Source organism: Mus caroli, unplaced genomic scaffold, assembly GCF_978045245.1.
Source record: "Mus caroli unplaced genomic scaffold, Mus_caroli_1 scaffold_14, whole genome shotgun sequence".
NCBI lineage: Eukaryota > Metazoa > Chordata > Mammalia > Rodentia > Muridae > Mus > Mus caroli.
The window spans coordinates 103,309,832-103,448,644 of NW_028227269.1; the positions used below are offsets into that span (position 1 = coordinate 103,309,832).

A 138,813-nucleotide genomic window follows, 5' to 3' on the forward strand; every position below is an offset into this window, starting at 1 on the left:
ATGGCTCCCTGAACAGTTACAGTATAATTTGTACTCAGGGACACTGAGTAAGGTCTACAGTCGTCACAGCTGGTACAACACATTCCAGGTTAGATCTCCACGCCCGAGGCTCCTAGCACCATGAACCAACCGTACCATCTCAGCTTCCTAGCAAGAGCCTTGGGAGAACCTGCAATTCTATGAGAATGAGAGAGGGCCTGATGGATATAGGAAGACTGTGTGCCCTGCCCAGTCTCCCCTCATTGGACATCTACTAAGGCAAGAGACCGCCCAGTCTCCCTTCATTGGAGAGCCACTAAGGCAAGAGACCGCCCTGTCTCCCCTCATTGGAGATCCACTAAGGCAAGAGCTCTGCTGGCCAATCCTCATGGCTCTAAGCATCTGAGCTCAGGAGTTCAGGGCTACCCCATTACTCAGGCGGACTTCCCACCCTCCACCCAGCCAAAGAGGAAAGCCTGACAGAGCATCTCACTGTGCCCTCCTGCTCTGTTCAGCATGTGTCCCCCAGGGAGTGAACTCTGATAAAGCACCTCTGGAAAGTGCCAGCTGAGCTGGGGAGAGGCCAGGCTGCCTCCGGAGAACAGGCTGACAAGTAGCTTCCTGGTGCCTTGATAGTGCCAAGCAGCCATGGCCATGAGAGAGAACTCCAGAGCGTTTGCAGGACAAGGTAGGACAAGCCTGTAGTTTGGACCTTTGACCTCTTTCTTGGTACCCGCAGACCTGTCCCATGACCCTCATCTGCTTCCCATCAATTGGTCGCCTGCAGTCAGGGAGACATGGGAGGGAGGAACGTGGGACATCTGGATATCAGATGCGGGGTCAGGCCTCAGTTCTGTTATTGTGTAGCTTCTGTTTCTCTTGTTTCCTTCACCCTCATTTTCTTTATCTCTATAGAGAAGACAGTAATCCTTCCTATGTCCAATGATATAAACCTGGTATATAGTAAGTGCTCATTAAACGTTAGATTTTAAAATCTATGTGGTGTTGGGGTTAAGTAAAGCCATACCCACACAAAGGATATTGACCAAATGCCTTCTTTGAACTAAGTATTGTACCAGTCGCTGGGAACATTACGACTAAGAAAGATGCTATTTAAATAAGCAGGAAGATACATTTTCTGGAATGAATGTTGTGGTGGTTTGAGTAATAATGGCCCTCATGGGCTTGTATATTTGAATGCTTGGTCATCAGGGAGTGGCACTGCTTGAGAAGGATTAGGAGGTGTGGCCTTGTTGGGGTGGGCGTGGCCTTGTGGGAGGAAGTGCATCATTAGGCTTTGGGGATTTCAGAAGCTCAAGCCAGTCCCAGTGTCTCTCTCTTCCTGCTGCCTGTGGATCTGGATGTAGAAGTCTTGGCTCCTCCAATACCCATGTCTGCCTTCCTGCCATGATGATAATGGACTAAACCTCTGAAACTGTAAGCCAGCCCCAATTAAATGTTTCTCTTTATGAGAGTTGCTGTGGTCATGGTGTCTGTTCACAGCAGTAGAGCACAGGCTAAGACAAATACTTACATGTGCTTCTCATAGGCCAAGACGGTCATGAGGATGTTATATGAAATAAACATAATCTCCCCTATTACAAATGGAAGGAAAAAAAAGAAGCATGAGCAAATTAAACATTTTGCCCAAGGCTACTTTGTCTGTTAGCAACAGCAGTATAGAAAGCAGCCCCAAGCCACTGGCTTCATTTACATGTCTGCTGTTTCTTCTGGAACCTGGCTGCCCTGGAGCCTGGGCTCAGCTGGGCGGTCCTGTCTTCTCTCCCATGCAGTTGTGTGTCTGTTCCACATGCTTTTCTCTCTCTTCTGAGACCAGGAAGGCCACCACACCCTTCCTCCTTAGGGTGATGGCAGAGGCGCAGGAGAACAGAGAGGAGATTCCGAGCTGACGTTCTTGCACTTTCCAGCTAATTCTGTCATTCATGGAAAAGCAAGCGGTTAGAATCTAGGGCAGGAATCAAATACACAGAGAAGGCCTTCACTCACCCATCTCTTCCATGCATGCGGCAAACAGGTCTGGATCAGAGTGAAGGGCTGCGGGGCGCGGGGGGAGGGGCAGGCGATGAGGCAGCCGGGCCCATTACCCATTTGGTGAGTGCAGGGTCTTCTAGAGTTCTGTGCCTGTGCTGTGAGCCAGGATGCCACTCACATATGTGCACACAGGGCAAGCGTTAGCAAACATGGCATGGGTACCTTTGGCACAGAGGTAAATCAGCTCTCCGAGGAAGACAGACTTAAGGCAGAAAGATGCAACTGTTGAAGAAGCAGGAAGCTCACTCATGCCAACGCCCCAAGGTGCCCGACTTGAGCTTCCCAGCTGGAGATCCTTCCCAGGGCTCCTCAGACCACTGCTGCAGCTTCCCCTCTCCCCTGCACTGCTGCAGATCAGCCTCCTCTGGAGCTGTGAGGGGCATGTGACCTTCCGAGAACCAACCCCGAGGGACCTATCTTCCATTGGTCAGTCCCTTCCTCCCAGAATCCCCTTCTTCCCTCAAGACCTAGCCCAGATATTCCCTCCAGTATGAAACCTATCCTCACCCTCCTGACTGAACTCACCTCTCTACATGCATGTTGCCTTCCAGATGAAGGCTTTCCGTAACTATGGGCTGCAGTTCACAGTGTCACAGAGACAACTGCACAGAATTCAAGAGATGGTAAGTGAGCACAAGCTTGCTGGACCTCACAGACCCTCCTGAGAGTCTTGGGATCAACCAAAAGGCTGGATCTCACAGACTTCAAGCCCTCTAAGAGTCCTGGGATCCCCAACCGGAGACACTTCCTGAGATGTCTAGGAAGGACTAGCCAAGGCTCTGCTAGGGGCCACAGAGCTGGGGGAGAGAGAAGGGTCATCTTGCCTTAGCTTTTGAAGAGGCCACTGGTATCGTGACCAAACCCAAGATTTTCTGCCTACGAGGCCACAGCTGGGCACAACACTCTGACTCCTTAGAGAAAACACAATGTTGGTTTGATTTTTCCCCTTAGGACAGAGGCACATATGGGCTTCCCAGGGCTGCATAATGAACCACTCTAAACTGGGCGGCTCTGATTCTCACATTCCAGGGGACACAAGTCACAGTGGCAGCAGCGCCAGTGTTCTCAGGAGCTCTTGGGGACAAGTCTTTCTTTTCCAAACTTTGATGGCTACTGTAATCTAGAGCTCCATTCGTCTCCATCTCCACGAGACTGTGCGTGCATTTGTGTGTGTGTGTGTGTGTGTGTGTGTGTGTGTGTGTGTGTGTGCATGCGTGCAAATGTATGTTTGTATGTAGACCTGTGTGTCCCTGTGTGTGCATAAGTGTGTTTGTGAGCAGGAATGATCTTATGTGCATATGTGTATACACACATGCCTATGTGTTTGCTCACACATGTACATATGTGATTTCTCTCTACTCTCAGAAAGACACTTGAGATGGCATAAGGAAAATCCTGAACACCTCCTTGCCTCACATCTTTGAGTCACCTCTTCAAAGACCCTTTTTATAAACATTAAGCATTAGCAATTAGCAGGCTCCAGGGAATAGGGTGCTAACCCTCAGGAGGTCACCATCAAGTCAGATAAGGTATTAGGAGGGGTAGATGGACCTCAAGTATCAGGTTCAGGGCATGTCTGCCTGCACAGAGCAAGGGCGGCACCTGCTTATAATGTTACTCCTCTTTTGATCCCAAGACTCTCAGGGGGCTTGGGTTCTGTGAGGTCCAGCCTCTTGGTACGGACATTATTACTGTCAACTGGCTGTGAGGCGAGCTGGTGAGACACTCAGCCGAGTCTTGGATCTGAGGCGGTGGCTGTGGCAAACTTTACTTCCACGTGGAGACACCAGGACACGTCCCACAGGTGCAGTGTGTGCTGACTACTAGAACTCCCTCCTTTCTGTCCCTTCTCCACAGGGTTCACGCGATGGAGCAAGAGCAGAATGAAACAAGTCCCGGCTTTATCACCTTTGGAAGACACAGGTCTCCTGGTAAGCGGTGGTTCGTCCCTCAGGCTGAAACGGAAAGATGTGCTCCCATGCTGAGGAGAGCACACAGAAGGGCCTTCCTCCTGCAGCCTTGCTGTTCATGGAGACGATGGACTTGTGGGTAAAGGATGAGTCTCCAGTCCCAGGAATTGAAGACTATAGGTTTGTGCAGTGTGTCTGTGCAGTATGTTTGTGCAGTTTCCCAAGAAGCCAGAAGAGGGCACTAGAATCCCCTTGAGCTGAAGTTGTAGGCTATTGTGAGCTTCCATGTGGGTGCTAAGAATTGAACCTGGGTCCTTAGGAAGGACAGCCAGTGCTATTGACTGCACAGCCATCTCTCCCACCCCAGAGTAGAGGTTCTGATTCCAGGTACACTGTATGCTTTTAGGTAAATGATTTAACCTTTCTGAATGCCAGCCTTCTCATCTCAAGAGGAAATCATGGTATAGACCCCACTGTGGCTGGGTGGCAGAAACGAGAGACATTCTGTGCAGTGCATGGGTGACCCTCCATTGTGACCTCCACTCACAGGACTCTCCCTTACTTCCAGCTCAAATGCAGTCTGAGCCCAGGGCTCTGTGCATAATGGAAAACAAGGGGTTCTTTGGAATCTCACCTCTGACCTCTCCTGCAGCCTGCTTTCTCTCCTCAGGCCACGCCTCCTCTGCTCTGCAAGCTCCTCCCTCAGCCCTTCATCTTATGGGAGCTGCAAGGAGAATCCTAATGTCCCCAGTAGCTCCCCAGACAGGGAACAGTCTGATATAAAGAAAATGTGCATTTCGGCTGAGCTAGGGGTACATCACTCACGTGACATTGCCTACGTTCAGAAAATGAACTTTGAGTCAGCTGGTGACCTTCAGGAGAGTCTGGTGTAGGGGTAACACAGGCGGGGGCTGCTGAGGGGAGGAAGCCCATGCAGCTCAGAGACTTGCTGTGTTCAAGATTAAGTGTTTCAGTGTTCCTACCTGGGAAATGGGACAATTACTTCCACCTCTGTTCTGCTGCATTGAGGTGGGGTTTTGCTCACGTGTGTCAGAAATCCTTCATTCAGTTTCCTCGAAGATTCAGCATTCAGCAAGATCCTTTGTTCTGGCAGTGAGCTAGATGCTGCCCAGGTTTTGTGGGAGCAAAACAGGAATGGGGAATCCAGGACTGGGCTCTGCAGCCTGGGGCTGGGGCTGCACTGAAGGCTCAGCCCCGTTCTGCCAAGTGCCCCAGCTCTGAGATGCCATCACAGAAGCACCACACCCAGAAAAAGTATGAGGAACCTAAGGGACGGCATGGTTATAAAGTGCCAGAAGACCTGAATTCAAGCCCCAACACCCACGTGCTGAAAAGTCAGGTGTGGAGATGTGTGATTGCACTCCAGTACTAGGAGCAGAGAAATGTGGCAACTTTGGCACCTGGGGGGGCAGCCTTGCGTACTTGGTCAGTTCTAGGCCAGTGAGAGCCTGTCTCAAAGTGGAGGGACAGCATCTGGGGAATGACAGCCTAAGGTTGTCCCCTGTCCTCCCCATGTACACACAAACACACACACTCACATGCCAGCACACAGACACACATACAGATACACATGTGTGCACCCACCCACCCACATACACACAGAATCTTTCATAAAATTTTATAAAGTCAAGGTCCATGCATCCAGGCATCTATGCATCTGTCCATCCATCCATCCATGCATCTATCCATGCATCCATCTTACCATCCATCCATCCATTCATCTTACCATCCATCCATCCATCCATCCATCCATCCATCCATCCATCCACCCATCCACCCATCCATCTTACCATCCATCCATTCATCTTACCATCTAGCTATCCATCCATCCATCCATCCATCTTACCATCCATCCATCTACCCATCCATCTTACCATCCATCCATCCATCTTACCATCTTACCATCCATCCATCCATCCATCCATCCATCCATCCATCCATCCTCTTACCATCTGTCCATCTATCCATCCATCCATCATCCATCCATCCATCCATCCACCCACCCATCCACCCACCCATGCATCTATTGTATTCGAGGGGCTACTGTGGAGATCAAAGGAGAACTAGTGGGAATCGCTTCTCTCCTTCCACCAAGTGAGATCCAGGGCTTGAACTCAAAAGAAACTCAGGTTGTCAGGCTTCATGACAAGTGCCCTTACCTACTGAGCCATCTTGAGAGCCCAATCTTCATGATCTTCATCTCGTGATCTGGGGAATGACAACCTAAGGTAGTCTTCCAAGGGAAAGTACGACCTCCATCTGCCTTCCTTCTACTTTTGAGACATTGAGTAGAACAGAGCATCATCTCCAATAGCCGTAAGCAGAGTGCCTTATCCCTGTCTGGCCTCTCTTGGGATGTAGTTGCACTGTGGCATACTTCAGATTTCTTATGTTTATAAGGGGCAGTGGAGTGGAGGGGACCTGAATGGAGCACGGAGAGCTGGGTTCTGGGCCCAGCTTGGACTTCTTGCTCAGTGACTTCCAGGGGAGTCATGTGTCTTTTCCTCTGTGAGAATGAGCTGAGGGACTGACCATGTCACACCCGCTCCTGTTGCAGCCTTGCAATGGCTGGCAGCATAGAATGTGAGTTGCCTCTTAGCCCGGCCCACTCCAGTCCCACATTTGCTTGGGTAGGTATCCACTGCTGTTGTAGCAGAGACTCCAGTTGGTTCCCATACATCCTCTGCTCATTCAGTAAGGTCTGCTGGGGCGGCATCCCCACTTTCTCAGTAAGTAACTTCTTCATCTGCTGAGGCTTAGTTCAAGGATGCTTCGCCTGTGAAGCCTTCCTCACCCTGACAGGCAGCTCTAGGAGATGAGTCCACCTGTTCCCCTTCCCCTCCCTGACCCTCCCCCTCCTCTTCCCCTTCCCCGCCCCCACCCCTCTATGTTTTCTCTCCCTCAACTTCTCTACATTGGTGTCATCTTTGGGTTGTCAAACTCAGGCACAACGCTTGCCATGCAGGTGCTTGCTGGATGGTGACAGAATGAATGTCACCTTTCCCAGGCAAAGCTTACCTCTGGCACCATGAGATGGTACAAATTCCACCATTCTCCTAGCAGGGCTGGGAATGCTAAAGCCACAGAGAATGGTGCCTTCCCATCTATTTCTGTCTCCCTGCGTCATTTGTCATTCGCCTCGCACCTGCCCTCCAGCTCCCGCGTAGCTCACACGCTGTCTCCAAGTCCCATGCTCTGTTGGGCATAGCCGGGATTCCCTCCTGAATTAAGCCACAGTTAGCCTGAGATCAGACACGGAGGGAGGGTCTGACGCCTTGGCCATCCCAAGCTCTAAACAGCCACCCTGTTGGGAAGCTGTGGCGCCCAGATACACCTTCTTGGTACCTTAAAGCGGAGGGATTCTCTGTGCAGCGGTCCCATCATGTGGAAAGAGGTCAAAGCTGTTAAGCATGGATCGGAAGCTCCGTGACTCAGCCGGGCATCCATATGCTCACGTCTTTGCACATCCAGCCACTCTCTGGAGACACCCTGCTAACAGCACCCCTGAATAAACACCACATTGGTCTGTTTACCCACTATTACTAATTCATACAGGAGCAGTGAGCATCCGTGACAGGCTCTGGGATCTGCCTTCAGGATCCTCCTGGATGTTTACACGGAGACTCCTTCAAATACCTTCCCTGAATGGGTGGGGACCATTTTCCATCATCTTCAGTTTGCAGATGACCAACAGCAGAGACAGTCAGAGGTGGGTTACTTGTTCAAGACCAGGCAGCTGATGTGCAGAAGAACTGGGTTAGTCACCACCTTAGTCACCACATATCAACAACCATGATTGGACCTCCAGATTGAAAGGGGCCCTAGGGCTTAGTGACATCCATCCCCGAAGGTCTCTCCCATTTTCTTTCTTTGACAGTGACTCATGTATCCCAGGCTGGCCTCAAACTCGTGAACCTGAAGATGACCTTGAACATCTGATCTTCCTGCCACTACCTCTCAAATGCTCAGGGTAGAGGCACGTGTCGCCCTACCGAGTATAGTGGCTTGAGTGAGGTAGTGTCAGGCATTTGAATGCTTGGTACACAGTACCCAGCTGGTGGTGCTGTTTGAGAAGGCTTAGCAAGCACAGCCTTGTTGACGGAAGTGTGTCACTGGAGGCAGGCGCCGAGAGTTTAAAGATGTCAAATTCTAGTTCATTCTCTCTGCTTGCTGCTTGTACTTCATGCTGTGAGGGCTCAGCTTCTTCCGCTACCACGCGTGCTGCCGTGCTTCCTCGCTGTGCCAAAGCAGGTCAAAGCTCAGCGCACAGATTCTGTGTAAAAACCAGGTCATGTGCCTTACATTGGGCTACAGAAGATGTAGGGAGAGGGGCTGCAAGGAGAGGCTCATCGTGCTTAGTTTTAATTGTACTCTTGACAGGACGTAGGATCCAATGGAAAGAGAGTGTCAGTGGGGATCGTCCGGATCAGGCTGGTGCCCGTGGGCAAGCCTGTGAAGGCTTTCTTAACTGGGTCCATCAAGGTAGGATCTGCCAACCCTGAATTTGGGTGGTGCCATTTCTTGGACTGGGCTCTGGAGTTGGGGCTGAGCATGAGTGAGCAAGCCCAAACTGGTTTCTCTCTGCTCTTGACTGGATGTGTCTAGCTGCTTCGAGTTCTTGCTACAGTGACATAATAGTAAACACGACACACCCCTTTCTTCCCTACATTGCTTTGGGCCAGGGCATGTTATCATAGCAACAGAAATGAAGTTCAGACAAGACTGAGCACAAAGTCAGGAGCAGCCCATCCATTCACATAGTTCCTGCGGTTAGGTGTTGACCGTGGGCTAGGAGCTGTGTGGGCTGACACAGGCCGTGGGCACAACAGACACTGTCCCCAAATGTCCCCTTTTCTTTTTGTTGATATACCATTATGTGGCTGGGAGGGGTCTTTGTGGGGTGATCAGGCCTCTCCTTGCCTCTGCCTTTGAATCTGTATTGCTCCCTCCCGTGGTCATAGCAGAAGAATTAAGTGAGCTTATATGTAGAACCTGGTTGCATCACATACACACGCACACGTGTACGCACATGCACACACTCTGCAGGAACAGGTTTCACAAATATTTACTACCCACTTCCCATGGGTGAGGGACTGTCTGGGGCAGGGATCAGCCAGCCAGGGTTTTTGATCTCAGTTCTTGGTGAAATGGTGTAAGGAGCCGTCCTCACATTCGCCATTATAAGATGGCACTGACACCTGTGTTCTAAGTAGTAAACAAACCATCTGCACATGCGCTGGGGTAGTTTCCCACCCCATGTGCTCTGCCTTTCCCGTGACAACTCTGGCTGATGGGTTGCAGCCAATCAGGGAGTGACACGTCTGAGGCGGAGGACAGTCCTCCATAAAAGGGAGGGGGCTCCGCCATATCTCTCTCTCTCTGTCTCCTTTCTCCACTGGCTCCTGATGGGGTAAGCAATAAAGTTTGTACTGCAGAAGATTCCGGTTGCCCTGAGCGTGTTCTTACCAGGGGGACACACAAAAGCGGCGGGCAATAAAATGGTTTTGTGAGTCTTGTTTCTACATTGCTTGAAAAAAAAAATCTGAGATTACATTGGTGTTAAAAGGGACACAGGGAATCCTGCCCCCCTCCCCCACCAGATGTTCTGTTCATTCTCCCAGATAATCATTCATTTAAAACGCTCCTTCATCCTCCACTGAGGGTGAACTGCCCCCCCCCCCCCGTGGGCTCATGTTTGGAAATCATGGCCCCCACCTGTTGACACCCTTTTAGCATGGGGTGGAGACTTGGGAGGCAGAGGCACGGGAGCCATAGGTCACTGGTAGGCCTTTGAAGGCTGTAAGGGGTCTCCAGGCTGCTCCCTTGGAGTTACGCATCTATGTGCCACATGTACGTGGTCTGCCCTCGTGCCTGAGACCAAGTGACCCTGAGACCAAGTGACCCTGGACCAGACCCTCTAATTACACTTCGAACATGACACACCCCCAGCAAGCTCCTGTGTGGGGTGCTTGGCCCTGAGCTTGTGGTACTATTTTGGGGGTGCTGAGGAATGTCTGGAAGCTGGAGTCTGGCTGGTGGAAGTTGGTAATTAAGGGCAGGTCTCTGACGTCGTGAAAAGCAGCAGTGTACAGTCCTACCACGAGCTCTGCCCGTTTGTTGCTGTGGTGGCCTGAGGGCCTCTGAACCAAGGGCCAGGCTGCCTCCTGCTCCCACATTGCTCTGTCTGGCACTTTGATTCCAGCCACACTACAGGATCTCCCCCACACAAAGGGCCTCAAGAGAGTCTATAATTTTCTAAGTTCCCGAAGCTACTCTGGGCTCCCTGTGTTCCATACTCTTTCTAATCACATGTTTTTGTTTTTTGTACTTTTTTTCTAATCGTTTTTTATAAAGCTGCTTTTAATACTGGGTAAGATTAGGTGCAGAAAAATATTAATTTCAGAGTGTTTTGAACTTTTCTCTAAGCTTAGAAAGTCTGATATTTTTATGCCCACTTTTATGCTATAAAGGACTTTTGCCTCTCTGTGAGGAATTCCTCCGTAAAGGTAAGAGTGGGCAAGAGAATGACTCTCTGATCTCAGGACCTTGGCACAACAGGGGTCCTGCAGTGAGGGCTGGCCAGGGCAGGGGTATGGTCCAGCTTCACCACATCAAACTGCAGTTAGAGTCTGGTTACCATAGCTACCAGAGAGTCTCACCATCCAGTTTTTGATGGCATAGTTGGACTTGGCAAGAGGTCTTTCATGTTTTGTATCTTTTTTATTCAGGGCCTAGTGGCATAGGACCTATCAGCCCAGCCACTTGGAAGGATGAGCCAGAGGGACTGGGAGTCCAAGGCCTTCCAGGACTTCAGGGCTGAGTTCAAAACCTTGCCTCAAAATGAGAGTAAAAAGCAGGGTGCATGTCCCAGGGGCACATCTCAAGTGTGTGAGACTCCAGGCTTAATGCCCAACACGGAGGGAAGATGACCTGACTTATGTGTGGGGTTCAATGTAATAAGTCCTGTGTGCTGTGTGTTTGTGGAGGGCAGACATGTGTTTACATGCATGTGGAAGCCAGAGATCAACATCCTGTGTCTTTTCTTAGGACCTGCCTACTTTGCTCTCATAGACAAAGCCACTCCCTGGGATCTGGGGCACAATAACTAGGTTAGTCTGGCTGGCCACTGTTCCCAGGGATCTGCCTGTTCCCACCTCCGAAGCCCTGGGGTACACAGCACCTCCCCTGGATTTCCCATGGCTCCCTGGGAAACAATGTAAGCCCTCAAGCTTGTGTGACAAGCATTTTGCTAACTGAGCCATCTATCTGCCCAGCCCTGAGGGGGATATTTTGAAGTCTGTATCCACATGGAATAATTAAATCAAAGTTATTAACCTAGTCCTTCACACTTGTATTACCCCTGGTAAGAATATTTGACATTTGCTTAGAAAATTTGAAACATATATGTATTAGCTAGTTTTGTGTCAACTTGACACAGGCTGGAGTTATCACAGAGAACGGAGCTTCAGTTGAGGAAATGCCTCCACGAGATCCAGCTGTAAGGCGTTTTCTCAATTAGTGATCAAGGGGGGAGGGCCCATTGTGGGTGGTGCCATCTCTGAGCTGGTAGTCTTGGGTTCTATAAGAGAGCAGGCTGAGCAAGCCAGGGTAAGCAAGCCAGTAAGTAACATCCCTCCATGGCCTCTGCATCAGCTCCTGTTTCCTTACCTGCTTGAGTTCCAGTCCTGACTTCCTTTGGTGATGAACAGCAGTGTGGGAAGTGTACGCTGAATAAACCCTTTCCTCTCCAACTGCTTCTTGGTCATGATGTTTTGTCCAGGAATAGAAACCCTGACTAAGACACATATACTTCATTGTTATTAGTGACCACCATTTTTGGGCCCTCCCCATCAATCACTAATTAAGAAAACAAAAACCCTATAGCTGGATTTTTATGGAGGTATCTCCTCAATTAAGGCTCCTCTCTGATGACTCTAGCTTGTATCTAACAAGCCAGTACAATCCCTATTTTGAAATAAGACCACATTGACTAAGAATTGGGACTTGAATGTGTCTTTTAGGGGATTCAGTTCAATATACTTCACCATTCTTAGGCTCATGTGTTGGAAGTTCGCTCCCCAAAAGAAGCAGTGTTGGGAGCCAGGACCTTTAAGAGGTGGTCAGGTACTGGGCTCAGTTCTCATGATAGACAGAGGATAGGTTCTCGGGGATGGAGGTTAGTTGTCAAGAGGGTGGGCTTGTTTACGAGGGAGTTTGCTCTCCTCCTTTGCTTCATCTCTCAGCCTTCAACCTTCTTCACCAGGAGTAACCCAGCACAAAATGCCCCACCTGATGGCAGCAGCTTTGAATTACACCCTCCAGCTTCTAGCACACAGCCCAGTCACAGTGTTCAGTCACACCGCACAGACTTAGGCTAAGATGGGGACTGGGAGAGGTGGACTAAGGCCAGCTCTAGCTGGCCGAGCACATGAGCTGTTTTACCCCAATATTATAGTCCTGAATATTGCAAATATAAAATTCTAATGTAGAGTACAGAAGCCATCAGAATCAGAGAAAAGGAGGCCATTGAGAACTGGGAGCGTGCCCGGTGTGTCATGTCACAGGGAGGTGGGGACACTGGAAAGGGCAGTATTGTGGTAATTAGACTCTGACTTGTAGTTTGTTTAGCACAAAATGTCATATTGGCACTTAAGGTGAGAAGTGATATTGTAGCTGGCTAGTTTGAAATTAAAGAAAAGAAAGAGTTCGTTTTGGCTCAAGTGCCCGAGCAGGCCTGATTGTGTGAAAGGCCTCTTAAATTATAGGAGATGAAGGTCAAATACCTCAGAGCTCTGAAACTTATGACAAATGGTGTTGGGGAGCTCTGGGCTCCTGCAGCGTGGCAGAGAAGGTCCTGCTGTGGCTGCTACTTCTGTCATCCCAGTCTTCTGGAACATTCTACCACAGTGAGCACACAGCCTCAGTTGGCCTTGCTGGGCACCTCTTCTCTGTGCTTGTTCTTGGTGACATTCCTTGGCTGGACAACTGTCCCTCTCCAAGATAAACACCCCTCCACTATCCACCCTCCACTACTCAATCTCTCCCTCCTTCAAGGCTGGGCAAGCTGAAACGTGTGGTTAGGGCCCACCACTATGACGCATGTGAAGACATCTGTGTGTGGATGCTCACCTATGTGTGGGGGAGCGGGGTGGGGAGGCAGGAACTGATTCACCGAGACAGGCTGGCCAGTGAGCCCCAGGGATCTGTCCCAGCCTCCCCAGTGCTGGGATTATGCTGGTCCGTGTCACACTAGCCTGCTACTTCTCATGTAGATTCTGGGGGACCAAACTCGATTTCACATGCAAGTGCTTAAACCACTGAGTCTCTCCCCAGCCTTGCACCCCCACCCCTTACTGGCTATGAATCTTGGCATCACTAATCCAGGAGGAGAGGGGCCATTCAACACACAGTCAAGTATTACTTACCGAGTGACCCTTGTGTGGCAGCCACAGTGCTAGGAAGAGAAGGACTCACACACCTTCCCCACCATCTTTGCCTGATGGCGCTCAGAGCCAGCAGAGCAAGCGGACTCTAAAGACACCTGAAAGTCCAAGGGAGAGGCTGTAAGAGGGTTAGCGACGTGAGTCACGCCCCTATCTAATGTAGAGTTTGGAAAGAATTAAGTTGAGCCAATAGCACCTGACAGTTATTGCTCTGTATTTCTTCTGTTATAAGGTTCTGTCTTTTCCAATGTCAACAGTCCTACATTGCAGCAGCCAAACATTGATTTTTAAAAGGAACATGTCTCCTGCGCCAGTGTTGCCTCTGCCTGTCAGGTGCTGTCACCTCCTTTGAGTTATTTGACTTGGCAGTCCCACCTAGGGTTGAATTTTGTCTTAAATTGAATCCCTAATTGTCACTTGCAATGTCTTCAAAGAGATTCCATTCTGGGGCAATGTTAAAAAACAAAAGCTGCTAAAGGCAGTGGGGTGACAGAGCTGTAGGGGGCACGTGGACTGTGGTTTGGAGCATCTGACAGCAGCAGGCTGCAGGGCATGTGGGGGCAGGGGCGGGGGGGGGGGCTGAGCTGTCAGGTAGGTGGCTGAGTGTCCTGGAACACACATCTGAGGATACTCAGGTCAGGCATGCCCTGGGTGCAAACTGTAGCCAAAAGAGATGGATCAGACTGTTAGAACATGCTGGAACACCAGGGATTAAGGCAGTGGTTCTTAACCTCTGGGTTTCAGCCCCTTTGAGGACTTGAGTGGCCCTTTCACAGGGGTTGCCTAAGACCATGGGAAAATACAGATATTTACATTATGATTCATAACAGCAGCAAAATTGCAGTTATGAAGTAGCAATAAAAATAATTGTATGGTTTGGGGGGGTCACCATAACATGAGGAACAGCATTAAAGGGTCACAGCAGTGGGAAGGCTGAGAACCTTGTCTGAAGGAGTTGTGTTGACAATGCTCTGTGTTGTTGACAGACACTCCGGTTTGGGTTTTGGCTATGTATGACAGTGGCTTATGAGTTATGGTCAGAGTTCATAGGACTTTCAGATGAGGCAGCAGAAAGGTGAAGAAAAGACTAAAACATTGAACTCAGCCACGTGGGAGACCCACCCTGAGGTGTGCCACCCTAAGCAGCACTGAAGATCAAGAGCAAGCTTCAGGAGACAGCCCCAGCCCACAGAGATCTGCACCAATGCCAGCCCCAGCGGGAGGGACGCTTATACACACAGCGCCCGAAGAATTAAAATCAGGATTTCATGCATGGAGGCATGTAGGCAGACATGGTGCTGGAGAAGGAGCTGAGAGATGTATACCCAGATCCATAGACAGCAGAAAGTTGGGGGTGGGGGAGACCCGAGACAGAGACATGAGACAGAAAGACAGAGAGAGACTGGACCTGGCTTGAGCATTGGAAACCCCAAAGCGCCCCCCCCCCAGTGACATACTTCCTCCAACAAGGCCATATGTAACCTATTCCAACAAGAACACACCTCCCAATTAGCACCACTCCCTGGTGACCAAGCGTTCAGTCTATGAGGGCCATTGCCACTCAAAGCACCCTGTTATACATCTTAGAAAATAATCTAAGGGGATGGCTCTCAGGTAAGCCACTCTTGTCATAAGGATCAGGGGTCCTTTTGTAAGTGACTGTTTTGGGCCTTGGTTGAGGTGATGGTTTGGGGTGGGCTTTTAAAGATCCAAACTCTGCAGCTATGCTGTTGCATACGAGATTGACATATATATATATGTGTATACATATATATATATATGTATACATATATATACATACACATGTACATGTACACACATATATGTATATATACACACATATATACATATATATCAGTATATATGTATGTGTATGTATATATAACTATATATATAACTATGTATTTGTATATATATTGTATATATAACAAAAAGCAAATGAAGAAGTTGATTTTGGAGATATATATCTTATCATATACCATATACATGCTTATTATATACTAACAAACAAAACTACATGCCTGGGCAGCTGGAGGTAGATGCAGGGTCTGGTTGAGTGCCACTGACAGCTCTGAGTCCCATCAACACCCTCCTTATTTCTTCTGTATTCCGTGATCTTTCTCATTGCTCTGTGCTGGGACACAGTCCATGCAGGTTACAGGGGAACTGATATTTTTGTGAGAAGTGTTTATCACATGATTATTTGTACTTGTGAGATGCAGCAAAAATAAAAACAAAAACCTAATGACAAGATCAGGTCCAGGCTAGTGATGAGGTGGTGCCCTGACCCTTGACATGTTCCCAACGTGGATGTCAAAGCTTCTGCCAGCTCATCTGTATTTCAGCAACACTGAAGAAGAGCAAAGGCTCATAGGAGAATTTGTCCTCTTTGAGGAACTTTCTGGAAACCCAAACTTCTGCTGCCATCTCCCTGGCTGAAACTATTAGAAAAGAAGGCTGGGGAAGGCAGGCTTATTTAAGACTGGATTCCTCTCTCTCCTGGTTAGGGTTTCATTGCTGTGAAGAGACACCATGACCACGGCAACTCTTATGAGGAAAACACCTAACTGGGGCTGGCTTGCAGTTTCAGAGGTTAAATTTATTATCGTCATGCAGGAAGCATGGTGGCGTGCAGGCAGACATGGTGCTAGAGAAGGAACTGAGAGTTCTACATCTCGATCCACAAGCAGCAGCAGAAGACTGTACCACACTAGGCATGGCTTGAGCATATGAAACCACAAAGCCCAGCCTACAGTGACACACTTCCTCTAACAAGGCCACACCTATTCCAATAAGGCCACGCCTTCTAATAGTGCCACTCCCTATGGGCCAAGCATTCAAACACATTTGTCTATGGGGGTCAGTCTTATTCGACTACCACAATCTCCATCTTCTATAAGTCAGGCTATTTTTTTTTTAATATTTTTATTACATATTTTCCTCAATTACATTTCCAATACTATCCCAAAAGTCCCCCATAGCGCCCCCCACTTCCCTACCCACCCATTCCCATTCTTTTGGCCCTGGCATTCCCCTATATTGGGGCATATAAAGTTTGCAAGTCCAATGGGCCTCTCTTTCCATTGATGGCCGACTAGGCCATCTTTCGATACATATGCAGCTAGAGACAAGAGCTCCAGGGTTCTGGTTAGTACATCATGTTGTTCCAACAATAGGGTTGCAGATCCCTTTAGCTCCTTGGGTACTTTCTCTAGCTTCTCCATTGGGAGCCCTGTGATACATCCAATAGCTGACTGTGAACATCCACTCCTGTGTTTGCTAGGCCCCGGCATCGTCTCACAAGAGACAGCTATATTTGGGTCCTTTCAGCAAAATCTTGCTAGTGTATGCAATGGTGTCAGCGTTTAGAAGCTGATTATGGGATGGATCCCTGGATATGGCAGTCTCTAAATGGTCCATCCTTTCCTCACAGCTACGAACTTTGTCTCTGTAACTCCTTCCCTGGGTGTTTTGTTCCCAATTCTAAGAAGGTGCACAGTGTCCACACTTTGGTCTTCATTCTTCTTGAGTTTCATGCGTTTAGCAAATTGTATCTTATATCTTGGGTATCCTAAGTTTTGGGCTAATATCCACTTATCAGTGAATACATATTGTGTGAGTTCTTTTGTGATTGTGTTACTTCACTCAAGATGATGCCCTCCAGGTCCATCCATTTGGCTAGGAATTTCATAAATTCATTCTTTTTAATAGCTGAGTAGTACTCCATTGTGTAAATGTACCATAATTTCTGTATCCATTCCTCTGTTGAGGGACATCTGGGTTCTTTCCAGCTTCTGGCTATTATAAATAGGGCTGCTATGAACATAGTGGAGCATGTGTCCTTTTTACCGGTTGGGACATCTTCTGGATATATGCCCAGGAGAGGTATTGCTGGATCCTCCGGTAGTACTATGTCTAATTTTCTGAGGAACCGCCAGACTGATTTCCAGAGTGGTTGCACAAGCTTGCAATCCCACCAACAATGGAGGAGTGTTCCTCTTTCTCCACATCCTCGCCAGCATCTGCTGTCACCTGAATTTTTGATCTTAGCCATTCTGACTGGTGTGAGGTGGAATCTCAGGGTTGTTTTGATTTGCATTTCCCTGATGATTAAGGATGTTGAACATTTTTTCAGGTGTTTCTCTGCCATTCGGTATTCCTCAGGTGAGAATTCTTTGTTCAGTTCTGAGCCCCATTTTTTAATGGGGTTATTTGACTTTCTGGAGTCCACCTTCTTGAGTTCTTTATATATATTGGATATTAGTCCCTTATCTGATTTAGGATAGGTGAAGATCCTTTCCCAATCTGTTGGTGGTTTTTTTGTCTTATTGATGGTGTCTTTAGCCTTGCAGAAGCTTTGTAGTTTCATGAGGTCCCACTTGTCAATTCTCGATCTTACAGCACAAGCCATTACTGTTCTATTCAGGAATTTTTCCCCTGTGCCCATATCTTCAAGGCTTTTCCCCACTTTCTCCTCTATAAGTTTCAGTGTCTCTGGTTTTATGTGAAGTTCCTTGATCCACTTAGACTTGACCTTAGTACAAGGAGATAGGAATGGATCGATTCGCATTCTTCTACATGTTAACAACCAGTTGTGCCAGCACCATTTGTTGAAAATGCTGTCTTTCTTCCACTGGATGTTTTTAGCTCCCTTGTCGAAGATCAAGTGACCATAGGTGTGTGGGTTCATTTCTGGTCTTCAATTCTATTACATTGGTCTATTTGTCTGTCACTATACCAGTACCATGCAGTTTTTATCACAATTGCTCTGTAGTAGAGCTTTAGGTCCGGCATGGTGATTCCACCAGAGGTTCTTTTATCCTTGAGAAGAGTTTTTGCTATCCTAGGTTTTTTGTTATTCCAGATGAATTTGCAGATTGCACTTTCTAATTCGTTGAAGAATTGATTTGGAATTTTGATGGGGATTGCATTGAATCTGTAGATTGCTTTTGGCAAGATAGCCATTTTTACAATGTTGATCCTGACAATCCATGAGCATGGGAGATCTTTCCATCTTCTGAGATCTTCTAGAATTTCTTTCTTCAGAGACTTGAAGTTTTTATTATACAGATCTTTCACTTCCTTAGTTAGAGTCACGCCAAGATATTTTATATTATTTGTGACTATTGAGAAGGGTGTTGTTTCCCTAATTTCTTTCTCAGCCTGTTTATTCTTTGTGTAGAGAAAGGCCATTGATTTGTTTGAGTTAATTTTATATCCAGCTACTTCACCGAAGCTGTTTATCAGGCTTAGGAGTTCTCTGGTGGAATTTTTAGGGTCACTTATATATACTATCATATCATCTGCAAAGAGTGATATTTTGACTTCATCTTTTCCAATTTGTATCCCTTTGATCTCCTTTTGTTGTCGAATTGCTCTGGCTAGGACTTCAAGTACAATGTTGAATAGGTATGGAGAAAGTGGACAGCCTTGTCTAGTCCCTGATTTTAGAGGGATTGCTTCAAGCTTCTCACCATTTACTTTGATGTTGGCTACTGGTTTGCTGTAGATTGCTTTTATCATGTTTAGGTATGGGCCTTGAATTCCTGATCGTTCCAAGACTTTTATCATGAATGGGTGTTGGATCTTGTCAAATGCTTTTTCCGCATCTAAGGAGATGACCATGTGGTTTTTATCTTTGAGTTTGTTTATATACTGGATTACGTTGATGGATTTCCGTATATTGAACCATCCCTGCATCCCTGGGATGAAACCTACTTGGTCAGGATGGATGATTGTTTTGATGTGTTCTTGGATTCGGTTAGCAAGAACTTTATTGAGGATTTTTGCATCAATATTCATAAGGGATATTGGTCTGAAGTTTTCTATCTTTGTTGGGTCTTTTTGTGGTTTAGGTATCAGAGTAATTGTGGCTTCATAGAATGAGTTGGGTAGAGTACCTTCTGTTTCTATTTTGTGGAATAGTTTGTGAAGAACTGGGATTAGATCTTCTTTGAAGGTCTGATAGAACTCTGCACTAAACCCATCTGGTCCTGGGCTTTTTTTAGTTGGGAGACTATTAATGACTGCTTCTATTTCTTTGGGGGATATAGGGCTGTTTAGATCATTAACCTGATCTTGATTCAACTTTGGTACCTGGTATCTGTCTAGGAACTTCTCCATTTCATCCAGGTTCTCCAGTTTTGTTGAGTATAGCCTTTGGTAGAAGGATCTGATGGTGTTTTGGATGTCTTCAGGATCTGTTGTTATGTCTCCTTTTTCATTTCTGATTTTGTTAATTAGGATGCTTTCCCTGTGCCCTCTAGTGAGTCTGGCTAAGGGTTTATCTATCTTGTTGATTTTCTCAAAGAACCAGCTCCTTGATTGGTTGATTCTTTGAATAGTTTTTCTTGTTTCCACTTGGTTGATTTCACCCCTGAGTTTGATTATTTCCTGCCGTCTACTCCTCTTGGGTGAATTTGCTTCCTTTTGTTCTAGTGCTTTTAGGTGTGTTGTCAAGCTGCTAATGTGTGCTCTCTCTAGTTTCCTTTTGGAGGCACTCAGAGCTATGAGTTTTCCTCTTAGAAATGCTTTCATTGCGTCCCATAAGTTTGGGTATGTTGTGGCTTCATTTTCATTGAACTCTAAAAAGTCCTTAATTTCTTTCTTTATTCCTTCCTTGACCAAGGTATCATTGAGAAGAGTGTTGTTCAGTTTCCACGTGAAGGTTGGCTTTCTATTATTTATTTTGTTATTGAAGATCAGCCTTAGTCCATGGTGATCTGATAGGATGCATGGGACAATTTCAATATTTTTGTATCTGTTGAGGCCTGCTTTGTGACCAATTATGTGGTCAATTTTGGAGAAGGTACCATGAGGTGCTGAGAAGAAGGTATATCCTTTTGTTTTAGGATAGAATGTTCTGTAGATATCTGCCAGATCCATTTGATTCATAATTTCTGTTAGTTTCACTGTGTCCCTGTTTAGTTTCTGTTTCCATGATCTGTCCATTGGTGAAAGTGGTGTGTTGAAGTCTCCCACTATTATTGTATGAGGTGCAATGTGTGCTTTGAGCTTTACTAAAGTTTCTTTAATGAATGTGGCTGCCTTTGTATTTGGAGCATAGATATTCAGGATTGATAGTTCCTCTTGGAGGATTTTACCTTTGATGAGTATGAAGTGTCCCTCCCTGTCTTTTTTAATGACTTTGGGTTGGAAGTCAATCTTATCAGATATTAGAATGGCTACTCCAGCTTGTTTCTTCATGCCATTTGCTTGGAAAATTGTTTTCCAGCCTTTCATTCTGAGGTAGTGTCTATCCTTTTCTCTGAGATGAGTTTCCTGTAAGCAGCAAAATGTTGGGTCTTGTTTGTGTAGCCAGTTTGTTAGTCTATGTCTTTTTATCGGGGAGTTGAGTCCATTGATATTAAGAGATATTAAGGAAAAGTAATTGTTGTTTCCTGTTATTATTGTTGTTAAAGTTGGCATTTTGTTCTTGTGGCTGTCTTCTTTTAGGTTTGTTGAGGGATTACCTTCTTGTTGTTTCTAGGGCGTGGTTCCTGTCCTTGTATTGGTTTTTTTCTGTTATTATCCTTTGAAGGGCTGGATTCGTGGAGAGATAATGTGTGAATTTGGTTTTGTCGTGGAATACTTTGGTTTCTCCATCTATGTTAATTGAGAGTTTGGCTGGGTATAGTAGCCTGGGCTGGAATTTGTGTTCTTTTAGTGTCTGTATAACATCTGTCCAGGATCTTCTGGCTTTCATAGTCTCTGGTGAAAAATCTGGTGTAATTCTGATAGGCTTGCCTTTATATGTTACTTGGCCTTTTTCTCTTACTGCTTTTAGTATTCTATCTTTATTTAGAGCATTTGTTGTTCTGATTATAATGTGTCGGGAGGTATTTCTTTTCTGGTCCAGTCTATTTGGAGTTCTGTAGGCTTCTTGTATGTTCATGGGCATCTCTTTCTTTAGATTTGGGAAGTTTTCTTCTATAATTTTGTTGAAGATGTTTGCTGGTCCTTTGAGTTGAAAATCTTCATTCTCATCCACTCCTATTATCCGTAGGTTTGGTCTTCTCATTGCGTCCTGTATTTCTTGGATGTTTTGAGTTAGGATCTTTTTGCATTTTACATTTTCCTTGATTGTTGTGCCGATGTTCTCTATGGAATCTTCTGCACCTGAGATTCTCTCTTCCATCTCTTGTATTCTATTGCTGATGCTCGTATCTATGGTTCCAGATTTCTTTCCTAGGGTTTCTATCTCCAGTGTTGCCTCATTTTGGGTTTTCTTTATTGTGTCTACTTCCCTTTTTAGGTCTAGTATGGTTTTGTTCATTTCCATCATCTGTTTGGATGTGTTTTCCTGTTTTTCTGTAAGGACTTCTACCTGTTTGATTATGTTATCCTGTTTTTCTTTAAGGATTTGTAACTCTTTAGCAGTGTTCTCCTGCAATTCTTTAAGGGATTTTTGTGCTTCCTCTTTTTTGTCTTCTGCCTGTTTAGCAGTGTTCTCCTGCATTTCTTTAAGTGTGTTATTAAAGTCCTTCTTGAAGTCCTCTATCATCATCAGGAGATATGCTTTTAAATCCGTGTCTAGCTTTTCCGGTGTGTTGGGGTGCCCTGGACTGGGCGAAGTGGGGGTGCTGGGTTCTGATGATGGTGAGTGGTCTTGGTTTCTGTTAGTAAGATTATTACGTTTACCTTTCGCCATCTGGTAATCTCTGGGGTTAGTTGTTATCGTTGTCACTGTTTAAAGATTGGAGGAGAAGCTGTGTTCCACTCACCAGCAGTCCCAAAATCCTGCGGCGGGGGTCGTGGGTAGCTGGCGGGTGTCAGGCAACCCTGCGCTCCCGCTACCCCGGCGCTGATCCAGCGGGATGAGGCCTGTGGCCCAACTCAGGCCGGTTTCTGCTTCCCTAACTAATGCAGTCTCAGGTCCTGCGCAATTGGATTGGAGCAGAAGCTGTGTTCCACTCACCAGCAGTCCCAAACTCCTGCGGCGGGGGTCGTGGGTAGCTGGTGGGTGTCAGGCAACCCTGCGCTCCCGCTACCCCGGCGCTGATCCAGCCGGATGAGGCCTGTGGTCCTACTCAGGCCGGTTTCTAGTCAGGCTATTTTTAAGTAAAGAAGTCAGTGATAAGCACCAGTGGACACACAGTGGGGCTGCAGACCCTTCCTATGGCACCAGCGTGAATCTCTTCCCTCCACCTGCACATGATGGAAGGACACACCCAGAAGGAGCAGAGCACCTATGCTCTGTGGCCATGGTTCTTCTCCTGTCTGATAGCACTCAGGGAAGCCAACCTCCTCAGCTCCTAACTTCCTGCCTGACTCTTTATGGGGGAAGGAACATTCCTATGTTCCTGAGTGCGACACACAATTCAGCATGTTCAAAGTCAGTGACTGAAAAATCCTTTCCAGGACCTGTTACCAAAATCCACCCCACCCCACCACCATGTAACGATGATATTTGAGGCCACAGCCTTTATCCATCAATGTAGCCACATTGAACAAGCCCTTCGCTTTCTGCTTTTCATCATTGACTGTTTTCATTGTCTTAGTCGGGGTGTGTTTCTGAACTTGATTGGAAGCACAGGCTGTGACCCCTAAATTGAATGACAATGATACTTGCAGTCTTTCCCCAACCTGGGCTATGCATGGGATAAGGAACATCTCCCTCTAGGATATTGGCTGAACCCTTTGATCCCTGGTATCCTATGACCCCAGATGACCCTGGGGCTCAGATTGATGTTTCCTTTTCCAGGTTGCTAGGTCATAGACTTCCCTCCACACACTCAGGACCTCTTCATGCCTCCTGTATTTGCACAAGTACACTCCCACTGGGTGGCACTATTTAGGGACAATGTTCTTGCTTGTGGTGGTTTGAATATGTTATGGCCCATGGGAAGTGACACTATGAGGAGGTGTGAGCTTGTTGGAGGAAGAGCATCACTGTGAGGATTGGCTTCAAGGTACTTTGCTTAAGCTCCACCCAGGACAGAAGAGACGGTCTCTCCTGTTTGTCTTCTGATCAAGATGTAGAACTCTTGGCTCCTCCAGCACCATGCCTGCCTGCACACGGCTATGTTTCTGCCATAACGATAATGGACTGAACCTCTAAAACTGTAAGCCAGTCCCAGTTAAATGTTTTCTTTTATAAGAGTTGCCTTGGTCATGGTGTCTCTTTACAGCAATGGAAACCCTAACTAAGACAAAAGTTGGTACCAGGGACTGGGGTATGGCTATGATATTCCTATGATTTTGTTTTGTTTTGTTTCGTTTTGGAATGTAGACTTTGGAACTTTGGATCTGTGCAGCAGTAGAATGCTTTAAGTGGGGCTTAGTGGACCATCCTGGTAGGAATGTGAAAGACAGTGGTGCTGAGTGTGATGTGAGCTGTGCAGCCCTTGCTCTGGAGGTTTCAGAGGAGTGGAATTTTACTATGTTGCCTAGAAGTCATTCTTAGGATGTTTTGGTGAAGAATGTGGCTACTTTTTGCCTTATTCCTGAGGCTAAGGTGAAGAAATTCAGATTAATTGAATTGAGAAAAGAAGTCACAGAGAAGCCCCGCATAGACTTTATCTTCTGGTTTACTCTCATGAAGAGTGTTTTTTGTTTTGTTTGGTTTTGGTTTTGGTTTTGGTTTTGGTTTTGGTTTTGGTTTTGGTTTTGGTTTTGGTTTTGTTTTGTTTTGTTTTGTTTTGTTTTTGTTTTTAGCAAGCTTAGCAAGCTTAGAAAGAAAAAATTAAAAATGTATGGTTCAAGTATTAAAGGGCACCAGGAAGTGAAATGGAACCAAATCCGGTGTTCAAGAATATTAAATGGAATTAAGGGACTGGTGACCTTGAGGCAAGCTCCCAGCCAGCTAAGCTTGTTGGTTATGCCTTTGTGTCAGGAGCCATCTAGGAAAGACTTCAGGCTAGCGGGTTATTTTCCTGCAGGAGGCCTACCATTTTTGCATGGCTTACAATGTGTAAACTCTGAGATTCATGATCCCAAGAGACTTCATCTCAGGATTGCTTCTTGCAACTGATAGGCCTATTCCTAACACTATTACATGGTCTGATGGTTCCCAGACATTAGCCTCCACTATTGGGCAGGTTTCCTACAGATCAACATAAAGATGAACTTTCATAAAATAATGCTGTTTAGATGAATTAATGATTTTATAGAATTCCTGATTTGATTCAAATAATTTTAGGAAGAAAGTTTTAAGAGGCGATGTCAGTTGTTTTGCCAGAAAGATGTAATAAAGTTAGAATCAAGAATAGAATGCGCCCCCTCCTCACAAAATACGTAAAGGCGGCATAAGAAGGAATACAATGAGCTTTGACAATTACAGCAAAAAGACAATAGGCTTGGGACAAATTTGTGACCCAGGAAAAACAGTCATTCTAGGTCAGGTTCAAGGATGGAGCCACAGGTGTGCGAGGCCATGTGAAACTGGCTTTGAACTTACAGTGAGCTTAGAGAATGGAACACTGCTTTGGCTTACTGTAGACATCCTCTGTAGCTCCCCTACTGAGTAGCATTGTATCTATGAGGTAATATTCTAAAGAACTTTGGTCTAAGAAGGTGTAAGAAGGCCAGAGAGAAGAAATAAAATGTGGAATTTGGGACTCGGTCCCATCAACCAAGTGTGTGTGTGTGCGTGTGTGTGTGTGTGCGTGTGCCTGTGTGTGTGTCTGTGTCTGTATCTGTGTCTGTGTGTATGTGTATGTATGTGAATATGCATGAAAACTTGTGGACTTGATGAGACAAGTGGTCACGCCCTGTCAGAGAGTGTGTGTCTGCATATGTCTATGTGCGTGCTTGAATTCTCCTTTTCTTCCTTTTCTTTCCTTCTGGTTCACAAAGAGTTAATGAGTTCCTGGTCAACAAGAGGTCCTTGAACAAGACAGAGTCAGAAACCAGCACTTACCAGCACAGAACAGTAAGAAAGCATTAAGTGCCCATAGGCTATCAGCTTCTGGCCCCCAGAACAGTGAGAGAGAGCTACAAGGCCATAGATCTTTTGCTTTTTTCCAACTTTGTGTCTTGTAATGCCGGGAAGGTCCCTGGAACCTTTGCAGTTGAAGAAGGGATAGTTATCTAGGCATTATTTTGATCTTGTTATTGTTCTCATTTGGACTTTTAACCAGGAATGAACTACAATCCAGAAATAAATGACAGACCCGTAATCCAGATCTTGAGGCTGGAAGACAAAGGCTGCTGATCGGGATCTTGAGGAACAGTGGCCATGAAAAGCTTAGGCCCAGGCAAGGTAGTACACACCTTTAATCCTAGGAGACAGAGACAAGCAGATATCTGAGTTCAAGAATAGCCTGAGATAGAGCAGTTGATAGCCCCAGACTGAAGGGGTCATTTAAAGAAGTTGAGGCTTGGTATCGTGAAGACAGCCTATGAAAGGGTATTGGTGAAGTCTAGTTGCAGTGGAAGACCCCAGCATATTGGAGACACCAGTACCGTGGGATAATCACCAAGAACAGCAGCAGCAGTGGAGTGGAGTCAACCAGAGACTAGAGTGCTATAGAGGGCAGAGCTGGAGAAGTGACCCAGTCCCTTGGGAGGAACTTGTTGGTGGAAGTGCATCACTGGGGGTGGGGGGTGGGGTGGCAGTTGAGGTCCTTTGCTTAAGTTCTGCTCAGGGCAAAAGAGACAGTGTCTTCCTGGTTGTCTTCAGATCAAGATGTAGCACCCTGAGCCCCTCCAGCACCATATCTGCCTGCACACTGCCATGCTTCCCACCATAATGATAATGGACCGAACCTCAGAACCTGGCAGCTCCAGTTAAATGTTTTCCTTTCTAAGCGTTGCCTTTGTCATGGTGTCTCTTCACAGCAACACAACCCTAAGACCTTGGTCCTGTTGTTCCAGCAGCCTTCCCCTAGGCACCTTCTGGATCCTTGCAGATTCCAGTTAAATAAAGCAAATGCCTTTACCCCAGCACAAGCCAGTTTCAATGGAGCATGCACGGAGCATGCTGGAAATACAGATTTCCTGGGTTCAGGGGCACATCCATCATCAGATACTCACGAAGCTGAGGCAGGAGGATCACATGTTCAAAACTTGCTTAGGCTGGTCAAGCACACTGAAAGGCTGGCCTGGAGAATGTAGACTCTGCCCTCAAATCAAATTTGGGGGTAAAATGGAGGAGTGGGGACTAAGGATGTAGCTCAGTGATACAGTGCTTACTTGCATGGGTGAAGAAAAAGAAAAGAAAAACAATCTCGTATGGTTCTGGAAGCCCAGTGCATCTGTGGTATCAGGAGGGTGTGGAGAGCCGTGCCGCGAGCAATCGCCATTATAAGATGGCACCAGCCTCCACTGTGCCTAACTAGTAAAAAAGCCTTGTACGCAGGTGCGAGAGTGAACTCACGCCTAGTCACTGCCCATCTCAGGGCATAGTAATGGGGTGATGGGCGAGCAACAAATCAGGAGCTGACACGCCACAGCAGGTGCTGAAACGCCATGGCTGAGGGCTATATAAGCAACGCCATATTCCAGGGTCTGGGTCTTCCCTCCTGAAGAAGCAATAAAGCTTTTTGCTGCAGAAGATTCCAGTTGTCTGAGTGTGTTCTTGCCGGCGAGAACGGTAGCTCGGGACAGGAGGGTAGCCTTTCCCCTGTAGAGCTCTGGGGGAAAGTGGTTGCTAGAACTGTGGTCCATGGCTCATGGCACCTTGCTCCACCTTAAAGCCTCACCAGGTCATCGGAAGGTCTTGAGTCCTGTCACGCATGTGGTGACATGCCACACAGTGCTACCGTTTCAGGACTTAGGACTGGGATTTTCCCCCAGGTGGCTCTGGAGCTTCCCTGGGCAGCACTGAGGTAGCTTCTGGAGGCTTCCTGGACTCTCATTCACACTGTGCCTCTGTCATGCTGGGCACCAGAATCTCCAGTTTTTGTCAGCTAGCATCATGGCATACAGATGTTCTTATCTCCCAGGAGCCTTCTGGCGAGGCTGGCCTGGAGCAGGCTCTCAGTGAGTGAATGAACACAGCCCTTCATCTAAGCAAATGTGATTCGAGCTGAAGGCTGGAGGCCTGAGGGGCCTGGAACTGAGAACAGCTCCCAGACAGGATGGGGTTAATGCCAAGAGCCTGAATCCTGGGGCCCCCATCTGCCGGTCCCTTCTGCTGTCTCCGTACTGGGAGGGTTGGCTGAGCACATCTATTTCCTGAATCCTATTTTTACAATCCCTCAGTACTAGGAGCGGTACTATGGCTATAAATAGGATCCATGGACTTTATGATCAGAGAAACCGAGTCCATCTATTAAAACACACACACACACACACACACACACACACACGTGCTATTTATAACCCAAGGATTTCCACAGCCCAGCACACTCACTGAGAAGCCCTGGCTCATTTTCCTCCAGCCACACAGGGCATGCGGATATGCAGCCTGTGACGGAGAAAGTATGTCACTCTAAATTGCATTGATTTTTGTGAAGGAGGCGGGTCATACAAAATGTATAAGGTTGAAGAAGAGGCTGTGAGCAGACAAAATGGCGTCTGTGATGGTGGGAAGTTCTGGATTCAGGGGAACCGGAAATCCCAAGGCCTCCCAAAACAGCCCCCCCCCCAGTCAGCCTTTACAAAGCACTTCTGTGCAGACTTTCTTTTCAACATTTCTGAAGATTCACCCTTGGCTGACAAGGCTTGGGGAAGACTTGCATGATAGACCAGCCAATGTTCTAGGCACACAGTAGGATGCTCACTGTCAAGGCTCTCAAGAGCAGAGGCTGCCGGGATAGAACCTGCCTTCACATCTCGTTGGTTTTCTTGCCCTGCAACCTGAAGTTCCACTTCATACATTTCCCATCTCATTTTAACCCCTCCTACTTCCTCTCTTCCCACCCAGCTAAAGCCTCCTAGTAAGAGAGGTCTCCACTTTAACATCTTATACCCATGGCTGGTGTCCCCCTCATAGTCAACATCCATAGCAGGTTGCCACTGAGTGGACACTGAGACACCCAGAAATGGTGTTCTGCCTTCTCCACATAGTTTTCCTCTTCCTAATGTGACACTCTTACATCTTTGCCCAAGCCAGCCCCATCTCCTCCTCTCACAGTTTCCCCGACACTCCAGCCTTTGTGTTCCCTAGAGGATCAAGCTATGAAAATTGTCTGCATTCCAAGGCCCCAAATATCCTCAGAGAAAGCAGATGTGGCAAACACTTGCTGTTGACACAGAAGTCACAAGTGAAGCCGGAGGACTGGCAGCCCAAGTCCCAGCCATCGTTGATAAAGATGCTTTGGCAATGTTTCTCTGGAAAGCTGGGACAGAGGCCAGTTTCTCCACACCAAACATTTACATCCTGTAAGGTCATTCTGGGCAGGTTCGTAGCCATGGGCAAAACTTGGCTCGCTCTCAACTTTCTCTTTTGAAGAATGCAGTATTTCTTAGTTACTATTCTGCGACTGTGAAGGGAAACCATGACAAAGTCATAAAAGAAAGCATCTAATTGAGGGCTTGCTTACAATTTCCATAATCACCATGGTGGGAAATAGACAGGCATGGCGCTGGAGCAATAGTGGAGGCTTTATATCCTGATCCACCGGCAGTAGACAGCGACTGGGCTTGTAACAGACTTTTGAAACCTCAAGGCTAACTCCCAGAGACACACCTCCCTCAACAAGGACACACCTAATATTTCCCAAATAGTTCCACTAACAGGGGACAAAGCACTGAAATTTATGAGTCTATAATGGACATTCTTAATCAAACCATGACAGCGAGTAAAATGAGATTCGTAAACTCCTTGGCCATGGCCCTTGCCCAGTTGCTCTGCCCTTCTGGCAGAGTGACAGCCTCCTCATTGATCCTGTTGTCTCTAATACCTCCCATCCAAGACCCACTCTCCGTTCACACTTCTCCCAGAACTAGTTTCCAAACACTTGCTAAAATAGTGTCTCCCTGCCCTTCCTAAGAACTGCTCTCCCCCACCCCCACCCCCGCTTCCCTCTAAGCTACCAAGTTGCTGTGGCCATTCCTAAGTGCTTCAGTTGGAAATGAGTCCCTGCCCACTTCTCCAGACTTCCTCCTACTGCTTCTTCACATGAGGACCAGGCAGAAGGGAACTCTTGCTGTCCCCAAACTGTCTTTCTCTCTTGTGGTCTCGCTGAAGCTTGTATAGCTCCCTGGGAACAAAAGTCCTGCCTTTTTACTTCTGCAGTCTATGGTCACCATAAATACCTGTTAGCAAGATGGATGGGTAGAAGGATAAATGGATGGGTGGGTAGGTGGGTCGATGAATGGGTGGATGAGTGGGTAGATGAATGGGTTTGTGTATATATGTATAGATTAATTAATTGGTGGATGAGTAGGTGGACAGGTAGATGAATCGATGGATAGATGGATGTAAGGGTGGGTGGATAAATGACTAATGGTTGGTTTGATAGATGGATGAATGGATGATGGGTTAGTGAGTAGATGATGGGTGTGTATATGCATGTATGGACAGATGATGAATGGATGGATACCTGGATAAATTAATGGTGAATAGATGATCGGTAGACTAATAGATGATAGATGGACAGGAAGTGGATAGATGAATGGATGGATGAAGATGATGGTTAGGTGGAAGGATAGATGGATGGATGGATGGACAGACGGGTGGATGGACGGACAGATGAGTGAGTACTTGTGTGAATACCATTTTCTACCTTGAGAATCCATCTATTTCCTTTTCCTTTGCATCTTTACAAGAGTCTCCCTTCGTCACCCCAACCCGGTTTGGTTTTACTCTGTACACCAAATTGCTAACTTCAGTGGCATGTATGTATTCTATGCGATTGTGCTTTCCTAGAAGACGGCCCACCAAAAGACAGAGGTAAGGCCTGTTCATTACATTTACTATGTAGCCGTCAACTTTAATGACTGAACGAGCTGAAGAACCACCCAACCAAATGGATGACTGAACATCCCAGGCAGCATGAGGGCTGTCTGAGGAGTCAGGATGAGCAACAACCAGATCTCCGTGCAACAGCTCCTGGGTCTCTGTTTTCTTTTCCTTTTCTAACATTTTCTAGTGTCAGGAGTAAGCTGATTTTTTACTGATTTTAGGAATTGTACTGGCTATTTTTGTGTCAACTTGACACAGCTGGAGTTATCACAGAGAAAGGAGCTTCAGTTGAGGAAATGCCTCCATGAGATACAACTGTAAGGCATTTTCTCAATTAGTGATCAAGGGGGAAAGGCCCCTTGTGGGTGGGACCATCCCTGGGCTGGTAGTCTTGGTTCTATAAGAGAGCAGGCTGAGCAAGCCAGGGGAGGCAAGCCAGTAAAGAACATCCCTCCATGGCCTCTGTATCAGCTCCTGCTCCCTGACTTGTCTGAGTTCCAGTCCTGACTTCCTTTAGTGATGAACAGCAGCATGGAAGTGTAAGCCGAATAAACCCTTTCCTCCCCAACTTGCTTCTTGGTCATGATGTTTGTGCAGGAATAGAAACCCTGACTAAGACAAATTGGTACCAGCAGAGTGGGGTATTCCTGTGACAACCTGACCATGTTTTGGGGAGGACTGTGGAAGGATTTTGGAACTTTGGGCTTGAAGATCCATTTGTTGTTAAGAGCTCTGTCAGATGTTGTGTAGGAGCTTGGAAGATAATGTTGAGAACAGTGCAGAAGATGGAGGTCTGGTTTGTGAAATTTCAGAGGGAAAATTAAAGACTCTTTTCAGGGCCGTTGCTGTTTTGATTGTGAAGATTTTGTAGTTCTGGTTAGCTGGGGCTGAAGAATCAGCTGTGATTAACAAGATACCAGAACTACTAAAGCAAAAACTTTGCATTACTGGGACTATTGATGCTGGTTAGCTGGAGCTAAGAAATTAGCGGTGATTAAGAAGAGACCAGCATCGTTGAGGTGACATCTTCTGGGAAGTGTTTTCTGAAAGCACAAAGAGGCTGTGTTCCAGAGATAGGCAAGGTTGTACTCCTTCTGCAGCGGGACTTGGTAATGTGTAAGGGTCACCCAGGTGGTACTGGTTTTGAAGGCATGAAGGGGTCATGCAGAGCAGCTGAGGCTCAGCACTGTGAGAGGCCATGGAAGGCCATTGGTTAAGGTGCAGCCTCAGTTGTAATTGAAGGCCCAGGACTGAAGGGGTCATGCAGTGTTTTGGAGATGCCAGTACCACAAGATGACCACCAAGAGCAGCAGCAGCAGTGGAGTACAGGCATCTGGAGCCCAGAGGACGACGTGTGTGCTACAAAGGGCATGGCTGGAGAAGTGACCCAAGCTCTTGGAGGAGCCCAGAAGATCGTGAGTTGGATCCCAGAGGTTGGACGGTTGGAGATTGATTTTTGCTTTGATTGTGACTGTGCCCTGATATTTTCTCTCTTGAAGGAAGAAACTGTTTTAGTGGAGCCCACAGTTAAGAGACTTTTAATTGTAAAAAGACTTTGGATTTTAAAAGAGATGGATATTTTAAAGAGATTGAAATTTTAAGAATATGTAAAGACTGTGGGACTTTTAAAGTTATTTAGATCTTGGGGATGAATAAGAATGTAAGGGTTGAGGCTTACTAGTGATGTGTTTGTGTGTCAAGTTGACAAGGGGTCAATTGTACTGGCTATTTTTGTGTCAACTTGACACAGCTGGAGTTATCACAGAGAAAGGAGCTTCAGTTGAGGAAATGCCTCCATGAGATACAACTGTAAGGTATTTTCTCAATTAGTGATCAAGGGGGAAAGGCCCCTTGTGGGTGGGACCATCCCTGGGCTGGTAGTCTTGGTTCTATAAGAGAGCAGGCTGAGCAAGCCAGGGGAGGCAAGCCAGTAAAGAACATCCCTCCATGGCCTCTGTATCAGCTCCTGCTCCCTGACTTGTCTGAGTTCCAGTCCTGACTTCCTTTGGTGATGAACAGCAGCATGGAAGTGTAAGCCGAATAAACCCTTTCCTCCCCAACTTGCTTTTTGGTCATGATGTTTGTGCAGGAATAGAAACCCTGACTAAGACAGGAATATCTATCTATATATATCTATCTATATATCTATATATCTATATCTATATCTATATCTATATCTATATCTATCTATCTATCTATCTATCTATCTATATATCTTTCTCAATCTGTCCTCAAATGCCTGTGCTCAAGTGATCCTCCTGTCCTGACTTCCCAGGTAGCAGGGACTGCAGGGACATGCCATCTCAATAGCTCAGTTCTAGGATATTTTTCTAAGTTTCTGGAGTGTCACAAAACAAAGTAAGAACAAAGCCACCAAACAACCAAACCAGAGCCACATCTCATCTCATTTATTTTGTGGAAGAGCCGGGGCATTGCAGATTTAACCTTGCATCCCAGGTGACTGGGGAACATGTCCTGGGGGTGAAGATGTACACAGCACGAATGACCATCTGATTTCAGAGCTGAGAGCAGTCTGGATTTAGGCCGAATCCCAGATTATCTGCCCAACCCTGTCACAGACTTAACGACTGGAAGAGTCTTAGACCAGTCATTTGGAAAGGACACTGTCTAACCTGTTTAGCCGTCTGCAGGCTGTGCCCTGTGTTGCAGGTCCCCAGCTCTGGTGAGCTGTCACCCATGCTGGGGTGAGCCTCGGTGATGCAGATGTCTTTGAGTCATTGCTGCTTCTCTAAATAACCTCAATAAATCAGACTGATTCACCAAGTTGGACACGAGTATCTCTACTCTGGGCTGCTCCTCTCCGGAGTGAGCAGACGTGTGTGTTGTATCTCCCCAGGAAAAAGTTCTGTCCCACAATAGCCTCTTTGGGTTTTGGCTGACATTTCTGAAGGATGAGGAAGCCATAACACATTTGCTTTCCCATTCTTAAATCCCATCTGTTTTCTACCTGTTCCTTTGAAAAGACACCAATAGCGCTGGGGTGGATGATGAAGCCATAGCTTCTTAGCAATCTGCAGAGTTGCTGGTTTGTTGTTTCCCTTTGGCCAGTAATTAACAGTAAATGTAACAAAAAAAAATAAGAAGAAAGATAAAAGTTGTAGGCTCCTAGATTCAATATAGAGATAACTCAGTTCCAAAAACTATCCAGTCCACCCCATCACAGACACATCCCCATCTCTTCTCCCAAAGCACCTTTAATTTGTTGTTGCTGTTAGGGGTGAGGCCCATCCTCTGCCTCAAGGGCTCAGCATCTGTCCCAAGCAAAGGCAGATGTGCAATAAACATGCCGTGCAGAAACAGAAGAGGCACCCCCCCCCCATTCCCAACCATCCCTGCTGTGGGATTCAGTTACAGCTGCTCCCAGATACTTGGATGTAAAACACTCCCTTAAACACTGCCCCGGAAATACGACATTGAAGTGAAAGGCTCGTCCTTATGTGTTGGAAAGTTTTTGTTCAGTTGTCAAATGAATTACCAGGGAAGGTGGAACCTCAATTAAAGAATCGTGTGGTAGTTTGAATAAGTTTGGCTCCCATGGACTCATTCATGTGTTTGAATGCGTGGCCCCCGGAGAGTGGCAGTATTAGGAGGTGTGGCCTTGTTGGAGTAGGCGTGGCCTTGGAGGAAGTGTGTCACTGTGGGGGTGGGCTTTGGGGTCTCAATGCCGGAATTCTAGAGTCTTCTTCTGGATGCCTGAGGAAGATGGCCTCCGACTGGCTGCCTTCTGATCAAAATGTAGCACTCTTGGCTCCTCCAGCAGCACATCTGCCTGCACAGCACTATGCTTCCCATCATGATGATAATGGACTAAGCTTCTGACACTGTAAGCCAGCCCCAATTAAATGCTTTCCTTTATAGGAGTTGCCTTGGTCATGGTGTCTCTTCACAGCAATGAAACCCTAATGAAGACAAATTGTTTCTCTCAGACTGATCAGTGGAAGTGTTTGTGGAACATTTTCTTGAATAAGGATTGATGTGGAAGGGTCCAGCCCACTGTGGGCAGTGTCACCTCTATGTCAGGAGCCATAATGGGACAAGCTAATAGCTAGCAGGTGACATCCTGAAGTGGCCTGCCTCGGATTATTATATAATCTGCGACAGGTGAGCCCTCATTAAGCAAGGCTGTGAGGGACTAATTTAGGAAAGATTCCTGCCATTAATATGCTTTTCCTGTTATTATTAAACATATATAACAATCACTAAGTAGTACCATACCCCCTTTGAAGTAGATCTCTGTAGATCCATGAACATGTACTATCTTGTAGTGATGCTATATTGACAAATAGATGACCTTAAGTCTTCATGATGATCCTATAAGAATTCCTAAAATTCTTGTGATTATTAAGCTCTTTTTTAGTGGGACTGCTATTGGGTCCTTTTCTGATAGTCAAAACTGCAATGAGAACTCTGCCAGTCTCCCAAGTGCCACCAGTTAATTGCTCTTAGACGGTAACCAGACTTTCTCCTATTCAGAGCACATTCCAAGAGGTTGTAAAACAATTAACCAAAGGTCATTAAAAGGCAACTAACGATTTATTATAGGTGCTAGGACAGAAGTTAAAATACTGACTGGGTTTTTCTAAAACTTCACTAGTAACTTAGTTACGGTTTTAAACCTTCAGTGAACCTGTGGAGCTGAGACAGGTGAGGGATGTTTAGCCAGATAATTACTCCTAATGGATATGCATGTAAACATTTGCCGTTGTAAACTTCTATTTCAATTTATGATTTGAATTTTTGTGTGAACTTGTGATGAACTTTGTAACATGTGATCATGTATTCTGAAAGATGTATAAGTACTGAGGACAAAGAGATCACGGAGAGCAAAGGTCAATAGAGGAGACTTTTTTGCCTTTCCCCACTTAGACTAGAATCTTTTCCCTTTCCCCACTTAGGATCTTTCTGCTTTTCCCCTTAGACAGCTTTCATAGGAAACTTTTTACAACTTGGTAATAAACTCTATAATCACTTATCTAAGTGTCTTCTCTTCCTGTGACTTCTGACTAGTGGGCTGAAAGTTAAGAGCCCAGCAGTTCCTGCTAAGATAGACAAGGCTATTTACTTAATCCTTTGTGGCTTGAAGAAGAGGTGCTAGGTGCCAGACACTGCAGTTTCTGGCCTCAGAGGATCACAGAAGGCAGGTCAGCTACATCAGCATAGTAACTTAGGCTTAGGTAAGTAAACTTTTTATTATACAGCAACCCTAAATATTTCGACAAAGTCCTACCCTCCACCTAAGCTCTTCCCCCGCTGCTGCCTCAAGAAGAACCGACAAGAAAGAAGAACATCCCACGCTGGGTCTGGCCCCTGGCACCTCTAGGCAAGTAGTCTTGGGTATTATAAGAAAACAAGCTGAGTGAACCGCAAGGAGCAAGCCAGTGAGCAGTGTTCCTCCATGGCCTCTGCTTCAGTTTCTGCCTCCAGGATTCTGTCTTAGTTTCTCACAACTACTCCAGGACCCTGCCTCAGTCTCCCAGTGCTGGGAACTCCAGGGTCCTGCCTCAGTCTCCCAGTCTGGGAACTCCAAGGTCCTGCCTCAGTCTCCCAGTGCTGGGAACTCCAGGGTCCTGCCTCAGTCTCCCAGTGCTGGGACCAGGTGTGCACATCATGTCCACTTGATACTCCCTTTTGATGTCAGGTTCAGTTGTTCCTAGTGTTTTCCAGTTCTTAGTGATTAGTGACGGAGCACTGCTAGTATGTCTGTGGCATTCTGTTGTAGAGTTCTATGTTGTTGTTTTTTATTTATTTATTTTTATTTTATGTTCATTGGTGTTTTCCCTGCATGTATGTCTGTGTGAGGGGGTTGAATCCCCTAGAACTAAAGTTGCAGATAGTTGTAAGGTGCCATGTGGGTGCTGGGAATTGAACTCCAGTCCTCTGGAAGACTAGCCAGTGTCCTTAATGAGCCATATCTCCAGCTCCGAGCCCTATGGTTTTTATAAGACTTTCACACCCACAACCTCACACACAGCAAGGCCTCAGTCATCAGTCCCACTGTGTAGGGGAGCGAGCTGAGACTGTGTGACTTCTAGAGTGTTGCTGTTGGCGGGTCCAGGGCTGTGACTTGAGGGTCTTTCCTCAACACTGCAGGTGAAGCTCCCCCATAGACCTTCTCTCAGAGCTCTTCCTTCTGCGGTGCTGATGCTGACAGAAACAAGACAGGAGGCCCCAAGGGCTCATGGCTCAGTCTAGGTCTTACTTCTCTTTTTATTTATTTCACTACTTAAAACAGGAGCCATTCTACTGAAACACAAAAGTAATTGCAAGAGAGGGAGGGAGGAAAAAAAGAAACTGGAAGGAAGAAGTGAAGGGAGGTGGAGGGAGGCAGAGGGAAGGGAGGAGGAAGGGGAAGGGGGAGGGGAAGAGAAAGAAGGGGGAAGGGAGGGAGGGGGAGGTAAGGGGGGAATGGACAAGGAAAGGAGGAAGGAAGGAAGGAAGGAAGGAAGGAAGGAAGGAAGGAAGGAAGGAAGGAAGGCCTTTATAGAATTACAAAAGGGCCTTGGGTGGATTTGTTGATTTTTGTAGGAGCCCAGGGTTAAGCCCATTGTGTGTATTATGCAGTGGAGCTGAGGCTGGTAAATCTGTGCCCAAGGCAGAGTGAAGATATCTTCTCTTTTCTTAAGATGCTGTCTGCAGAACTGACATGGTTGGGGAGAGATGGAGCAACCACAGTACTGGCTTCATGTAGACACTTCCAAGACAAAGTGAGGTGATGCCCTTCAAGCAGCAGCACACTGTGGGTGGGTGATGTCACCTCGCTGAGATGTGACAAAGAGCGCTAACCATGCCTCTCAGCTTTTGACAGATGCGGTTCCATTGAGAAGCATCCGAGATACATCTCTTCCATCAAAATTCCCGTATTATAATTTTAATTAAATGCTACATGGCATAATTAAATCATCTCCCTTTGCTCACTCCCTCATCGGGTTTCCTCTCCACGGCTGCCATCTTCAAGACTTCCCGTGAGTTACAATGGTTCCCTAACTGCTGATATTTCACAAGCTATAAAAGGAAAGGAGAAGTCCACAGCATAGTCTGGTGGAGAAGGCAGGCCCAGGTCCTGTATGAAGCAGAGATGCTTCGCTGGAGTTACTCCTTTTGAAGCACAGAACCTTTGTCCAGCGTCTGAAGCTTGGCACGGGCACAGGACCGACATTAAGATGAACAGCCAAGTTCCTGACTTCATAGAGTTTGCAGCACATGCTGGCTGTCCTGGCTAGCTAGCATTTACCTAGCTAGGTTACGTCAACCTGATATAACCTAGAGTCATCTGGGAAGAGGAAACCTCAACCGATCAGATTACTAGATCAGATTGGCCTGCGGACATGTTTGTGGGAAATTGTCTTGGTTGTTTGATGGATGGAGGAGGGTCTAGAACATGGTGGGTAGTGACGGCTCTGGAAATGTGATCCTCTGTTGAAAAGAAAGCCTGCTGAACAGGTGGAAAGTAGGGTTCCCCCTCAGCTTCTTTGTCTAGTCCTTGCTCCCACTTCCCTTAGTGATGGGCTGTGACCTGGAAGTGTCAGCCAGGTAAACTCCACCCTCCCCAAGTTGCTTTTGGTCGGAGTGTTTCATCACAGCAAACCAGAACACTGGGGGGGGGGGGGGGGTGGGGTGGGGAAGGTGGATCAAACCATTTTTTAATTCAAGCATGAATCCCAGTGAGGGTGTAACAATATTTCTTAGCTTTTGTTCTTGAAATCCATGTTTAATCCTTTTTACCCTTGCCTTTAATTATGTGTCTTGTACAAAGTGCTTTCTAACACCTCCAAAACTGCTCTAAAGCAATAATATTGTTACTTCTAGAGGGGACAACTAACCTTCAATGTGAACAGAGGACTGTCACATTCTGTGCTTTCAAATCCAGAATCAGGGATGTTTAAATGGGTACTCGTTCTGGGGGTATTTATGACCAATTTTCTGTAAGTCGCAAATTTGAAAGATTTCCTTTTCAGATACAGTAAGAAAGTCCCTTGAGGGCCACTTCCTGCTATGCCAAAATGCATGCTGACAGCCTTCAAGTATTAAAAAGAGCAAGCAAAACATCTCAACTATTTGGACTGTGCAAACCAAACCAGTAGGGGAATAAGCACATGACTCTGCAGGAACAAAGAACATTATTCAGCAAAAAAAAAAAAAAAAAAAGAAGAGAGAGAGGCATTCTGCATCAGACTATAAAATAAATTTCCCACAGCATATTTTTAGATCATTGAGTTGCAAGAATGCTGATTTCTTTCTGAAATAAACCGATTCTCAAGAATTACTGAACGCCTATTAAAAAATAGCAACTAAACTAAATTCCTCTGACAAGTGTTGAGGGAGATGATATCCCTCAAAGCCATCTTCAAGAGGAATACTCTCATACATATACCAAGAGTATAAATCATTTCAAAGGTAGTCTCACCTTTCAAAGTCTTTACTTGGTAGACCAGATGTTTTTATTTCAATCCTTAATTCATGGACTCAGAAACCATGGGCCAGCTGAGACTGGCATCCCATGCCAAATAAGAGTGACGCTGTCCGTGGTTCTAATCCACCTTTTCCCAACCTCACAGGAGGTGGTGCTGGTCACCAACCTCCTGCAGCCTCACAGAGGTGTAAGTAGGGCTGCTGTCCATGGTTCTGGGCTATCCGTTGAACTTGTCAGAAGTGGAGGTAAGGTGCTGCCTCTGTCTGTAATGCTGACCCAACCTCCCAAAGCCCTAAAGGAAGAGATGCTATAAAGCCTCTATCCATGGTTCTGAACTACCTCTAACCTATCAGGGGTAAGGATGGTATGGACAGTATGTGGCCTCTGTTCACTGTGCAGAGTCAACTCCTGTCCTCCCCCTATCCCCCCCCCGACAACCTGAAGTGGGTTTGCCCTTGTGCAATTGTCCGTGGTGCTGACATACCCTTCTAACCTCAGGGTCTGTAAGGTAAGCATCTGGGCTAGCTAAGTATAGATGGAATTTCAAACTGTATGGTAGTGCTGTCTTTATATTGCTAGTTGTGAGAACAAGCACAAAGTACTCAGTGCTTTTCATCCTTGACTTCTTTAGAACATAAAGTGAGCGTGTTTAAAAGCTCTAACATCTAATAACTTGATGCCTTCAAACTGCCAGCTCTATGAATGTATGCCAACTATTTGAACACTCTAGATTTGATCCAACAGAATATCATGAAAGGCCACTTCTCACATAAAAACACAGTGGAATTTTGACTTGGGAACTTTGCTTGCGAAAACAACTAAAAGAAAACACATTGACGTGTGCAGGAAAGGGTAAAGTGATGTGGATCATTAATTGAAAGGGTTATCCAAATTTCTAAGATTCTAACTGTGACTCCATTGTAGTAACTCCCTGGGTCTTCTTACTTAATTCTATCTTCTTGATTTATTCCAAAGTGACTTCTCCCAGACATCTGTGCAGAAGACAGAGTTTTAAATGACCCCAAGTTCCCCAACCTTTACTTACTCTTACTCTTGAGCAATATCATCCATTTCACGAGGGAGGGGGTCATCCCATGACTTGCCTCCGATGGGCACAGTGAGGCAAAAGTGAGGGAACAGCATTCCGCAAGCATGTTACATAGACTGTGATATTTTATATATCACAGAGCTGTGTGCACATCGATACTTATGGTAGCATTGATCACAATAGTTAGGTTGTAGAACCAGCTTAGGTATCCAACAGTAGAGTAGTGAGTAAATAAAGCATGGCATATATACACAGTAGACACTTTGGGAATCCATGAAGATTGATGAAGGCTTGCCACTTACAACTGTGTATGATCAAGAGTAAGTGATTAAGACATCTCAGAAAGACAAATAACCATTGCTTTCTCATATTTGTGGTTTCTCTCTCTCTCTCTCTCTCTCTCTCTCTCTCTCTCTCTCTCTCTCTCTCTCCCTCTCCCTCTCTCTCTCTCTCTCCAATTCTTTTAAAAAAGATTATGACTTTTTTTTCTTTGTTGTCTTTACTGAAACTAGTGGACACATTACAGGTGTCCATGTGGCGGGGAACTGAGGGCAGCCTCTGGCCAACCACCAGCTAAAGAACTGGAGGAATCTTACTGCCAACAGCAGCAAACAACACACAAAGATTATAGAGTGTGTTCATGTGGCCTTGGCAGGACGTCTGTCCCCATTTGAACTTTGAGATGAGGTGGGGACTACAGCTGACTTCTCAATTACAACTTTCTCAAGACACTTGGGGGCACAAAAGGTGCACCAGATTCCTGACTCAAAGAAGCAATGGGGACCACGTGACTCAAATAATTTGTTTTGTGTTACATTGTCAATGGCAAGTGAGTAACATCACAGGCATGACTCCCAAAGTTCTTGGGCCCACATATTAGACTTAGGGATCTAATGAGAGGCTCTGACTGGCTCAGCTTGTGTCAGGCACTCTCCTTCACCAACCAATGGGGATGTTAGGTGAGTAGAGTCGGCAGTATAGCCACTCTTACAGTAGTAGTTAACAGAATCAGATAGGATATTTCCTAGCAAGCTTATACACAGGCAAAACATGAGCTTCCCACAGTAAATGGCCAACAAGGCCAACACATTTCTTGCCTACAAAGGTAGATAAGTTAATTGCCAATTAAAATGCAGTCATGTTTGCTGCAGGAAGTGTCAAAACCTTTAAGACTGGAAACTGAACAAGAGTAATCCAGACAAGCAAGGAAAAGCTTTAAGTGTCTTGACACAAAAGCCGTGTTGTAGAAAAGCCCAGGAGGTACAGGAAGAGGGAGATGTCTGGTGGGACTTCAAGTGTCTGTGGCACGGTGAGCTCACAGTATGGAACGTGTAGCAAAGTCCGGGGGAGGCTGAAGACATTTGTTAGAGCAAGGAATAAGAGGAATAAGAGACCTTGTACTAGTCAGGGTGCCTGATGACAGACAGCAGACTCCACTGAGAGACAGACACATGCAGCCAGCCACGGCCAACACACATCTCACCACACCAGCACAGTGGCCAGTGGTCCTGATTTGGATACCAGAAGCCACCTCAGGGGATGCAGATATTCTGCCTTGTATACCTGATGGAAGTGTACCTTCTGATGTATGCTGGGGGTGTTACCTTCTGACGTATGCTGCTTTTTTGTTTTTGTTTTTTTTTAGGGAGGGGGTTCATCCAACTTCACCATCTGCTTTTTGCTGGAGAGATCTTATAAGAAAGATCACAAGTGCACACCTGCATCCTACCTGTGGGAGGTTGGGAAGTTTTACTAATGCTATTTTTCATTCCTACTGTCTTCATTAGGTTTTGTTCCCCCTGTGAAGAGATATCATGACCATAGCAACTTTTATAAAGGAAAGTGTTTAGCTGAGGTTGGCTTAGAGTTCAGAGGTTTAGTCTATTATAGCCTCCATGGTGGGGAGCATGGTGGCATACAGGCAGAGATGGTGCTGGAGAAGTATCTTAGAGACTACATCTGGATCATCAGGAAGCAGGAAGAAAGAAACATTGGGCCTGGCTTGAATTTGAAGCTTCAAAGCCCACCCCAGTGACACACTTCCTCTAATGAGGCTGCATCTACTTCAACAAAGCCACACCTCCTAATAGTGCCAATTCCTATGAACCTATGGGGGCCAAGTTCATTCAAACCACCACAGACACCATGGGATGTGGACACTGTCAGTATGGAGAGGTTGTTTAAAAAGTATGAGCATCACTGAATGATGCTGTCTGTAAAGTCCTCATGAACCAGCAAAGGTTTTACCATGGAGACACCAATTTGAGGGATTAGGACACCATTTCTCTACCCTAAGGGGGTTACTACCCCTTTGTGGATCAAATGACTCTTCACAGGGGTTGCCTAAGTTCAGCTGCATATCAGATATTTATAGTATGATTACTAACTAGTAAAATTATAGCTATGAAATAGCAATGAAAATAATTTCATGGTTGGGGGGTTATCACAACATGAGAGATTATTGTATTAAGGGGTAGCAGCCTTAGGGAAGTTGAGAACCATTCTGGCTCAGGGGCAAGGAATGATGTAGATAGTTTTATGGCCTGGTAAGTTGTTGTGCAGCAGTTTCCTCCAGATTGAAACACTCCATCTCCTAAGGAAGCTCATTTAGAAAGGAAGTAAACAACTCAAAGTAGCATCAGAAGTCCCTGAAACAGACCAGATTCCCTAGGCTCCGCCCTCCCCAAGAGTATATAAACAGTAAAGCTTGTTAAGACTCATTAGATTTCCAAGACTCACCAAATTGCAAAGAAGAGTCTCAATCAGGCCAAGGTGAGACTGGCTGAGCTGTCTACAGAAGCCCAAACAAAACTGTTGAGCTTATGGGGGACATTTTTATTCAAACCACTACATCTTAGATCCTGTAAGTAATAAAATACCAATAAAACTCATTGTTTTACTAAGTTAGACCGTGGTGATATCTGTACTATAGTCTATGTGAAGTGAGTAGATGCATGTGGCTACGAGTGTGTGTGCATATGCATATGTACATGCATTTGCATGCGTGTATGTTTGTATAAGCCTACACAGTGGATAATGGATTGGAGGCCAAGAGGCCAGATGTTGAGCCAGATGTGAGCCTGTTGGAGCTTTCAGACAAGGAAACCTGAGTAGCTGAAATAATGGAATAGCTGAATAATGAAATACACCTGAGTGAAGGCGAGAAGGCACACAAACAGGAGCTTCCACAGAAGAAGGCAGGATGTTTACTCTACTTCCCAGACCTGTCGATTCCTAGTTTTACCATCTTTGTAGGATTCTTTTTGGGCTATAGGGTCAAATTTAGAATTTTAAATGCATGTCCCCCTAAATAGTACATTATTGGGAAAGATGGGGGAACCTAATGACAATGTGTGACCTTGGTTCTCTGACATAGCTTTTTGTTTTGTTTTGTTTTGTTTTTTGTTTTTCGAGACAGGGTTTCTCTGTGTAGCCCTGGCTGTCCTGGAGCTCACTTTGTAGACCAGGCTGGCCTCGAACTCAGAAATCTGCCTGCCTCTGCCTCCAGAGTGCTGGGATTAAAGGCGTGCGCCACCACGCCCGGCTATGACCTAGCTTTTAATCTTCTGCTGAGTGTGGTTGTTTAAACTCCAACATAAAGCTTATTAGAGTGGTGTTCCAGTTGGTATGGTGACCTTGGGCTCATAACTCTACCCTCCTTCTCCACCTAGTAGAATCCATGTAGAACCCTGGAGCTGCATGGTTTATGGCATGAGGTGTATCCCACAGAGATATGTCTTGGGAGTCCACACAGCATGCTCCACATAAAAAGGTTAGTCACAGTGAGTGAGTTGAGTGATTGCCATGTCTGCTCCTGTTGAAGTTAGAAGGCCAGAAAAAGAAGGATGGAGTGGCTAAATGCAGTCCCAGGAGGAATGTGTGGCTAGAGCCAAGGGCCTTTGAGAACAGAAGGGTCTGCTGAGATGAAAATGGGAGGAGAAAGCTGGAAGGTAAGATGGGGATAGGGTCATAAGAACCAGATGGTGGGGTGCTGGGGAGACCCTGAGATGTCTCCAAGGTCCCAGATCCTCTGTCTTCACAGTTTTGTAAAATCTCCTTTTCTTGGTTGCAGGCACGATCTGTAATTTGCTCTCAATCAATAAAACATAGCAAAGGTGATAGAATGCCACGCTGGTGATTAGATTATGTAAGATGATGGTTTCATCTCCCCAGCAGACTTTTTATTGCCTTCTCAACTTGCACATTTTGCAAGCTGATGGAGAGGCCCACATGGCACGGAACTGAGAGTGGCCTCTGGCCAAAAGTCAGCTGGGAAGTGCTGAGGCAAGGCCAGCTTCCCTCAAGGAACACCACTGTGCCAACGATGCCATGAGCAATGGCTGGGGGTGGATATGAGCTCACAGAGCCCTCTGATGGGATCGCAGCCCTGGCTAGCGTGCTTGAGAGGAGACCCAACAATGATGGGCATCTGTCTCTGACACACAATGACTGTGAGGTAGTAGAGTGTGTTGTTAGGGTCAGAAGATGGCTCAGTGGGTAAAGTGTTTGCTGTGCAGGCCTGGGGACCTAAATTTAATCCTCAGTAGCCATATGCAAACTCATAGTATCCCATTCCTGGGGAACTGGGGGATTCCTCAAATTACTTGGCCAGTCAGCCTAATTGGTGACATCAATGGTCAGTGAGAGACACTCTCTCAAACAATGAGGTGGAGAGAGATTGAAGAAGACACCTGACATCAATTTCTGTCCTTCCCATAGGTGCACGCACACATGCATGCATTCATACACAGACACACATGCACACATGTGTGTGCATACATATACACACAATACACATGCATACATACATATACATACACATGAACACACACACATACACACACATACATACATGCATGAGCACACACACATATATCACCCGCACACGCACTCCCACACACATTCTCCGACACAAATTTTATGTTGTAAGTCACTACATGTTGTGGCTACCAGCAATAGCTAACCAATACAAGGGGCTTCAGATGTGTCCTGAGCACCTTGAACTGTGCACTCTTCTTTGTAAGTAAACTGTCCAAGTGGTCCGCCCCTCAGGTTTGGACAAGCTGTGGATACCAGCATTCTGCAGAGTTTATGGTCACTACAGTTATTGTCTCCATCGACCCTGAAGGAAGGAAGAACAAGGGCAATAGATTTTTACAAGTTGTGTTGTTTCCCCACTATTGGAGGGATCTTTGTGGCTCTGTGGGCTTCTCCTATACATTACAGTCCAGGGTGGGGGTGCAGAGCTCCATGCTTTACCCCCTTGTAGGCTCTGAGAGGAGTGCACACAGCACAGTCTGACTCCACCTACCAAAGAATTCCTGAGTCCTTGCAAGAGGGTAATTCATTATCTTTCATCCTGGGAAGAGAAGGGCAGCTTTGAGCCACTTCTCAAAGCATTCCTGAGCTAAAGCCATTGCTCAGATGTTTCTCAGAGCACTGCGTTTTCCTTTTTTGCACCTCCATTCTACTCAGCTTTCAACACGACAGCTGGTGGGTGCTAGTCACTTGGCAGTTGTGAGACAACATGAAGAGGGTGAGTGAATTCTCGAGTGCATTTCCTGAGAAGCTTGGCTGACGTAACCAAGCTGCAGTCTGTAGGACAGATTTCACCAAGTTTGTGTTGTCTTTTCCTTCTGTTTCTTGCTTTATCTGTAAAGCTCAGTCATCACCCAACACTGCCTGCGCCCTGTGCTCACGTTCACAGCCCTCACCGCTTGCTTTCTCCAGCCATCTGACTGAGTGTGGAGGGTGCATTCACAAACCTGCAAAAGTGCCCTCCTTCTGAGTTAGTGAGCTAGCCTGGATGAGCACACATGCACACACCTGCAAGAGTGCCCTCCTTCTGAGTTAGTGACACTGTGACAGGAAAGTGGAGCACCTGTGGAAATCTGAACTCAGGTCTGCATATTTGTGGGACAAGCACCTTGCCCACTGAGCCATTGCCCAGGGTCTCCTTTTCCTTTCTAAAAAATTTACAATTGTTTGTTTATTTTATTTGAGTGTATGCACACACACACACATCACTCACAAATACACCACACACAAACACCACACATACACACAAATACACCACACACACATGCACCTGCACACAAGTGCACATGCACACACACATACACAAACATACGCACATACACACACAAACATATACACATGCACATATATACAATGCACAAACACATACACACACATACACCACACATACACACGCACACACACACACACACACACACAAAAGCATTGCCACAGCATACATTGAGGTCCTAGAACAATTTGCAGGAGTCTGTTCTGTCCTTCAACCACACAGGTTCGAGACATCAGACTTGGCAGCAAGCACCTTCCCCCATCTTGCCAGCCCTATGGTGTGTACTTTCAGTGATCCCTGAAAATATAGGACATACCAGTTATGAGTTTAACAAGGTTCCGTATAACTAAAATTAATGGTGGAGGAAATAAAGACAGAGAAGAATTGGAAAAAGACGTTTTCTTCATCCAAAAGTAGGTGCAGCGGCCCAGCGTTCTGAGAGGCAGAGATCTGAAGGTGGCAGCCAGTGGACGGGACAGAAGGTTGGCCTTTTAGCCACAGTTGCTGCAGCCATGGTGTTTTGTTTTGTTTTCCCTCAGTAGAGGGAGAGGTTCTTTTTAAATGCTCTTTTTTTACGTTCCTTAAGTGGTAGCCTGGGTTTTGTCGGTGATATCCCTGACTTTTAAGATATAAATGTGGTGCTGTTAGCATTCAATTAATAACTGGTCGGTGTCTGGCACAGTCCTCTGGTACGTTAGAATGTGGGTGTTGGGCTCTAGAGACTGCTGTGCTTCTGTCCCTCACACAGGTAATGAAGTGTCCTTGCTTGTGAACTGTAGGTGAGAGTAGCTGACACAGACCTACGACCCGATTAATGTGGGAGATGGCGGTGACGGTGATGATGGTGATGGTGGCTGTCACGAGAGATGCACACATCCTGACCTCAGGCCTCGGCTTTCTTCTCTCAGTGACGCATCTCTGGAAGATTTCCAGAACAGGTTATCAATACAATCACCCAAGCTGCCCAACATTCTCTTCTCAGGAGATGCTGGCTCTCTATAAGCAATCCAGATGCACTTCCTCTCTTATCCCTAAAGGGGATCTCTCACGGGGCAGGCTGGGTGTGGCCGGTTTGTTAGACAAAATAAAAGCCTTTGTAAAGATCATGAGCAGAAAATCAAGGTGAAAAAAAAACCTCTGCCTTCCCTGTACTCAAGACATCTCTTCTGTAAGTGTGACCGAGGTGACAGCTGGAAGCTCCTGTTGGTGGCCCCAGATGGCATGGTCAGCTGGGCTTGTGTGGTGGAGGGGGCAGGTCTGCTAAGTGACTTCAGGTCATATGTCAGCTCCATGGCGCGCTGTCTCGTCATTGCTGAGGCTTCTCCATCATCCGAGGACACTTGTCAGGGTTTAGAGCAATTAATTATTACGGGCAGTTGAGTCTGGTGGGAGAGATGAGGGGTAGTGACAGCATTCACATCATTAGCAGTTTTACAGAAATGCTCATTTTACGGAACAATCTCTCCAGCAGACCCGAATTTACCATGCTAATATTAATCCTTGAAAGGGAATAATGAGGGTGTTGTGTACACAGCAATTAATTTCACAATATTTTCCAATCTAACCTCAAGAACCCAAACCCAGCATGCTGACTCTGGGTAGTCATAAATAAAATAAGCAGGAACGGGTTTTGTTTGTAATTAAGTGGCAACAAGGCTTTTATTTCTCAAACCACACATTATCGTGAGGGGAAAAATAAACAGAAAAATAAAAAGCAACTCCTGTTTAAGAGTTTAACATTGTCCAAGCTCTGGTCGTGAGAAATGTGAGCACGAAGCAGGCAGGAAGAATGTATCCTGGGAGGGGGAAGCTAGAGGTGACATCCCAGCTTTGCAATGAGATAATTGCTGTCACAGACAAATGGGAACACTGGCATGTCTGGCTGAGGTGGTGGTGGGGGGTCTCTGTAAGGGCATTTGGAGATGTTTTCCGTGTCCCTTGGTTTAAGCCTTGCTGGGTGGAAACCCCTGCTATTCTTTGTAGTCTATGACATTCTAATGACGCACGAGGTAACATTAAGATGTCTCCTAGCTAGAGAGCAAGCCATGCCTTCAGTTTAAGTAGGTATGGAGTATGATTAACTGGCAGAGAGCGGATGCAGTAGAGTCAGAATAGGTTTCAGGAGGAAAGGCCCCACCCTGGGGGCATCCGAGGGGCCAAGCACCTCTCTAGTACCTGGGAATAGCTATGGCAAAAATAATGTAGATTGCAAAGTAGACTAAACTCCCTTTTCTGCCATTTTACTTTGATGAGGGGGGGGGGGGGAACCAATCCTCAAAGCAGCAAGGGCTGTAGAAAAATTGGTACCTAGAATTCACTGCGGCGTGGGTGGGCTGTGCTCAGAGACAGCACCAGCTAGTCTAATCAAGTCAGCCTTTGCCAAGGTTATTCATGAAGGGACATTTGCTTTTGCTGGCTGAGAAGTCTGCACCCACCACAGATTATGGCAGGAGACAGCTGGTTTATCTCTCCCTCACCCCAGTGTCTTCCATACCGCGATGGAGACTTAGCCTATTTTGTATTCAGGCTAGCTTTAAAGGGGATCAAAATGACCGCAGACTTTGGGTTCTCCTCAAAGATCACAGCATCCCTCTTGGGAAGGAAGCACATTCCTGCTGATAGTACTTGGAGTCAGCCTCCTTGGATCGACGTGCCTGGCTGAGTATCTCCTTTGCCTTAGAGCCTCTCAAGTCATCATCTCAACCTGCTCATGCTGTCCAGGGCCCAGGTGACCACGTCTCCAAGGGCAGGTCCTCTGTCCAGGCAGAGTCTGGCTGAGTTTTCTGAATGATGTCACTAGCAATCCCAACAGAAATCCAAGTCAAATCAGTTTGACTTCCCTGACACTAAATCTAACCCCTTGCAAAGACATAGAGACTAAATCAGCCGTGGGGACGTCACTTGAGTCCTCTGGGTATAATGGTAGCCCAGGAAGCGGGAAAGGGGAGCCAGTACATATAATGTTAGGCATCAGATAGCAGTCTGGGAAGCGACAGGTCTTCCTGAATGTGCTCTCTCTGGAAGGCTACTCATCTATCGCTGAGAGTGGCACAATGATCAGACAGCCCGGAAACCTGAACACCTCCCATTAGGCTGGATTCTCACAGTCTCCAAGGCAGTTCTCCTGGGGACCAGGTTCACCAGTCATAGTTTGCCAGATCTTCTGGTTTTTGATTGCATATCACAGGTGACAGGGAACTCATTATCCACCAAGACAGCTCATCTGGTGCTGGGCTTCTCTAAGCTGGGACTGGATATTAGTAAATCTCGGTACCCAGCTTTACCACCTAAACGAACATGCAGCCTGTGAACCCACACAATGGCTAACAAAGCCATTGTGGAGCAGAATGTGGCCTGTGAAGTGTCATTTTCCCACCACTGCTCTAGCATAAAAGTATTCTTCCTTGTTCTGAAAAAAAAGTGCAGCCATGTCTTCGGTGGCCTGGACTGACCTGTAGGGGCCACGTGGGCCCAGCAAGACAGCCCTGGAAGTGGGTGGTGCTTCTTGCTTCTTTCTGAGTGTGATGACGTCAAGAGGTTAGTTCATTTGATGCTAGCATTGCAAAAGAAGACCGTGGAGGCCAGCACTTGCTTTCCTATAGAACGATGGCCTCCTTCTGCTTCATCTCCTCTGCCGGCCATGTCCCATCACTTCCCACAATGCTCCACGTTCTATGAGATGAAGGGTTACATACAGCTGGTGTGGATGAGCCCTGCCGGTCACTCTGCATTTCTGGTTAGCATGTGCTCTGCACATCTCCCTGTGGCACCTATCCCTCAGAAGCCAGAGTTATGGGGGCATCAAGGGACCCTCAGGAGGGTGGTCTGGAAAGGCCACAGCATCCAGGCAGAAGTGTAGAATCATGTTTGGGGCGCTGCCCTGGGGTTGGGTATGAGACTGAAATATTGTTCCACCTACTCAACATGTATGACAGAAGCCATGCAAGCCAGTGGGAAGATGGCAGCCCTGAAGAATGAAAGTCATCACAGGTAGATCCTGATTGTGCCGGTTTGCTGTACTGACTACTGATCATTGAGCATAGGTGTACTACTCAGGGTGTCTCCTGGTGTGTGCGTGCATGACACTGCATATCCACCACGTCAAACATTTTTTTGTAGTAAAACATATTTGAAATTCTCTCTCCTGATACACACGCTCAGCAGGCTGAGTCAGGAGGATCAGGGGTTCTAAGCCAACCTGGGATAGATGGGAAGACATGGTCTAGAGAGAGAGAGGAGAGAGGGGGGGGAGGGAGAGAGAGAGAGAGGAGAGAGAGAGAGAGAGAGAGAGAGAGAGAGAGAGAGAGAGAGAGAGAGAGAGAGAGAGAGAGAGGTAAAGGAAGGAAGTGGGGGTAGTGGAGGAAGTAAGGCCCACATTCTCTTCCACATATTTTGAAATATTCATTGTGATATTGTTAAGCGTGCCCTTGCAACTGTGTGACGGATCTCCGAGTTATTCCTCCTGACTGTGATTTTGAACCTGTAGGATTTCCTCGCCTTCTCCTCTCCTGCCCTGTCTGTTGTGTGCTATTCTGTTCTCTATCCTCGGAGGTCAATGCCTCGTTATGTGTGATGGTTGATTGAACCTGGAATCAACTGAAAGGGAGGCCACTGGGTGCTCCTGTGAGACATTTTCTTCATCAGATTATTGAAGTAGTAAGAGTTAGTTTGAATGTTAGTACCCCCTTCCATTGGTGGTGGTAGTGGTTTTGGTTTTGGTTTTGGTTTCTTTTTGCCTGCTTGCCTTCACTCTTGTTGGCAAGTGCATCTACTTTGTTACTGGCTCTGCTGCATCCTTCATTGTTACTAGGTCCCAGCTTTGGGCTTCCAATGTGGACTAGAGACCAGCCCTCCAGAAATCATCAGGGCCTTCAGCACTAGACTGGGGCTGCTGAGACATCCAGCCTCATATACTGAGCAACTACCAGGGTCTCAGTCTCTCTGGCCTAAGATAGTCCTTGTTCAACTACTCAGACCATATTACATAGCCAATCTGATAAATCTCCTTTTAATATTTGCTCATCCTCTCGGTCGGTTCTGCTGTTCTAGGGAGCCCTGATTATTATACTATGCCTGGCCCATTCCAATGAATAGAATGTCCTCCAGACTCATCGAGGATGCCTCGTACGACAAGATTTCATTCTTTTTTTTGCAACTGAATAGTGGTCTCTTGTGTCTATGTTCCACAGTCGATCCATCTGTTGTGGAACGTTTGGATGGAATCCATAGCCTAGCTGTTGCGCATACTGCTGCATGAACGTGGTCGTGTGGATCTATCTCATCAGTGTGCTGAGTTCAGGATCTGGGGGAGGGAGTTTGCTCAGGTGGTAAAGTGCTTGCCATAAAAACACAGACATAGTGGTGCATGTCTGCATGGGTGGTGGTGTGGGGGGGGGGGCAATTTCTGAAGTTTGTCGGCCAAGTCGTTCTAGCCAAACGGATTAACTTATGGTTCCTTGAGAGAGCCGGGCTCAAATTTTAAAGGCAAAGTGCTTTGGAGAAAAGACACCAGGCCTTGACCAATCAGCCTCTGACCTCTGCATACATGTGGACATGCAATGCCATATGCATACAGCATATGAACACATACCTGCACCATATAACACATACACACACACACATACACACACACACACACACCATGTTTTTTTTTCCTGTGATACTAAAAACTATGACAGAGACTCAGACAAACTAATCAATTACCCATCTCCCCTGCCCTGACTCTCAGACATACTAATCAATCATCCATCTCCCCTGCCCCAGCTCTATGGCTTCTGGAATAGTGAGTGGGGCCTGCAAATGGCTGGGCATAGAAGAGACTCTCTGAGGTTTGGGTATTATAAGTACTGGACTCCCTGGCCAAGGGACATGTCAGATTATTCCTGCAAGCAGGAAGTTAGCGCTGAAGAAAGCCGGTTGAAAAGCTGCCATCACCCATAAAAACTGGGGGCAAACTCAGAGGTGTTGCTCCCAGTCTCGCTGAGAAATGTCAGAATATAACTGTTGCCCCAGGGGCTAGGAATGACAGCCGTTTTCTGTAGAAAAAAAAATGCTGTAGGGAGAGGGTGCTGGTTTCTATTTGGAAGGGTTAGTAGTGGGTTCAACAATATAGAAGAATAAATGAACAGAGAAAAGCCCTGTTTCGGGGCCACCCCTGACAACAAAAACCTCAGTGGCCCCTCCCCCACCCCCATTCTCAAAGTCCTCCTGGAGGGAGGGGCTCCTCGCTGCAGAGATACTGGGTTAAGACGGGGATGTGGGTCCTGGGCAGGTGCGATTCTCTGGAAGGTCGGTCTTCTGCCTCCACCTCCTCATAGTCACCCCAGCCAGGACAAGAACAGCAGCCTTGGAGAGAGTGAAGGATGAGGCTTGGTCGGTCCTCAGGGAGGAGGCAGCTGTTCCTGCTCTGGGGCATTAAGGAAGGGGCAGGATCTTGGCAGGTTTGAGAGTCCTTTAGAGATGGCAGAGTCCTTGTATCCAGCTGAATCCAAGGGTCTGGGTTCTACCTAGAGGTACCCACTGCATTTGAAAGTTTGCCTCACCATCTTCGGAGGCTGTGGTCCCTGTCTGCTTTGACAAGGGCTCTTTTGTGGGCCTTAGGGGTGCATTTTGGAAAGGTTCTGGAGAACCAAGAGACACCTTACAGAAAGCCTAGTTACAGTACACTTTACAGAAAACGCTTGTTCATATTTAGGTACCCCAGGGATCAGTTCTTAGCTGACTTTTGGGGATGAAGACTCTATTTTGGTTAGGATGTTAAGTTACTTTGAAACGTCCTATAAGCTGTAAAGATTTAGGCACGCCTGGGCCTGAGGCCCAGTCTGGCCTAAGAGGCTGCAAATCCTTAAGGAGGAAGGCACATGGAGGCAGGTTTTTGACCTCCTGCAACTAGACACCTGATCACTGGTCGGGCACCACGGGGAGAGGGACAAAGCTGTCACTACCTAGCAGCCATCCCCTGGTCCCCGAGAGGTAGGAGGAGCTCGGTGACATAGTCCAGGGCTTCCATGATGAGCACAGCACAAGAACAAAATGTCCAGGAAGGAGAGAGGCAGGCCAGGAAAGGGGTGGCGCCTCTCTCACCCAGGTCCCTGGGTCTCCAAATACTCCATGTGGGTGGGGGCGTCTCACCCACACCCACACGCCCACAGCCACATTCGCTGGCTCACCTCTGCATTCCTGTGAGCGGCAGGCCTCCATGGGCCACATAGCCGCCACCTGCTGCTGTAACCCCAGCACAGGGGAACCTGCATCACCCTTTTCCCTCCATCCACCCTCACCCAGGAGCAGGTTCCAAATCCTCGGGACCAGGCAGGGGCCACGTCTTCCCCGGCCCACTCCCCAGCAGCGACGTGGAGGTAGAGGGAGGAGCTTTTGCCGGCAACGCCAGCTTCCCCTGCCCCCTCTCCCTCTAGAGCTCCCCTCCTCTCCTCTTTCATTCCCCTCCTTATCCTTCCTCTTCTCTCCCCTCCCTTCCCTGCCCTTCCCCTCTGCCGCAGCCCAGCTCCTAGCGCGTCAGCCTGGGCTTCCCGGAGCGAGTCGCTAGGTAACAGGGCTAGCTCCGCAGACCCGGGCCAGGGAAGCCCGCGCGCGTCGTCAGCATCTGCGCCGAGGGGCGGGGGACGCACTGACACTCCCCTATCGGAGCCTGCAGACCCTTCAGCTGGTTCACAGTCCCCTCCCTGGATGCCTTAAGGGTGGCTATTGCCATCGCGGAGTTGCCCCTCCCCTGCGGGGACCCCGACGTCGCCGCCCCTTCTCCTCCCACGCTGGTCCGCACCACTCTCCGCACCGCCAGGTAGGCGACCCTCCGCTGCGGTTGCGGCGGTGGCTGCTGGTAAGCTGCGATCTGGAGCTGGGGCGGGGACTACGCCACTAGCGGAGCGGCTCGGGCCACAGCGGCCGGCGGACCGGCCATGTGCTAAAGTTTCTGGGGCTCGGCTGCCCGGCGGGTGCGCGGCGCGGGGCGCAGAGCGCGGTGGGTGGGGCGCGCGGTGCTGCCCGCCCCCGGCCCCCGCGGGGCGCAGCTCAGTGTGCTCTCTCACGCTTTCTTTCTCTCCTTTCCCGGGCGCAGCCACCCTCCGAGATCTTCCCGCCGAGCCCAGGCGCGGGGCATGAGGAGCCCCTGGGTGTCGCCTGCAGACAACCCAGCCTCGCGCACACCTCGCCAGTCGCTGACAGGGACATGAACAGCATGATTGGGTTCCGGTGTCCAGCGGCCAGCCTCAGCCGGAGGCGGCCAGTGGTTCTGCGCTGCTTGGGAGAATGAGGCAGGAACCCACGGCAACCTCTCTCTCCTCCTTCTCCTCGCCTTCCTCTGGCTCCCGCTCCCCGGACCCGGGCCGGGCTGTGGCTCTGCTGCGTGCCCTGCGCGCCCCCCACCTGCCTCCGGATGCTCTTCTCGGTAAGCCAGGCCTTTCGCCTCGGGAACAAAGCCCCTTCACAGGATTCGGAGGCTGCCTCCGAGCCCCCTCTCCAATCACTACCCAGTGCCTGGAATCTGTCCCCAAACCCTACCTGACTTCTGAACTGCCTAGGTGCCTTCAAGACCTGGTGTGTTTTCCTGGGTTCTCTGGGAGACAGCAGCGGGCTTAACGCGCAGGCAGGCAAGAGACCTGTTTGGTCTAGATAAGCATCTATGTGTGCAACCTGGATTCGGACTTAGTCACCAGGGGGAACTGGATGTTTGGTGAGTGTTCAGTCATTGTTGGGTGGTGGATCTCCAAACCGCTCCAAGGAAGTAGGGTCCCCCCTCTCCATATCTCAGAGGAGGAAACTGAGGCCCAGAGATACTGAATGTGCTAATCAAGGTCACAAGGTGGGAACCAAGGTGCTCACCACCTCATCAAACTGATCCTTTGGTCACACACACGCCGGCTTTATCTCCTCCACTAGCTGCTTCCGTCTCAAGAGCCGCTGCATGTGTGGGAAACTACTCCTTCCAATGACGGCCGAGACGGAATAAATTACTAGTAGAATGTATGTGTTGATCACTTCTCCTTTTAGCGATGGCAGTCATCCTTAGAAGCCTCATCTTAGTTCAGTTGGAAGGAATGGAGGCGTCGTTACTACATTTTCCTTGTGGTTTCTTTCTGGGCTCTGTTTTCCAGGGTCCTTGGAGGATGCGGAACCGTTTCAGTTACCCCCATGTGTCTTCCTTCTGTGTTGTGTGTCCCAAGCAAGTTCACCCTCACTCAGCCTTTTCCCGTGGGTAAAACCCATCAGCACCGCCCAGGCTGCTTGTGCAGGTATTAGAAATAGCCTCTTCACAGGGGCTGGGGGCTGATTCCAAATGGCCATAAGGCAAGCGCCACCTGGGTCCTGACTCACAGTTGCCATCTGTCTGTGTGTCAGCAAAACTTCACACTTCTTCACCTAGAGGGAGAAGGGATAGCTTTAATACAGATATGAGCCTCTCTGCTCACCTGTGCAGCACGTGACTCTTCGCCCAGATGCATGTAGATGGTCCTAATCAAGATCGCCACGGGGGAATCGTGTGGTCCTTGTCTGAGCACTTGCTTAAGGGCTTGAGTGTTTAATTCGTCTGTCTACACCATGTGGAAAGTGATGGTGTTGGAGCCGGGGCAGACCTTCTGCCACAGAGGACTCAATGCCTATGTTAGGGTTAGGTTGGGTGATGTTTCAGATCCCTCTCAGATCCAGGACTCTGTGAGTAGAAGAACTAGTGGGCCACAGGCCTGAGCTAGGGTCTGGGGGTCCATCAGACACGGACATATGTAAACTGAATAGACAACTGGTTTCCAGGAACAGTACTCCCTGACGAAAGAGCGGTGAGAGTCTGGTTCAAGCCAAAGGAGGTGATGTCTCAGCCATAGTGCATTATCTACTAGGTTAAATAATGGCTATAAAATGTCCCTAGGGGCCAGACTGGGGTTATTGGATAACTTAGGCATTTCAGTGGAAGAGATGATGACATTGGCCTCTAAGAACTGATAAAATTCAGTGTATCACCTTGAAGTACAGCAGGCTGGGAAGCAACATGGCCAACAGGCCTTGCTGCCCTCTGAAAAGGATCGGTTACAGTTTGTGAGTGAACTCCAGCCGGAGCCACCAGTGAGAACAGGGTGATGCTTTGCTCTCCTGGCTCTGCTCTCTGGTGATTATGTTACTGACCGGTGGAGTCCACAGAGAGCATTCAAAGAAGCCGTGAGGAGAAGGGTGGCCGGCTGGCTCCTCAGACCCTCACTGGATTGCATTTTATTCGGGGCTGCTAATAGAGCTAAACGCATCAAGTTGACCTATGGGCCATTAATGGGTTGTCATCGGTCTTTTTAAAGATGTAGATTAATGAACCTCTTAAAGCAGTACTGAATCCCAGCCTGAATGGACACCCGCCACATTTTCCCAGAACCTCAGCTCCCAGCAGGGTTTGGTGGGTATTTGAGAGTCACAAAGCCAGAGAAAAGCTTCCTTTATTTGTAACGTGCTTGCTCGTGGGGTTCTGTGAAGGGAAGACGGTGCTTCTGGAGGGGGGTGGCATTAATCTCTCAGTGCTGTGTGTTTTAGGTTCTCATGATTAACGGGTACAGTTTTGAATAAAAATGAGTGCAGAGAAAGGATCTTCATTAAGTTAGTTACTCCCGAAGATGACAACGTAATTATGGAATAACGATTTTTGGATCCTCTCTCATGCCGCTAGCACACAAAACTGGATCACACAGTACACCATCGATCCCCGTTCTGATATTTTAATTTTTAATTTCATCCGTTTCTCTCACATCTCACACTGTGCTTCCCCCCACCCCGCGTGTGTGTGCGCGCACGCGCGCGCACACACACACACACATGCCATGAAAGTAGACAACACACAGTAGAGTCTCCCTTTTCAGTTTTGCCCCGCTAAATCCACTTCCTGTCTAGAACTTCTCGAAAGTCGAGCACACAGTACCTTAGGCTGACCTCCGACTGAAGTATGTCTGAGGTGCTTGGATTTCTGTGGCGAGGCAAGAGGCTATGTATGGTGTGTAAATAAGTAAGATGAAGGCAATTCCTTTATGGGCTCACTTGTCTGACAGGGAACGAGGCCACTGGCTTCTGTGCTGGCAAGGCATGCTCAGAGCTGTGAGGTCTCTGAGGTCTTCCGTGCTACACAGTGATTGTCACATCGAGGTACTTGAGCAGAGCAAGGGACTGGGGAACTGGCATTCATCCTCTTGTGAACTTGGCTTTGTAGCCTGGGACAGTTTATTCCCTCCTTCCTGGTCTTGACTCTATGATGCTGCTTTATTCTTTTACATAAATGCGTATGGTTAGTAACGGATGATGTCCTTCGACTCTCAACTCGAAGAATCCTTAGAGTTTGGCCATAGCCGGTTATTAATAGATCCGGAACGCTGTGTGCACTCGGGTTACATAACGCTTTCAATTAGGCATCCATACAAACAATGAAGACCAGGTCACTTTAAAAGATGCATTTTGTTGGCTGAAGTGAAGCCTCGGTGCCCTGGGTGCGTGATGATGGAACTCTCATCCTGAGAGATACACGCGTGGTTCCCTCAAACTTACCTGAGAACACCGGAATGAGCTGTGACCCTCTCTGGGATCCATGTGGCAGGAGACACAAGAAGGGTTATGTAATTTGGGTCAGTGGGGTAGGAAGAACATGAAGTCCTAGATGCAGAGCCTCAAAGTCAAGGGACTTGGGGATTTTGCCTTGTTCCCAGGCTATTCCTGGAAGGTAAGGAGGGAAGATGGTAATTACTGCTTGCATTTGTTTTGAAAATGCAAAGTACTTAATTAGAGCCCTGAGTTCAGTAGAAGTTTCAAAGTGGTGAGGCACAGTGGCTTGGTATTTCTGTCAGTATCTTTGTGCAGTCAGCCCTCCTGTGTCCTATGGGTAGGTAGCATGTTGACTGGGGTCAAGACTTCCTGTTGAAGTCATTTTTCAGCTAGAGTGAGAGGAAGCAGCCACCAGACCTTAAACACCTTGGCTCTTACACTGTCTAGCTCCTGAGCTAGAGTGCACAGCTGGGCTCAGAGTGTAGGTGAGTCTTCAGCTAACTGAGGTATCAAAGTAGCACGGCCTAGACCACTGTTGAGAGGACCCTTGAGGGGGAATAAACCACCTCACACTGTAGCTCGCGTCCTCTGGTGCTGCAGTGTGTCTGTCTGCTAACCAAAGTGTGCCCTTCCTTCCAAATTTTTAAATAATACCACTGTACTAAAAAAAAGCACGTGGAAGATTTGATGTACAGACCATATGGAGTGATTTAGCTATTGATAGACTTCTGAATTGTACTTTAGAAAAAAAAAAAAAAGGATGTCAGATTTCTTTTAACCGAATAATGTCAAATTGCGAGTGTCCCCAAAGAGAGTCAGAACTCAGCCGAGTGTAACCTTAAAAAGGTTGGTGCCAGTTGTTCTTTGGGGGAAGAGCGAAAATAACTTCCCCAGGTCCCACATGCCCCTGGGGTTCTGTGGGAAGTGGCAGGCAGATGACACCCCAGTCTCTTTAGAAGGCACTGCAAGCCTATACCTGCTGACAAGGGACACAGACTAAAGGTTACATAACAGAAACTTTCAAAGGTCGGTTTCTCCGCCTCTCCCGGATGCCAGTGAGTTAATCCTTCCAAACAGCACAGGCAGGGGATAAATGGGAGGCTTTCAAAGTCCACCTTCAGTGTGGAGGAAGCTCAGGACTCTGGGAGCCTGGGTTCCGACTTGGTGACCATGGTGGTGGGTTAGCCGTCGAAGCCGGCCTTGGAAATGGAGCTGTCTTCGTTCTTTTCTGTTGGCTTTGGATTTGCAGAACTTTTTTCTGACCAGCCCTCCTCCCCCCCCAGGACTGGAGACTGCCAGGTCTCACCTGCAACCCACAGTTTATGGAGACTGAAGGCAGATCACTGGGATACATGGTCACTGGCTATGTGGCTTTACATTCTAGGAATGAAAACTCAGTCTGGATATTTTCTCCAGCAGCTGAACGTCCAGTTCTGGTGTCAGTTTTACCGGTGTCTTCCTAGTGATGTCTTAACAAAAGAACACACACACACACACCACCTCCTCTGGACTGCCAAGCTGCTCCGGTGCCAGAAGCCTTAAGTTTCATGAGAGGTGATTCATGGGGTGCGGTGGGGGGTGGGGGTGGGGGTGGAGCCAAACAGAACGAGATAGAAAACTTGATGGTGATTCAGCTGTGGTCCATAAAAAGCAGCAGTCTCCCGCCGCTCAGCGTGGAGATTTTATTTGCTAAGTGAGGCTTTCCAGGACTTGATCCCAGTGAGAGCTGAGGAGTTCAAACTCTGAGAGAGCAGATGGGTGCCTGGTAGCCCTAGTGAGATTTTTTGGTACTTGTAGAAAGTTACTGACGCATCAGAGCGTGTGAGCATTGGGAATTACGCAGAACCCGTTAAGTTGATTGGATTTAATGTTCACGTCTAACATGATCACAGGATTCCTTCAGCTAAGCCACTCTAGACGTTCATGTTGCCTGCGCAGGCCGTCAGACAGATGTCAGTGACTTTCTGGGTTTAAGCCTCCACCTGGTCTGGCCCTTCCCGCTAGAGAGGTGTGTGTTGGTGCTTGACGCACTTAGGTGATGGAAACCTGAATCTCAAGGTCAGAGTGTGGCATCTCTGAGGACTGATGGAGTCCTAGTGGGTTTTGTTTCTTAATAATCTGATCTGCGGTGGTGAGCTGCTGCCCTGTGCACCTCATTTAGCATCAGGAAGCAAAAAAGCAAACAGGGAATGCCCAGGGCATTTTCCCATCAGCCCCGAGTCTCAGCCTGGATCTGCTAATGTAATCAGGGGATCTCACCGATGGCTCACGCTTCATCCAGCGGAAGAGAAACTGGTAGAGCTCAGATTGGCCTTGCCATGCCTGCACCCCCCACGCCAGGGCTTCTTTAATTCAGAAAGTGGATGACAGTGGTGATCATTGTCTTTTGATGAGAGTGACAGCTCTCAGATTTTTAAATGAAGCAAACTTGCTTTATTTTAAGCAAGGCACCGCATGCGTGGGCTTAGAATGATTTGTGAATGTAGGGGCATCCCTTCCGCTTGCTTTACTGAATACTTCCGAAACAGTAAGCCCTGTTCTGCAGTGCTGAAATCTGAACGTAGAAGTCAGAAGCCGACATCCTGGGCTTTCGGTCTGAAAGGCGGGAGTGGAAAAATCCACCCGCTTTCTGAAAGGGGGGAACTGGAGCCTGTGCCTCTGCCACTCTTACTGACAAGATCAACATCGCATCAGTCCAGAAAGTCCCTGTGGGTTGGGTGCAGCTTCTACACTCAGGCCTGCTGGAGGACACCTTTGTGGCACCTCCTGGAGCTGCGGTGTCCATCTGTGCAGTCCTGGCACCATCTCTTCCACCAGCGGCATGCCCCCACTCTGGTACTGCCTGATGAGCAGACCACACCATCTTCCTCCTTTCGGACACAAGCCTGTTGTCAGCGGCTTGGTGATAACTTAGCATGCACAGGCTCTGCTTGATGCGAAGCCACCATGGTAGACGCATATACCTTCAGCGTGTGTGCACATCTACATTACCCCTGCCCTTTGTCAGGGACACCATCTAAAGCCTGGAGGACTTAGCTGTCACAGTAGGAGCTGGAAGCAGGCGGGTGAGAGTGGGTGAGGTGTGAGTTAGGGGCTCCCTTGTTAGCTCTTCTTCTCTCATGTGCCTTAGGTGCCTAGGGCAAGCCAGCATCCTACTCGTGCCCTTCACGGGCTTCTGTACCCGTCTAGGCCGGGAGGCTGCCACTGCCTAGTGTCATCTTCCAAATGTGACCAGGTACCTGGGCCGTGCAGGCTCTGGTTTCTAGAACACCCTCCCTGTCAGTGTCACCTCAGGCACTGGTCATTTCTGTTCTGAATGCTCTTCCTAGAACACGTCCCATAGGTGGGATCGTCCCCACTCCCGTCCCCACCACACCTCTACCGTCCTTACACCAGCTCCCCCCCCAGCCTCTCTTCCTCACTGCCCGCTACATCTTGTTCCCGTGGGCCACACAATGGACCCATGTACCCCTCGGCTGGCTCAGTGCCTGCTGTGTCCCTGTAAGGCTCTGCACCATCTGGTCTTGAGTCTCACCTGCTCTCCCCACCCCCCTCCGCCCCCCACCCGCCCTCCAGCCACACTGGCTTCCTGGCCAGACTTTACTCCACCTGTTTGCCCAGGTGTGCCCTCTGAGATCCCGGGTAAGGTCATCAGACAGGAACTGCTGTCTTCTGCCCCATTGTTTGAAAATCCACAGAACCTGTTCTCTTGCCCCTCTGGGACAAGCCTGAGCTTCCGCCTCACCATCCCAGCAAAGGCTGACTTCGAAGTAGCTCCTGTAATTTCCGGCATGGTGTTATGGAATGACTCATCATTACAAGGGCTGGATTGCCAGGGTGGCTGTAGAAGTGTCTTTTAGGAGGAGTTTCTAGAAATAGACTGTGTCTCTCTTGGGCTAGACTATCTCATCAGCTGTCTTAGACCCCCGAGGCCCCATCTTTGCTCTCCGTTCCTGACTCACAGGTCCCTTGCTACATCTAGGCACTGTCGTGGATCCCGGATACTAGTCTGAAGTTTTTAGTCAGCCAGCTCTCTTGCTTTCAGGCAAGTCAACAGTGTCCCTCTCTGGGTGGCTTTATCTCTTCTCCATCATAAAGAGAGCTCCCCCCATTTGGTTCATCACCAGACCCTCCTGGTATCCTGGTTGAGCAAGTCACACTCGGCCTTACCACTTTGTGACTGTCTGAGAGATGGGACTCAAGGATCTTAGCCTATGATTGGGAAAATGGGGTCTTCGGGGTGGAACGTGTGGCTATCCCGTGGAGCTTCAGTTTAGTGCCTGGAAGCCAGCCTCCCCACCCAGCATCCCCTAAAGGCCACAGAGACTTCTTGTTGGGAGCCGACTCTTAGCAGAAAGCGGCTGTCATCTCTGCAGCCATCTCGGGCTATTTACTTACAGGTGGTACTTTTCCACCCCGATGAGAGACTTGTTTTCCTAGCCTGATGTTTTTGCAAGAAGCCCACCACAGCTGAACACACTCTGATAGCATCTTTTTTTCTCCTACACATCCTGGACCTGTGGTTAAGTGTCTCCAGCTGCACTCCCCAGCAAGTGCATATATACCCATAGTTGCCTTCCAATAAACGAGACTTGAGACGATAGCCTCTGTTGTCTCCATTCTTTGAGTCTCTTGCTCCTCAGTCCCCACTCTCTCTCTTGCAGACCCCGTTGACCCGTGGACCTGGTCAACTTCTTACATTCCCACCCTTACCTATTGTGCACACACACGAGCATGCATGCATGCACACACACACACACACACACACACGATCCCAAGAGAGAACATAGGAGCTGTCATTCTAAATTGTTCATCCAAATACAGTCATGTTTTAGGGGCTGGAGAGATGGCTCAGGGCTAAGAGCACTGGCTGCTCTTTCAGAGGACCCAGGTTCAATTCCCAGCACTCATATGGCAGTCCAGATTGTCACTCCAGTGCAAGATGATCCCATGCCTCTTTTGGCTTCTGTGGGCATACTGCATGCACATGGCACACACACACGTGACTGTATTCCTCCCCATTCATACATTTAAATCTAGATTCCACATAGGAAAGAAAATGTGTATATATGTCTTTCCCAGTCTGCCTCAGTTTACTTAACTGAACGATCTCCAGTTCCATCTATTTTCTCGCAGATGACGCAGTTTCATTTTATGATCCAACCATACTCTCTGCTTTCTTTACCCTTCCTTTAGATCAGGGGCACCGTGGCTGGTTCTGTGTCTCAGCTGCTGTGTGTGGTGTCGCAGGAAGCAGGGGTGGCTGGGTGTCTCTGTGGTGTGTCAAATCGGAGTCTTCCGTGGATATCCCGGGGATGGGCGGAGCTACACCGGAGCATGGGTCTTTCTTAGCACTGATTTTCTCTGAGTTAGCAAACGTGGTCCCTGTTTGTGCTGAGAGACCAGGGGCAGGAGGCTACGGAGGATGAAGGCAAATGAGGTGATGTTTGTTCTCAACAAACTCGGGGACAGTTCGGAGAAGCCTGATATGTAATTATCTGTAGTTAATCAGAGTGGCTGGCATGCCCAGAGAGGACAGAGATGGAGAGTGTAGATTGTCTAGGGAGGATGCAGATGATGCCTTGTCAAGCAGAAAGGGAGGGGTAGCATTTCCGGTTGGTGGGAAGGAAGGAATGAAAGCAGTAAAGGATGGGGGGTGGCCAGTGCTGCTGTAGGCTATGGTGCTGGGCCAAGGTTACTCAGGCAGAAGGAGGGGCCAGTCCTGTAGTGATGGGATTGGGTCTTGAATGCCAGGTTCAGGGGTGTCTCCTATCTTACAGGTGACAGGGAACCATGGGAGGTATTTGAACAAGAGTTTAGGCTTTAAAACAATGTCTGGCATTCCTGATCCTTGGTACCCTGCCACCTAAGCATAGAACAGCAAAGACAACGTGTGGAATGTTGCAGAAAAACCATTGCAAGCTTGACCGTCAGGTATGACCGCCAGCACTGCCCCTCTGTTTGCGCCGTTTGTTCCCGCCAGCTGACCTTCCAGGAAGGTCCTGTTGCACGGACCCTGGCTCCCTTGACCTTGCCAGACTTTGCCCAGAAAACCAGGTAGACGCTGGCTGCAGCCCGGGCTGCCCAGCTCTTGTGGACACTGGCCAACAGGAAATGGAGTGGGCAGTGTCCCAGCCTGATTCACTGAGCCGTAGGGCTCCCCGTGTCTCTGCAAATGCAGTCAAGATGCTTCTGGCCTGAAAACAGCTTCCCAGATCCACGTCCACAGCTGAGAGAATCCAGGGCACCAGTCTCCCAGAGCTTTGCCCCAGCAGTGGCCATGACGGGTGGGAAGAGAGAGTCAGTGTCCGCAGCCACTAAGACTGGATTTGAAGTGCGCATGCTCAGTGGGGCAGGCGGCTTATGCCGAGTAGGCTGGAGAGCTAGGCCAGGGGGAAGCGAGTCCTGGGTCACAGGTGGTTACACTCATGGTCCCTCCATTTTTCCCACCGACCCACCCAAAGCCCTACTCGCCAGTGGACAAGTCACGTGGGGTTTTCTGGGAACTGTGTCTCTGGCAGAGAGGCTTCTTCAAGTCAGGCCGGTGAGCTTGCCATGCCAAGAATAACAGGCACAGGAAGAGGTGCCCTCTGAAGGGTTCCCGCCCCTGCTGGGGACCTGGAGAAAGAAACACAGCTGTAGTCATCAACAAGACCCCCTTATAGGTCAACAAACTAAAAGACGAGAGGTAGGAAGAAACTAGCCCAGTCACCTAGGGACTATGAATATGAGGGGGACTCAGTCACTTTGCAGCCAGTGTAGTTACTGAGGTTGGCTGGGGCGCACAGCTGGCTTGTGTCTACCTGAAAATAGGCAGGCATGCTCACCCAGCTGTGCTGGCCACGGGCCCTGGGCATGTAACTCCTGCTCTTTTTCTCCCTTGTGGAACGTATCCCCAGCTTTCTGGCTCTCTGGATGTTTATTCACTCCTTGGTTTCTGAAGCCTGTGTGGGTCTTCAGTGCTAGCGAAGAGGGGAACTGGGCAATCAGCTGTTAAAACAGAACCAGTTGCTAAAAATCCCTGGTTCTTAGTTAGGGTTTTACTGCTGTGAACAGACACCATGACCAACAATATTTACTTGTAAGGACAATGTTTACTTGGGGCTGGCCTACAGGTTCAGAGGTTCAGTCCATTATCATCAAGGCAGGAGCATGGCAGCATCTAGGCAGGCATAGTGCAGGAGGAGCTGAGAGTTCTACATCTTCATCTGAAGGCTGCTAGCAGAATACTCACTTCCAGGCAGCTAGGACTAGGGTATAAAAGCCCACACCCACAGTGACACACCTACTCCAACAAGGCCACACCTCCAAATAGTGCCACTCCCTGGCCCAAGGATATACAAACCATCACACCCTGTGTGTGGTAAGAGCTGGGTTTGTGGTCTGTGTTGGAGCTCTGAGGTTGTGGTGTAGTTTCAGGTTGCACCCCTGGGTTTGGAGATGTCAGAGCCCCTACACCTTCCCAAAGGTCTGCCTGAGTTATTTGTGGGCATCGCCCTCAGGGGCTACCCTTTTACTTGTAGGTTTCTTCTCTCCAGTACCTGGGACAAACATAATTCACACTTTTAGCAATTGCTGTCTACCAAGTATGGCTGAGTGACGGGTGCTAGGTTTCATGGGCATCTCAGCTGGGCTTTGTCAGTGACCTGGCTCTCTGTGCTGCCATGAGCCTTCTCAGATGCATCCTCCCATGTGTGTGAACACTGGATGTCCTTTCTGCCAGCTGACTACAGCCAACACCTTGCTGGGCATATCTGTACCTACAGTTCCCGCCCATCTAGTATCTGTCCCTGTGCTATATAGAAAGTGAAGGAATGGTTTGTAAGCATTCCCACGTCATTATCCCCAAACTTGGCCCATCCGGTGTTAGGTAAATTATCTTGACAGGTCCAGTGCTTACTGCAGTTCTGTGTAGATGTGATCCACCTGGTTCTGAATGGCACCGGTTTGCCATCTTTATTGATTCCTGTTTTTAAAGAAAGGAGAGCAGAGTTATTAAAACCAAAATAGTGGAAACCCAAAAAGAATTCAAGGTTACACTAAAGCAATAGTAAGAAGTGTGAGTGTCAAGCAGGCTTTTAGGGTTAGGGTTAGGGTGAAGGTTATTGTAGCTGCACATGACTGTAATCTCAGTACTTGTTGGGTGGAGGCAGGGGGATTAGGAGTTCAAGGTCATCCATGGCTGCAGAGTGAGTGTAAAGGCAGTCTGGGATATGTGAGATGCTGTCTCAAGAATAAAAATAAAAGGAAGGAAGGAAGGAAACCAAAAAAGACATTTTGAAGATCTTTCTTAAGCTTGTTTTTCTGGGCAAGGACTGGGCCACTTACAGATTCCCTTCCACTTGGCTGATGGCTCCTCTGCCTGAAATCCCACATTTGGAGTGACAGTTCCCTAGCAAGGTTCTTCACGCTGTCACAGCCGCTTCCAGGGCTCTGCACCTGTTGCCTGAAGCTGTTCTCTGAGAAAACTGGAGCCTTGCACGGATCTGGATTTAAGTCCAGCTTTATCCTTCCTCCCCCAACCCCCCTCCACCTCAGTCTCTCTCTCTCTCTCTCTCTCTCTCTCTCTCTCTCTCTCTCTCTCTCTCTCTCTCTCTGTGTGTGTGTGTGTGTGTGTTTGGTTCTTGGATAGTTCTCTTTAGCTGTTACAAGCATCGTTTCCTCTTCAGCAAAAGGCACAATCCAGAAGTTACTGAGAGGTGTAGGTTTTCTATCTAACTTCTTACCATGGGTACAGATTTAACTGTCAGTCTCACACAATCTAGAATCATCACACGAGAAGTGGAATTTTCATGAGGAATTAACCTAGATCTGCTTGGTCTATGGGTAGCTCTTTGGAGAATTGTCTTAATTGTTCATTGGCTTAGGAATACCTAGCCCACCATGGGTGGCGCTATTCCCTAGGCATGGAGTCCAGAACAGTATGAGAGAAAGGAAGGCTAGCTGAGGGCAAGTCAGCAAATGAGAATATGTTTAATCTCTCTTTGCTGGTGACTAGTGTGATATGACGAGCTGCTTGAGTTCCTGCCTCTATTTCTTTGAAATGATGAGCACGGATGTGAAATTATGACTTAAACAAACCCTTTCTCCTCAAAATGTCTTGTTCTTGGGGTATTTGTTGCAGCAACAGAAATGAAAACTAGGAGGAGACCCTACTGACAAAGTACTCAGCTGCTTTTGTTAGCAGTGTCATTTCACATGAAGAACTAGGGTCTGGGGAGTATTTGTTTCTGCCTGCAAAACGTCTCCAAACAGTGCTTTTCGCCTCTAGTAATTGTCCATTTTGTTCAGATAAGGTAGTTCTTGCTAGGGCCTCGTGAGAGACTGCACTCAGATAGAGGCTGGAGCTGGAACCATCTGGAAGACATCGTCTTCCTGGCCTGGCACCTGGACTTAGAAGAGGTGTACAGCCCAAGGTGAGATCTCGGGGAGGGAGTGTGTCAGTGTGTGAATGGGGGATGATCCTTCCTCCATCACTTTGTGGGCACTCCATGTTGGTTGGCAGAGGCGGGCAGGAGATCTGTGCATCCCATGTACAGCTGAGGTGCTGGGGGCACAGCACAGAAGTCTCCCAAGGATCTGCATCTTCTGTCAGCCTTGGAAATCGTGTGGCATCGCCTCTGACATAGAGTTAGAAACAAGTCATTAATATTTGGGGGAGAAAGAAAAGCAGGACTCTGTCTTTTGCCTAGAGTAGTGTAGAAGGAATTGCAGTACAACTTTTGGCTAAATGGACTACTTTGGTGATGCCTGTGGCAGGCCACATCACCAGAGCTCTACACACATCTACACTGTTGCCCCTTTCGGTTAGAGGGCTCTTAGTCCAGCCCTGGTACACACCACCCTTCCCATCCCATCTCTTCATCCTTTCCTCAGCCTGCAGTTGCATCTGTACCTTTTTGGGGTCCTGAAGACTTTCACCTTCGTGGGTACCTTCAGAGTGGATGTGTGGGTTATACACTCATATTTTATATTGCCTGTGTTTTGTGACACGTGAGTTAATATGAAGAGGAATTTTCAATCGTGCTGTATTAAAACACTTTCATTGAGGGACAGTGGTGGCACACATCTTTAATCCCAGCACTTGGGAGGCAGAGGCAGGTGGATCTCTTAAGTCTGAGGCCAGCCTGATTAAGGATGGCCAGGACTACACAGAAAAATTATATCAAAAAAATCTCTCTTTCTCTAAATCAATCAATCAATCAATCAATCTCTCTCTCTCTTCCTCTCTCTCTCTCACTCTCATTCTCACTCTCACTCATGAAAATGGAGTATTTGTGTGGACACTAGACACCGTGCCTGGCACATATCATGGAGAGAGGAGTCTGGATTGCATTTTTTTCCTTCCTACATCCTCTGCCCTCCTGGTCCCCTTTCAGGCCATGTCCTCTCCCAACCTGAATCTTTGAAGCCCTTCTCAGCATCATTGAACAAGTCCCAGTCCATTCCCGCCACTGGGAGCCTCCTCTCTTCAGGTCCTTCACTAGGGACAGGGCTTCCTTTAGCTCAGAGCTCTCTTCCCTGGCTCCTGGCTGGTCTCTTGAGAGCAGAGCTCTGGCAGACCCTCTTATTTCCCCGAAGGGCAATGGATTGTTGGTGCTTTGGCTGGGTCTCCCTGACTTGAGAGACAGATTTCCCCAAACCAGGATCTGATCCTCATGTTGCCTCTGTCCACTTTGTACTGCATAGATGCTCCGTGCCAGGCCTTCCACAGGGGCTGCCTCATCTCTGTCCTCAGAGACTCGGTGTCAAAAAGGCACACAAGAAAAAACAACAAACGGTTGCAAGCAACAGAGAGGAGTTTTGATAAGGGATTGGCGTTTCTCAGAATTCAGAGCAGTGAGTTCAGTCTGCTTGCATGAGAGAGAATGGCAACCAGATACGCATCTGAAGAAAATCAGTGTGTTTTCTGTCCCCAGCCCTGGGTGCTGCTGTCTCCTATATCCCCCATCTCTCTTGGCTTTGTCTTTCCCTCTCTCCTCTGAATAGATAGTCAAATGACAGTCACCTCATCATGGCAGCCTTCATCTTGTATCCCAATGACCTGACTCGTTCAGTCTCCCTGGGCACACTGGTTCCTCTAGGAAGCTGAATGGACTTCCAGGGCGAGCATGCCTAGTCCACGAAGCTGTGGCTAGTCATTGGGTCTCATGGTGAGGAGAGCTACCTCATGGGGCTGTAAGTGTGATATGTTCCCCCAGAAAGGGCATACAGGGTGGGGAGTCCTTTGGAGGTGACATGTCCTTTGTCTCGGGACTGCTTCCTGGTTTAGGGTGGCAGTTTCCGGACTGCTGGTAAGCATCCTTGAGAAACCAGTGTATGGTTTAATATTATAATGTGATAAATAATTCAAGGACTAGGGAGACCTTGATATTAGGATTTATCTGGAGTAATTCCTTTTAATTAGTTAATAAAGTTAATCGGTCAACAGGTGCTGTCCTTGTTTGGATTTGGTTTGGTTTTTCTACCCCAGCTCAGGTTTAGGTTGTAGACTCAAGTGAGTTGTGTCTGTGGACTTTTCACTGGGGACTGAAGGCATTAGGAGTCCTGGAGGTCACTTAACCTAAAGTCTGGACACTGGCAGCCATAAGAAGAGTTGGCTCGTGTTCAGAACTGGCCAAGGCTGGCTTATAGGGAAATAATATCCTCCAGCCAGTAGCTTAGAAAGAAAGAGAGCCTCTGGCAATTCGAGAGACCTGTGTCTGGAACACTCTGTCCAGTACCCACCTCTGAGTCAAGAGATGCAGGCTGAGCCAGTCATGGTGGTGCATGTCCATAATCCAAGCCCTCGAGAGGCTGAATCAAGGTGACCTCTGCGTGTTTGAGGCCAGCCTGGGCTATCTATCTAGCAAAACATCGTCACACACAAACACACAACAGAAGCAGGCTACAAAGATGTGGGAGTGACCTTGGCTTTGATCGTTGAGTCCTTTCTGAGGGAAAACCCCTGTTTCTTCAGAAGGAATGCTGTCCTCTCTTTGCTAGATTGCTATCGTGAACCTTGTTTGTACGACCCACTCACGATGGCCCCAGATGACAAAGGAGGAAACAGGCTGGGACTGCACCGCGAGTTTGTTCTGGGTCACTCGGCTCCTAAGAAGTGGGGCAGGAGTGTGGATCAGAGCTGCCTCTTGTCAAGTTACCTGTGACAGAATGCTAAGAAGCCTGTCACCTTGTCATGGGCAACCTGCTCTTGTGTAGTGGAGACAGTACTCGCCTGAGACTCTGGCAGTCCCTTGTTCCCAGCTGTGGGAGGGTTTTTCCTTCTTAACTCTTGCGTGTGTGCTTGCATCCCTGATCTCAGTCCTCCCCTTTCTCCTTGCTTATTCTTGCTTTGTGTTGCCAAGCTAACTGGCCCTCAACTTTGAGGGCATCGCCTGTCTCCACCTTGCATCTCACTGTAGGTGCACTGACATTAATGATAGGCAGCATTTTGTCTAACTTTGTGAGTTCTGGGGACATAGACTCAGGCCCTCACACCTCTTTACACACAGAGGTGGGTTTATCTCCCCAGCCCTCCCTTAGAAGCACTCTACACAGTCTACTAACCGGGCAGGAGGGCGGGGGGGGGGCAACAGTAATATACTGCCTCCTAGTGTGGAGATGAGAAACCAAAAGCCAAATTGGCCAGCCTGCTGTCCTTGCTGGTCTCAGGGGAGGGATGAGAAACCAAAAGCCAAATTGGCCAGCCTGCTGTCCTTGCTGGTCTCAGGGGAGGGTGACCCCTCCACTCCACGCCTCTTCCAGTTCACGGTGGTGGCCAGCAGCTCTTGCTGAACTTGGCGTGCAGAACCATTCTGTTCCCGCTGTCCTCACGGTCTCCCTGCGTGTCTCTGGCCAGCTTTCCATTTCTTTCTCTTATCATGACATGACTCAGGTATAGGACCCACTCTAACCCAGCATGATCTAGCTAAGACTCGGACATAGCTAGTGGAGGGACGAAGCTCACGTTATCGCGGGGTGTGTGCCTAAGGTCCTCTGGGGGTCGGGGGGGGCATCACACTCTCAGCTAAAAGGTTCCATGTGTGGTTGCTGCCCCACTCCGGGGCCTCACTGTCTCCTGCTTAGGTCAGCTTGGTGATGTCCCCTGGTCCCTTTGCCAGGATGGGCATAGCTCCTGCTGCTGCCTTCTTGGAACCATGGAGACAGTTTGTGCTGCTCTGGCATCTGTTTGGGGCCACTGCCAACTCCTGGCACGGCGAGTGGGTGGCAGCTTGGGCGCAGTGTGTGTCTGCAAGGCTCCCCCCCCCCCAGCCCCAGCTGTGTGTGTCAGTTTCCTCGGGGCTTTTGGCAGCCCCTGACTGGTCAGGGTGTCATCGACCCCCGTGTGGGTGAGGGGCGGCCGTGCTTGGGTTTGAGGCTTACACTGTCAACTGATCCAGGTCCCTTCACCAAGCGACAGCAGAGTCTGTGTCCTCTCCTCACTTTCATGCATGTGGGAACTGCTGTGTGTCATCGGTTTCTCTTGCCTCCTGGGGGCCATGGGAGACTCCCTTGGGCAGATTCCTCACTCTGTGGGATTGCTACAACCTGAAAGGATTCCTATTAAAACCTCGTCCTTGAGTATGCCGCCACTCGCCTTAGAGCCTGGGATATGCTTGGCTGAGGAGCATGGGAAGATGATGTCCCCATATGTCTCCTGGAGGCGTGGGTGGGGATGTGGGCCTGTTCTAACCACTCCAAAGCTTGAGTCTGGAAGAGGTGGCTCTATGACAAAACTCGTCACAATTGCAGGTGAATGCCTGAGGGGGGCGCTGTATTCTCCAGCCTGTCAGCCTGCAGAGATTGACCCTTCCTGTAAGGAGGTTTTTTCACTTGAGGGCAGCGGAGAGAGGGAACAGGGATCCTCCCTGGATGTCCTAGAACTCACTCTGTAGACCAGGCTGGCCTCGAACTCAGAAATCCACCTGCCTCTGCCTCCCAAGTGCTGGGATTAAAGGCGTGTGCACCCCCCCGCCCCTCCCCCCCCCCCCCGGCTCCTCCAGAGTTTTTTAAGGGCGTCTTCTTTCAAGGATTTCAGGAAACTCAAGGAGAGGAATCGAGATGAGATGAGGGGAGGGGTCGGAGGCAGCAAAGGAATCTGGGCAAGACAGGAAGCTGCCTGGGACAGCTAGAGGTGATGGTGGTAATCAGGGCTTTAGGAGGCAGGGACCCGGGGCATTCTCGCTAAAACCACAGATGTCCTGGGTCTTTATGAGAAGTATTGCTGCACAGAGGACTCCACGGTGGCCCTGTGCGCACTGCAAAGGTGGCTGCCCTTGGTAGAGTCTCAAGCACTGGGAGTGTGGCTCCCTCTTCCTTTTCCAGAGCTGCCTATGTGCCTGCTGGGGACAGTGGCTGGTTCTGAAGAAGGAAAGAGTCCCCAGTACATGAGGTCTCCTGCACAGGCACTGCAAGTCTCAATTCATAGGCATTCCAGAACATTCTAATAGGTGGCCATTGGAAAGTGCTGGTATCATTGAAGGGGCTCCTCCATTGCCTAAAGAAGGCCTAGTGGGTCTGAGGTAGGATCTAGGGACCAGTTATTCTCAAAGTTCCCATGAGTGCTATATCTAAAATTGAATGTCACCAGCAGGTCTAGGACATGAGTGGCTGTGTGGATGCTAGCCCTATCTCTATGGGCCTGTTTCTTTATTGGCAAATGCTCAGAGGCCCAACTAGCAGAGAGAAGTATAGAAAGTCCAGTGAGTCCAGGTACACTGAAGCCCTTGGCTACAGTGGAGCCAAGGCTGCATGCCTGCTGCTGCTGTCCCAACTGGATAGGTGCTATCATTGGTTGTGATTCAGGCTTTGATGAGATTTAGAGTCCCTGTGAAAACAAGCCTCTGGGCATGACTTGGAGGGAAGTTTTCGGCTGAGTTGGTTGTAGTGAGAAAGCCCAGGCTGAATGTGGGTAACACCACCATCCTCGAACTGAATAGAAAGGAGAAAGTGAGCGAGCACCAACGGCCCTAAGATGGTTACAAGGTTACCACCCTTCCCCACCACCATGGTGTCAGCCCTCAAAACTCAACCCAAAGCGAACACCTCCTTCCTCCACTTGCTTTGAAGCACTGGGTCCCTGCAATGAGTGCGGCTTCTTGCTGTTCCGGGGAGCTGAGCAGAGAAGCCAAACTGGTAAAAAATAAAATAAAATGACATATTTTTTTTGTTGCAGGAAATCTCTCTCCTTGGGGAGGAGGCAGTTCTGTTAGTAATGAGTTTGAATTGAACATGTGCTATGAGCCACAGCTTGGGGACCCTAAATGGATTCGACAAATTAGACAGAGCCATGCCCCATTAGAGCCCAGTATGTTTGAGGTCCCCCTTTGTTTAACCCTCAGGAACAGGTTTGTAGGGAGAGAGGCAGGAAGGGTAGGATTCACCCCTCAGGACCAGGGCTCTAGAGCTTGGGGTGCCTGGGGCCCTGGGCAGCCTTCACCCTCATCAAAGCATTTTTCTCTTCTTTTGGTATAAACCGTTCACCGTCAGCTGAGAAAGGAGATTTGGAACCAGGCCCATGACCTTCTGCAGGTACCTAGTGGTGGGTCGATAGATTGTTAGGTTTTTACATAAAACAGAGAGTCCCCAGGGCCGACCTGGAGAGAACAAGCCGCCCCATGGGTTGACCTGCTTCTCTGAGCACACCGAGGCTTCTTGGACCATGAGTCTGCCAGCCTCGCAGTAACCTAGATGGCTGTGGAGGCGTTGGGTAGAGTAGCGTAGTCACAGAGAGAAGCAACAGAGACTGGGGGTAGGGAGGGGAACCTCTTACCACCACAAACCTCTGCTTGCTGTTTGACAACTTAAGCGCATTAGGACAGCTCTGCTCAATAAAATGCCCACCCTGCTGCCTGTATCTGCCTAGTGTGTCTCTTCTGATGCTTTTGGGTTGTAACCCAGGGCACAGAGAAGGTCCAGACAGGGGAGTCAGACTAGACAGCTAGCACTGGGGGAATAGGAACACATCTATAACATAGAGAAACCTTGAGTCACACATAACCTGCCTGCATCCTGGGCAGGTGATTCTGAGCTGCTCCTGAAGAGGGGAGATGCCTTGAGTGAGGGTGGTCTCTGCTTCGAGAACAGGTCTGTGGCCAAACCAGGGAGGGCAGTGCGAGGCCAGGCCTGCTTAGACTTGGCACAGGCTGGAAGGGAGGGCTGGAGCCCAGGACTGCAGGGACACACCCAGTCTTGTATGCAGTGTGGATTTAGTAGAAGTGCTAGCACCTCGTTCCAGCATTCAAAGAGCTTGGCCTAGCAAAGTGGTGTGTGTGTGTGTGTGTGTTTGTTTATCTGTCTGTCTCTATGTGTTTGTCTCTGTGTGTCTCTATGTGGGCCTATATGTTTCTGTATGTGTGTCTATGTCTGTGTATGAGTGTCTATGTGTTTTGTTTCTGTGTGTTGGCAGCTGTTAGGGGTGTATGCACTTTACATATATGGTGTGCATGAGAAGAAGGGAGAGAATATGAAGAAATGCAGAGTGGAGCTAACCAAAATTCAGGCCATGGGACAGACAAATGAACCTGTGCCTTACAAGATGGTTCCCAACCCACGACACTACCAGGTCACCTGGGGTAGCCCCTCTGCCATCATGGACTCCTAAGCCTCTTTTCTATAGAGTTGGAATTTCCCCCACATCTCAGGCTCTCCCCAGTGCTGCCAGGAGCCTCTTGTGACGCTGGCGCCTTCCATGGGCCTTTCTGGAAACTTGCTTGGCTCTTAGCATCCTGGATCTCAGAATTTCTCTTGGGTTGGGTGCTTCCTTCCCTGGAGCCACAGCATGCACAGACTCCTCCTTCAGCTCCTGGCTCAGCTGTCAGCCTCTCCCTAACCTATGACACTCACCTGCAGGCCACGTCTCTGAGCTGTGCGAAGCTACAGTGCCTGCTTGTGTACGTCTTGACCCCCGCCCCCCAGCCTTGAGCATGGTACATGGCCCCAGGCTGGTGCTCGAGGATCATACTTTGAGCGAGTGGCAGACGTCACGGCTGTGACTCTCCACACAACCCCGGCCTTTGTTCTTGAACTGTGAGAACTCGATAGCTGACAACAAGAGAAACATCCCAGAAACTGCTTACTAGCAAGAGAGTGTTGGGTTAAACCAGGCATCACGTCGGGGCCTTGTTGGTCAGGCTCTCTCAGGAAACGGACAAAAGCCCAGAAACAGAGACTGACTGGAGCCAGCTAAGTAAAGTGTGCGGACAGACATTATCCTGTGCCACAGGAGACCTCAGCTATGGCAGTTACATTTTTCTCAGCCTGCTCTCTGGGGAGGGGACATGACAACTCCTGTCCTGATAGGGGTTCCATGGAGGGTCTGGACACAGGCTGGGAGCTGGAGCAGGCTCACTGGAGCTTAACCCTCCACAGCCTCACTTCACCAGCCGCGGGTGGAAGGTCCTGTCGTGCTCACCTTCCAGCGGTGCGGTAAAAGCGTGGATCCTGTCTGATGCAGTTTGCAGAAGCACACAGGGATTCCCCAAAGGTGATTTCTCTTATTTCCTGTTTGCAAAACAGCCAAAACACTATGCTGCGCTGGTACACTGTGCAGAGCACTCCACAGTTTGCCTTCTACAGTGCAAGTGGCAGCATCTCCCCCCAGGCCTCCCTGAGACGCCCCCTCTCCACAGCCCTCCTCCTGTCTTTCTTCGCCTTGCCCTCCATCCATCATCCCCACTACAACCTCATTCTCCTTAGCTGCCTCTAAAGCAGTAACAAGCTCCTCGTGACTCAATACAAGCTCACTGTTATTTTTTAAATTAGATATTACGTATTCACTGGGTGGAGGGTACAGTGGTCAGTGTATAAGAGGTAGGAGTCAGTTCCTTCTTTCCATCTGTGGGACCTGGGGATTGAACTCGGGCCATCAGGTATCATGGCAAGCTCTTTTATCTGCTAAGCCATATTGTCTGCCCCCACTGTTTCTGCTATTTAGAGACCAGGTCTCACTGTGTCGCCTGGCTGAGTCTTGAATCCCTGGGCTCAAGACATCTCCTCTCTCAGTTTCCTGGGTTGCTGGGACCTCAGTCACACACTTCTCACCATTTGCTCCTTCAGATTGCTCTGCCTGGCTTTTTTTTTTTTTTACTTTGTATTAAAATTGCTTTTTAATTAACACATTCACATGATAAATAAAATTGTGCAGACAGGCATACAATGAACTCCTGTTACATATTGAATGCTTACACTGTCCTGAGACATTTCCCAGATAAACTCATTTACTCCTCTCTGCAGCCCAGTCGCCTGCTGCAGACGCTAAGACTCTTTGTCCACATGATTGAGGGAGCCCCTGTGTGCCTGCCACAGGCATCCTAATGGAAAAAAGGAAGACTTGGCCCTGTTCTAGCTATCCAGACTCCTCTGTGTTTTCTCAGGCACATCTAGTTACTTTTTCTGTGGAAAGTTTATCATTTTGGTTTTTTTTAAGTTTAATTAATTTTATTATTTTATGTGTATGTTTGCCTGTATGCAAGTCTACATACCACATGCATACCTGGTACATCTAAAGGCCAGAAAAGAACATCAGATCCTCTGGGAATTAGAATTACTGATGACTGTGAGCTGCCATGTGGATGCTGGGAACTGAACCTGGGTCCTCTGCAAGAGCAGTGGACCCTTAACCACTGGGCCACCTCCCAGCCCCTTCTGTGGGTTGCTCTTTAATCTGTAAATCTGCCATTGTCCTTTCTGCAGTGCCTATGTCTTCTTGTTTTGTAAGACAAGGGCATTGGTGTCCTACTCTTTCTCCCACCTCCCTTTCTCTGCCTCAGTGTCACCCACTATCATCAGAATCCTTCACTTAGGTGCCTTGTCCTAAGTTCTCCATAGCTATTGCCCATAGCTTGGCAAAGGACTTGGAAGCAGAAGGTATCACTGCCATTGGCTGTACTACAACGGAAGTGTCAAATGCTGGAGTCAGCCATGTGCTGGGACACCTGAAGCCTTGGACCAGTGAAACAGAAAGGCCTGGAACATTCTCTTTGCTTCTGCTCCCTCATCAGTGTCTTAGCATCCTACCATATTTTACTTGGATCATGTGGTGCCAGACAGTGTCCCCCACAGGCCACAGGCTCCCATGTTTGAACACTTGGTCTCTGTTGGTGGTACTGTTTGGGGAGGGCACGGAACCTTTAGGAAGGGGAGGCTTGCTGGAGGAAGTACATCAGTAAGGGAAGGTTTTGGGAGTTTACAGCATCACCCACTTCTAGATCTTCCCCCCTATATCCCTCCCCCCTCCCCTCCCTCCCTCTCTAGCTCACTCTGTGGTTCTGCTTTCTGAATGTGGTTGAAACATGATCTCTTAGCTTCCTACTTCAGTTACTTGTTGTCATGTCTTCTCCCCGTTCCAACCCCCCCCCCCCCAGCTTGGACTCTCCCCACTGGAACTGTGAACAGAAACACCCTTTCTTCCATAAGTCGCTTTTGGTCATGATGTTGCAATCACAGCAACACAAAGTAACTAGTGTAGATTGCAACTCGATTGACCAGGATTTTTGTATTCTAGGGTTTCTAGGTTCTTTTGTTTATTTATTTTTCTTTTCTTTCTTCAGTCAGGTTTGCACTTAAGCTAGGCTGGCCTCAAACTCACTGTAATCACAGATGACCTCTTCAGCCTCCGACCCCCATGCGTCCACCTCCTGGTGCTGTGATTACTGTCATGTTAGCAGCACGCTTGGCTTATGTGATGCTGGGGATAGGACCCAGGGCTCTGTACATGCTAGGCAAACACTCCACCCAATGAGCTCCACCCCAGGGCTCTCTACCTATTCTGCCAAGCCTTACCTTTGCATCCTAGAGAACTCCTTCCTTCCTGGGATGTTTTCTGTCCCCCTTCCAAAGTGTTCTTGAGTGCCTCCACAGGTCAGCGTGTGTTCTGTCATTGTTCCCCATGAGAGCTTCTACTGCTCCAGCGTTGGACGGTGAGCTACCTGAACATGCCTGTATTTTACACTCACACTGAAGGTGGATTTCCAGGTCCACATGATTTCCTCCAAATTTTTGAAAACCTCACAGGAGTGGAAAATCTGTGTTCTTTTCCTAGAAGGCTTAAAGAATTCTTCTTTATCCTTAGTATGCAGACATTAATTGAGAATAGTACACTGTTTTGGACACACTGAGGTCCCCTTGGCTTTAAGGATTCTAGTGCATATGGTTTAAAACTGAAGCAATCCTGGTTTTCGTTTTTCATTTCTGAATGCACTTGCCATCCCTAAGAACTTACAGAATGGACCTTTATTTATTTCTCTGTGTACCTTTTCTGTGTTTTCCCCATTTTTTGTACATTTTATTGGCATTGTTTTCTAATTTACCTTAAAACACACACACACACACACATCACCATCACCTCTCCTTTTTTTTTTTTTTCCTGTGAGCTTTGTCTTGCTCTAAACACCCTTTTTCCTGGAAGCGACTCTTGTTAGGTGATGCTTGCAGGTGCATACGGTTCCGGAGTGCCTGTGCCTTTGTGGAAGGCTAAGGATTATTTTTTCTTTCCTCGGAGGTCAGTTTCTGTGTTTGTTTTAATCTCCCTCTACATACTCTTCTGGTTCCTTATATGCTGCTCATCCAGGGTTGAGAGCAGTCTAATTAATGGCTAGGGTCCACCTCTGTCTCTGTGGAGTCCATGCTGCAGACTGGGTACTTATTTATGGTTAGGCAGGCCTGTAGTGATACAGCCTACACCTACACCAAATGTGTGCGGGTTTTTTTTTTTTTTTCAAACCATCATTTGCTGAACACCCTAGAATGACTTAAACGAAGTTCACATCATATTAAGGGTTATAAGAAATTTAAAGACAGTGTGAAGTAGGTAGGAGGCTTGTGGACTGAAAGAAAACACTGTGCATTTTTGTGTGAGACTTGTACACTCGTGAATTTTTATATCCATGAGGATCCTGGAACCAGCTACCAATATCTACCAAGTATGCCTGACAGCAAGCTCAGGAAGACCTCATCATTGGCCAGAGTCACAGAAGGAGGAAATGGGCATCTGCTGATAGACTTCCCAGTCTCCACTCTACTTGTCTTTCAAAGCAGTTGATAGATTTCAAGTAGATTTTAGGGTCGAGGGGCTTCATCTTTTCTGACTGTTAAAGCTGTTCTTTCTTGCTGATAGGCTTCTGGGAAAGTGTGGCATTTGTGTCCCCCTTGTTCCAAAGTCTAAGTTGTTCCCAGCCTTTGGGAGCTGAGTGACCCCATTCTACCATACTAGTTTCTTTGTGCTGAGCCAACATCCTTGGCCAAAGGCTAGGCCTTCCATTCCGTACCAGATGTTTAACAAGCACCACTAGAAGCTTGAGTGTCTCCCTTTCAGATCAGAAGACACTGCCATGAATACCACATAGGGAACCCAGTGTGCCTGCCGGCTGCTGTGGGGTCACACTCACTGAAAGGACTCCTGGAGTCCAAGGATCACGTGGACAGACATCTCCACCACAGCGAGACATAGTCAGTGAAGGCTCTGGCTTCAGACAGATAGACGTCTTAGTCCTTGTGGGTACCAGGAAGTCTTAGGTCCAGCTTCAGTGTCTGGTGAGGAACTGCTTCCCAGATCATAATGACACCTTAGCTACACGTGATCTGCGCAGTAAAGGGATTTCCCCCAATACGAGCAGACAGGGAACTTACTGAAAAATCCACTGTGGGATGGCCGCGAGCATATGAGTTCCCACAGAAGGGACCACACCCTGAGAATGAATGGGAGTCTTCTCACAACAGTTAATGACAAGTTCCCTGGTCTTATCCTGTGGGCTGTTTGTGGGGAGTCCATATCCAGATCAGTGAGGAGACATCTTTGCCACCTCGTTAAGTAGTAAATTTTACAGCACAGATTGTGTTGTTCTTGAGATTGGCCGTTTGGGTTGGACGCTGTTAAAAGTTGGGCTCCAGATGTCTATATAATACACCGTAAGTCACTGGGTGTCTGTCAGACTGCAAGTGGTCAGGGCCAGGTTCTCAGACAGGATTTTAATTTAACCTGGGTTTTTTGTTTGTTTGTTTTTATTTTTGGTTTGGTTTGGGTTTTTTTTTTTTTTTGTCTTTACTGTGTTCTTGTGGTATAGGAGCAGGGAGGGCTCTCTCTGGATTGCTTACCATCAGGGCACTGGCATTCCATCCCTGAGAGCCTCGGCTTCCTGACTCCATCACCTCTTTCAGAGAACTTTACTTCTAATACCATCATCTTGGCAGCTAAAACTCCAACACGCGGATTTGGTGAGGACACAGAATCTGGACCACACAGCACGGAATTAGGAGAAGGTTACATAAACATTAAGCGGTCACTTCAACTCACGTTACCTTCACTGTCTGCTGCTGCTAAGAACTTTTGTCTGTAGAATCTTCTGACAGGAAGAGAGGAAACAGTAAACATTTCTTTCTTTCTTTTTTTTTTTTTTTAAGAAGCTCTTCAGAGCCTTCCAGCTTGGCAAGAGCCTCAGAGGGAGCCACTTCCTTGGATGTTTTATTTATTTCCTTATGTTCCCATGTATGCAGCGGCTATATGTGGAATCTCCCTGTAAGCACAAAACTGCTCTTTCAATACAAGAAGCTTGATGTCTGCACAGCAGGGCATGCTCCCCCCCCCCACCCCCCTCCAGAAGGCAGTGGGCTGGCTGAAGGGAGCAGAATGGTTTCAGGGAACTGAGGTACCATGAGCAGAGGCCACTGGGGCTGGGCTGGATATGAGGGGCTCTTGGCAGATGAGGACCCGGTATCGATCCACCTCAGGCACAGGGCTGCGACAGACTGTGTTGGCCCTGACAGGTGGTGGCTTCTTGCTGGGGAAAGGCAAACTGTAATCTAGGACAAGTCCTAGCACTGACCACACGGTAGGTAGCCAGGGAAGGACCTGTGTGGAGGGGGAGTTATGCTGAGTTTTGTGACAGTAGCAGCCTTAACAAACAGTTCACACCTTCAAACAGGATAAGACCATCCAAGCTGAGCCGTCATCCACTGGTCAGGACAACAGGGTGTAGCAAGTCCTGGCTGAGGAAGGCTGCCCCTACCCTCTCTCTCTCCCTCTCTCCCTCTCTCCCTCTCTCCTTCCTTCTTTCCTTTCTTTCTTTCTTTCTTTCTTTCTTTCTTTCTTTCTTTCTTATATTATGAAAGTGTGCTTTCTCAGTTTTTTATTTCCTGTAATTATTTATTGATTTCCTTTTCTTTTCAAACCTCATGCTTGTGATGGGTAAGAAATGATGTAGGACCCAGCCTTAGAAGGGATGGGGGGGGGCTGTAGAGAGAGACAGAAACAAATGTGACTCCCTGTGAGAACTCTGCCCACCAGAGCTGTCAGAAGCAGTGGCTTACATGCTGCTTTGAGAAGTCTCCACTCATGCAGCCACATGCTCTACGATGCTCTGAGGGAATGCTGTGTGACCATGGGTGAAATTCCTAGAGAAGAGGAAGGGTTCCGTAGGAATTAGATCACATGGCTTTAATATCTGTTCCTTTCCTGACACTGGGGGCCAGGGTCCTCTACACCTGCACTCATGCCTTCTATAGGCAGGAATTCCGTGAGGTCACCTGGATATCAGGCTCCCGACAGATGCCAGGTGATAAAGATCTCCCGTCAGTAGATAAAGTGCTTCCCTTGCAAGCATGAGGACCTGAAAGTATCCCCCAGAAGGCATGTTCAAAACATGTTGGATGAAGTGGTATATGCTTGAGGTCCCTGTGATGGGGAGGTGGAGACAGGCAGATCCGGAGGCAAGTATTTTGGCTCCCAGGTCAAGTTCAAGGTACAGTCATTACGATGGGGAACTCAAGGTGGCAGGAGCTTGAAGCAGCTGGTTACATTGTATCCATGATCAGGAAGCAGAAAGTCCTGTTGCTGCTCAGTTCCCATTCTCCATTTGTATAGCCTGGGATCCCAGCTAGGGAATGGTGCACCTCAATTCAAATAAGAAAACCCCTAAAGGGATGCTGAGTCCCTTCTCCCAGGTTGTTTTAACTCCTGTCAGATTGACCATTAACACTAACCATTACTCTGATGGGGGTGGGGATAAGAGAAGTGGGGGGACCTGTGCTCAGAAGGTGACATCTGTATGTTAAGTTAGAAAACACCAGCTTGAAGGTCTGAACAAAGCATGCCACTGGAGGAAAGAAAGAGTGTGAAGGGCATGAGATGGTACATTCACAAAAGACCAAGGATGCCAGTACCATCGATGTAGGGTTGACTGAGGGAGAACATGGCAGAATTGAAGTAGGTAGACAGGGATGGCATGGTGCGCATTTTTTAGTGATGGGAGCACTTGGGAAAAATCCTTTTTCTCCCTATTAGTTCTGGACAAGCATTGGATCACAACTGTCTGCCTGGCTTTTCTCTGCCTGTCAATAGCTCTTTCTTCAGGAAGTTATCATCCAGAAAGTCCAGAAGGTGCCATTTCCAGCCTGGACACACTCAAAAATGATTGCAAGGATTCATATGCAGAGATGAGTTTTTTTTTCCCTGCATCTCAGGAGCTGGTAAAACCCACCCAGCTGTCTGGTCCTGTCGGAAAAAATCACATTAAAATGTAAATGCTCCCGAGTAAGTGAAATTCAGATGGGTAGCACCCTGCAGAGGAGATTCATAAAGGCTGTTTATCCAGCGCTAGCCCAGCCCAGCCATTTGCTCTTCAAGAGCCGAGTACTGGGGAAATCTCAGTTATAAAGCCGTTCTGCGCAGACCCCAGATCTCTCCAGGGTGTTTGGAAACAGGGACCCTGCTACACGTAAGTGCTACTTACGTGAGGTAGTGTGGGAAGCCTAAGTGCACTGTCTGGCCACATCCCTGCCAATCTCCTGTTGCCACCTCTCAGCTTGAACCTAGGGGCAAAGAGTCTAGACAGTGGCTGTCCACTTTGCCAAGAGTTGAGGTCTTCACATCCCTGCACACCCTCCAGCTTCTTTGATTTGTGATCTGAACAGGGTCACCGGGTAAAATTTCTTTAAAAGCTTTTGCCTTTTCCTTGGGGGGATTTAAGGTGTTACAATGTCTACTTTCCGAAGCAGATAGCATTTATGTGTAACGTTGAGCCATAAAGCATGGCAAGGAAGGAAGGAAGAAGGCTGTAACAGCTTCTGGAATGTGCCTTATTTCATGTGGGCAGCAGTTACCAGCTGAGGAGTATGGTCTCATTTTGTGGCCGAGAGATGGGGGCACAGATGCTCTTTAGTGACACGCTTAGATTGTGGGCTTGTCCAGACTGTGTGGGTCTGGATCTGTCTTTGCTTTGTGCCCTGCCAGCTGTGGGTCCATCTGGGAGGCCTGCTGGCAGCCATCTCCCTCCATCTTCCTCCTACAGAGCTGACATCCTTCATCTATGAAATACGATGGCGGTGTCTCCCCTTCCCCATGGTTGCAAGTGTGAACGCTCAGAGGACTGGGGGCAGGGGGATAGCTTAGTTGAGAAAGTGCTTGCTAGGGTCTGAGTTTGAGCCGCAGAAACGGTTTGAAAACATCTGGACTTTATGGTGTACGCTTATAAACCCAGCGTTAGGAAGGTGGAAACAGGCAAATGGCTCAAGACTCATAGCCCAGCCAGTATAGCATGGTCAGTGAGCTCCAGAAGGAGAGACCCTGTCTCAAAAACAAGGCAGATGGCTCCTGAGGAATGGTGTCTGAGGTTGACCTCTGGCCACACACATGCACAAACTCGTATCTCCTGATTGCATGAGCAGTTTTGAAGTGCTTAGAATAACGTCTCCTGCCTACCTGGTGGCTTAGCTAGCACGGAGCATGTAGTGACAGTTCTTGTAAGAGACAACCAAACCCATTACCCAGAAGTGCTCCATGACCATCTCATTTGTGAGGATGAAGACATGAAGTCACCAGGATTCTAGAATAAGCACCTCCCCCAACTCCCCTACATACATAGTGACGGACTTAGGATACAGTTACAAACCCAGCAAGCTTGTTCGGCTCACAGTTCTTGCTGGACTGCCCAGAGAATTATTCTCCCCACTTTGCAGATGAGAAAACTGAGGTTCATATTCTTTGAGTCTCTTCAGAAGGCTTCAACCTGCCTGTCTCAGATGTCACCAGAATCTCTTACTCCTGCCTGAAGAAAACACCTTTTCCTTTAGGATGGCAAACATAGCCTCCTTGAGCCTGCCTTCCAGTGTTCACTGATAAGTAACCCGCCCCTCACCCTAAAGTGCATGGCACGGAAACAAATATTATTACTAGCTCTCTTGACTCTGTGGCTTGTGTTGACTGGACCCAGTGGTCGTTTCCTATGAGTCTCCCATGTCCTGGAGTCAGATGGTCCTAAAGCTGGAGCAACAGAGGCTCCTGTCTGGTGTCTATCTGGGCTGGACAGACTGTACAAGAAGTGGACATTGTCATCTCTTGAACTACTTCTTTTGGGGGGCTTTAGATTTAGAGAAAACAGTCTGCCATTTTACCAAGCTCACACTCAGATGACGCCAGTACCTTTTGTATGTGCAGGTGGTGAATAGCGTTTTTCAGTATCCTCCAACCCGTGACCACTGCTCATCTTCCACGACCTTGGCATTTCAGAAGAGCACTGAGAAAGTTTACCCAATGTCTGTCTCTTGACTTGGCCATGGGTAAGGTTGAACTTTTTAGGACAGATTCCCCTGGAGCCATTCTGTGTCCCTCTTGGTCCCTCATATCAGGGTATGAGACGTCAGGATCTCCATGGCAATGTTGACCTTGATTGCTTGGTTAAGGTCCTTCCACCAGATTGGTAGAGCAGCCATCTTTCCTTTCTTTATCGCAATCCTGGAAGAGAAGCTTAAGAGCATGTGAATCTTTCTGTCAAACATTTCTCACTAGTTCCAGCATTCCTCAGTGGGTCTGGTCCATGGTTACTGCATAGTGCTGTTGCTGGTGGCAATCATTTATCTCTGTTTCCTTTTGCGGGTATCATCTGGGGCTCTACTGGAAGAAACAACTGACCCGCCCACACATTTATTCCTTTATGTGATCAATAAAGACTCGCAGGTGTGGATTTTACTTTACGAGTGCCCATCTGATGCTGGACTTTTCCCCTAGTTCATGTTGTTCCAGCTCTGGGCACTGAGGGCTGTTCAGGTTTACGCTAGCATCCCCTGCCAGCCCTCCCACTGATCTTTTTGAGCACTTTGTTACTTTGTGGCACTACAGAGTGTCAGGGCTTTTCTCAGAAGAGCACTGGTTGCTTCTGTTGGAGAATGGTGTACTCCGACTTAGAGCTGGGTACCAGGCATACATATTGTTGCTAGGCTGCTATTGCTCCTCCTGGATGTCTGTGGTCAGAGGTGAAAATTATAGTTGCTCAGAAGGGTCTTAGTATCTTAGCCATCAATGAGATCTGTGTGAAATGAAGGTGACCATATGGGATCCTGCCACCTGATGAAGCCATCACCACCTTGGCTTGTGTGAGCTTCTACAGCCCAGCTCCTTGGAGCCACGCATGAATGCAAATCCCCACCCTTGCCCGTGTGTCTTGCTTGTCCTCTGGTGGGGTGGAATCTGTTGACTTCTCAGTGGATTCTGTACCCCTGAGGAGGTGGCAGCCATGAAGGGTAGCTTTGCTGAGGAACAACAGTCTCTCAAGCCTAGGTCTCATGTCCCCTGCTTAGCTTCTGTGCCCTTGGCTCAGGACTACCTGGTGACTTGCACTCCTCAGGGAAGTTTAGTCTGGTATAATTAATTTTCCACACCTAAAAATATGTTCTTTCACTGAGTAAGGGAAATGCTGATTAATTTATTCTTAAGTGTGAGTATGGGGAGCTCACTCTTCTCCATATAGTGCTGTTCAAGGTTTTTGGCTTGTTGTTTTTCTTTCAGTACAGCACACAGTGAAATGACCTTTCTTGTCATCAGACTTCAAGGCGAGAAAGAAACTAAGCCAGACCACCAAGGGCTCTTGACGATGGTCAACCCAACTGTTCTCCTTGTCCGGAAGGATGGACTCCTCCGGGAGGAATCGGTCAGGCTCTCCCCAGGAGCAGGCAGGGCTGGGAATTGAGTCTTGTCTTTGAGCTCCCCGTGTCATGCTTTGAGTTTGGCACAGATTTCACCATTTTTAGATAGTGAGAACAGAAGACACAAGAAGTTGCAGAGCCAGAAGGGACAGTCCTCGCCTTGAGGCAAAGGACTCCGTTGTCTCCCCTAGGTCTTCCCTACCACACACATGTTCTGGTACATGTGCAGTACCTGGCTGACCCTGCTTGGTGATCCAGGGACTAGCACATGCTATTTAGACACAGATTCTCTTTGATGGGTATCCATACATAGTGGCACCCTATTGGGCATCTGGGTTATTCTCACCACCTAGCTCTTCTGGTTCCTGTGCTTTTTCTATAACCTGGACTGACCTCTCCAGGCTCTCCTTAGTTCTTTCCATCCATCCATCCATCCATCCATCCATCTATCCATGCATCCACCCACTCATCCATCTGCCCATCCACCCATCTTCCCATTCATCCATCCATCCATCCATCATTCATATATATATATATATATATATATATATATATATCCATCATCCCATCCATATATCCATCCATCCATCCATCCATATACACACCTATTCATCATCCATTCATAAATTCACCCATCATTTGTCTACATACTTACCCATCCATCACTCAGTCTTCCACTCACCATCAGAGCCTACCTATCATCCGTGCATTATCTTGTTTATTCTTGGAGTAGCACAGTGCCTTCATAGCAGACCTAGGGTTGGAGGTTGTGGAGATGGATCATCCATCCCAGACAAACTCATGGGTTAGTGCAGAAAGACCGGGTAAAAGGATGACCACAGGCCAGGATGAAAGATGCTCAGATGTGGCCAGAATAAAGCCTGCACCTCTGAGAGTGACCAGTGGTTATGTAAGTCAAGAAGAGTATACAAGCATCCGCACTGGGGTGAGAGTGTGGCATTTGAAGCATTGGGCAGGCTGGGGGAGGCATCCGTGCAGCTCCTGCCTCAGTTTCTGCTGAGATCTTTGCTTTAGCCACATTGATCTTCCTGGTACTTACAGACAGTGCCTGGCACAGTGTAGGTGTTCACAAAAAATCATTTTTGACCAAAGACCTTGTTTCTAAAATAAGAATAATATTTGTCTGCTTCTCGTGGTGCATCCCTAATGTACTAGAACGGGTCCTGGCATATAATAGATGCTAAATAAATGTTTAAAGATTCTTGGAATACAGTTATAGATGCTACTGTTATTAAATTTTAAAAATTCTCACTGTGTACCTTGTCTCTCGTTTTGATTTTTAATTCTGAAGTCCTTTTCTGGGTAGATAGATGGGGGAGACCATACAGATCCTGGTCCACATTCTTGCTTATTCAATAGCCTTGACTCTTGTCATCTTATGTAACTGGAAAGCAGTAACTGGGTACAGTGTGAGACGTACCAAGCACGAGGCTAGGTCCAGATGCTTTGCAGCGATTAGCGAGGCAGAGCTCTAATTAATAGTCATAACTGTGATGCTCTGTTGAGCAGGCTAAATGTCTTACAAATGTTTCCTGTCTTCAGTGGCTCTCAGGAGCTGCTGGTCAGGGTGGGGTTGCAATTGCAGAATGACCCGGCTTCCACCCTCCTTCAGGTAACTTGTGTTACAACACCAGGCCATTCTGTGACCACCTGAGCTGTGCACAGAGCCAGGTTGAGGAGTCTGTCCCCTGAAAAAACTCTTGCCCCACCCCTTCTGAGGACCTTATGTGAGGACAGGAAGTTGGCCACTTGCAGAGAACTCTCAGCTCCTGTCCTGAGAGCTAGAAAGGCAGGAAGTAAGATCCGTGTGCGCAGCACCAGCTGAGCTGGAAGCAAGGTGTGTTGTTTTAGCCAGCAAGCCAGCCAGCGGTGTTTGCTTACTGTGGTTTGATTTGAGGAGCTAATTGAGCTTTAAAATTTTATTATGAAATATCTCATGCATACAGGGGAGTGTGTCAATAGTGAATGTGTGTGACTGAGAAAATAAATAGGATATGAACATCCGTGTCCCCCTTGCATCTACTGAATAAATTCCAAAATGGCTTTCGGAAGCTTACAGGGCTTCGGCTATGATCCCTGCTTCACCCTCCAGCCCAGCCCCTCCTGCCTAACTTTGATCTTTGTGGACTCGCCTTGCAATACCCCATGTGTATTCATAGTCCCATTTCCCTTACAAACCTGTCAGCCTCTCACTCACGTACTCTCTCCTGTACTCACTAAGATAATCTCATTCTGGTTTTCCACTTCAGCTTAGACCAACCATCTTCCTGGAGTGATTCCTGGTGTGCCATCCCAGGCAGTTAGAATCCCCCCACCTCCACCTTCTGGGTTTCCCCAGTGCCCTGAGCTCACATGGCCTCCATGGTCTGCTGCTTGCATTTAGACCTGGAAACATAGGCCTTGTCTGACATGTAACTCCATCATTCATGCTCAGAGGATGCTCAAGGAGTGATTTCGGAGACCACCCAGGTCTTCTCTTGAGGGAAAAGCTGATGCTGTCCCAGCCCTCCAGCCCCATCCCCTGGGCTCGTCAACCGGAGAGTCTGAATATAAAGACAGCAGATTGTCCTTGTAAACAGAGCCAGAATGAACCTTCCTCATCCCAATGTATGGAAGTGTTCTTGAGCAGGGAGTGCTTGGAATGACAATCAAGCTGGGTGGCTGGCTGCAGAGCGAGGATGCAGGGAGGATAGAGTGTGCATGGGCGCAAGGCTTTCTCCCTTTCCTTCTGGAGCATGTGGTGCCTTTCACACAAGGAGCAGAGATGGAATTCTGAGATGGGCGTTGCTTTGAAAAGAAGCCAGGGGGGAAAGATATTGATGCAAACTCCCACTCCGGATAACAGTTCTGCTTGTCCAGAGAGTGTTGAGACATTCACCAATGTGTGTATGTGCATATATGTGTGTGTGCCTGTGTGTGTACATATATGAGTGCACACATATGTTTGTATGTGTATACATGTGTGTGTGCAGATATGTGTATGTGCATACATGTATACATATGTGTGTGCATGTACATGCATGTGTGTGTGAGTGTGTGTGTGTCTGAGGGCTACACCTCAGAAGCCATATACTTTGTTGGGTTTTTTTTTTTTGGTATAGCATCTCCTTTTGGCCTGGAACTTTCTGGCTAGCCAGTGAGACCCAGAGATCTATTTGTACCCATGCCCCAGTGCTGAGATTATAAGTATATACCACCATGCTTGGTGTGTGTGTGTGTGTGTGTGTGTGTGTGTGTGTGTGTGTATGTCTGTGCTCAGGTGCACACATCCCTGTGTACATGCAGAGGCTGGGGGAGGATGCCAGGTGTCCTCCATGGCTTTCTGCCTTGTTCCTTTGTTGCTTTGGGACAGGATCTCTTCATGGACATGGAGATCATTATTCTCTTCTAGACTCACAGCCCGGCATCCCCACCTGACCCCATTTGCCCTCCCTTCCATGCTGGTGTTCCAGGTGCATGGAGCTAGGGATCTGAACCGCAGTTCGCACGCTTACACAGCAAACCCCTCTTGCCCATTAAGCCTTCTCCTCAGTCTGGGAACTTTCCTTTAAAATGTAGATTCTGGGTTGGACACCCTGGTCTTCATGCTTGCAAGACAAACCCTTTGCCAGCTCAGTTCTCTCCCTAGCCCTAGAAGTTTCATCCTTTACGGTTTTCACACCCAGCTCCAACCCGTTTCTGACCCTCTCTTGCCTCGCCAGCAGACACAGACAGGCATGCATGTCTCTCCTCACACACACCGGCAATGAGTGCCTTCCTCTTGGCACCTGGGAGCAGCTGTTCTTCTAAGACTGAGATAAAACAGAAGCGCTCAGGGTCTTCATTGTTTTAGCCACTTGGTATCGATTGCTTAGAATGGGACACAAACAAAATAACAACCAACTGTGCTGCAGAAAATTTCTGAATTTTTTCCCCCTCGGGCATTTTTTTCCTATATTAGTAAGGCTTATTAAAGTTATTATTTGTAAAGGGGACCTGAATTTTAATACCCTTCGTCTTCCCTTCCTGTGCATGACTTCCTTATTGCTACATGGTCTTTGCCACCATTGCTTTTTAAGAACTACACCATCATTCTCTGCGCCCCCAGCTTGCTGCTGATCGTTGACTGGTTCTGCTAGGGTTGATCTCCAATTCCTAGTAAGCTTCTCTGAGAAATGAATGCAGAGAACTCATAAAGAAAGAACTCCGTCCTTGCATCAGGTCAGAGCGTGCCAGGAGCAGTGTAGGAGCTGTAGTAATTACGGTTCTTGGGGCTGTGATAAAATGCCCTACAAAAACAACTTGAAGAAGGGGAGGGAGCGGTTACTTTGGCTTCCAGTTCCAGGTTGTAGGGCCCAACTCAGTGACATCCAACAGGAGACTGGTTGGTTACATTGTATCAGCAGTAAGGAAGCAGAAAATGAACAGGAAGTGGAGCCAAGCTATAACACACACACACACACACACACACACACACACACACACGCACACACACACCCTGCACTAGTCCACTTTGATCCATTCCCTCCAGGAAGGTTCAACTTCCTAAAAACTCTGTAACCTTCCCAAGCAGCACCACTACCCGGCCACCAAGTCTTCAAGTCCAGGAGCCTCGGTGGGGAAGCATTTTACGCTCAACTATGTGCTGGTAAAGTTCACTGTCAGCTTGACAAAACCTACAGTCATTTGGGAAGGGGGACATTCAGTTGAGATTGGCCTGTGATACAGGAGAGACTGCCTTGACTGAAGATAACTGGTTTGTGAGAGTACAGTCCACTGTGGGTGGCGCCCTACGTAGGTGGGTCAGGGCTTTATAAGAAGGCAAGCAGCAATCTTCCATGGTTTCTGCTTCAGTTCCTGCCTGAGGCCCTGCCTTGGTTGCTGTCAATGACGTGACCTGGAAATGAAACAGACCCTTCCTTTCCCAGGTTGCTTTTGGTTCGAGAGTTTTCTCATAGCAACAGAAAGTATCTAGAACAAACCACAGTAGACTACTGAAACTGGCCGTCCCTCCACCGTGCCTCTCCTGCCAATTTGCTAGCAGAGCAGGCTTGAGTTCCAGCTGTGCTTCTCACTCTGGAGAGAAGAGGGAAGCTCATGTGGTGGGAGAAGGTTGGCCATGTCAGAACATTCCAGAAGAAGGAAGAGAAAATCCTGCATGTAGACTGGAAACCCTACACGAGTGTAATCTCTTGTTTTAGTGCGAGCTTTCCCGAGAGAAGGGCTATGGTGATCTGGGCTCTCTGCATAAGTGAGGAGCAGGAAGGTGCTGAGTTAGGGAAAGGAGGTCTCATGAAGAGTTTCCCATCAGTGTCACCCTTGAGCATGGCAGCTGCCATTCACTCAGTGCATCTTTTATCTTTCAGCCTACATGCTACCCCTCCACCATGTTAAAGATGAGGCATCTGAGGTTCAGAGGGATCCAGAATCCTGAGCAGATCACACAGCTGCTCAGCCATGGAGACAAGCTAGGGTCCCTGCCATACCCAAAGCCAGAGCTACTGATGGTAATTTTTCACAAACAGAGATCTTACTGAGGGTGATGAGGCCTCACCTTGGCTTAGCGACTAGTTTTTGAGATGGCCCCAGTTGGGGGCAAGATGGAGCGAAGAGATTTTATTTTAAGACAGATGAGAACGTTTCTGAATCAGCTGTCAGGGCGGAATCAGCTGGGTTGAGAGGTGGTAAGTTGCAGAATGATGAGGAGAATCCTGTTAACCCTCCGTCGAGTTCTAGCAGGCACGTTCAGCCCACAGTTCACGAGGCTGTGTACAGCTGCATATGGCTGAGGACAATCCAACACAAAGCTGTGAACTGACTTAAAAACAAATTTTTCACATTTAAAAAAATGGTTTGCAGTCTTAAAAGGTCGGGCCGTCCTTGTAGGAGATTTTAGGTATCAAATGAGGAATTCAAAACAGAATAACTTTGAATATCCATTCTGGACAGGAAAATGTTCTCTGGTTTCCTGGGATAATTGTCCATCACAACAGGTTCCGACTGGCTTTAGCACAAACAGTATTCCTATGTGGGGGTTGCTCTTGGGTGCCCAAGGAGCTGATGAGTGAAGCTCTGCAGAGGGCTAATTCCAAGAGGCAGTCATCAGTGGGCTCTCCCCTGGGCACAGTGGCTAGGATGTATCTCCATTGGCTATCAGTGTGGATGAATGAGAATTTGAGGTGGCCCCACTTTGTATCTCTTTATAAGGTCCAGGGTAGAAAGAGACCCATCTGTTTGGTAAACTTATCCGGATGCAGGGCATCCCTTCAGTGCCTTGACTGACAGCGCCCACGATGGAGGGTAATTTTCCAGAGGAAACCTGAGATGCTGAGACAGAGGGACGCTTGAGCACTGGACAATGCTGTGAGCTGCTGTGAGTATCCTTGTTGCCTCTGCCCAGCTGTGACTCCAGCAAGCACACAGAGCCCTCCCTCCCTCCCTTCTACTCTCCCTAATCTCCCGCTGTGTCCACGGGCAGATCCCTGCAACACTGTATCACTGTGTACTCGTGGCTTATTTCCCAAGACAGGCATCCCAGTTAGGCAAGCGATTAAAACTCTCCAGTGTGTTTAGCAGGAGCAGCCCAGCAGAGGACCAGTCTGCTGAGTCTGCTCAAAGTGAGGGGCCCATCAATTTTGCACCTTAGGGATGCTAGGCTGTGAACAGTATTCTGTCTTTGCACAATCATGACCTTCTTTCTGGTGGCAAGGAAGGGCTTCTTGGACAGCTAACGTGACACTAGGTATGGTATGGTTGTTTAAGTGTTGTTTCTCTTGGGAGCCTGGGGAGCTGACTCAGTTGGCAAAGAGCTTGCCAGGCAACCATGAGGAGCTGAATGCGGTTCCTAGTATTCGTGTAAAAAGCTAAGCGTGGTAGTGTGTGCATTATCTCAGTGGTGTGCAGGAGCTAGAGATAAGGGATCGCTGGAGCTCCCTAGCCGGCCAGCCTAGCCTAATGGGCAAGCACTGCGTCTAAGTACCACCAGAAACAAGTGGATGACTGCTGAAGATTGACACCTGAGGTTGACCTCTGGCCCCCACATCCATGTGCACACACGCACACACCCCCATGCCTACACCTGTCCATTCATTCATGAACATCCACTTGCAAACACACCCACAGAGTTGTTTCTATTAATGTCTTATTTTTATCTTCGGTATTGTTTATTAACTGACCAGTTCACTTATGAACATCTGTAATTGGTTTATTAGTTCATGGATAAGTAAAAGGGGCATATGCAGGAAATGATGTTACAACACACAAGTGCTGTGTGCCAGGCAGCGGCTTAAGAAACAGAACCAGAGCCTCAGAGCATCCTCCACTACCAACCCACCCCATGTACTTGGTGGGAATCACTGCCCCGGTGTTGGCGAGTTCACGCCATTGCTTTCTTTTGCGGAGTCATCGGGTTTATACTTCCAAATAGTGTGGTGTTGGGTTTCCTATAGAAATGGTGGCCTTCTATCTGCTGTACGCTCTGTCCCTCAACATTGTGCCTGTGGTAGCCCAACATCGTGTGCACTGTACATACACTATAAGGGATCATGAAGGCCTGTGGCCATCTGCAGTGTCCAGCGTTCCACCAAGAGGACATCTACTGCCCATAAACATAAGATCTTGTCCATGCGCCCTGACTCGTGCATACGCAGGTGTATTCAGGGTTTGTCACACGAGGTAGATGGCAGCTCATCAGGACTGAGTGTGCTCAGCTTTACCAGGTGACATACAGGTTTCCAAGGTTACAGCCAGACAGGCCCTGAAGCCTAGTGTTCCTACAGCCCTGTCTTTGATGCTTTGGCTGGAGCTGTCTTCCTTGCCAGACTGGTGCCTCTTAGCTGTTTTAATTTCTCTGATGACTGTTCAGTTTCTCTGTGGCTACTCTCTAGAGAAGTCCCTGGGTAGGATTTTATTCACTTTTTTTTTTCTATTGTGTGCTTACCATTATCTTGCTGGTTTAATACTAATATGCAATGTGTGTTAAATATATAGTATGTTATATAACATAGACCACTATATATCATTCACTGACCATATCTATGCATCCTAGGTTGCAACTTCCACTGTTCATTTTTATGGAAGTAATCTGATAGTCAGGGTTTCAGGCATAGCCCCCTTGAGCTTGTCTGTCTTAAGGCGGCTGCCTCTACCCCGTGACCGCAAACATACTCCTTTCTCTGCACTCTTAAAGATCCCAGTTTTCATGCTATCCCCTCACCTGGCTTTCCATCTGAAATTGAGGAGCTACTGGTCTAATTTCACATACTTTTAATGTGGTGTATCACTTACCTCTTCCTGGGGGCCAGATAAACGTCAAGAAGCAGCCTGAGGCGGGAAGCGTTTATCCTGACTCCATTTCTGTCGCTGCCCCTGTTTCCAGGCTGAGCTTCCAGCCCCTCATGCTCTCCAGTCCACATTGCTCACCCACTGCCCTATGCCCAGGTATTACCTAAGTTAACAATGCCCTCCACATTCCCTTCAGTGAGAACCTCGGTTATGCTCCCAGGAGTCTAGCCACCCTCCTGAGGTGGTTTCTATGGGGAAGTATGTATGGGCTGACATCCTAGCAGCAACTGGGGACTTTGAGGCTACGGCTCTCCTGTAGGTCAGAAAGGCCTTTCTGGTTAGCTGCAGAGTCCTCGGGATGTAAACACCGGCGACCTGATTGTGCCCTCCAATTCCTCCTGAGTCAGAACCATCTGGGGTTAACTCAGGGAAGGAGCTAAATTAAGCCTTGAAACGAAGCAGCCAGCCTCGATGACAGGCACTCTGTTGTGCTTGAGTGACTGAGATGAGGGGACTCTGGTTATGACGGTAGCACTAATCACATCTCTTGAGAGCAGCTTGGTTGTTCAGCTCCCGCCCTGCAGAGATGGGGAGATGCCAGGTCCCTCTCAGGACCAGCTCGGTCACTCAGCATGACTGGGCACTGTGCTTTAAAGTACCAGGTTAAGCACTCCTGTTCCCGGACTCTCAGCCCATAGAAGAAAACAGACAAGAAACAAGAGACCCCAGTAAAGACGGCACTGGTGTTTGGAGACCCCTCCACCCAGAGCAGAATGAGGAGTGGCTTCTGAGTAATTTTTTAAAGGTTTTATGTAATGGCTGATCCACAGAGTGGTCAAAATCAAGGGGAAGGGAGTCCGCCCTCATTTGCCAACGAGCAAACTCATATCACCGCGTTGAAAATCTGTTTGACAGTACTTCCAGAGCCCTCCACCCACATACCCCATGCATGTTTTCCTCTGCCAAATATATGCAGCTACGAAGAAACTACACGTGTGCGCATTACATCAGAACAAAATGTAAGTGGATATGAGAATCTAATTGGAACATGCATGCAGCAGCATCCAACGGGAGAGTCTTCAGATCTGCGGTGTGCTTTGAAATGGTCTGAAATGAAGAGTGGGGAGATGTGTATTGAAGCAAGGGCAACCCAGGGCCCAGGAGTGGAGGAGCAGGCGAGCTTGCGGCTGCTCACTGGAAGAGCCCTTCAGCTTTGCTAAACATAGATCGCTGTCCTACAAAGTGTGCACGCAGGACACAGGAGACAAGGAACACAGGAAGGATAGCCACATGGCAGTGCTATGCACAATTGTCCCACACCCAACGCCTCTCGAATCCCTGTCAGCAGTAGAAGAGAGCCATCCACCACCTGCATGATCCAAAAGGCCTCTGTTCCTAAGTGGGACCGCATGAGCTAGAGCTACAGCCAGCCACGTGGCAGAGTCTTACGAAGCAATGTCGAGGGGAAGAAGCCAATCTCCTAAGGGAGAATGCTGTGTGATTTCATTCGTAAAAATTCCCAAACTGAGCAAAGCTGCCCATAGCATTAAGAGTCACTGGAGAGTTGTCAAGAGGAGGGAGGAAAGGACAGTGACTTAGCGGGTCACCAAGGGAGGCCCCTGGGGGTGCAGAAGGCTCATTTTTAATCTTAGCACTGAAGAGTATATCAAGCTACACACTCACACACACACACACACACACACACACACACACACACACACACACACAATGCACATAGACACACAGTGTTTCCATTTATACAACATTGAAAATAGAAGAAAGAAAAGAAAGCCCAAACAGAAACTTCCCATTACCACTCTGGGGGTCAGAGGCCACTCAAAGCCAGTCTAGCCAGCCACAGTTGTGAAGAAAATAGAAAGCATTTCTTCGGAATACGTCATTTGTTTACGTCTGCACACACCCACGCAGTGCCTGTCTCTGCAGGCCTCACAGATGGGCTCTGTCCTTCACCAAGGCAGTATATTGTATTCAGTACAGTGAACTGCTCTGTGAGGTATGGCCCAGGCTATTCACCGGATCACATGCACAATGGAAGAGGTGGAAAGACATTTGTGGTTGATCCTCACTCCTACCACCTGGATTTCCAGGTGATCCTCCTGGGATGTACTTCCTGGAACATCATTTGACCTTAGAAATCTCCCTAGAAACAGAACCAGTGATGTGTGAGGAAGCATGTTTGAGTGAGCATGTGTGGGGGTGGTGAGTGTGTGTATATGTGTGTGTGGGTGTGTGCACGTCTGTACACATAGCAACATACATGTGTCTATCTACATGAATTGTCCTAGTTGGATTCCCATTGCTGTGATAAATACAATACCAAAAGCAGCTTGGGGAATAAAGGGCCTGTTTCATCTTTCAGCGGATTGTCTGCCATTGTGGAAAAGCAGAGCAGGAACCTGGAGGCAGGGACTGAAGCAGAGGCCCTGAGAGACCACTGCTCACTGGCTTGTTCTCCGCAGCTTGCTTATACAACTCGAGAGTCAACTGCCCAGGGGTAGCACTGCCCCTCCCACATCAGTCACTAATCAAGAAAAGGATCCTTAGATTTGCCTGCAGATCATTGGCTGGGAGCATCTTCTCAGGCCAGGCTTCTTTTCCCAGATAGGTCCATGTTTGGGTCAATTGACAAAACCAACCAGCACATGTATTATTTATCCATGCCACCCCTAAGTATCAGAAAGCCTTTTGCTAAAAAAAAAAAAATGCAGTTTCCTCATGGAGGAAGTCTAGTCTGGTCTGTCCCCGGATCTCATCCCATTAAGTCCCCACAGGTCACCATATTTTAAGTATAATTGGGGTAGAGGCTTCAATCTCTGACCCTACCTCTGGGTGACCCAGCTACCTAGCTTACTGTATAGACATTAGTCTTGCCCACGAAAAATACACAAGGGCATACAGAAGAATGGCAGAAACATACACCTGTCGTTCACAGTGATACTAGCAAACCCCCCAGCAGAAAATGATCCGCATGTCTGGAGGCTGCTGTGTCCCCTGGGTGTTCCTTACTGCTACGGCTTGAGGAAGGCACACCCATGAATTTCACAGCCATAACTCCTTGCTTGGAACAGAACTCAAAACACACGAGGTCCAACAGTGTGCTGTTTGGAGCCTTCACAGATAGAGGCAGGCTAAACACAGGCTAGTGTGAGGTGCTTTCTCCCTCCAGTGTCTGGGCTTGCTCCATGCTGTTAGGGACAGCTGCAGCAGCTCTGCCACCTCACTGTCATGCAGTATTCTAGCCTTGTGGCTCTGGTATCACATGGGCACTGACGCACACCTGGGCAGCCTCCGGCCCTTTTCTGGGACAGCTGCTTCTACATCTGGAGAATTGAAGTGGCCTCAGTCTCCAGGTACACAGGCTGGCCTCCCCCACCCCCCAGGTGCACAGCTGGGAGAGCAGGTGCCCAGCTGTACACTGTGTCTCTTGGCTTTCCTAACTAGTGTCAAGCGATCTTCCAGAGCACTTGTGTCAACACGAATTCCTGCCAGCAACCATGGGAGTCTCTTGTGGGGCCACCTCCTTCACACCTCACAGTGATTGCTTACAGCTTCTCTGGGAACAGAATCACCTTCCCTCTGGCCTGCCTATTCCTGTTCCTACCTTCAGAACACATGTAACTGGGATACTCCCTGTGCCTTCCTGAACACAGAGAAGGACCCATCTCCTAGGTGTGACTGACCCACTAGTTTTACTGTGACTGCAATAGCCAGACACCTGTTCCTGCTTCCCAGGAAAGGAGAGAGTAAGCTACACCGAGTGGGTGGCCCAATGGCTGACGTCAGGGTGAATTGTCTTTATGTTATTAATATCTCACCCCTGGAATCCTTAACTTGTGTTCTTAGATCTGTGTGTGTGTCTGTGTGTGTGTGTGTGTGTGTGTATGCATGCGTGCACATGCATATGTGTGCGCATACGTTGAGGCCAAGGGTCAGCCACCCTCAGGCTGTCATCCTGAGGAAGGTTTTCCACCTCCTATGAGACTGTATCTCTTATTTTCCTGAAGCTAACCAATTAGGCGAGACTGACTGGCCAGGGGCCTCCAGGGATCCTCCTGTGTCTACCTCCATGTCTTAGTCAGGGTTTGTATTCCTGCACAAAACATCATGACCAAGAAGCAAGTTGGGGAGGAAAGGGTTTATTCAGCTCACACTTCCACATAGCCATTCATCACTAAAGGAAGTCAGGACTGGAACTCAAGCAGATCAGGAAACAGGAGCTGATGCAGAGGCTATGGAGGGATGCTGCTTTCTGGCTTGCTTCCCCTGGCTTGCTCAGCTTCCTTTCTTATAGAACCCCGGACCACCAACCCAGGGATGCACCACCCACAATGGGCCCTCCATCCTTGATCACTAATTGAGAAAATGCCTTATAGCTGGATCTCATGGAGGCATTCCCTCAAGGGAAGCTCCTTTCTCTGTGATGGCTCCAGCTTGTATCACAGTTCACACACACACACAAAACCCAGCCAGTACACACCCCAACACTGGGGTTCCACCACGTGTGCACGCTTCATGGGGGCTGGCGATCTACCTCAGGTCCTTGAGCTCGCAAGCCAAGCACTTGACTGGCTGAGCCATCTCCCTGGTCCCCATGTTCTGCCATCTCTCAGTGACCAAGAGGGATGTTTCCCACGATTGTGTTAGATGCTGTGGATGTCACTTCCACCCATGACGTAGTCCTGAGTCACCCCACCCTCCCCCCTGGCCTCAGCGAGGATGCTGGGAAATGATCTGTCTTTCGCTCTGTCTCTCTTCACTACAGGTTAGCCTGGAGAGGAAGATAAAGACATTTGCAACCAAGATGGTAATCACGAGTGGAAACGACGAAGACCGGGGAGGCCAAGAGAAAGAGAGCAAAGAGGAGAGCGTGTTGGCCATGCTGGGCATCATCGGGACCATCCTGAACCTGATCGTTATCATCTTTGTATACATATATACCACTCTATGAAAGGCCCCACTCAGACCTCGGCGGCCTCAGGATGGCCACGAGACAAGGGTCCTGTGCATCCGTATATCAGCGACCACACACTGTGGGGGGGCCAGCAGGTTTGAAGACCACACAATGCTCCATCAATGCACCTTCGAACTTTCTGACGGGTCACCTGATGAACCTGTCCTTCTGTGAGGAGCAGACACTCTGAAGCACAATGAATCCAGTGGGACTCCTTCAGGCCACAAGGAACTCCCACAGGGGACCCAGCAGGATGCTGGAAAGGCCAGCCTTCTGCACCAGTGGTGAGCACAAGGGTGAGGAAGTGCTTCACCCTGGAGTGCTGACCACATCTCACACTGGAAAGAGGATGCGTGGGGGAGTCGCAGCTCCGCTGCTCTCCTCCCAGGACTGGCAAGATAAATAAGCTCTAGGTGCGGTTCGTTGACAGGCATTGCATTCATCAAATGTTTCCAGCTGTTTGATATGGGAGATAACTTATTTTTCCTTTTTCATTGGCTTGATATGTGTATCTGTTCATATCGAGGTTTATAAATCTATATTTTTAATAAATGTGCTCTATTTTTTAGCATGAACCAAATATTTGGAGAAGCACTTCTGGACCCATAGCTCTTCTTGGTTTTAATCGCTTTTGCTCCATCAGCTGCAAGATGTTTTTGTCTGTAGTCATCCAGTTGTCTCAGCTCATCTCAAGCCTTGTCCCTCTGGTTCTTCTTCCTTCCCATCCCTGCCCCTCCCTTCTCTCCTCTCTCTTTCCCCTGTCTCTCCCTTCCATCTCTTAATTCCCCTATCCTTCCCCACCTCCCCCCCCCCATCTCCTCTCTCCCCTCCTCCTCACCTCTTGTCTAGAGGACATTTTCCCATAATACCAGCTGTGGTCTTGGCTGGTGTGTGCTTCAAGATTGTTGAGCAGCTTTTCATTGTTCTGTCAGAGATATAAAACGATTGTGGGCATGCAGACCTTAGATGCACCCTGTCTTTATTGAGAATTATGCATGAACAAGGGCTGAGTGGCAGGCCAGCGTCTCCAGTTTTTAAAGGGACTACCAAGGAGGAAGATGAGCAGCCCTGCCTGCAGGCCACCCTTGGGACAGAGCAGTCACCAGCTCAAGTGCAGTATTGCTCATTTGCTCCTGTAACCATCCGATTATCAGATTCTGATTTTTTATTTATTTATTTATTTATTTTTGTGACCGTGAGAGATGGGAACGGGGCGAGCTCAATGTTCAGTGCACCAGCCACCCCTTCCTTGGTGAGCTGCCTGGGGAGGTGGGGGGTGGGGTGGGATCTCTTCAGAAGTCAGTGGGATATGAGGGAAGTGAGACCTCCCCGCTGTGAGAGTGCACACACAGTTCCTGCTGTAAAAACACTGCTGGGACAAGTGACCCTTCAAGGGCATTGGGAGGGGACTTAATGGTCTCTGTTAAGGAGCCCTGCACATTTTAAAGCTGTTTTTCCACCCACACAAAGCTCTTTTTTTTCTCTGAAGGGATGGTTGAATAAATACAAGTTTGCCCTGCTCTCTGGCTCCGTAACACAGCCCCAACCTGGATGCAGTGTACAGCTTTAAGGAGAGGGTCCGTATTCATTCTGCCAAGGGCAGAAGTGGCAGCACCCCCCCCCCTTTGGATTCAGATGACACTAAGGAGGGGCATGTCTCTGCTTGCCCCCTTCCTTAAATGGCACCATGAAGGAGTCATTTCTTGGGCTCCACTAAGGGACCAGTCTCTTTTATAAATCAAATACCCATGAGCACCTGGCTCTGCCCAGAGATGTCTCCTCTTCCCCACCAGAAGGACGTATACTTTGTACACAAGTAGCCAGGCTCTCTTAGTTGCTGGTGAGAGGGAGAGTCTTTATCTCTCACCTGTGAGGTGGAAGGAAGAAGAAAGGACAGCTCAGACCAGCAATCTTCCCTGAGGTTTCCTGGCACCCAATGGAGTCAGATTCTAGCCTCACCTGCCCAGTTCCTTATCCCAGCGAGGACTTGGATGCTGTTGTGGGATGCTGATGAGGATGGTGACTGTGGCTGGAAAGCCTGTCGCTTTGCTGAGGATCAACCCAGCACACACACACACACGCACACACACACACACACACACCACACAACAGGAAACAACCTTAGAACTCCTTGGACACTGACACAAATAAAAGACAGGGGAAAGGCTGGTTAGGAAGATGGGAGGCACCCCGGAGCGAGCGCTACCTACCAGGCTGTGTGATTCTTGACAAACTGTAATTCTGCAAAGTGGACTAAACAAACAATAAAGGTGCAGTGGGGGAAACTATTGGTGTCGCCAACTTCCTCATGAGCCTGTGTGTAATTGTTTGATTTAATAAAACTTGACCGTGGCTGTATGTATTTTATCTAATTTATTTACTTTGAGACAGAGTCTCAAGTAGCTCAGGCTGGTCTTGAACTTGTTACGTAGCCAAGAATGGCCTTAAATTCATGATCTTTGTGCCTCCACCTCCCAAGTTCTGGGATCACAGGTATGGACCATCACAGCCTGACTGAATGTCACTCTCTTAAACAGAATTCTGTCTGGTTTGGACTGGGCAAGCCCCAGTGGCTTTCAGGGGTTTTAAATAGAAATTTATGGAGGAGGGGGCGGCGGCGAAGGAGGGGAAATCACCTTTTGCATCCTCTGCACAATTTCTTGGCCATTCTTCTATCTGGCCCTAATCTACCACCTAGAAATAAAACTGCCCTCCACACGGCTGACACCTGTGGGGACCTTTCTTTTCATAGCTCAGTCCCTGTGTGTCCACTCTGGCTGTTTAGTACAAATTAAAAACACACTGGGTAGATTTATAGCCATCACCTGACTTTTTGGGTGGGGGAAGATATTGGACCCAGAGGAGCTGCACAGCCCTCTCTTACCATCGGTTAGGTCAGCCTAGCCCAGCCTTAGCCAACACCCGGCCTGACTCTAGCACCTTCTGCTCCCTTCTGGGGAGCATAGACAATCTCAAAAGCAGTGCATGTGTGTGTGAGTATATGTGTCTTAGTGTATGTGTGTGTGAGTGCATGCATATGAGTGCATGCATGTATGTGTGCATGTGTGTGTGAGTGCCTGCATGTGTAAGTGCATGCATATGTGAGTGTATGTTTGTGAGTGCACGTGTGTGATTGCATGTGTATGTGAGTGTGCCTGAGTGCATAGAGTGCATGTGTGTGAGTGCATGTGTGTGTAAGTATATGTGTGTGAGTGCATGCAAATGTGAGTGCATTGTGTGTGAGTACATTCATGTGTAAATGCATGCATGTGTGAGTGTATGTGTGTGAGTGCATGTGTGTGTGTGAGTGCATATATATGAGTGCATGCATGTGTGAGTACATGTGTGTGAGTGCATGTGTGAGTCCATGCACATGAGTGTATGTGTGTGAGTGTATGTATGAGTGCATGCATTTGTTAGTGTATGTGTGTGAGTGCATGTGTGTATAAATACATGTGAGTACATTGTGTGTGAGTGCATTCATGTGTAAATGCATCCATGTGTGAGTACGTGCATGCGTGAGTCCATGCACATGAGTGCATGTGTGTGGGTGTATTGTGTATGAGTGCATGCATGTGTGAGTGCATGTGTGAATGTATGCGTGTATGAGTGCATTGTGTAAGTACATGCATGTGTGTGCATACAAATGTGAGTGCATGTATGTGTGAGTGCATGCATGTGGCTCTCACACTCTCCTTCTTGCTCTCTCTCTCCAACATATATAAAATTCTCCTCCTGTCTGCCTTGCCTCTAAAACCCAGACTAGAGGTTAGATATAACCAACACCTAGGCTTGGCTCTTTTTGTCTTCTGCCTTCAAGCAGGGGAAAGCCCGCCCACCTCCCTCTTTGTTCTCCATGAAAACAATCCATCCAAGTGCTTCCCCAACAGCCACGTCAGAAGCCCAGGCTAGTAATGATCCTGCCACATCCTAAGAGAAAAACTCAGGGACTAAGTTACTGACTCCTGTTCTAAAAATCTTCCTTGCATACCCTGAGCCCCTGCCTTGCTACCCATGGGGCCTCTGCCATGGTATTCCTGCATGAAGAGCCCCATGTGGTTGGGAAGGCGTTCCCACCAGGATGGAAGGGAGCAGAGCTTGCCTCTAGTGCAGAGCAGATGGAGGAACAGAGTCCTCTTACTTTATGATCATAAACATTTGACACAAATCTACACATGCTTTCCCAGACGATAGCTGTTTTGCCCTAAGAAAGAGAACCATGCAGCCTCTGTAAATTCTCTCAAGGCTTTTGAAAGGCACATCTCTTTCCCCTACATCCCTCCGAGAAGAATGGAGGAGTCAGGAAGGGGCCTCTCGATGAGCAGGCCTTTTATAAAGGCAAGCAGACCTCACTTGGAGGCTGGCTGAGGGTTGGCCTCACTCCTGAGTGATCAGCTTGCCGTTGGGCCTGCTCCCCTGGTGGCCAGCACTACTCTATGTCCTGCTTAGGCTAGTTCAGGAAACAGAGGGCCAATGACAGAATAGCCTTAAACATTATAGATCAATAATAACAGCAGTAGTGACTCTCAGTGGGGTTGGGTAGCATCTATCTGCTGAGGAGCTAAGGAGTCAGTATTGGACAGGCACAAAGTCAAGTCAGCCCTAGTTCTGAGGAGATCTCAAAGTTCTTTATTTGCTCTTCATCTCGCCTCATTGAGAGTGGGGAATTGCCACCTCACAAAAAGCCAAGGATGGTCCAGAAGGACTGTCCCTGCAGACAAGTCATGAATGGAATCTACTGAACTATCTATCTTCGCTTAGTCCCTGGGACTTCCAATCGGGTGGTGATGGCAGGGTGCCCACCCACAGCTGCATGTTCAGGAGTAGGCTATCATGCGTGTGCTGACTTCTGGAGTCCACATAGGTCAACCTGCCTAACTCCACAGGTGGTCTCCTAAGAGTGGAATCGTACCTGGGATGGTGTCCAGGTTAGCCATAGAAACACAGAGTCTGAGGGGTGCTGTCCAAGTCAGCCATAGAAACACAGAGTCTGAGGGGTGCTGTCCAGGTCAGCCATAGAAACACCAAGTCTGAAGGCAGTGGAGGTAGCTTCATGTGGGAGCCTGAGCGAGGTGAGCTCTCCAGCAGACACTTGGGTTTGTGCTCAATCTTCTACTCACTCACAAAGGAAACAAATAGAACATTTGTGGGGTTGGCAGAGGTATGGGTACCCTGAATCACACTGCAGGGTGGAGGTGCTGGAAATCCTCTCCAGAGATGGACTCTGCAGAATGGTTCCCCCTCTTATTCCAGAAGTGACTTTGTGAGGTGGGTGGAGAAATTGGAGACATCCTTCCGGAGCTCTATGGCAGGGTTCGGATCCTCCACTGCCTGGTACCTTTAAAAATTAAAACATTTATTTGCTTGTTTGTTTGTTTATCTACACACACATACACACACACACATGCATGTGCCATGGCCCCTGTGAGGAGGTAAGAAGCTAACTTGTGGGTGTCTGTTGTCTCCTTCCACTTCGTGGTTTCTGGGGTCCACCTCAGGTCATCAGGCATGGGGGCAGTGCCACCAGCTGAGTTGTCCCTTCATGTCTTTACCTAGATGCTTTTGTAAGAAGGGACAGAGGCGGAGTGACAGCCATCAGAAGAACTCATAGCACACACTGGGTCTCTGGAGCAGCAGAAATAACTCCAACAGGCCATCAAAGCTCCCAGATAGCAAAGGAATTGGGAACAATTATCAACTCATTACACACGGCCAATATTACCCCATTACAAATATATATATAATGATTTTATTTTCCCAACCGCACCAATAGCTATCATGGGCATAGATACAAAAGTCACTTTAAAATTAGAAAATCATGATTTACAATGTAATACATTTTGACAAAATGAGGTCCCTCTCAGAAATGCAAAGTTGATTTAACAACTGAAGAAAGGTCACTGTAGCCTACCACGTTCACAGAATGCAAGGGAACACGAAGGCCACACACGAGGTGCAGAAAAGGGACTGGCAGCACCTGGCATTCAATCTCAGCTTCTGAGAAATCGCATCAAATTTCCTCCTAATAGGACAGTTTAGACACCCCAAGGCACACCTACAAGCAGAAAGTATATTTAAACAGTTTCTTAATTATAAAAATTTAAATCTTTTCCCTCCTAAAGCTGGAAACAGAATGCCAATATAAAATTATGAATTGACTAAGAATACATTTTTAAAATATAGATAAGTCCTGTGCATAAAAATGAGGGACCTTAGCTAAGACTCTAAACGATCCAGGCGAGGAATGGATTTCCAGACCTGCAGGGGAAATGACTTGCTACCGTTAGCATTCATTTTCCCTACATTTGAATCGTGCATTCAGCAAAATCCCCTTCCAACCTCAGCTGCCTCTCTGGGTTGAAGTTGACAAGAGGATTCTAAAATGTATGTGGGAATTCCAACCCAGCTGGGAGGTGTTCAGAGAAAACCAGTGCTGGGACTTCCACCATTTAATTTCACGACTCAAGATACAACAAACAAGGTGTTTGGGGCTTGGTGGAAAGAGAGAGAGATCGATGAAATAGAATAAGAACATCTAAAAATAGACCCATATCTAATAGAACAATTGATCTTCACTAAGGTACCAGTGCAATATGATGGAGATGTGAGAACCTTTTCAACAAAGCGGAAGCGACTGAGCGAGGTGGGTGACTATGTGTGAACCTGGTCCCCTTCCTCACACTGGGCACATTAATACAAAGACCAGGTCATAGGTGAATCTGTAAGAAAACACAAGGAAACATCCACCCAACCTGGGGGTAGGAAAGGAATTCCTACAGAAGACACAGAAATGCTCACCATAAACCAGATAACTGATAATCCAGACATCATGAAACTCAGAACCGCTGTTCTCTAAGGCTGGACACATAGCTTAGAGATAGTACAGTTGCCTGGCACATTAGAGGCCCTGGATTTGACACTTGGAGCTAAGGAGGAGAGGAAAGGGGGAGGAGGAGGGGATGTAGAGGAGAAGGAAAATGAGAAGAAAGAAGGAGGAGGACCAAAGGAGAAAAAGGAGCAAGAGGGAGGAGGAGCAAGGGGAGGAGGAGCAAGGGAGAAAGAGGAGCAAGGGAGGAGGAGCAAGGGAGAAAGAGGAGCAAGGGAGAAAGAGGAGCAAGGGAGGAGGAGCAAGGGAGAAAGAGGAGCAAGGGAGGAGGAGCAAGGGAGAAAGAGGAGCAAGGGAGGAGGAGCAAGGGAGAAAGAGGAGCAAGGGAGAAAGAGGAGCAAGGGAGGAGGAGCAAGGGAGAAAGAGGAGCAAGGGAGGAGGAGCAAGGGAGAAAGAGGAGCAAGGGAGGAGGAGCAAGGGAGAAAGAGGAGCAAGAGGGAGGAGGAGCAAGGGAGAAAGAGGAGCAAGGGAGGAGGAGCAAGGGAGAAAGAGGAGCAAGGGAGGAGGAGCAAGGGAGAAAGAGGAGCAAGGGAGGAGGAGCAAGGGAGAAAGAGGAGCAAGAGGGAGGAGGAGCAAGGGAGAAAGAGGAGCAAGAGGGAGGAGGAGCAAGGGAGAAAGAGGAGCAAGGGAGGAGGAGCAAGGGAGAAAGAGGAGCAAGGGAGGAGGAGCAAGGGAGAAAGAGGAGCAAGAGGGAGGAGGAGCAAGGGAGGAGGAGCAAGGGAGAAGGAGGAGCAAGGGAGAAGGAGGAGCAAGGGGAGGAGGAGCAAGGGGAGGAGGAGCAAGGGAGGAGGAGCAAGGGGAGGAGGAGCAAGGGAGGAGGAGCAAGGGAGAAGGAGGAGCAAGGGGAGGAGGAGCAAGGGAGGAGGAGCAAGAGGGAGGAGGAGCAAGGGGAGGAGGAGCAAAGGGGAGGAGGAACAAGGAAGGAAGAAGAGCAAGACAAGAACAGGAAGAAGAGGAGGGATGAGCAGGAAAGAAAGGGAGAGGAAAGCCGGGCATGGTGGCGCACGCCTTTAATCCCAGCACTTGGGAGGCAGAGGCAGGCGGATCTCTGAGTTCGAGGTCATTCGAGGCCAGCCTGGTCTACAGAGCGAGTTTCAGGGCAGCCAGGGCTACACAGGGAAACCCTGTCTCGAAAAAAAAAGAAAAAAGAAAAAAAGAAAGGGAGAGGAAAAATAATTCTTGTACTTATCAAAACCACCATTAGAAAACTGAAAAATCAAGTCATGAACTGAAAAAAATTTGCAATATGTTAATCTAATGAAGGACCTGTAATCATAATATATAAGGATTATTACAACTCAGTGATTAAAAAAAAACCTGGCCCTTTATATTTCATTGCCAACAGATATGAGTACAGGGATATAATCAAAGGGAGACACACAAATGACAAACAATCAGATGTAGGCTACTTTCACAGTCAGGGAGATGCCAAATACACACCCGTGTCCTGAAGAAAGATGCTTGCACCTTGCTGTGGCTTCCAACTTGCTACATCACCGAGAAATCAAGGCTTAACAATATCACAGTGTGCCATGCATATCTTCTCTGTGCACCCTATAACCACAAAGAAAAATACAGAGTCTCACGTGTGTTTAAAACTGTCTGAGAGAGAAACTCTGGATGCCTAAAAGAACAGCTTTCCACACCAAGTTCTTTCTTCCACATCTCAAACTTGTTCCCCACCCATGCCCTGTGGTATCTGGGTGGCACAGACAAAGTGCCTACTAAGAACACATCTGCAGTGGCTGAGGAAATAGCTCAGTGGGGAAAAGACACTTGCTATGCAACCATGAGGACCTGAATTTGGATTCCCAACCAAAGCCCCGTGCAAAAGCCATGCACAGCAGCACATATGCAATCCCATCACCAGTAAAGACAGAGATGGGGAGATGCCTGGAGCTCACTGGCCAGCTGATGTCGCTGAATTGGTGAGTTCCAAGTTCAGCGAGAAACCCTGCCTCAAAAAACAAAAACAAAAACAAGTTGGAGAGCCATTGAGAAATATATCAGATTGTCAACCGGTGGCTCCACATATGCATGTACCCAAATTACACAATCATGTGCATAGCACACACACACACACACACAAAGAGAGACAGAGAGAGACAGAGACAGAGACAGACAGAGAGAGAGACAGAGAGAGACAGAGAGAGAGAGACAGACAGAGAGAGAGACAGAGACAGAGAGACAGAGAGACAGAGAGAGACAGAGAATCTATCATGTCCATAATCATCCGGCTCACTCAGTTAACTGAGACTCAATATTCCTGGTAGCTTTTCCTGCTAGAGACAGCTAAACTATAACTGAAGGTAACTGGGAATGACATAAATGTGCTTTGCAAACCTCAAGGTAAATGAATGTATTCCTAACTCAATATCCCTGTAGGAAGAAACCACAAAAAAGGATCGCAGACATGCCAGCATCACCTGACACAAAGGATTTAGCATCGTTACCGCTCCTATCAAATGCCCGACTCTGTGGGTTAGCAGGCAGTTACTGTGAGGACCTCTTCAGCATCCCCCAGCCCATCCCTGGCATTTTACACGCAGGAAGTCATAAGCCCAGAAGTCCATCCCCATGAGGACCTCTAATGCCTCTGCGCCTAGTTCTGTCTCTGGTACAGTCAAGTCTGCAGAGGACACAGTTGCCTGCTAATTGGAAGAAGACCTGACACATCCTCCTGACACACTTGCAACAGTGGCCCTCTTGCCTGCCAGGGAGCAGACTGTTGATCTTCTATGTCAATCGCTAGCCACTGGATTTTCTGCCCTGGGAATCTTGTCCAAATGAAGAGTTTTTCTTGGCTTTGCAAGGCTGCCATGCGGGCTGTCAGGTTATAAACAAGCATTTCTGTTCCCAAACCCAGATGTGTAGAAACTCCTCCAAATGTCTGCCCATGAGCCATGATTCTGAATGGAGCACTGCCTGCCCCCATGGGACTGTGCAACCTGCCAGATAAGGTAAGGAGGGAGCTGGGGACAGTATGTGGAATGGAGAAAAGTCAGGGCAGAAGGAAGGGAGCTATAACTTAACACGAGTTTGCAAGGTTCTGAAAAAGAGCTAGACCCACGAGCTCAGCTCTCTACATTCAAATAGTATCTTTTCTACTATACCTCTCTGGACATATCCAACCAAGCCTGCTCTGCTGTTCCCATTGCTCAGACCAGATCTGTCACACAGTAGGTGTGACACATAGTAGGTGCACAGTAAGTACTTACTGAGTTGTGGAGCTGAGCTCCACAGAGAGCTGCTGCCACCAAACATAACTCACTTGTCTCTTCTTACAAGTTATTAACCTTTGGAGGCTGGAGAAGAGGCAAGAACCCAGCTGCATCGACCCAAAGATACACACAGTCCAGCACGAAGGGTCCATGTAGAGGCTCAGCCTGGTCTCCTTCCCTATGGAACTTCACTTCATGTAGTCAAAATGGTCAAAATGTGTGAGATCGTAGTTAGATGTGTGGTGTGTTCATCTCACCACCTGAAGTGTTTTGGAGGGAAGTGACTGGGGTCCCTGATGATACTCGATCACTGTAGTACCTTCTCCGCTATCACAGGGAAAGCAGAGAATAGGCTATGGGGTTATAGTGATGGTGGTGATGGTGGTGATGGTGGTGATGGTGATGTTGGTGATGGTGGTGGTGATGGTGGTGGTGGTGATGTTGGTGGTGGTGGTGGTGAGGTGGTGATGGTGGTGGTGGTGTATGGGGAATTGCAGGCTGGTCTCCAGTCGAGCTGAGGTCTGAACCCTGCTGGTCATAATTCACCTACATGACACAGTAGGTGTTCCCTCATGCTCCTGGAACACCGGCCCCTGCCTAAGGTACCACCTCCCACAGCCCCCACAAGAGGAGCATGGTCAGTAGTCATGTAACCAATGACCCAAGCTTCTGATCTTCAGGCTAAACTCCTCCCCAGTGTACCTAGCAATAGTGAAGACCATAAAAAGGGGTGCTAAGCCCGCACCTTGCTCTCTTATTCTTTTGTCCTCTCACCTCTCTCTTACTTCTCTCTCCTCTTCCCTTTCTCTTTGTCTTCTTTTCTCTCTCTCTCTCTCTCTCTCTCTCTCTCTCTCTCTCTCTCTCTCTCTCTCTCTCTCTCTCTCTCTCTCTCTCTCTCTTCCTCCTTTCTACCTTCTCTCTCTCCCCTGCATTTCTATAATAAAGCTCTAAAACCATAGAGTCTCTGCTCTGCTCCTTCAAGTTCTGCTGCGCACTCTGGTCAGTGTTGGGAACTTCTTCCCTCTTCCCTCTCTCCCACAACCCTGGTGGCTTTAGCAAAGTAGGTCCCGGGGGGGGGGATCCCCAGGCAGGGCTGCACCTTGACCACCCCCTGAAGAGTGGGATAGAGGAATGCCCACCCAGGGATGAGTGGATAGGGTAGGTAGCAGCCCTCCCACACCTGACTGACCAGAGAATAGGAAAACTCTGGCAGGGTGTGGGCATCTTTTTCCTTCCATTCTTCCCCAGGGCCCCCCCTTTTTTATTTTGTTCCCAACAGTGGTGATGTTGGTAATTGTGGTGGTGGTGATGGTGATGCCCATGTTGATAGTTCATAGAGAGTAACCTATGAACTATTTTTAAGATCTGAGAAGGAAACTACAGCACTTTCCAATTCCCTTGGTGTAAATTGCTCCATTGTGTACGTCAACACCATAGGACCTCTTCTGAGACTCCAAGAGAGATTACCTATGGAGGTGATTCACATCTTGTGAAGATGACATGAAGTGCAACCTCCCCTGACATGGGAGGGGGATATGCACAATGACGGAGAGAAGAGAGAACCCCAGAGAGAAACCCTGAGTGACTGTCTGAAGGGTGAAGAGAGCAGAGGACACAGGAAGGAATCCCTGGGCATCAGTGATAAACGTGCTCTGCTCAGCTGGGAAGGGGGCACAGAGAATGTTTAATCATGGCTGTGATCTGAGCGATGCTCTTAGAATGTACTGGCAGCCAAAATGTGCCAGACACACAGAAATAGCAGAAGCCAGGCCCGTGGAAGCAGGCTCATTCGGGGCTCAGGAAGAGATGAGAATCCCTAGAGCGAGATGTGCAAGAGTCGAAAACCTTGTGGGAAACATGGAGACAGACAGTCCTCTGTGGTCTACACGAGAGCCGTTACCTAAACAATAGCAGTATGAAGACTTTGTATTTGAGGGTCTTGGTTCAGGTAAAATAGTCAGGGAAGGAAGGGGATCAATTTCCTTGTGAACAACAGTAGAACTGCCCCTTCTGCCATGTGACAACATTTGAGGAAGTCACCATCTCTGCAGAGTGGGGCTTCACCAGACACTTAATTGGCCAGTGGCTGCATCTGGGCTTCCTGGTGTCCAGAATCATGAAGCCTATCTCAGCAGCTCTCTGTCTGTCTTAGGAGTCTGAACAGAATGTACACGATCCTGCCTCGAGTGTCAACTTTTGCTGTCTCCAGATGCTCAAAATTCTTGTTGATGCCCCCTGCTGCACCCACAGAAGCACACAGGAGTTTTCATCAAAATTTCTCCAGACTCTGCCCATCATGAAGCCCTCCTCTGAGGCCACGGGACTCGCTGACTCATTTTTCCATCCGTCTAGCATGCGTGAAGCAGCTTCTCGGCCCCAGACACCATGTACAGCTAGAGACCTCAGAGATGTCTGTGACGTACCGGCTCGCCACGAGAAGCTAATGAGGAACTGGGAAGACAGAAGTGTCCTATTACCCATGATGCCTCACTGTATCTAGAATATGAGGGAATATAATGGAAGAGACTCTTCTCGAAGGATGTGTAGGCTTTAGTCATGGGACTCTAGAGGGAAGATGTGGATGGCAGAGTCAGGGTTAAGGAGAGAGAAGAGGAGACAGATGTACATGCCCAGACACAAACTCTCCTAACTCTGCTGTCTGGTGACACCAGGTCATCTCCAAACCCCAATGTCTTCAGGTTTGTAACTTAAGAGTTTTCTCATGGTATGGAAATTTAGATTTCGGGCTCACCTGAGTCTTCCCAGCTCAGGGAAGAGTATGTTGGCTTTAGTTGCATGGGGTGGGGTTGGGGGGGGGGGTCACCAGTGTCCATCAATGTGCCTTAATCTTGACATCCAGCATCAACTTCTGAACTACTTGCTTATGAAGAATGGCATGGGTCCTTATCTACTCCCCAAAATGTTTAGTTGCCAAAGATAAACCAGGCTGAGCAAGAGGCTACAGAACTGGGCTCACCCTGGCTTCCTTCTCTATTGAGAGCCTCTTAAAACCTACCCTTTTGTTAGGAATCAAATATTAATGAAGAGGGTGAATAATTCAGTGTGCCTGAGGAGCCAGGAGGAAATCCCTGGGGATATTTTGGTGCTCTGGGGACTCTACCAGTGCAGCCCTTTGTACCAAGTAAAAAGGAGAGGCCCTGGTTCCAAGATGGGCCCTGAAACCAACCTTGCTCCTCACTGGGCCTGCACCTTCTGCTTGCCTCTCGGGTTACTCTCTGTGCTGTGCTCTCTGCCTGCAGAGACAGGCTGGAATACATGGTTTGCAGCAACAGGCACATGGCATCTCTCTCTTCCAGCAGTGGAAAGCCCATTTTCTTAGTATGGTTTCTACAGCTGTGATAAAAAAATAAATAAATAACAACAACAACAACAACAACAACAACAACAAAACCTGCCCAAAAGCAACTTGAGGAGGAAAGAGTTTACTCCATCTTATAGCTCACGCTCCATCACTGAGGGAAGTCAGAGCAGGAACCTGGAGGCAGGAACTGAAGATGAGGGCGTAGAGGGAGGCTGCTTATTGGTTTGCTCATCAACACTTGCTCAGCCTGCTGTCTTATACCATCTAGGACCACCTACCTAGGGGATGGTGCCGCCCACAGTGGGCTGGATTCTCCCACATCAATCAAGAAAATGCTCCACCAGTTGCCCAAGGGCAAACCCCAAACACTATTCACCAAGTAGACTGTTCTCCAGCCTTCCCCACAGACTCAGTACCTCAAGGAAAGACAGAGTCATGCATCCCTGGGTGACCCTTCCCTGTCTGTGCATCTTGTCTGTGTCAGAAAATAGGACACAGAGGCAAGATGGCTTGTGCTCAGGAAGACAATGAAAAGAGGCTGAGAGCCAAGCCTCTGAGGAAAAGCCAACAACGACGACGACAATTCATTTGTTTATCCATTTATTAATTTATTCGATCAACAAATAGCTGAGTGTCTGCTATATGCTGGCACCTGGCCAGGGCTACACCAGAGAACAGAATAAACGAATGGTCCATTCTCATGGAAGGCCAGGCCTGGGAAGACAAGTCCAGAGGAGTGGCCATGGTGGCCAGATCCGGGCTCTGGAATCTCTTTGGCTCCAACTAAGATAAAAGTAAGTCCAACTAGGGGCAGCTGTGGGCAAGCACTCCCGTTATCTTCCCGGGGCAACTTGAAGCATTATGATCTTATGGTTGAAAGAATGTGCTTAGTCTTGCCCCCCCCCCTGCCCACTGTGTGGCAAAAAGGAGGTTTGTTCACCCCTGAAATACAGTCTCTATATGAGCTAAGTGGGGACAGTCACACCCGCTGTTATTTATTTTATTTATTAATTTTTTTACTAAATCAAAATTTGGTTTTACTTATTAAAAGTCTGTTGACTATAGGAAGTGTCACTTATAATTATAAGCTCCTCTGTAGATTTTAATCTCACTCTTGGAGGATCAGAGTTTTAATTCCGTGTCTGTTAGCAGAGACTGAGGGGAGTTTCCGGGAAGAGTCTCTACCATCAAGTCCCCCATCCCCGTCCCTCACAAGGCAGAAATATACCAAGAAGGGAACCCTGGGAAACCGCAGTTCTGAGGAGACCACGGAAAGCACATTACTGTAATGGGAAGCCTCGCAGTGAGACTAATAATAGAAAGGCAGACCCACAGCGACCCAGCGGCGGGGTAGTATTAAACAGTCAGGGGCTTGGTGCTACTGTGGTGCACCGCACACCTTCCAGGGGCAGCAGCTTACTTGACGTCAACCCCAGCTGTGTAGATCTTGGGTGAGGTACTCAAATTCTCCAGGCTTCTTCAGCCTTAATCAGAGGCACAATTTTCCTGCCTCACAGTGTTGGGATTATAAGATCAAGTGTCACCGACTTAATGGTGAATACTCAGTAGGAGAGGCACTGGGCGAGGAGTATATGCTAAATGTCAGCTCTTAGCTCGGTAGTGTAGACCTTCCTGCAGCGCTGTGAAGAAGCATGCGGTCAGGCATTCCATACACACGACTGCTAAATAACCAAAAGGTGAGTAGCAACTAGTGACTAACGCAATTGCGCTCGCTTGTGCTGGCCAGCATCGTACTCCATGGTGACGGGTTACGTTACAGGGTGGCTCGCTATTTAACTTCATAGCCAGGCACAGAGGGAGCACACCCCTGATCTCCACTTAAACCTGCTCAGATCCTGAGCACTGTTACTTGAATGATTTTGGATGGAGGCTGTCACCATTCCAGAAAACAAGAGGAAAGTTTCCTTCATCTCTCTCTCTAATCCAGGTTCCAGGTTCCATTTAGAAGCCTTTAGCTGTAGCGGCCTTCTGACAGGAAGCACCACCTTCCCCACGGGAAACAGAGAAGCACACAGAATGGTTCTAGTTACAAACTGCTGGGCATCCAGAAAGGACCTGTAGAGACTGAATCCCCAACCATATACCACTGATCTGGAGTCGCCAGCCTCTGCTGATACCCAACACCCCCATCCAGGGCATCCTCTGCATTCCTGCTTACTGTGGTGAGTCGTCTAGTTTTTGGTGTGTGAGACACAGTGCCTCAACCTCTAATTGTATCAGGCACTTGTCATGCTGCTATAAAATCTGTAGCTAAAGTAAGATCTGGGCAGGTGCCTTAGGGTGTGGTTTTCCCTGTGGGTCATGACCCCTTTGGGAGGGGTCCAGGGACCTTTTCACAGGGGTCGAATATCAGATCTCCTACACATCAGATATTTACATTATGATTCATAACCGTAGCAAAGTTATGGTTATGAAGTAGCAATGAAATAATTTTATGGTTGGGGGCCACCACGACATGAAGAACTGTATTAAAGGGTCACAGCCTTAGGAAGGTTGAAATGACTGATCTTGTGGGTAGGAGCACCTGCTGTATAACATGGGGGCCTGAATTTGAACTCCCATAAGCCACATCAAAAAGCCAGCTATAGTCATGTGCCTGTAACCCTAGAATTGTTGGGAGAACTGGAAACAGGCTATCTGGGACTTGCTGGGCCCCAGCCTCCTCCTGCCCCCCATGTTTGGTGAGAGTCTGTTTCTCAAGAGAAGAAAGTGGGGAGTAATCCTTGACATGTATGTAAGACACATGGAAAGAACACCTGACATTTTCTTCTCACCTTCATACATGGACCACATACAGGTACACATGTATACATGTTCACATACACACATTCACATACATACATGTACACATACACACCTGTTCACATAGATACATGTTCATATACATACATGTACACATGTATGTATATGTACACTGCATGCACACCCCCATACACATACATTAAAAATAGAAAAGTGTAATTGGAGAAAGGAAAGTTTAGATGTGTTCACCCGTTCAAGGGTACGGCCCATCATGGCAGTGAACTCATGGTGGCAGGAGCCTGAGGTGCGACAACTGAGGGAGGAGTCACAGCATCACAGGCAAAGAAGCAGAGAGCGGTGACCTCTGGTGCTCATCTTGCTTTCTCTTCTCTGTTCATCCCAGAGCTGTACCCCGTGGCATGGTTCTTCCTACATCTAGAGTATGTCTTCCACCTTAATCAACCCCATCTAGAAAATCCCTCCGACACACGGGCAGAGGCTTGTTTCCACGGTGATGCTAAGACCCATTAAGTTAGCAACCCAGACCAACTATCTCACCATCACTGAGCCTCTCTTCCTCTTCCTTAGCTTGGTGACTGAGTTTGATTCTTTCAGCCTCTGCATAGGGTACTGAGAGACCAAGGAGCCATCGATAAACTGTAAAGTTCTCCTGTAGTTAACATATTTCTCTCATGGCCTAGAGGAACGAGTTGCCATCAGAAGGCCCATTTCGGAGTCTACTGAGATCCATCAGCTAGCAAAGAGAGTTAAGACTTCTCCCAACCCCCACCCCTCCTCAGATGCCACTGCTACAAGACATGTGCTCGCCTCGGTTGGCTTTCTCCAGATAGCCCTCCTGTGAGCCGTTTCCCTCCAGAGAAACTGCTATTCGAAGGGGGTAGTCTCCAAAATTTAGATGTTCATGTCAACCCGTTGAGAATTTTAAAGTTAGGGATTATGTGCACATAGCATGTGTTCTACATCCAGACTTGCCCATTCCTCTGTCTCTTTCCTGATAGGAGCACTGTGGCAGGACCTGCCAGACCTCGGGTGTCCCCAGATCCTGCACAGAGACAAGCATGTTGCTTATGTTACTGAATTAGAAACAAAACTGCCTTCCTGCCTAAAGACATCTACCACAGCAGCTACACAGAAAGAAATGAGCAACCCACCCCCATACACACACAGACACACACACACACAGACACACACACACATACACACACCTCTTCCGGAAGAGGCAGCTGAGACTGCTCACTCTAAGGAGAAATTAATTCTGCCCAGAAATAAATCCCCATTGCACTGGCCCAGGAGACCGTTAGCAACCGTGGTTACCCCCAGGCAGGTTCTCCCTGCGAAGGCTGGGTTGACTCACTGCTCCAATCTCCTCCCCTCACAGCAGTTTGCCTGAGCCTGAGGGATGGCCAGCAATTACAGAAGGCTAAATATTTCAGCAGCCCAGAGGGGGCTTCCCAGCAGCCAACAGGAAGCCATTTTTCTTCCTCCTAAACTGTTTATTAAAATACAGAGTTAAACCCGGTGAGGGAAAACATTTCCTACCTCTGCCTGCAATTAACCAGCTAATGCAATACCGAAGTTTTGTGCACACTGTTAGGCAATAACACTTTTTGGGAGGAACCCTGAGAGTTCCCAACATGGAATCAATTGGATTCGGGTTCCAATCTATTCAAGAACTAGCCAGTAGATGGTCTGTGAGACATTGCTCTATGAACTTCAAGGCCAATAAGCTGGCACAGCAACACCTTCCTGTCAAGTACAGCGATGCCTACGTGAGAGCCAAGGGCAACCCCAGACAGCTGCTGTGACCAAAGGCTTCTCTCCCATTCTCCACAATAGTGCGTGTGTTGCTCAGGTTCTGGGTGCCCGGGATAGCAGGAGGTACAGTCTGCCTAGTGACGGAGCATGGATTCTTATTGTTAGATGTCACCATGGTAAACCTAGTCCCCATCCATGGCGGGGTTAAGAAAGGACATTCTGCACAGCTGACTGCTCGTGGCGAACACATCTCCTTGGGAGCCTCTGGAAGATGGCTCGTCGTTTCCAAGAGATACCTTGAGAATGCAGTAGATATTTTATACTCTTGGATATCTGTGGGAGTCGATGATAACTGTCATCATCGGGATGGGATCTAGGTGAACTGGGCCCCTGAGCATGCCTGGGAGGAAATGTTTTCATTCTGTATATTGTGAGAGTATCAGCCTTACTAGTGTGTGGGACTGTTCCCTGGATCCTGGAGTAGATAAAATGGGAAAAAGAAGCCAAGCTAGAAATCATACAGTCATCCCTCTCTGTTCCTGACCGTGGGTGTGATGTGACCGGCTTCAAACCCCTGCCTCCTTCCTTCTCCTGACTGTGGGTGTGATATGACTGGCTTCACACCCGTGCCTCCTTCCTTCCCCTGACCGTGGGTGTGATGTGACTGGCTTCACACCCGTGCCTCCTTCCTTCCCACCTTGATGGACTACACCCTTGGACCATGAGCCAAAACAAATCCTTTCTTCCCCAATATTGCTCTTGTCAGGGTGTTTCCATAGCAACAGGAAACAAGCCTAAGTCAGTGTTTCTCTGTGTTGCAGCCACTTTGTCACCATGAAGGAATGGACCCCAAGAACAAAAGCTCTTTCACAATGTTTCAATGAGCAACAAAATGGAAAGAACCTGGAAGCCTGTTATGACAGACAAGCCTTTCCATTAACCACCATGTTTCTTGATCCACTGGAATTTCTGATAAGGAAAATTATTAATGTCCTTCTGTGTGTGAGACATTTTTAGTGGAGTGATGTTTTATGTGCATCTGGTAGTGACTTGGAACACCCCCATATCAACACGTTTAATCTTGGGGATTTCATCTGTCCCTCTAATCAGCTGGTTAGAAATCAGTAAATTTTCAATGAATACCATCTGATGCACACATGGCTCAAGGTCTGGAGGATATGCAGTGTTGTAAAGAATAAATGAACTTTGAAATCCAAGGTGTATGGAACAGCCGTGATGGTGACAATGACCCATGACAGATGATGATCTGCTGTCGATGCCCAGAGCCAGCAGGCCCATGCCTCCTGGTGACAGGCAGACAGCCAGCAGGCCCATGCCTTCTACCTTCATGGAAAGGGCAGAGTGTGTTAGATGATCTGGGGCCTCAAGAATCTCCCTCGGGGCGAGTGGCCTGTGTCTAAAGGCCAAGAATGAGGAATGGAAGCCAGCTCATCTCCTAAAGGCCGATGCTCAGGAATAGTAGCCTGCTCACCTCCCAGCTCTGCATGCAGCCCTCTTGGGTCCTCTGGCCTTTGGGCACTGGCCCTGCAGATGCTGAGCCCAGGACACAGCTCCTACATCCTTGGGTTTTGAGGTCTAGACACTGCTTCCTCGCCCACATGTGGTCTTCCTCCTGGGAATACATTCTGTACGGAGCTGATTCTTTGTGTTTCCATCACACCAACCCTTACGTGGGTATCCTCTCTTTCTTTCCTTCCTTTCCTTCTTTCTTTCTTTCTTTCTTTCTTTCTTTCTTTCTTTCTTTCTTTCTTTCTTTCTTCTTTCTTCCTTCCTTCCTTCCTTCCTTCCTTCCTTCCTTCCTTCCTTCTTTCCTTCCTTTCTTTCTTTCTTTCTCTCTCTCTCTTTCCTTTTTTCTTTCTTTCTTTCTTTCTTTCTTTCTTTCTTCCTCTCTTTCTTTCTTTCTTTTTTTCTTGTTGTTGTTGTTATTTTTCTGTTTTGAGACAGGGTGTTGGATAGCCCAGGCTAGCCTTGAACCCTTTGCTCTTTCTGCCTCAGCCTCCCAAGTACTAGGGTTGCAAGCATGAACTACTAGACTCAGCGTTTATGAGGGGACCTTTGATGACCAAGTCTAAGCCACATTCATAGCTTCAAGGGAAGCTGGGAATTGACTTCTGAGCTCTTGGGGATTTTCTTTTAATAAAGAAAAGGGGTCAGAAGTGTTAAGTGATGTGACATGAACCTATATTGTCGAGCACTCAGCTTTATTTAGCTGGGAAGTCCTTTTGTAAAGGTGACATTTTGGGCAGGGAGCCTATAAGGCAACATTTAAATAGTAATTTAAGACCACTAAAGACAGAGGTCCTCATTCTGACCCCACTTAATTATTATTATTGTTGTTGTTGATGATGATGATGTTATCTCATATATTATGCCTCTCCCCTCAGTTTCCCTACCTCCACCACTCAGTCTCTTTCCCGCACCTCCCCTCTCCCCCAGATTCACCTGACCCCACTTCTTACCAGCTGGCTCCATGTACTTCTTAGCTATGGTATATGGCTGTGGGTGTCCTTGAGCCAGCCTTGGTCATCTGAGCCCCAGCCTGGCAGGCCTTGGTTCAGAGGCAGGGAGGCTGAGCACAATTCTTTTCTGTCTACCAACTGGTTTAATGACCTTCAGTGTGTGATGGAAGTGCCTTGGGACTAAGTCTCCAAACATTTTAAGTGGTAGCTCGGACCAGATGGTGTCTAAGCATCATTCTGTCTCATCCTTAGAGCAGCACTGCCTCATCTGACAGCTCACAGTACATCTGGTTCCTAGAGCCATTTTCCCCATTTGCTCTTAGTCGCTTCTGCAGGAGTCACCAAAAAAAAGTAGCTTCCCCAAGAAATCGGATGGTCCAGCTTCAGTGAACGTGCACCTGATGTTTCCCAACTTAACAGCTACCGGGGAGGGTTTTGCAAGCACAGCACCACGCCAACATCTTCTAATAATACCGTCTCTCCCCAAAGACCTGCTATCAACCTGTGGCAGTTAGCTGCCTGCTGATTCATGCACCCTCAGAAGAGGACAGTGCAGCCTGGGGGAGCTACATCTAGCTCGCTCATTGCCCACAGATTGGGTGTCCTCCACCCTGACTCCTAGGGAGGTGAGGGGCTTCCTCAGGTCCGTTTACCTGGGAAATGCTATAAACATGGCAACCTGTGGCTTTGAAAATTCCAGCCCCTGCCCTGCAGGAGCTTGTCACAAAGGCTAACTCCTGTGATCCGGCCATCAAGATCCCATCGCATCTATCAAGTGATTTGATTGGCCGCAGGCCAGCTTCTGTCTCCTTTTCTGGGCCTCCATTTCCCCTTCCTACAACACAGAGATTAAAATACCAATTGCAGAGAATTGGTAAGAGCATTTGGATGCCGTGGGTGGGTGCTGGGGTCTGTAGATGCCATTGTTTCGGCCCCTCCTTATCACCTAGGCATCCTCTGTTTCTGGATGGTGCCCTTCTTGGGTGGCCCTCTCTTCAGACCTGTTTCGTGGAGTCCTCCAGTTTCCCTCTAGACTACCCTCACAGGGAGTCTCTGCCTGCCTACAATCACAGCAGCAGCCCATTTAAATGAGTTAAGCATGCCATTGAGCCAGTCAGTGGTGGAGTTAAACAGAATGGGTTATGTCAATAATGAATCATGCTCAGTTTTAGTGATAAAATCTTAGCTCGAGGAAAATAGGAATCTGGGTCCCCACCAAAGGTATCCATGAGGACTGTGATGCCAATTAATCATACACACTGTACTGGCTATTTTTGTGTCAACTTGACACAGCTGGAGTTATCACAGAGAAAGGAGCTTCAGTTGAGGAAATGCCTCCATGAGATCCAACTGTAAGGCATTTTCTCAATTAGTGATCAAGGGGGAAAGGCCCCTTGTGGGTGGGACCATCCCTGGGCTGGTAGTCTTGGGTTCTATAAGAGAGTAGGCTGAGCAAGCCAGGGGAGGCAAGCCAATAAAGAACATCCCTCCATGGCCTCTGCATCAGCTCCTGCTTTCTGGCCTGCTTGAGTTCCAGTCCTGACTTCCTTTGGTGATGAACAGCAGTATGGAAGTGTAAGCTGAATAAACCCTTTCCTCCCCAACTTGCTTCTTGGTCATGATGGTTGTGCAGGAATAGAAACCCTGACTAAGACAAATTGGTACCAGCAGAGTGGGGTATTCCTGTGACAACCTGACCATATTTTGGGGAGGACTGTGGAAGGACTTTGGAACTTTGGGCTTGAAGATCTATTCGTTGTTAAGAGCTTTGTCAGATGTTGTGTAGGAGCTTGGAAGATAATGCTGAGAACAGTGCAGAAGATGGAGGCCTGGTTTGTGAAATTTCAGGGGGAAAATTAAAGACTCTCTTCAGGGCCATTGCTGTTTTTATTGTGAAGATTTTGTAGTTCTGGTTAGCTGGGGCTGAAGAATCAGCTGTGATTAACAAGATACCAGAACTACTAAAGCAAAAACTTTGCATTACTGGGACTATTGATGCTGGTTAGCTGGAGCTAAGAAATTAGCGGTGATTAAGAAGAGACCAGCATCGTTGAGGTGACATCTTCTGGGAAGTGTTTTCTGAAAGCACAAAGAGGCTGTGTTCCAGAGATAGGCAAGGTTGTACTCCTTCTGCAGCGGGACTTGGTAATGTGTAAGGGTCACCCAGGTGGTACTGGTTTTGAAGGCATGAAGGGGTCATGCAGAGCAGCTGAGGCTCAGCACTGTGAGAGGCCATGGAAGGCCATTGGTGAAGGTGCAGCCTCAGTTGTAATTGAAGGCCCAGGACTGAAGGGGTCATGCAGTGTTTTGGAGATGCCAGTACCACGAGATGACCACCAAGAGCAGCAGCAGCAGTGGAGTACAGGCATCTGGAGCCCAGAGGACGACGTGTGTGCTACAAAGGGCATGGCTGGAGAAGTGACCCAAGCCCTTGGAGGAGCCCAGAAGATCGTGAGTTGGATCCCAGACGTTGGACGGTTGGAGATTGATTTTTGCTTTGATTGTGACTGTGCCCTGATATTTTCCCTCTTGAAGGAAGAAACTGTTTTAGTAGAGCCCACAGTTAAGAGACTTTTAATTGTAAAAAGACTTTGGATTTTAAAAGAGATGGATATTTTAAAGAGATTGAAATTTTAAGAATATGTAAAGACTGTGGGACTTTTAAAGTTATTTAGATCTTGGGGATGAATAAGAATGTAAGGGTTGAGGCTTACTAGTGATGTGTTTGTGTGTCAAGTTGACAAGGGGTCAATTGTACTGGCTATTTTTGTGTCAACTTGACACAGCTGGAGTTATCACAGAGAAAGGAGCTTCAGTTGAGGAAATGCCTCCATGAGATCCAACTGTAAGGCATTTTCTCAATTAGTGATCAAGGGGGAAAGGCCCCTTGTGGGTGGGACCATCCCTGGGCTGGTAGTCTTGGGTTCTATAAGAGAGTAGGCTGAGCAAGCCAGGGGAGGCAAGCCAATAAAGAACATCCCTCCATGGCCTCTGCATCAGCTCCTGCTTTCTGGCCTGCTTGAGTTCCAGTCCTGACTTCCTTTGGTGATGAACAGCAGTATGGAAGTGTAAGCTGAATAAACCCTTTCCTCCCCAACTTGCTTCTTGGTCATGATGGTTGTGCAGGAATAGAAACCCTGACTAAGACACACACACACACACACACACACATGCAAGCAAACACATACCCATGCACACATAGACACACACATTGACACAAATACAAAGATGTGCACTTGTTCACATACACAAACATATACATGCACACACAAACACACACCATTACCATTAGAAGTTCCCAGAGCTGGTGGGAAGTCCCACGGTCTCTGAGCCTTTGGTGGGCCTGTACTCTGAAGCTGTGCTCAGGGTGGGTGAGGGATTTGGCATGGGGCCCAACGGCTCCTCTGTGGAGTGTGCACCCCTTCCATCTTGAGACCCCAAGCCAGCTTTGGCCACAGCCATCCTAACTTTGCCCGAAGCTCCAGAGACCCTCATTCTTCTCAGCCTTCCTTTCTCCCCATAATAGACCAGTGTTTGTTGTGTGTGCTTTCTGGATCAGCCTCATGGGCAGATGCTACAATAGCCTGTCCTTGCTACAACCTAGTGAAAAGCCCTCCCAGTCATCACCATTCCCAGGAGAGGACACTGAGGCACAGCCCCAGGGTAAGCAACAGGTGCCAGGAACAGATCCTGCGCACTGGGCTTCTCGTGCGGCATCATCTCCACCTACCATAGAGAACACCTCCCCACCCCCACCCCTGGCTGGGTGTCTTCTGAGGACACCGCACACATTCCAGCCCAGGAAGTCACCATGCTCTAATGGCACAGGTCTACGGGCTTCCCTCCTCTCCACATGGTCCTCCCCAGGGGCATCTGACAGAAGGTTTTGTGTCCAGGCCCTGGCGTGGTCCATTCTAGCTGTCCCAGTGCAGTGTTTGAATGCAGGTACTCACCTGCATGGCTTTGTATCACTGTCTGCAAAAACTGAGCCCTTCCCTGGATGGCAGCTCTGGGCGGGATTACCCCAAGCACTGTGGAGGGACCTGAGCAGGGACCTGCTACTGTGGTGAAACTCACCTAAGCCTGGCAAACCCCACCGCAGGATCAGCGAGTTTGCGTAAGGAGGGACAATTCCCCCATATCTTTAAGGCTGAGCTTTGCTCTCAGCCCTTCTTATTCCCAGCAAGATAACCAGTCTAAAAAAAGAAGGAGGGAAAAAAATGCCACCCTTGGCATCTTCTTTGTCCCTTTTCTATCCGCTCTCGTTTCCATGGAAACCCAAAACCATTTGCCTCCCTCTCTCAGCTATGCCTTCTCCCCTACCCCAGGCCTGCCTGGTTGATGTCCCAGGCTCCCAGAAAGCCATGTTTAGGATTCCTCCCCTTGTCTTCAGACTTCCCAGCTGCCTCCAGCATTCTTTTGTCTCTTGTTCTAAAAAGGCAAAAATGGCCTTTTCCAGCGGCTGCTCCCTCGAAGTCTCCATGGCAGCCCTACTGTGTGTGGGATTTGTCAGTGGGCCACCATAATGCATGAAGAGGCCTCAAACCGAGGCCAGAGTAGGGAGGACACTGCCGGGGCTCTGCAAGAGGCAGCAAAGCCCACTTCAGCATCCCTATCCTGGTGATGCTGGGACATCACCTGACCAGGTAATCTCTGTCTCTCAGCCTTGGTCTCCCCTTTACACATCCACCCACATCCACCTACTCCCCACCCCTACCCCCAGCCACATACAGCCTCTAGCTTCCCCTCTACAAAACCCACAGATCTTCAGAGCCTCTGGGGTGAGCAAAGCTGGCCTAGACTTCCTGGCATGTGTAGAACTCCCCACTCCTCCACCCCGCTGTCTCCCACCCACTGGCACAGCTGGAACAGCTGCAGCCATCTCTCTTTGGCTTACCTGCCAGCTCCATCCTTGAGCTGACGACTAAGCCTCTGTTCAATGTGGCCTTCTATGCTTATTAAAATTCACACATCATCTTCTCCTGCACCATTAAGAGGCTTGCTCAGCAGCCCCGGACTCCACCTGCTTGGGCAAGAGAGGGAGGGAGGAAAGGGGTTAGCACATTGTAAAAATGGTGGCCAGGGGAGCACCATGCGAGTGTGCAAAGTGAATGGATCCTGAAAGACTCTCATTGTGCAAGCAAGGGCTCTTAACAATGAGCACCCAATGATACTGTTAAAGGATGGGTGAGTGCTAGGCTGTGGGCAAACACTGATGTGTGGACTCCCCCAATGTCATCACCAGACACTCAGTGACCACATGCTTCCTCCATGCCAGGCACTGGCCCAAACTCACTAGCTACATTCTTTTATTTTATTTTTTTAAAGATTTATTTGTTTATTTTATGTATGTGGTTACACTGTAGCTGTACAGATGGTTGTGAGCCTTCATTTGGTTGTTGGGAATTGAATTTTTAGGACCTCTGCTGGCTCTGGTCAACCCTGTTCACTCTGGTCTCTGCTTGCTCTGGCCTAAAGATTTATTTATTATTTATATGTAAATACACTGTAGCTGTCTTCAGACACTCCTGAAGAGGATGTCAAATCTCATTACAGATGGTTGTGAGTCACCATGTGTTTCCTGGGATTTGAACTCAGGACCTTTAGAAGAGCAGTCAGTGCTCTTACCTGCTGAGCCATCTCTCCAGCCCTTTTCTAGTGCTCCCTTTTCACTCACTCATCCATCCATCCATCCATCCATCCATCCATCCATCCATCCACCCATCCACCCATCCATCCATCCATCCACCCACCCATCCATCCACCCATCTATCCATCCATCCATCCATCCATCCATCCATCCATCCATCCACCCATCCACCCATCCATCCATCCACCCATCCACCCATCCATCCACCCATCCATCCACCCACCCATCCACCCATCCATCCATCCATCCACCCACCCATCCAAACATCCACCCATCCATCCATCCATCCACCCACCCATCCATCCACCCATCTATCCATCCATCCATCCATCCATCCATCCATCCATCCATCCATCCACCCATCCACCCATCCATCCACCCATCCATCCATCCATCCATCCATCCATCCATCCATCCATCCATCTATTCTGTTTCTCGAATATGTGTGGGGGTTGCAATGTGTGCTCTTGTGTGTGAGGCAATCTTGTGTATCAGTCTTCAGGCAGTCTGCTTTTCCCCTGATACAAGCTTTCTTTTTGGTTCATTTGGTGAGTGAATAGGGCCACACTGGCTGGCCGGTGAGTCTGACATCCTCCTGCCTCTGCCTCTCTAGTGCTGAGAATGGGAGCATGTGCATGGCTGACTTTTTCACATGAGCTCTGGGCTTCAAACCTGGGTACTCATATTCACCCAGCAAGAGCTTCCCAGCTGAGCCAGCGCCTCAGCCCCCACCAGTAGCTTACTCGCGTTCTCAGTGGTATGCAGTTGGGGAGCCTCTGCCCTCTGCCCCTGTTCCCTGGGGCTATTGCTTTCAGCTCTTGGTGGGGCCGGTTCTGTTTAGAGAAGAGATTTTCGTGGAGCCTGACTTGGAGGCTTATTCTTTGTTTGTTTGTTTGTTTGTTTGTTTGTTTGCTGTGGGGTGTAAGCCTCTTGTTCCATCCCTGTGCCCAATACATACACACACCCCATGTTCATCTTTCCATCTTGGCTGTGAGCGCTTTGAGTTAGAGCCGCAGCTGCTTTGCAAGACCACATCTGTCAGAACATTGCAGTATGAAGAGCTACGAACATGCTGCTTTGCCTTGATGTGACAGTCACAAAAGCTTTCCACTCAAAGGTTCTTCTGGGGGGCGTGGGGTGGTAACCATCTGGGGGCCTCAGCTGCTGGCCCTCTGGTCTAACTAGCTCCATGTTCACTCCAAGGCCACATTCCTGCAGCCAGTGACTGAACACAGGCCTATCCCTGCAAGATGCGGGACTCTCGCTGTGGGCATCTTTGGTTGGACAGATCCTGAAGCATACAGCTGCTCCCATTTGAAAGAGTTGCTGAAGTCCATGTTCTTTCCCCCTCCTGTCTCCCCCACTTCCTCATTTCAGCCAGCCCCCATGCCCCGTAGTTCATGGGCTGCCTCACACTCTCTCTTTCTCTCTTAGATTCTTTTTCTAGTTTAATTTTTTTTAATTTTAATTAAAATATAATTCCTCCACTTTCCCCTTCCCCTGCCTCATTCTGACCCCTGGTGTCCCCTCCCCCCATCACTTCCTTTCAAATTGATGGCCTTTTTCTTTGTTATTGCTACATATATGTTTAAACACACACACATATCATGCAGAGTCTGCTTGTGTGTATATGGTTTCGAGACTGCACACTTAGTGTTGGATAACCAATCAGAGGGCTCATCACTGTGAAGGATGAATTCTCCCTCACCTGACAGCTGCTAGTTGCCTGTAGTTTGTCTGGGAGAGAGTGCCTGTGAGGTTTCACGTTAGCATGTCTTTTGGTTCAGGTCTTGCTTAGGCAATGGTGTTGTTGAGGTATCATGGGTGTAGCACCCTGTCATTTCTAGGAGACACAGTCTCACTCCTCCTCTGGCTCTTGCAGTCCTTCTTCCTTGGTGTTCCCTGATCCTTACGCATGGAGGTTGTGTTGTGGTGCATCCACTGAGACTGGGTACCACCCCAAGATCACTTGACCTCTACAGTATGGCAAGCTGTGGGTTTCCGTAATGGTCTGCAGCAAAAGGAAGGCTCTTTGATGAGGGGTAGGAGTTACACTTATCTGTGGGTAGAAGGATGCATTTCACGATGCAGTTAGAAGTTATGCTGGTCTAGTAAAGTGGTGTTAGTAAGTTCCTCTCTAAGATTCATGACCTTGCAAGCCCCAAGTAGTTGGCTGGATTTCTAGTACCAGGCTCTATTTCCTTCCTGTTGAGTGGACAACTCAAACAGGAGCTAAGTAGAAAGCCTCCTGCCTATGACCTAGGATGTATAGTACCAGAGGGCGCCATGCAAGCTACCAAGGGAGAGAAGCTATGACGCCCGTGAACCACAATGACCATCATAACAAAATATCCCTGAGGGTGCAGTGGTGGCACTTGGGTAACAGTGGCAGCCAACACTGTCTCGTGGGACCTGGGGCTCTCACTACAGTGCTCTTGAAAGTGGACTCCTAGGGATGTCAGTATGGCCCAGCCAGGGGGGCTGATGTAGCTGTGGCTGTTCAAATGTCTCCTTTAAAGCTCTATGTCCTGGGTCTCCCTGTGCACACCCAGGACGGTAACGACCATAATCTACACGAAAAGTCTGTCTGGTGTGTGGGGAGTCACCGTACTCTTCCACAACTGCTGACCCATCCCTCATATTCTAACGGTCACTGCTGCATCTTCCAGGGCCCTGGGAGGGACACTGTGATAGGTGTCCATCATTTCTCAGGCCCATTTTGGCTCAGGGTTTAAAGTCTCTGGCCTGTTCTTATTTATCATCTTGCCTGCTTTCCAGCCTGCAGTTGGACCTCAAATCTGTGGCTGTCTTCTTCCTTTCTGTCTCTGGCCTTAAGGATCTAAATATTCTAAAACAAAACAAAATCCAAACCAAACACTATTCTTGTTGTTTTGCTGGGCTTCCCAGAGGGAAAGAAAGCTAAATATATGACCAAGCATCTCTCCCTCTAAATCTTAATTGGTTTTTAATCACAGATTAAAAGTAATTAGAAGTTCTTGGTTAAAGATGAGGTTCTGAGATGGATGGCGGTGAGAGTGGCATGTTAGTTTTGGGGTAAGCCCCTCAACATAGTGAAGGATAACACGGGACCAAGCTGTGAAGGCGGGTGTAGGCGTCTGACTGTCCCTGCACTGTTACATGCTGAGAAAGGAGGTGTAATGGTTGGCTTCTGCTACTGTCCACCTATCCAAAGTAGCAGTGAATGGCTCCCCCATGGGAATGCTTGTGGTTCTCAAGCTAGGCCTGGGGCTTCCTCCTCTTCTGCTCTGAGTTCTCAGAAATGGACCTATCCAGAAGCCATCTGCTTTCTGACATCTGGGTCACTCCACCTGCTTTCAACACTCATGAATGCCCCTCAGACTCGCTTGACAGTTCCAGCAACGGCAAAACTCCCTCAGTCTGACTCCTGCAAAATCAACAGGCAATCCTTTCATCTTCCTCCAGGCAGGAAGACTACACAGAAGCCACATGGAATATATTCTAATGAAGTAGCAAGATTGTGAAAGATACATTCTATTTATCTATTTGTTTATTTACATCCCAAAAGCTGCTTCCTCTCCTGGTTCTGCCCCCCTCTCACAGTCACTCCTCCCATCCCCCCTCTCCTCCTCTGAGAGAGTGGGTACCCCCTGGACATCCCCCTACTCTGACCCATCAAGTCTCTGCCAGATTAAGTGCACCTTCTCCTGCTGAGGCCAGACAAGGCAGCCATGATGACTGAAGGGCACATCTGCTACATATGAGCCGGGGCCTCAGGGCAGCCCATGTATGTACTTTGGTTGGTGACTCAGTCTCTGAGTGCTACAGGGATCCAGGTTGGTTGACTCTGTCGGCCTTCCTGTGGAGTTCCCATCTGCTTCAGGGCCCTCAGTCCTTCCCCCAACTCTTCCACAAGAGTCCCCGCCCTCTGGCCAAGGTTTGGCTGTGAGTATCTGCATCTGTTTCAGTCAGCTGCTAGCTAGAGCCCCTCAGAGGATAGTTATGCTAAGATCCTGTTTGCAAGCATAACAGAGCATCATTAATATTGTCAAGGATTGGTGTTTGCCCATGTGATGGGTCTCGAGTTGGGCCAGTTATTGGTCAGCCATTTCTTCAGTCTCTGCTCCATCTTTGTCTCTGAATATTTTTAACAGGACAAATTTTGGGTCAAAAGTTTTTTGGGTAAGTTGGTGTCCTTATCCTTCCACTAGATGTCCTGCCTGGCTATAGGAAGTGGCCTCATCAGGTTCCATGTTCCCACAGTAAGGCAACCCACATTGACTCCTGGGAGATCCTCTATACCAGGTCTCTGGAACGTCCTAGAGGTTCCCGCCCCCATCCTAACCTAAGCAGCTGCAGATTTCCATTCATTCTCCTAGCTCTCTGGGCCTCTCTCATGTCCCCCCTATTTCCGCCCCACACCCCATTTCCCTCCTTCCCTCTGTTATTTAAGACTATTTTATTCCCCCTTCTAAGTATGATTCAAGCATCCTCACTTGGGCCTTCCTTCTTGTTTAACTTCTTTGGGCCTATGGGATGTGTCATGGGTATTCTGTATTTTATGGCTAATATCCACTCGTCAGTGAGTACATACCATGCATGTCCTTTTGGGGTCTGGGTTACCTCACTCGGGATGATATTGTCTAGTTCCATCCATTTGCCTGAGAAATCCATTTGTTTTTAACAACTGAATAGTATTCCTTTGTGTAAATGAACCACATTTTCTGTGTCTATTCTTCAGTTGAGGGACATCGGGGTTGTTTCCAGCTTCTGGCTATCACAAATAAAGCTGCTATGAACAGAGTGGAGACAGCCTGGCCGGAACTGGCCCGAACTGGTAATTCCATCACTTACCTGAGTCATTGCCCAAAGAGAATGAGTCCAGGACTCTGAGGGTGGCCTTGAATAAGTCTGTCTACCTCTGGACCAATCAGCAAGAGCATGTAATTAATCAGAGATAAAACCCTTATGACTGACAGGTTGGCTGTGGTTCATTATCTTAATGTTTGCCCTGGGCTCTGTGGCTGTTCAGTGATTAAAGAGGGCTCTAGAAAACAGTGGCCCATTTTGCTCTGGGTCCCCTGGTTGTCTGCTAAATGTCTTGCCATAATTACATGCAACATCTCTATGCTCCCCAGACAGGATTTACATAACATAGGCGTCGAACCTAATTCCTAAAGCACAAACATGGTGTTGGGGAAGGCACTCTAGTATGCTGTAGAAGGCATCCCATATGTGATGCACTTGTTCAAAGCTGTGGTTTCATATACTGCCCTGTTCTATAGATCTGCCTAGATAGCGGCTCACACAGGGCTTCAAAGCAGAGCTATTTCACAGTATAACACCTTAGAGGGTTAATTCCCAGCTTAAGATATGGATGTGTGGCATTAGGATGAGGCAGTGTGCTAGACTATTAAGGAATGCCACAAGAGACATAGTTCTCCACCTGGCATTGGAATGTCCCGGATTCAGCCATCTGGGGAACTTGAGGAAGAGTCAGACTGAAGTATTATAGGATTCCTGAGCCAGCTACCCTTACCCATATCTGTGCTGGTCAGTTTTGGGTCACGTTTACAAAACCTAGGGTCATCTGGACAGAGGGAATTTCAATTGAGAAAATGCCTCCATCAGATTGGCCCATGGGCAAGTAAGTCTCTGGACTGCTTTCTTGATTAATGACTGATATGCGAGCGCCCCGCCCACTGTGGATGGTGCCACTCCTGGCAGGTGATCCTGGTATAAGAAAGCAAATCTCGTAAGCCGTAAAGAACAATCAATCCATTAAGCAATGTTTCTTCGTGGCTGATGCTTCAGTTCTTGCCTCTGGCTTCCTGCCTTGAGCTCCTGCCTGACTCCCCCCTCCCCCCTTTTTTTGGTTTTTCGAGACAGGATTTCTCTGTATAGCCCTGGCTGTCCTGGAACTCACTCTGTATACCAGGCTGGCCTCGAACTCAGAAATCCACCTGCCTCTGTCTCCCAAGTGCTGGGATTAAAGGCCTGTGCCACCACCACCCAACCTGACTTCCCCTCTTGATAAGCTACAACTGTAGCCTGAAATAAACCCTTTCCACTCAAAATTATTTTTGGTCATGGTGTTTTATCACCACAGTAGAAACCTAACTAAGATGGTGCCCCATGTCTCCATTAGGGTTTACCACTGTGAACAGATGCCATGACCAAGGCAACTCTTATAAAGGACAACATTGAATTAGGGCTGGCTTACAGGTTCAGAGGTTCAGTCCATTATCATCACGGCAGGAGCATGGCAATGTCCATGAAGATGTGGTGCAGGAGGAGCTGAGAGTTCTACATCCTCACCCGAAGGCAAACAGGAAAAGACTAGTTACCTGGCAGCTAGGAGGAGGGTCTTAAAACCCACCCCCCCACAGTGACACACTTACTCCAAGGCTACACTTCCAAGTAGTGCTACTCCCTGGGCCAAACATATTCAAGCCACTACAGCTCATATCCCAGTGTTGATAGGCCACGGGCATCTGAGGTCGAATAGAACCTGCTTCCATTGTGTGCTGAACAGCATGAGCTACGTGCTGACCCTGACCCCATTGTCTCCACTGCAGGCCCATCTCAGCCACTGTTTGCTAAAGGTCTTCTATGGGGTAAGTAGCAGCGAGGGGCATCTAAGGTAATTCCCACAGGCCTTAATTCCTTGAACCTATCCTAATGGCAGCAGTTACCAGTCAGCACCGTAGACAACAACCTTGTTTATGGTGCCTGAAAACCAAAGGTAAAAATCCTGTTCTGTTCCCTTACAGGTGAAGACCCTGGGGTCCAGAGGTCAGAAGGAACTGTCCAAGGTCAAACCAAACCAAACCCTTCAGGAGAAGAAAGATCTGGTGGCCTATTCTGCATGCTGCTGGACTATGACATCCTTGAAGTGGGAGCTGGACTCAACTCACCTTGCTCCTCTTACTCACCTGAATCCAGTGCAGGGCCAGGCACAGGGAGGCACCCTCCTCTCCATTCTGACTTCTCTGCCGAGCCAGGTCTTCCCAGCTGCATTCCTGTGGGTCAAAGCCAAGGAACACCTCTCCTCTTACACTAGCAAGTCCTATTATGGAGTCTTTTTCTCAGCTATATAATTTGTCTCCTTGATAAGACAGAATTATGAACTCACATTCTGTGAACTCATAACAATGCCTGCCACTGACATTTGTAAGGCATCTGTCTTAGTCAAGGTTTCTATTTCTGCACAAACATCATGACCAAGATGCAAGTTGGGGAGGAAAGGGTTTATTCAGCTTACACTTCCACATTGCTGTTCATCACCAAAGGAAGTCAGGACTGGAACTCAAGTAGGTCAGGAAGCAGGAGCTGATGCAGAGGCCATAGAGGAATGTTTCTTACTGGCTTGCTTCCCCTGGCTTGCTCACCTTGCTCTCTTATAGAACCCAAGACTACCAGTCCGGGGATGGTACCACCCACAAGGGGCCCTACCCCCTTGATCACTAATTGAGAAAATGCCCCACAGCTGGATCTCATGGAGGCATTTCCTCACCTGAAGCTCCTTTCTCTGTGATGACTCCAGCCTGTGTCAAGTTGAAACACAAAACCAGGCAGTACAGCATCTATGTGAAACATGGTCTCAAGAAAGAGAGAATCGGGGACAGAATTAGAAGGAAAGAGACCTTAAGAAGAGGAAAGAAATGACATTCCCTGAGTTACTACAATTACACAATGCTCTGTAAGGCAAGGGGACCCTTTTGAGCACAGGGGGCCCGAGGCTCAGGCTGCATTTCATTCAGTCTAAAAGAGGGAAGAAAACATTGTGATTCACAGTGGACTGGGACTCAGCTTCTCCATCTTCAAACCCAAAGCACAGGACCGGCATCGGTTGTATTAATTCCCTACCCCCGCCCCAGTCCATGCTCTGGGCAAAACCTTTGCGTCCACACATTAATCACTGGCTGTCACTGGCCCCGGGTTGGGGGAACACGCTGCTAAGTAAAACCTCAATGGGAAGGGTAGGATCTGCAGAGCTACCATGAGTCACAGAGCAGCCCTCCAGCCTCTGCAAGGCGAGATTTGGTTGAAAAGTTTGCAGGCATGGCAAACTGAACGTGGGTGGGGGTGCCGAGATGAGTGGCCCGGCGGCAAGTGCCGGAAGATTGGAGGCGACACTTTTAGAAGACTCTCAATGAGGGCAGTGACGAGGGCAAGGTCTGAGACAGCGGATTGTATGGACTCGCTATCACCCAGCTCAGTGAGACAAGTCGGCTGTCCGCAGCCATCCTCTGAGCCTACCTAGGAAAGTTCTAGAACCCCTGGAAGCAGAGTTCCCTGGGGACTCCTGGTCTTTACTCTGATTACTTCTCATGGTCCCATCCTTCTAGACGATTCCGTCCTCATCTGTGCTACGCTGTTCCAGACATCAATGTATTCTTGTCTGGGGAACGTGTGTCATTTGGGGAATAGACGGACCTGTATATAACTAATATTCTATTTATGAACTGTGGATGCGTCACTTACAGTATGAACAATGTTTTGGGCTGTGTGTTTTCTGTGCTCCACGGTCTGTTTTTTTCTTCCATCTAGTTGGTAACGATCAAGATGAACACTACATTTCCCCCCACATCTCTAGAGACAGACGCTGCCGCTGTGCAAGGCGAGGGGAGCTGATATCTATTCAGCTCAGGTTGTGCACCAACAGCTGGCTGAAGGAGTGATCCCACCCATGTGTATCTTGGTGAACGAGCGGGTTTATTAGAGTTCCTTACCGGCGCATGGGCAGGGTTTGCTTACAGAGCATAAGTGACTGAAAAGTAGCTTTATTACCAAAAGCCCAACACAGCACGGGTGGCCATTTATGAAAGCTGCATGCGTGGAGTTCCCTGAAGGAGCTACAGGCGGCTGAGTGGTTAGAGAGCATCCATTCCTAGCAACTGCTGTTACATATCTAACCCTGAGGGTGACCTCTGTCTGGGTCCTTGCTCAGCTCTCCAGGGGAAAACGTGTCATACCTGTTAGTGCTTTGAGTCACCAGCTCCACGGACCCAGACCGACAGGGCAGACTGAAGAGGGGGATGGCAAGCCAGCCATGTGTTCTCCACTCTCCCTCCTTTTTTTCAGTGTTAACTACAAGGACAGACAGTCCAGGGAGAGGAGTTACCAGGATGCTCAGGGACTGGGATGGGTCTTTCTTGAGCACCGTCTGCATGCCTGGCAGACACCAACGCTCATCCGCATCGTCTCCAGCTTTCTCTCACTAACTCTAAGAGGGGATGTCTTTATCCAACTCACAGATAAGAAGGCAGGACTGAGGGGCTTGGTGGATTGAGTGCATCCTCCACAACCAACAACTAGAAGCAGCCAGAATGAGATTGAAATCTGGGCCTCCCTGTTCCAAGGTCATGATGTTCAGGCTACACTGCTACACTGGGTACTCCCTTTTCTTTCTTCCTTACTTTTTTTCTTCTAGAAAACAGACCAATGAATGGAAGAATGAGGCTCTGTGTGGAGTGCCTGGCTGTTTTATAAGGGTTGATGGCTTTCGCATCTCCCTGTGGTGACTGCTTGGAGTGAACTTGCTGTTCCTGAGCTGGGGCAGAATTCATTTTCCTCCCCTAGAAGCTGCCAGAACTAAGAATAGGCCGGGGACGATCTGTGTATTTAATAATGCTCCAAGCCCAGAGTGCCAGCCTGGCCAAGCATAACCGTGGCTAATGGATTGTGGCTTCGGGGGAGACAAAAAAGAGGGCTATGGCTCCCATGTAGGCAGGCCTGGGGAGTGCTAGGCTTGCCTCCCAGGGAAATAGGATGCACACATGCGCACACATACATATGTGCCCACACACCATACACACACCATATACACAAACACCACACTCAACCACATATAACACATGCCACCATATGCACACATGTATGCAAATTCCTATCACATATAAACATTCCTATATATATACTTTACATAACACACATGAAATCACACACTACACAAAATAGGCATATATACTATACATAGACACATTCTGCACTAAAATTGCTACACACATAGATACGTAGATGCACACATGAACATGTGCTTTACACACACAATATGCATATATCATATACAAACAGACACACTACACATACCCCACATTCTCAGCTTATACTACAGTTTTCACACATATGTCCATCATACACAAAACATCACCATATACAACTCACAAATCACACATACCACATAAAACAAGCATATATATACATAAGTAAGACATAGTATATACCACATGATGATACCACATATATATTTACAACATGTAGGCACACACATGAACATATGCTGCACATGCATCATATATACATACATCACACACAAACACATGCTTAACACACACCATAATAAGCAAACATGCATGCACACACATATACAAGTACATTCAAAACATGCATGTATACATATATCACACATCACAACTATATAACACATAATACATATATACAAAACACAGGATATACACAATAGACCAAACACACATAATACATTGCATACACATTCACAAACACATAGACACACAGAAGAGTGCATAACACACACCAGACATACATCACACATACATACATACATATACATTCATATATTCAACATGTACAGATATAGGTCATATACAACATATACAGATATTCAACATATACAGATATAGGTCATATATTACATATGAAAATACACCAGATGCATATCATGCACATATATACAGCACACACATGTAACATATAGGCACACACATGAACATGCATCACAATGCTCATATGTATAGCCATACACAAACACACACTACACACACTAAACACATACTACAATATCCACACACATGCACATGTATGCCAACAACACACAAAACACACATACACATCCCACATCTTATACATCACATATACAAACACATGTAACACATAAAATGCACATTCACACATCAGACATGCTCTACAAACATTTATTTTTTTAACATTTATTTATTGTTATATGTAAGTACACTGTAGATATCATCAGACACACCAGAAGAGGACATCAGATCCCATTACAGATGGTTATGAGCCATCATGTGGTTGCTGGGATTTGAACTCAGGACCTTCAGAAGAGAAGTCAGTGCTCTTAACCGCTGAGCCATCTCTCCAAACATTTTTATACATCACACATATACACAATACATACACATAAACACACAAATACATGTATGCAATATGTTCAAATACAGATATACAACATACCTCATATGTGCACTATGCATTCAACCCATACACATTCAGAAATGCATAAGTACATACAGCCCACATACGTGCTACACACATGCACACAGAGACACACAACACACAAGGGACACATTGGGTGGAGTTTAAATGCCTTCTGCAACTGGAATGTAAGCTAGACATGCATGAAATGGTATTAGCATGGGAGAAAAGCCACAAACTTCCAAATCACTGGCCTCAGGTTTAAAAGACTAGGCTTCTTTCACTAATGGCTTTCTGCTTTGCCCAGGCGGCTTCATGTTGGCAATAAAGAAAGTCAGGGAAACACTGGCTCGGCATCCCACCCTGCTCCTGCTAACTCTTCCCATGCCCTGCCTCCCACGCAGGCAACGTGGCATTCCTCAAGCTTGGACCTGCTCCCCAGCGGTGATCTTCCCTAGACTTGTGGCACTGAGTGTCAGGCTCCTAGTTGACTGTGTGAGTGTCCCTGCTGCTGCCGTGCCTCTCTGCCTGTGTGCAAGTGCTTGTCCCGCAGACAGCAGCTGAGGCAACCCGACCCAGAACGGGCAGCTTCTGTTTGGACAGCATTTCCTCAGGCCCCACAAACCAGTATGTCCCTGGGATGCTTGGAGAGGTTGGGTTTGGAAACTTGATCTCTGTGGGACCCTGGAGAACCTGATCTAGTACAGTCTAGTTAAAGAGAAGCCAGCCTCTAGGCCCTCCACAGCCTCACTTTGTTCTAAGGACTTCATTTGAATGGAATGGCATGACCAAACTACATGCGACTGTCTGCATTTGCAACTGTCTGCATTACCCTAAATTACACCTGTCCAGCCCTTATCTGTCTGATGTTGCCCACCTCCATTCAAAGTGGGTGTGCTGCTCTGTTTATTCACTGACTGGATGCTTTTCTTAGATTCTTATATGCTGGACTATATACCCAAAGTGGAGATATGAAGTGAACCCTGATTGTTAGAGCCATGGTTTGGTAGAGAAAAGATATTTAATGACCATGGTGATTACAGTTCAGATTAGTCAGGTCACAAGACATGATTCTGCTTGGCTCCCACTGAAGCCCGTGGAGGGATTCCTGTGAAACAGCGACTGTACAGACGAGGATGCTATTACCCAGCCATGCCAGAGTCAACTCAACCTCTGCCCAGAATCATGCTTTTTTCTTCCATCTTAGGACTTCTTTCCTTTGTGGGGGGTGTAGATGTGAGTGGGTGTGCATGTATGTGTGCATGTCTGTGTATATGTGTGGGTGAATGTGTATGAATGTCTGTGTATCCGTGTATGTATACATGCCTGTGTGAATGTGTAGGTGTGGGTGTATGCATGTCTGTGTATATGTGAATGTGTATGCATGTCTGTGTATATGTGTGAGTGAAATGTGCATGCATGTCTGTGTATATGTGTGTATGCATGTCTTTGTATATGTGTGGGCATGTGTGCATGTCTGTATATATGTGGGAGGTGTATGTACATCTGTGTATATGTGTGGGCATATGTGTATGCATATCTATGTATATGTGTGGGCGTATGTGTATGCATGTCTGTGTATCTGTGTGAGTGTATGTGCATGCATGTCTGTGTATATGTGTAGATGTGTATGTATGCATGTCTGTATATATGTGTGTGTATACATGTCTGTGTGAATGTGTAGGTGTGGGTGTATGCATGTCTTTGTATATGTGTGGGCATGTGTAGGTATATATGTATGCATAACTATGTATATGTGTGGGCGTGTGTGTATGCATGTCTGTGTATATGTGTTTGCCTAGAGCTTCACTAAGTAGGCAAGGCTAGCTCGCCTGCAAACTTCTAAGGACACACCTGTGCCTGCTGCTGCCCTTGCCGTAGCTGAGCCTGCAGGAGTTTCATACCACGCCCAGGTTTTTAATGTAGGTTCTGGGGGCTTAGCTAGAGTGGTTAGCTGGAGTTACAGTTGTCTTAGGGTTACTATGGCTGTGATGAAAGCCATACGGGGGTGACCAAAGCAACTTGGGGATGAAAAAGTTTATTTCACTCCCAGTTCCAATAACAGTCCATCATCAAAGCAGGGAGGGGCTCACACAGGCAGTGAAGGAACTCTAGCAGCCTGAGCAGAGCAAACATGGCTCTGGCAGGCCTTGCCCTATGCCCCGATTCCCTCTACCTTGCTAAAAACTATTCCATTACATTCCTAAAGCTAGCCACCAAGGTATATTCCCTTATTTGGCCCCTTCCCCCTCCTGACACTGACTACCAAGGTCCAGCTATCAAAGTATTGAAGTCCAGCAACCAAAAACCCTTTTGGCTCCCCTAATTAACATGCCGGATCAAGATTAAACACCTCATCCTAACACAGTTTTCCGGTGTACCTTTAGAAACTGCTATTTGTCTCTGGACCACGTCTCTCTTCCAGAGGCAGTCCTTTCTTTGTCCAGGACAATTAACCCTGCCCCCTCTCTCTTGTTTCTTTCCCCCTTTTCGATTGTCAGTCTCCTGTCTTTGTTTCTTATCCTTGCCCTTTGTTCCTCGGGGACAAAAAAAAAAAAACCCTCCTTTGTACTTGAGAACTTGGTCGTGAAGTGAAGTGTCTTGAGCTGACTCTGAGGGTCCCTCCAGAGCTGATGTAGAGACCACAGAGGGGTGCAGCTTACTGCTCGATTGATCTGCTTTCTTATAGAATTTGGGACTATCAGTCCAGGGATGGCCCCACCCACCATAGGCTGGACACTCCCACATTGATCACTAATTAAGAAAATGTCCTACAGGCTTGCCTGCAGCCTGATCTTATGGAGTCATTCTCTCAATTGATTTTCCCCTCCTCTCTGGTGACTTTAGAGTATGTCACATTGACATAGAACTAGTCATCACATGGGGATACAAACTCAGGCCTTCAAGGCACACACTTCACCAACTGAGGCATCTCCTGAGGCCTCTCTGCATTTACTGGGGAGGTGACTTGTCACAACACATGTCGAACTATGTGAATTCCAAGAGGACGGCTGGAGAGTCATGAAGACCCAGGAAGGAAAGGTGACTGTATGGGGAGAGAGGGGAAAGGGGCGAGAGCAAGAAGGCAAGAGAGCAAGAGAGAGCAGAGAGGGCAAGCAGCCTCTTTAATA

The 138,813-nt window shown here is 48.0% G+C and overlaps 1 protein-coding gene across 1 annotated transcript; it reads left to right on the forward strand.

Annotated features, from left to right (window-relative positions):
* Positions 1 to 53,842: 53,842 nt before the first annotated feature.
* Tunar (transmembrane neural differentiation associated intracellular calcium regulator) lies at positions 53,843 to 100,773 on the forward strand. The gene is made up of 2 exons (XM_085830161.1): positions 53,843 to 54,168; positions 98,245 to 100,773. The coding sequence occupies exons 1-2, from the start codon at positions 54,157 to 54,159 to the stop codon at positions 98,428 to 98,430; spliced, it is 198 nt and encodes a 65-aa protein (XP_085686287.1). The 5' UTR covers positions 53,843 to 54,156; the 3' UTR covers positions 98,431 to 100,773.
* The last annotated feature ends 38,040 nt before the right edge of the window (positions 100,774 to 138,813 follow it).